The following is a 141,029-nucleotide window of genomic DNA, read 5'->3' on the forward strand; positions in this document are numbered from 1 at the left end:
TGTTGGGGGGAGATGGACGACGTTGACCTGTGTGTGAGAGAGACAGTGTTAATTGTGTTACATGCGACATCCATGTTTCATTCATTTTTAAGTTGGCACAGTTCCTCTGGGTGGTTTGATTTGGCTAGCATTCCTCTCACAGTGCACTTGTGCATGGGTATGTCCCTTGGCCACAGCTTTCGACACTTTACCTATGTGTGACACAATCTTAGTTGATGCATCTTTTGGGAATGCAGTCAGCAGTGTAGTGAGCGGGCGTAGCAAGCCATGCAGAGCCGCCTTACATGTTGCACTGTATGTGGCCAAATGGTGTTTTTTCCATGCTATTTGAGAATGCATGTAGGTAAATTAACGATTTGTGACAGGATTCTGACAAACACAGTGGGTGGGTATACTGGGTGTAAGGTTATGTTTGTGCCTGCAGCACGGATGTACTCGTGCATAGATTGACACTTGGCCCAGTGTTTATCAAAGGTTGAAGGGGGGGTTCACGCACTGCCAAACCTTGTCTACATGCACACAGTCCACCTGCTGACGAGCGGACATGGCCACACCACCCAAGGGTTATTTGGTCTCCCTCTGTCTCCCTTTCTCCCTCCCTCTGTCAGCCTCCTCCCTCTGTCTGTCTCCCTTTCTCCCTCCCTCTGTCAGCCTCCTCCCTCTGTCCGTCTCCCTTTCTCCCTCCCTCTGTCAGCCTCCTCCCACTGTCCATCTCCCTTTCTCCCTCCCTCTGTCAGCCTCCTCCCACTGTCCGTCTCCCTCTGTCTCCCTTTCTCACTCCCTCTGTCAGCCTCCTCCCACTGTCCATCTCCCTTTCTCCCTCCCTCTGTCAGCCTCCTCCCTCTGTCCGTCTCCCTTTCTCCCTGCGTCTGTCAGCCTCCTCCCACTGTCCATCTCCCTTTCTCCCTCCCTCTGTCAGCCTCCTCCCACTGTCCATCTCCCTTTCTCCCTCCCTCTGTCAGCCTCCTCCCACTGTCCGTCTCCCTCTGTCTCCCTTTCTCACTCACTCTGTCAGCCTCCTCCCACTGTCCATCTCCCTTTCTCCCTCCCTCTGTCAGCCTCCTCCCTCTGTCCGTCTCCCTTTCTCCCTCCCTCTGTCAGCCTCCTCCCACTGTCCATCTCCCTTTCTCCCTCCCTCTGTCAGCCTCCTCCCACTGTCCATCTCCCTTTCTCCCTCCCTCTGTCAGCCTCCTCCCACTGTCCATCTCCCTTTCTCCCTCCCTCTGTCAGCCTCCTCCTACTGTCCATCTCCCTTTCTCCCTCCCTCTGTCAGCCTCCTCCCTCCCTCTGTCTGTCTCCCTGTGTCCACCTCTGTCTCTGTCCCTCTCTCTGCCCCTCTCCCTCCCTCTGTGTGTCACCCTCTGTCACCTCAGCCCAGCTTCCTGGGCACACACAGGTCTTTCAAAGGCCATTGGCTTGTTCATGGGGGTTTGTTTCTTCTCTGCGGCACCCATTGGGCGGAGTGTCTGAGTCTGCGCTGCTGCTGTGGCGGTGTGTGCTGACACTCTTTCAGAGTGATGCGTCTTCATTAGCTGCTGCTATGTGCAAATTGTGCCTTCATACCCATGTCGTCCTGCAACGCGGCCACCATTAGCAGGCAAAACAGTACTGTGTGGGGACACACTGTTTGTATGGCTGTGCCCTAAGCCATATGGGCTGAGGGCATTGTTGTGTGCTTCAGAGTTGCTCTATGTTAGTTTTGAGGCCCACCCTCCCGGCATCGGGGACATCCTGTCTTGTGTTGGTGTTTTGTGTGGCCTGTGACTTGGCATGGCCTTGCTTGGGGCATGGGGCATGGAGGCGCTAGTGGCATGTGTGTGTTTTTGGAGTGTGGTTGTGTACGGTGCAGGCTTTGGGGGGGTTGCGTTCACGACTGGTATTTTGGTTGTGTATGGCGTTCCCCCCATGTGAGGTGAGTTGTTTGTGTACTCACCAGGCTCTCGGACTCCTTTTACTCCGTCTACTCCCACCGGCGGCAGCGTGGCCATCACCTTCTCCTCCCAGGGATGGTAGTGTACCGGTCTGCGGGGCGGCCCTCCTCCAGTGATGTTGGCCTGGTTGTGCTCATCCGTCATTTTGCGGCGGACCGTCCTCCGCAGATCGTACCACCTGGCTTGGCACTCATGCCTGGTCCTTCTGGTGGACCCAACAGCATTCACAGAATTGACTATCCTCTCCCACATGGCAGATTTTTCGGATATGCTGGTCCGTCTGACCAATGTTCCAAAGAGCTGTGGCTCGACTCTGACGATTTCGTCGACAAGGACCTCCAGCTCCTCCTTTGTGAACTTTGGATTCTTGTTAGTGGGTATGGTGTGGGGTGTGGGTGTGGGTGTGGATGGTTGTGGGGGTGTGGGTGTGGATGGTTGAGGGTGTGTGAGTGTGGTTGTGCAGGTGTGTGTGTGTGAATGTGATGAGGGGGTGTTTGTGATGGTGGTTGTGTGAAGGAGTGCAAGTGTAAGGTGTATTGATGTATGTAGTATGGTGCAGTGCGTTGTCTCTGTGGTCTGGCAGTAGGGGATCTGTTGCAAAGGATCATGGTTTGTGTGTGCTGGGCCTTTTTATTGGTCCATTTGTGGGTGTGGCTGTGTTTGAACTTTGGGTGGGTGTGTTATAAGGAGTGGTAGTGGTTTGGGCCTCTTTTTTGCTGTTTGTCAGTCGCAGGTCAGTGTATAGGATGTATTTGGGCTTGTTGGATATGTTTTGTGGTGTTGTGTGCTTCGAATTGACTCTCCTTGTGTTTTTTTGGTTTGTCCTAGTTCAGTAGGAGTGTTTTTTGCGTCTGTACGGTGTGTACATGGGCCATGTTGTTGTACAGTGCTGTCCTTTGCTATGGCTTAGTACGACTCGTACATGCGCGATGTTGGGTGAGGGTGCTGGTGTGTGGGCCTGGGGTAGGGTGCGTACAGACACGGGCAGGGTGTTGGTCCGCACTGTCCATCGGTGGTGGTGTTTCGCACCGTACATACAGGGGGGGCTGGGTGTAGGGTCCGTACATACACTGGTGGGGTGTGGGTACGGTCCGTACATACACAGGTGGGGGTACGCTCCATACATACACGGGTGGGGAGTTGGTACGCTCCATGCATACACGGGTGGGGGTACGGTCCGTACATACACGGGTGGGGGTACGGTCCGTACATACACTGGTGGGGTGTGGGTACGCTCCATACATACACAGGTGGGGAGTTGGTACGCTCCATGCATACACGGGTGGGTGTACGGTCCGTACATACACGGGTGGGGGTACGGTCCGTACATACACTGGTGGGGTGTGGGTACGCTCCATACATACACTGGTGGGGTGTGGGTATGGTCCGTACATACACGGGTGGGGTACGCTCAATACATACACGGGTGGGGAGTTGGTACGCTCCATGCATACACGCGTGGGGGTACAGCCCGTACATACACGGGTGGGGGTACGCTCCATACATACACTGGTGGGGTGTGGGTACGGTCTGTACATACACTGGTGGGGTGTGGGTACGGTCCGTACATACATGGGTGGGGGTACGCTCCATACATACACGGTGGGAAGTTGGTACGCTCCATGCATACACGGGTGGGGGTACGGTCCGTACATACACGGGTGGGGGTACACTCCATACATACACTGGTGGGGTGTGGGTACGGTCCGTACATACACGGGTGGGGAGTTGGTACGCTCCATGCATACACGGGTGGGGGTACGGTCCGTACATACATGGGTGGGGGTACGGTCCGTACATACACTGGTGGGGTGTGGGTATGGTCCGTACATACACAGGTGGGAGTACGCTCCATACATACACGGGTGGGGAGTTGGTACGCTCCATGCATACACGGGTGGGGGTACGGTCCGTACATACACGGGTGGGGGTACGCTCCATACATACACTGGTGGGATGTGGGTACGGTCCATACATACACGGGTGGGGAGTTGGTACGCTCCATGCATACACGGGTGGGGGTACGGTCCGTACATACACGGGTGGGGGTACGGTCCATACATACACTGGTGGGGGGTTGGTACGCTCCATGCATACACGGGTGGGGGTACGGTCCGTACATACACGGGTGGGGGTACAGTCTGTACATACACTGGTGGGGGGTTGGTACGCTCCATGCATACACGGGTGGGGGTACGGTCCATACATACACGGGTGGGGGTACGGTCCGTACATACACTGGTGGGGTGTGGGTACGGTCCGTACATACACGGGTGGGGTGTTGGTACGCTCCATGCATACACGGGTGGGGGTACGCTCCATACATACACTGGTGGGGGTTCGGCGCGTACATCCGCGGCCGGGGGCGTTTTGCGCGTACATGCGGGGGATGGGGGGGGGTTCGGCGCGTACATACGAGGGCTGGGGGGGTGTTCTGTGTGTACATACGGGGTCTGGGGTGGGGTGTTCGGCGCGTATGCGGGCACATGTCTCCATGGTTGCTATAGGAGTTCGGTCCGTACGGTGTTTTCTCCATCCAGTTGTAAAATCGAAAGGACGGGAGTGATCGTACTTGCTCGGTCGGACTTCATTTTTCTGATTCGTACGGTAAATCGTCCGGGGATGTGTCGGACACATTTTCCGACCCGAGGACGTGTGGGGAAATTTTCCCAATGCGATTCGTATGGACTTTTTCCCATGCGAATCGTACTTGGCAGTTTGTACGCTACTTGTACGATTCGTACGGTAAAAAATCTGGATACGATTCGTACGGGGGAAATTTTTCCAGGATCGGAATCGACCCCCTGGTGTTGTTTTGCATTTCTTCCCACAGTTATTCATTAATGCGGCACTGTGTGCATTTTGTACTGCAAATGTCTTTGTGCATGTGTTCAAATACCTGTAGTCTAAAACTAGACGATATGAATTATCTGGTTTCATTGCGGGAAAAAAGGATTATTCATGGAAGAGGTGCAATTCTCTATTACACCTTGGTATTCAAGTTGATGTCAGATCTCCCTGACTTAATTTTTCGTGTCATGTTTTATTGGTTACTGTCTCTGTGCAGTTGGAGTAGTTCTCACTGGGATTATATGGTGAGGTGACTCAGCATCCCACTCTGCATGATAGCGGTAAAATGCAGGAGCTAATGCTACCGCCCACTCCTGCGTGTATAAGTGTTTTAGTGATTCTGAATCCATAACAAACTCAGATGGCCAATCTTTTTCTGTTAAAAGAATGTCCTATCCAAAGGACAGGTTCTTCCAAAAGAGACCTCTAACCTTCCTAGGTATGCCCCCCTCCATATGCAGTGTTATTTTGTATAACTGGTGTGGGACACTTACCCTAGTATCAGGTGTTTCCACAGTGATATGTTCTCCGTAGCCTGGGCATTTCTTATTTTGAGGCCTGCTACCTTCTTCTTTTAAAATTGAGGTTTTGATTTTGGTTTATCTTCTTTTTTGATATTAAAGTCTGAACTGCGATGCGTGTCTCATGTCATTGTTCGCTCTTCTGATCTGTGTTCTGACTGTCCTTCCCTCTCTGAGTTTTTTGATGAACCCTGAAAGGAACAAGAGGAACGTGTATCAGTATCCTGATACTTGTCAGGTTTTTGTATGTTATCACGATTTCTGAGGTTATACCTCCTTTCGGAGGGCTCCTACTGAGGAGACCCACCCCTTGATTGTGATCTATTCTCCCTATTTTTTTGTTTTTTATTATCCCATTTCTTTTTTGAAGAATCGGGTGCTTGCTTGGTGTTATCCTTTTCAGGATTACCCATTACTTGTGGTTTCATAGCTCTGGCTCCCAAATTATCTCTACCTAATTCAGCCTATGTATCTTCGATACTTTTTGGTAATTCTTGCTCCTGTTGTGCAGGAGTGCATTCCCTCAGGCTTTGGCATATAGCCACCGTTGCTGCCTCCCCTTTTATGTTTGCTAACATAACTGTACATACCTGGGAAACATTGCCTAATAATTTCATCCCTAAGTTCAGAGCTGGTTCTGCGCCGTAATGATTCTGTATTAGTGGTAATACTTCTGGTATCACTGCTATTGAAGGGATACCATGGTTCTGGTAGCAAAAACGGTACCCAAAGAGGTACAATCCTCTACTGGGGGAGCTATTCCCATTGGCAAGCAAATTATCAGTATTCTGTGTTTTTCTTGTGAGACTGTGTGTGGAAACACTGACTCTAAATATGCAATTTTCTGTGCTATCCACAATGGCATTTGCTCACGTTTAGTGGGTATTCTTCCCATAACCACGTTCAGCGTTTGTGGAGTGATTTTAGTTGCAGTTCCTTGTATTTGACCTGCTGGGGTAATTTTAGTTGGTTGAAGTGTGAGTGTTCAGATAACAAAGTGTGTCAGATATCTGTAAAGTTGTATTATTTTCTTGTGAAGTGGACGTAAGTCTGCTATTGGCAATGTGTCAACGTCTGGATGCAGCATGTAAGTCGCTAGGACCGGCCAAGTCACTCCGTCTCTGCTGAGCGGACCGAGCCTTACTTTTTCTGTTATGTGTGGGAGTGTGCCTTTAAACCAGTTTATATGCTCCTGGTAACAGAGCGGAACTTCAATGTCCTCGTTTTTTTTTTAAAACACATTTTATTTGCATTTTGGTAACAGTAATACATTCTCATGGCTTTTCTTGTTCACATACGTTCTTGGGTAGCATTTCAGATTTACAGTCACTGTCTAGTCAGCTGTTGTTCACTCCATGCGTCCTATTTCATGACATGCTTCACCTAACTATGCTGTTCCAGTTGTAAGACGCACACATTCCAGTGAGGTGGTCTAACGTTTCCTCCCCAACTTTCTCCCCGTCCTCCCACCCCTCGCTGCTGTCGACTAATTGGTCACTTTGGCTCCCGCCTTGTGTGTGGTCTGGGTCACTCTCCGTATTTCTCTACCAACTTCAATGTCCTTGTATGGACAGTATTTATCCGGTGTTTCATCCGAAGTGTATGAATGAAATGTATGAGTGCATGCACCTGCAGGTGGAAATTTAACCCATGAATTGAATACCTCCATTGTGAATGACTTGTGTGCCTCAATCACCAATGTTACAGTCCCATCTAATGCTGAGACTCCAAACTCCAAACTCTGCTAGTTTTAAACTATTTGCATTTTTGACATTTTCTGAAATGTTTATAGCACCTTCCTGCTCCCCATCCCCTGCTGCATTTGAATGTAATGCTGGTGCAGCGTGCTCTTCGACAGACATTGTTGAAAGATTTTCAAGGAAAAGGAGATAAGGTTTTATGCACAATGTAGGGAACAACAATCCTTTAATCTTGAATAAACCTACAGCCAATGCTCAGCTGTGGCAGATTTTTCCCTACCCACTCCAGATGTCTCTGGGTAAGTGTGAATAGGAGTTTCTGAGAAAGCACGACTGAACTACTCACATTTGACCATTAAATAAGAACCAAACCAACGTTGGTGGCGCCATGTCATGTAGTTCCTACAAATCTATGTAGGATCTGCGCATTTAGACAACATAAACTATGGGATTGGTGTCCAGACTGATTCCAGCCACCCCCAAAGGTTATGTTAGTTTGTAGACCAGCTAGCTCACAGTGCCACTACGAGCCCCTCTTACCAAGGAGCAAATAGTTTCTGGCAACTATCGAACATGATCATCAGGGATCGTGAAAACAGTACAATACTTTTCGCTCAGTCACTCGTGTTCACTTTGTCTCAGAGAGATACACAGAATAAACAATGGAGACGTTTTCATTCTATTGTAAAGTACGTGTGCTGCGACAACCATTTGTAGTGCTAGAGGCACTTCTATGTTTTGAAACTGACCTGATGCCCTGCGACTACCATTATTTCAATTGACTTTTGGTGTTTTACTTTACCCTAGCCTGAATGTACGACATCCTTTCCCTGCATGTGCATGTTTTCCTGGAAGATTTCTTTCGTATATCTTTGTAGTTTTAGAAGAGTGGGAGCTGTCACAGAGTAGAACAGCCTTGCCAGGAACAAAATGTGTGGGATGTGCATTTGAAAGCATGAGAGAGAGAGAGAGAGAGAGAGAAAGAGAGAGAGAGAGAGAGAGAGAGAGAGAGAGAGAGAGAGAGAGAGAGAGAGCAAAAAGGTTGGATAAAATATTGGGAGATCTAATAGGATTGTCACAAAAGGGGTTTATGAAAAATAGACAGCTGATTGATCTAACACACAACCTCATATGTGCCATAGATCTGGCAACAGATAAAAACCTCCCTTTAGCCATTTTGACTGTCGATGCTGCTAAGGCATTTGACAGGGTCAGTTGGCCCTTTCTTCATGCTGTTTTATTACACAATGGGTTGGGGAGCAACTTCATCAATGCTATAAAAAACATCTATACATGCCCTTTTGCAAGAATCTTAATTAATGGCGCCCTTACTCCACTGCTGAAAATAGGCAGAGGCACACGGCAGGGTTGTCCCCTATCCCCTATGTTGTATAACCTATATATAGAGCCTTTAGCAAGGAGGATAAGGAAGGAACCGACAATTCTGAAATTTCAATATCAAGGCTGGGTTAAAAAAGAGGCTCTTTTCGCTGACGACTTAATAATATACACACAAAACCCCACAGAATCTTTCCCAATTATAACGAGTCTATTAAAAGATTTTGGCATGATAGCCGGATATCAGGTAAACAAATGGAAAACAGAGATCATGACCTGGAATACCCATCTCGACTCTACTTTGAGGGAAAAGGTGAAGACTGAAATAAGATATTTAGGAGTCCAGGTAGTCAAATCCCTGGAAGAAATGGCACAGATCAATTTTTTTAAACTGATGAAAGAAACTAAAAAGTTGTTGCAAACCTGGTCTACCCTGCCATTATCGATTATTGGCAGGGTGAATTTGATAAAAATTATGAACTTACCAAATCACGTTCCTGTTCAACGCTCTGCCATTATATTTTGAGCTAAAATGGTTTAAGAAATTACAAGGTGATCTGACAAGCTTCATATGGGCTAATAAAAATCCAAGAATTGCTTGGAAAAAACTTCGCAAAAAAAGGATAGACGGGGGGCTTGCTCTACCTGATTTCCTGCTATACTGCTGGGCTTTCCAGCTAAAAAACATTAGATCACTCTTAACTAAACGCGTTCAGCTATCACAACCTTATCTAGGTGCATTAACTGCAGATCTAGCAGAACAAGGCAACCACTTCTTGTTTAAATATGGGCACCCTCATTTTTTTTTTTAATTCGTCTGAAGTTACTAAATGCGGCATGCAGGCTTTGGATTCAGGTTAGGAGAATCTTGAAATTACCCTATTATACCCAAATTGCTCCAATTTGGGAATCCCCTGGGACTTCTCTATGTTTACAGGACTCCCTATCTATCCCACTAATGAATGTTGGAATTGAAAAATGGGGCCAATTAGTCGAAGAACAGGGACAAATTTCGTGGGACTATCTATCACAGAAGACGAATAACTCATTGTCAGAATTTAAATACTTGCAATTAACTAACTAGGCCCAAAGTCAACCATCAGTAGGAGCTCCGAATGAGTGGGAAATTGCTCTACACCAGGGTTACTCATAGTACGGCCCGCGGGCCGCCAGCGGCCCGGCAAGCCTTCCTTGGCGGCCCGCGGACCTTCCAGACATCGTACCGGTGTACGAGCGAGGAAGAATGGAGTTCAGGCAGGCAAGCGCCCTATTAAGCACTTGAAGACGGAGGGCTGCTCTGGTTGGCTGAAGCTCCCATCCCACGTTCGAAAATAGCCCGCAGTGTGCAACGATTGGCTACTCAACCGGAGGCTGCAGGCTGTCTCTCCAATGAGCTGTGGAGAAAAGGGAACCCTCCGGTTGGATGATGTACGTTGGAGCCGAAGCCCGCGCTTCGGTCAGCCGTTGTCTCCGTGTCTACCAATTCATTTGTACTCACACGAACACTCGCCCCCGGTCAACTGGGCGAGGAGCCCAGGATGTCATAAGTGTACCGCCCTTGGTCACCCTGGAATACGCCGCCGTTAACTGCGCTCGATTTCACGTTCACATCGAAATCTTTATGCAAACACCATTTCGAGTCTGCCCGGATACAGTGAAAGCACCAAGGCACACGTTATCTCACATTTATTATAAACTGAGGTCTAACTCCCAGACCCCCTTCTTTCTTTGGGAGAGAGAGGGAGAGGGATACAGCATACATGCCAACATTTCAGAAGAACAAAGTGGGAGATTTAAAAAAAATCGGGAGAATGGGACCTTCAATCGGGTTTCTGTCATGTATGGACTTTGGAAGTGTGCTGCTGCAGGATCGGACATTTGAAAGCAAATTCACGTGTTTTTTTTTATCACCTTTCAGAAGCATTGAGCGCAATGGCAGGCAGAGAAAGAGGGGGACGCAAGAGTTGTGCACTGGCCTGGCAGGTTGCGGTCAGTGCATACACCCCCCCTCCCTCCCCCGTCAGCCCGGGCTGAAACAGCTTCCGGGCACACACACAGCCCCCCCCCCCACCCAGTACTTCACAGGTGTTTAAAAGACTATTCGGTTGTTAATGGGGCTTTGTTGGTTTTTCACCCCTTCTAGAGCCCCTGCATCGCCATTCTGACTATTGCTGGAAGAATTAGCAGTTACACATTACCAAGCCCTGTCAGCTGAAACCCCGAGGAATCGGGTTTTTGCTTGCAGGAATCGGGAGGCGGGAGACTAGCCTTCAAATCGGTAGTCTCACACCTGAATCGGGAGTGTTGGCATGTATGATACAGAGAGGGGGAGACAGAGAGGGGGAGACAGAGAGGGGGGAGACAGAGAGGGGGGAGACAGAGAGGGGGGAGACAGAGGGAGACGGAGAGGGAGGGAGAGAGAGAGGGAGGGAGACGGAGGGAGACAGAGGGAGACAGAGGGGGAGGGAGACAGAGGGAGGAGGCAGACGGAGAGAGACAGAGAGGGAGAGAGACGGATAGAAGGAGAGAGGGAGGGAGACGGAGGAGGGAGGGAGACGGAGGAGGGAGGGAGATGGAGGAGGGAGGGAGATGGAGGAGGGAGGGAGACAGAGGGAGAGGGAGGGAGACGGAGGGAGAGGGAGGGAGACGGAGGACGGAGGGAGACGGAGGAGGGAGGGAGACGGAGGAGGGAGGGAGGGAGGGAGAGAGAGGGAGAGAGAGAGATATGTGTATGCCGGGTCCGGTGGCTCAGTGGACGAAGGCGTCCACTGCAGGGACCTGTGTTCCACCTCATGGTCACAGTTTTTTTTTGTTACTCTAGCCCCGCCCCCTCCCCCAATGACCCCGCCCCCAAGGTGCGGCCCTCGGCCACAAACCACACTGTAAATTTGGCCCCCAAGAGAAAGTTTGTGAGTACCCCTGCTCTACACGATAATCCTGCACTAAAAAAGGAAACTGCTAAATGGTACTGGATGCTAGTCCAAGAAGAAGATTCCGATATGATCCCACTGGAGGAAAAATGGAAAGAGGTCCTTCCAGAAGTCGATCTAACAACCATGTGACAAGTATCTATGAATACACTTTGTTCGTTTGCTAAATACGCACCTTTAAGGAAAAAACACTTATTCACTCTGCACAGCATTTACTGGTCCCCAAAGAAGTTATCCAGACTAGGAGGAGAAATAAAATGCTGCCCAAAATGTGGGCTGTCAAAGGCAGACGATGTGCACATGTTCTGGCTATGCCCTAGTGTGAATGCTTTTTGGCTAGAAGTGGGTAAGATTTTGACGGAAATTATGAAAATGAACATAGAGGTAAGCTTACCTTTGATTATTTTTTGGATTTTAGATAAACATATCTTTAATGGGGAAAATAAGAAAGCGCTTGAACAGTTGTATTAATCATGATTGTTACTGCTTGTAGGGAAATTTCTGTTAATTAGGTTTCCAGCAATCCACCGTCTTGTGCAGCTTGGTTAAACACTATTAGAAGATATGGTAGACTAGACTGCATAAATGCCTCTGCAAAGAGGGTCAGCACTTAATTAAAGGATTAAATCGGTCCAAGGATTAACACATTTAAATCCAACAAGTGATATGAGGGGGTTCCCCTACTATCTCAGGAATGAAAGTTTACAGTTGGTGTATTAAGGCAAGAGAACACCCAGAAGGATTTGTGTGTTCTCTAAACTAAAATACACTATAACAAACACCTTTGGATTGTCGCATATGAGCACCAAAAAAAATAATAATAATTTACAATTAATTATTGTAATAACTTATAAATTGTTAAAAAATATTTTATACATACACATACAACAATAATATAAATAAAAATATTAAAAATATATATAACAAATTTAAAACAAATTGTTCAACAAATTATACACTACATTAACTAAAACAGTAAATATTGGATAGCGTAGGGGTAAAAATTACTATTCCAACTCCAGAGAGTGCAACAGTTGAGGAACCTGACCATTAAAGGCCAAGCGGCGCAGAGTACGCCTGAAATCCTCTAGTTCTTCTGCCTTGCAATACAGAGACACTGGACACTCCGTCTTCCCTTCCCTCCTGACCAACTTTAGCTCTCACAGCGCGGGGATGCCTACGGGTCACCAGGCGCTTTAAAAATCCTTAAATAAATAAAAAATAAAACAGGGAACTGTGGTGAAACAATTTTGTTCACCTCTCAAAGATCGATCACAAATCTATAGACTGGTGGATGAGAAGGATCAGTTCATTTAAGAATCGGAAGAATAGGGATGTTACACACATTTCCTCTAGTTTCTTCCACCACACCCTTCTGGACCAAATCTTGAACAATAGCCAATAATGCTTTTTCACCTTCATTGGAAATCTTATACTGAGCTATACGTGGCAGTTTAACATTAGGCTTGAGAGTGACAACATATGGTGGAATCGCAAGACGACCCACATCATTCGGACCTGTAGCCCACAGACTTTCAGGAAGAGATAGTAATTCAGGTGGAAACTTATCTCTAGACAGATGCATTGACGATGTCAGTTTCTTACCTAGTGTAAGATACACACCAGAAGGGGAGCAGTGTAACGTGGCATGTAACTTTTTTAACAGATCCAAACCCAATAGATTCTCACCACAACCAGTTGTAAGGATAAGTGATGCTTCCAGGTCATATGGACCAATCGAAACAGGTAAAGGGCAAGAGACTGGGTTACGAACTGGGGCGCCGGAAAATCCTACAGATGTGTTTATTAAGCCAGACAAAGGTGCCCCAGGGAGTTTAGAATGAATAATAGAACTTCTCATTGCACCAGTATCTAAAAGAAATGGCTCTGAAATACCCATTGCATTGACAGTGACATAAGGACCATTCTGATCTACTGGAATTGATACTACTCCCTTACTTTGTCCATGGCTGGCCTATTCATTTTGGAAACTTTCGTCGCCAACTTCAACATAATAGTCACTATAATATTGTGTAGACTGGACTCTCTGTTGGTCAAAAGAATTCACAGCGTTAGGAGAGGGAAAGGAACGCTTCTCTTGGAGGGACTTACCTCTACCTCTACCCCTGGAGACTGACTGGAAATTACCACGGCCTCGTGGGACAAAAACTCCATTATTACGTTGGAGCAAAACTGGACAATTGCTCTTAAAATGTCCCTCTTCCTTACAGTAAGCGCATTGGTTTGGACCTAGCATAGATCGGGGTACATAATGTTCGGGCTTCTAAACACTTTCTGAAACTGTGGGGGCTGAGAAGACTAGTGCTGAGCAGGACATGGAGGATAAGCCTGCTGTAAAAGAATCTTTATTTTTCTTCTCCTGCTTATCTTTCTCTTCCTTGTCCCTGTTTTCATAATATTGTGCTGTAGCCAATATTTTAGCAGTAGAAGAAACAGCCCATGCACTCTCAGAACTTTTTAATTTATTCGTTAATTCGGGAAGCAAGTTAAATACGAACTTGTCCACAAATAAGCGTTGTCCACCTTCCGTGCTCATATACTGGCCACTATGATCCAGAAAGATCTCCTCAAAACGAGTGAAGAAATCGGAGACGCTCTCGTCTTTCTTTTGCTTACAGGCGGTTAACTTACCCCAATTTACTCGTACTGCAGGCATAAGAGTCTTCATTAAATCAATGATTCTACCAGGAAGTGCTGTAATCAGATCGTCAGGCTTTGCGCCGCCAACTTGTGCTGTGTCAGCAGCTCTAATAGCTGCCCAAACACCACCTAGTTCGGCAGCATGATCTTCCCTACGAATTTTCGCCCATATTGCTTGTGGAACAACATTCCCAAATAACATATCAATGTCAGCTAAGTTCACAACGCAATCCTCAACTGTCTGGGATAGCTCCTTATAATAGCCAGCAGGATTTTTACGTGGGTCTGTAAGTGTTTGTTTAAGAGCTAAAACTTCGGCTCTTTTCCAAGGTTCATGTACCCATATACGCTGGAAATGAGCAGCCACCGGCTGAGCACCACCTACCGCCTCTCTCCATACTGGGGGAACTTCACGCATTGGATAGTGTTTAGTTTTGTCAATAAGATCAGTTTCGGGGAGTTTTAGAGAGAGAAATGAAGTCCTAAATTCAATCAGCATAATCACCGCTTTCTCAACGTCTGCTCCTACTATAAAACCTTTATCAAAATCGGCTTGGAGCTTCATCAGTTCCATAGGAGCCGTGTCTAATTCCATATCGTTCCAACCCTTAATGAGAGTGTCGCACATTACGTCAAAAACATATCTTTGAATGGGCTCTGTCCATTGACAGAAGGTGCTCAAAATATCCCGTGCACTATATATTGGACCTTTCTCAATCCATTTACGGGCGAGGGAACCTAATACTGCTTTTTCTTCCGTAATAGGAAGCTGACAACGAGATTGTCGTCTAGAAAGAGACGGAGACAGATTCAGGGCTCCAATTAAGGGAGAAAAGAAACTTGTGACTGCATTTGTGAGTCTCCTCGGTGTACCTGGAGAGTTTCTCACCAGAGCAGGGGATAGAGAGGAATTTAAAGGAGATGAAATAACAGGAGGAGGAGAAAACAAAGGTTGTGGAAGAAGTGAAGTATTATTTGGCTGAGCAGGTCACTGAGCAGCTGCTGGCTGAGCCATAGGAGGTGCATTAGGAGTTTGCACATATGGTGGAGGAGAATTCAACAAACAAGACATTAAAGGGTCTTCCTCTATATTTTTACTCTTTTCTGAAGGGGAAGTAGGCAACACCGGATAGCATCTATCTACTGCCATGCGATGTTGTCTAGCAGAGTCTACTTCGTTATTTCTGAACTGCTGGGCAGCCTGTAAAATCGACATATTTTTATCCTTTTGATCTCTTCTTGCTTGTTTCATTTCTTTCTGTTTGGCTTCTTTTTGCCAAAGTCGGAACGAGTCAAACATTGACGGCCGGGCTTTTCTTCTAAACAAAGTGGTTTCTAAATTGTCTAATATATTGGGTTCAAAACTGCCATTTTGTGGCCACTGTAAAACACCGTCTCTTCTGGTATATCGGACCCATGTTTTGTTAAAAGTAATGGGGCCAATACCATGTTTTGAATAGAGCTCATAAGTGGGAGTTCCAACCGGAGGAATCGGACAGGAGTCCTCGAGCTGGGAATCCCTAGTACAACCTAAGCAACAAAATCGACGAAACTTACTTAGACCAGGCATCGTTATTTCTCTGGACTATTCTACAAACTCCAAAAAAGGGGGGGTGTGTCAATTCTTAACAAAAACAGCACAAACGTACTCACCCCTTGGCTTCAATTATTGCAACAATTGAAATACAAAAAGGAAACTCAAAGACCCAAAAAACTAAATTCGTGGGAGCGACCCACCAATCAAATACTTAACTAAGTATCTTCTTACGCCAACCGGAGGTCCGTCTATCGTCTCGCTCTACCAAATCGTCACAAAAACTGGGGCCAAGGCAGGACGGCAGTCAGAGCAGCAGTCGCAGCAGCCGTCTGAAAGGGGAAGCCACGCCGCAAAATCCTTCGGTCCACTTCCGACATACAGGGGTCAATCACGTGGGGCGCCTCGGCCGGATTTTCCTTGCGGGGCCCATCACGATCCTCTAGCTGCACCGCTACCACTGAAGCCGCCCCTTCGTGGTCGCCATTTGAGGAACCTGACCATTAAGGGCCAAGCGGCGCAGAGTACGCCTGAAATCCTCTAGTTCTCCTGCCTTGCAATACAGAGACACTGGACACTCCGTCTGGTGTAAAAGATCGAGTTTTATTAGCTGCAGCTAGGACAGTTGTCCGTGAAGTCACACAGGGATGGGTTCACAAGAGACTGCTCCCTGACCTCCGTGGTGCACAAGCTTTTATACAGTGAAATACAATGGATAACCAAAAACATATAGAATTTGAGACATCGACAAATGTCACCAACAATGGTTTAAGCTAAAAACTGACTCGGGTTCCAGGTGATGTTTGTTGCTGGCCCCTTTAAGCAAATTGCAAAGAGAATCCACGATACAGTTTACAAGGAGAGAAAACATGGTCGTATGTTCTAGAAGGACAGTCGTGAAGCCAGAGAATGCATGAGATGTGTAGCGAAGGGCAGTAGATAAGATAAGCGAGAGGAAAAAATGGTGCGAGCTAACAGATAGTTCGGGCGGGGGTTATCCAGTTCAGACATGAATTAGTGTATTCGGCCAGACCCTGACACTAGTTAATAAACACAGGACGAAAGGCTACCTGACACGCAAGGGCAGAAATGACAAAAACATCTTGTTTACCAGCTGCCTGAGTGAGGGCAACCTAAGATGGCGGAAAACACAAGATGGAGTCTGGGTGTGATCGAGAAACGACAAATTTCAGAACCTCACAGTAGGGAAAGTGTTGGAAAGCGTAGGGGTAAAAATTACTATTCCAACTCCAGAGAGTGCAATAGTAGGGAAAGTGTTGGATAGCGTAGAGGTAAAAATTACTATTCCAACTCCAGAGAATGCAACAGTAGGGAAAGTGTTGGATAGCGTAGGGGTAAAAATTACTATGCCAACTCCAGAGAGTGCAACAGTAGGGAAAGTGTTGGATAGCGTAGGGGTAAAAATAACTTACAATAATTTTTTTAAAATAAATAATAATTTAATTATTAAATAACAATAAATTAATTAACAATACCAATAAATAAGTACTTACAAATAATTACCAATGAATAATTAATTACAATTTAATTGATGATAAATACAATTAAATATTTTTTATTAACAATTAATGACCAAATAATAATAAAATAAAAAATATTTTTTTCAATACCAAAAAAATAGTTAGCAATTAATAATTAACAATACATTATTGATAAATACCAATAAATATTAATTAATGACAATTAATTGCCAATTATTAATTAATGAACACATTAATTTCCAAAACATAAAAATATCAATTATTAAAAAGTTGTTACCAATTAATAATTAACAAGAAATTAATTATCAATACTCAACAATAAAATAATTACTTAATTACATTTAAATTACTTCCCACCCTATTGCCCTATAAACTCACAACACACTTCAATAATACATTAATACACTTAATATAATTACCAATTAATCAATTAATAAAAATTGATTACCAATTAATACAAATTAATTACCAATTAATAATTATTTGACATAACAATAATTATCAATACCAATAAATAAAAATAAATAATTACTTAATAACAATTAAATTACTTTCCACCCTATTCTCCTATAAACCCACAACCCACTACAAAACTAAAATGCAAAATTTACTTAAAAATCATTACTAATTCCTAAACTTTTTAAACTAATTTAATATAATTAAATTACTTCCCACCCTATTCCCCTATAAACCCACAACCCACTACGGTACTAAAACGCATAATTTACAAATTACTAACTTCTAAAAATGTTATACATATATTCTAAAACTAGTACAATAATTAACAAAAAATATAAACACAAACATAAAATACATAATAAAATACATAACACTAATATAAATATCGATATTAGTAACATCGATATTTTTGCTATCGATATTACTAACTTCGATATTAACAAAAACGATATTTCTTACCTTCAGGTCGATATTCTGGTTGTCGATATTCTTGACTTTTGTATATTGTGTCCCTACGATATTTAAAACTCGATATTATTGTAGGTTGAAATTAAAAACTCAATATTTAGACTGTTTACCTATATATATATATATATGCACATGGAATCTTCTGATAGAAGGACTCGCACTCGGAAGGATACACATGAAGTTTTAATTAACACTCGTAACGCGTTTCGTCAGTAAAACTGACTTGATCAGCGGTCGCCAGTAGATAGTTATAGTTAGGACCGTGTTTCCATAGGAAATCCGCAACATTCTATTTGGAATAACTTTGACGTCGGTTGACGAATCCTCGCGAAATTTTCAAAATAGGTGTGGCGCTCCGCTCCTACCCTGAAAGTCTCGGGGGGATTCGTCAAGCGGGGGCTGAGAAGAAAGGGGGGTCCCAAAACGCATTTTCCCCATGCTATTTTCCATAGGGACCTTTAGTCCAAGGAACAGCCCGAACGGCTGAACAGAATTACTTGAAATTTGGCAGAGAGGTAGTCTTCAGGTCAGGGAAGTGCCTTTTGCAGGTCTGGTGTCAATCTGTTCAGTAGTTCCTGAGAAAATCAAAAGTAAAATCATATATATATGTGGGCGGAGCCTAACCACACATCTCATCTTGAGATCTGATTGGCTGTCAGTACTTCATCCAAGAAGTGTTGGCAGCCATCTTGGGACCAATATACATGATAACACTTCATTAAAAAGCATTGCAGTTAATAGAAGGTTTTAAGACTTTAGTTACATTATAAATCATTTGTTGATGCTACCATACTCATTTTAGGAATTTTGGTGTGTTCTAAGATGATTTCACCATGTGAAAAAGCCTTCTGCTGGGATATCATGATTGAGAGAAAAATATTTTCTCATGCTTTTCCCACAGAGGTTTGGAAGGTGATCTATAAGCAAAACTGAGAGCTTATTTTCTGTAAATTCACATTATCTTTCTCAGTCATGTGAGAATGAAGTCTGACATTCTCAGTAAAACATGTACATCCAACAAGGGCAGAGACTGTCAGTTGATTCCTTTGTGTTCTACTGCAGCTTCCCAGAGTGTTCCAAAGAACAACTAGAGCGCTAACAGTCCTACTTATGATAAACGTATGGCACACCTGAAGCCATCTTGCTTGGATTAAAGTGGTAACTCTTAAAACATTTAATTTAAAAAGGAACAAAATGAGGGGGTTCATTTTTCCATATAAAGTATGATTAGTGCTGCAGAAAGAAAAATTAGGGCACATTTTGAGTGAATTCTCAAATCCTCTTCTATTTCATTAAAAAATTCTGACATGCAGACTGAAACATGCACTTTCAATACCAGCAGCAGTTTTCCCTGGTGAGCAGTAGCTTTACTACAGTGATCTAATGAGCAAAAAGAGTGCTGAATTCATGGCAAATGTGTGACACATCTGAATGCCTTCTTGGTGGAATCAAAGTAAAAAACTGAAAGTATTTCCTACTGAGGAGACTGCAGTAAATGAGGAAATTAGGAAACTTCATAACAAATAAGTCACCCAAGATGGCCACCAGAGACAAAAGAGCCCAAATGTAGCCCAAATATCACCCAGATGTAGCCCAAGTATAGCCCAATGGCAGAATGTCCCAGAGTGTTCTTAAAAACAACTAGAGCGCTTACTGTCTTCAATATGACAAAAGTATGGCACACCTGAAGCCATCTTGATTGGAATAAACTGGTAACACTTAAAACATTTAATTTAAAAAGGAACACAATGAGGAGGTTCATTTTGCCATAGAAATTATGATTAATGCTGAAGAAAGAAAATGAGGGCACATTTTGAGTGACTTCTCAAATCCTCTTCTATTTCATTAAAAAATTCTGACATGCAGACTGAAACATGCACTTTTAATACCAGGAGCAGACTTCCATGGTGAACAGTAGTTTTACTACAGTGATCTAATGAGCAACTACAGTGCTAACATTCAGAATTTATGGCAAATGTGTGACATATATGAATACCTTCATGATGGAATCAAAGTAAAAAACTGAAAGCATTTCCTACTGAGGAGACTGCAGTACATGAGGAAATTATGAAACTTCATAACAAATAAATCTCCCAAGATGGCCACCGGAGACAAAAGAGCCCAAATGTAGCCCAAAATCACCCAGATGTAGCCCAAATATAGTCCAATGACAGAAGTATGCAAAACACTTATTATTTTGTGTTTTTGCAGTGTTATATAGTGCAGACTTGTCAGGTATTGGAGTGCTTTACATGAGCATTGGTTACATCACACAAGAACAAATTCATTTTGGTTGTAGACATGGGGAGACTAATTGATTTGACCAGAATCACAGAATGTCGAGCTGAAGCAGAAACTCCAACCTGGTTCCCCAGTTGCAAAGTCTGCAGTTCTGGAAGTAACACCACATCCTCTCCCCTAAGTGCAACATTTAATCAAGTGGTCAACTGGATAAAAAAACATAAAGATAACAAATAATTTAAAAGTGCTTTGTCGCTATTTGAACACTCAGAAAATATGTCCTTATTTTAGTCTTTTAAAGCACTAACCATAATTTTGATGCCAATAAGACCCTCTCATATATGTAATTTCTAAAGGAAATGCTCTGGGTATTACAGTTTTGATTACATTAAGATGACGTCAGGCGTTCCACACTTTTGTAATAAATATAGAATGTTAGCAATGTAGTTGTTCATTAGGATACTGTTGAGAGGCAGAGGCCAGGGGCACAGACTCTGAAAATTGAAGGCAGGTAGGAGGGTGCAAAGGCAACAATGTAACCACACTGAGCAGGCAGGAAGGGCCGTGGCAGCACAACAGACTATGGAGGGCAGTGGAAAGGGGGGCAGGGGCAACAAACCAACAATACAGGACTTGCAAGAGAGGCTGTGGCAATGTAATAGACCATTGTGGGCAGAAGGAAGAGGCAATGGTAGTACAACCATACATGCCAACAGACCCGATTCAGCCAGGAAACGTCCAATGTTTTTAAGCTCAAATGGGCTTTATTTGATCTGTCTCCTGTCTACAATCTCCTATTTTTCAATGTAACTCAAAGGGGAAAATCAATACCCCAGTTTTTTTTTCAAAATCTCCCTCTTACCAAGTTCAAAATGTTCGCAAGTATGGTACATTGGATCATGGAAGGAAATGGGGTAGGGACATGGACTTGGATAACAGAGGACAGGAGGGACATGGAGAGGTGCGCCAAACTGACCCTGCAGGGCAGGCATCAGGGTTTGCAGCAGCACAATACACCACACAGGGCATGCGGGACGGGAGTGCAGCACAACAATCCATAGAAAGCAAGAGGGAGGGGACAGGACCATGCACATGGACAACAGAGAACAGAGGGGCAAGAGGCAATGGTAGCTAGCTGACCATAATGGACAGACAGGAGAGAAAGCTGCAGCATAACAGACCATAAAGGGCAGGAGGGACGGATCAGGGGCATTACAATGGAACAGACAAGCCAGGAGGGAGGGAGTAGGGGTCTGCACATGTAAACAGAGGGCTGGGGGCAAGGGGGCAGGGCAGGAGCAGCAAGATAGCTATGGAGGTCAGGCAGGATGGGCACTAGAAGCAAGACACACCATGAAGAGCAACAGTGAGACTGTGATGGCATACACACAGACCATGGAGGGAAGGTGGGAGGGGGTCAGGGGCAGCTAACTGACCACACAGGGAAGGTGGGAGGGGCCATGGCAGCACAGAAGACCATGCATGGCAAGTGGGAGGGTTAGTGGCAGCACAATGGCTATGATGGGCAAGAAGGAGGGTGCAGGGGCATGCACAAAGGATGATGGAGGATAGAAGGGAGGGTCAGGACCTGTGCACAGACAAGAAAGTTCAGGGGAAGGGGCCTCACAACAGACCGCACGGGGCAGGCAGGAGGAGCAGTTGCAGCACAACAGACCAGGGAGGGCAGAAGGGTGTGGCAGTACAATGGACCATGTAGGACAGGAGGAAGAGGATAGGGGCATGGCATGTGGACAGGCAGGGTGGAGGTGGCAGGGACAGGTTACAGTCATCTGACAATGCTAGGCAGGTGGGAGGGGAGTGGCAGCTCAACAGAACACTCAGAGTAGATAGGAGTGGCAGGTCCATGGAACATGGTGGGCAAAAAGGATGGAGCAGGGGCATGCACAAAGACATCGGAGGGCAGGGGGAAGGAGAATAGGGGCAGCAAGCTAAGCACAGAGTTTAAGCAGGAGGTCAATGATGGGGCATAGAATTGGGCAATGGAGGGCAGGAGGAGTGGACTGGTACATCATACTAAATTGAGGGCAGTGGCAACACATCAGACCATGCATGGCAGGAGGGAGGAGGCTAGTCCATGGATTCAGACAACAGAGGATAGGGAGGAGGTGGATGGGGCAGCAAGCTAACTGTTCAGAGAAGGCGGGGTTCGTGTGTCTGTGCGAACTACTTAAAATATGAACAAGTATGCAGCATAATCTCACTTTTATTCAGGAAGAAGAGGACGTTTGTGACTGTGACTCCGGGCTCACTTGGCAGAAACACCCCCTGACCCTCCACCCCCTATCGCAAAATGTAATGCCCATGAAAAGGGTAGGTGAACACAGTGTTATATAGAACATAGTCCTGAGAGCACGATTGAAAATGAAAACTAGATATAGTGTATGGTATAAACTATGCACCATAAAGTGTGATATAAGATGAACCGGGCGTGAAATATAATATGCAATACATTGTGCGCAATGACAGATTCATTGGAGAGCGCGAGATAGCACAGGCACTAGCGCGTGCTATGCGATATGCGCCTTGGAGTGTAATATGCACAGGGCAGTGTTGTGTAACCTAACTTGTCTCTAAAGTTGTAATATAAAATATGTGCTGGGGAGTGTAACGTTGCATATACACTGTGACAAAGATATGGATCCCAGATTGTAATATGTATGGCATAGCACTGTGCGTTATAACATAGGCATCGAGGAAGGCACGTTAGATGGGGCAATATAACACGTGCGAAGACAAGTGTGGCATGACATGTTCACGGGGTGGTGTTACAGTGCACATGGGCTAGAGAGTGTCATAGCATATGCACTAGCTAGTGGAATACAACACAGAGGTGTGTGCACTCAGCAGGCAATGGTGGGTGTAACACAGCATTGGGCTCTGCCAGGAGCGCGCTGTGACTCTCAAGTGATGTTCGTCCCCTTTCCAGAGAGTAAAATAAAAAGTATTACACATCCGGAAGTGGATGTGTGTTTTATTAACCGTGAGTGGGGTTTCTTGCATAGTTTTGGTCGAATTTTTGTCGAATCCCCTTTGAATGGCTTGGTGTACATGTGTATTAAATGTGCCCGTCAATAGCTACCCATGTTTGTATAAATAAACAACAAGGGTGTCTACCGGGATTAGGCACGGTAGGGCATCAGACATGTCAGAGCTTCACTAGTGGTGTAAATACATTCCACGTGGATTCATTGTATGCATAGTCGCCTTTTAATGAATATCACGCAAATCGCCATGGTGATAGGTACGTACGGTTTGTCCAGCATGTCCTAGGTGTGTCTATAAATATATATTTTTTAAAAATAATAAAAAACAGTGGCCGGCCCTGGGGATTGGGGTCAAAAAAATATAATTAGGAGACAGGCCCTGGGGGATGGGGTCATCAGGGCCAATAAATTAGAATAAGAAGGGGAACCACACAGCCCCCCTTCTTAAAAAATTAAAATAAATAAAAGACTGGCATCGTGCCGGAGGCCACGCCCCCTCCTTGCAGCACTCTGCAAACGCGCCCCCCGGTGAGTTGTAAGTTGGGGAATTAATTCCTCTTCAATACTGAGGGTCCCTGAGGTCCAACTAGCCCAACAGGCATCTCCAGTATGCGCCAGGGAGCTGTGCTGCAGACAGGTGTTCTGAGGCCAAGCCCCTTTTTACACCTCTCTGCAATGCAGCTCTGTGGCGCTTACTGGAGGTACCTAGTGGTCTAGTTTGACCCTAGGGACCCTTAGGATTCAAGGGGACTTAATCTCTCAACTTAGAACAGCCACAGGGCGCGTTTACACAGTGGTGAAGGGAGGGGACGGGGCCTGAGGTGACGTGTGCAAACACGCACTATGGCACGTTTTAAATTGGGGATATAATTTCCCTTCAATACTGAGGGCCCCTGGGGGCTAACTAGCCCACCAAGTGCTTCCAGTAAGCGCCACTGAGCTGCATTGCAGAGAGGTGGTCCAGGCCGTGCCACTTTTTACACCTCTCTGCAACGCAGCTCTGTGGCACTTACTGGAGGTACATAGTGGGCTAGTTGGACCCTAGGGACCCTCAGGATTCAAATGAACTTAAGCTCCCAACTAAAAACGGACACAGGGCGTGTTTACAGAGTGGTGAAGGGAGGGGACGGGGCCTGAGTTAACGTGTGCAAAAACGCCCTGTGGCCTGTTTTAAGAGGTAGTTTTAATCCCCCTGCCCTATTATATACTAGGGGCTTACAGAGGAGGTCATGCTAATCACAGGGGGACCCCAACGCATAATGTTCCCTAGTGTATGTAGGTGTTTTCACTGTATTCTAAGTGTCTTTTAACATAGCACTGGCTCTAGGACTGGTTAGACAGACTCAGTTACCACCAGTATCCGTCTGAAAAAGTTGAGGGTACAGGATGATTTTGCAACAAGGCTTCTTTCTGTTCTTCTTTTTGTTCTTTCTGCACGTTATCCTTCTTCCTGCACTTTTCTTCGTCTTTGAGGACTTCTGTTGCTTCTTTCTGCACTTCTTTTTTTTCTTTCTGTGCATTTTTTCTTCTTTCTTCACATGTCCTATCTCTGTAGGCATAGTTAGAAATTAGCATTTAAAAAACCTTTGAAATTCACAGAAAAAACCATAGGTTTCAGGGGTGTTATAGTTAGCTGGACTTTTCACTTGTACAAAACCATTGAAATTCCCCCGTTATAGTTAGTTCAGCTAACTATAACTCGCGCGCCCGCAATGCACTGCTGATGACGTCACATATTACATCACTCATGACATGGTCAGTGACATCACTCATGACATCACTGATGACATCTCAAATGACATCACTGATGACATTATCCTTGTGATAGAGTGGCAGACCTCCTCTCACCCTAATATAACCTTTGATACACACATTCAAAAATAGAGACTTAAATTTTCAAAACAATGGACATACCAATACCAGTTACAACAACCTCTTCAGTAATTCTAAGATCCACATACACATCCACTCATTCACCAACAGTCCTATCCAGTCACTCATACATGTACTCACTCATCATATGTACTCATACACCTATACATCCTTTCACACAATGCCACTCATCCATAGAGTTACTCACACACATAGTCACTCATGCTAATAAAGAATCAAACATACATTTACTTGCATATACAGTTATACACACACCACCACACTTACTTCTACGGAAACTTACACATACTTAGTCTTTTAAACAAGACGCCATGTGTGCAGGACTGTATGGGTGGATGAGTGTGTGCATGGGTGTGTTAGTGAGTGAATGACTGTCTCAATAGTGTCTTTATGAGTAACTACATATGTTTTAAACTAGTATATGTGACTATTGGTGTATATAAGTGAGTATATGTGAGAGTGTGAGATTGGAAGAGTTCCCGTATGAATAAGTATGTGTTTCTATAAGTGATTGTTTAAAAGACTAAGTATGTGTAAGTTTCTGTAGACATAAGTGTGGTGTTGTGTGTATAACTGTATATGCAAGTAAATGGATGTTTGATTCTTTATTAGCATGAGTGACTGTGTGTGTGAGTAACTCTATGGATGAGTGGCGTTGTGTAACAGGATGTATAGGTGTATGAGTACATATGATGAGTGAGTACATGTATGAGTGACTGTATAGGACAGTTGGTGAATGAGTGGATGTGTATGTGGATCTTAGAATTACTGAATAGGTTGTTGTAACTGGTATTGGTATGTCCATTGTTTTGAAAAATGTAGTTTCTATTTTTGAATGTGTGTATCAAAGGTTATATTAGGGGGAGAGGAGGTCTGCCACTCTATCACAAGGATGATGTCATCAGTGATGTCATTTGAGATGTCATCAGTGATGTCATGAGTGATGTCACTGACCATGTCATGAGTGATGTAATATGTGACATCATCAGCAGTGCATTGCGGGCGCGCGAGTTATAGTTAGCTGAACTAACTATAACGGGGGAATTTCAATGGTTTTGTACAAGTGAAAAGTCCAGCTAACTATAACACCCCTGAAACCTATGGTTTTTTCTGTGAATATATATATATATATATATATATATATATATATGAAAGCAGCTCTAGTATAGAGCACTCTCAACACCAGCGACACTCTAAATTTGCTCACCACAAATGTCTGCTTTTCTATTGTTAGATTTGAAATTTCATTTCTGTGTTGCTTAGGCCTGTAACGCTTTACCTTTGCACATGCACATCATGTACTTTCTTATGATAGCATTAATGGCGCCATATTTATTTGTGCCATTATCTACCAGAATTGAAGATCGAGCTCTCTATCTCATGATGCTTGCCCCAGTGGAGCCGCTGCTCCTGCCCCCTCCCAAATGCGTGCAAACTCAAGGCTGAAATCCTGCTGCTCTAGTGAAATGTGTTATCCGTTTTGCACACCTTCACTGTTGAATAGGTTCGTTCCCACATCTTAGAATGGTAGGCCCGGGCCGAGTGACCTTGGGGCCGAGATAGCCAGTACCCGACACTGTAATATGACTCATCCTTGTGTGCCTCCTTTGTACATCCTAGCCTGAACTGAAATTTTCAAGCCTGGGCGGACCCTTGAAGGTGCAAGTTTGTATAACTGTTAGTGCTGAGTTACGGGGAGATGGCCCCTTGGCTGTCCTCCCAGGAGACCGGTCAGACTGGGCTCCGTTGCAACAATATTACTAATAAATGTATGGTTTGTATTCTCCTCTGTCTGACCGACTCTTCATTCTTGGGAAGCCATAGCGGTGGTCTCGAGTGACCCGCTTTTTGGGTCTTCTCCTTCATTAGGCGCCCGAACAGGGACTCCATCAACCCAGTGTCCCATCCCCGCCTGTAATCGGGTGTGCGGGGGCGAGGGGTGCGTCAGGTCGGATAGGCGGATTGGGGATCTCCACACGTTCGAGCTTAGTTCTCACAGCTGCCCTGCCTGTCTGATCGGGCGGTTCCTCATCTAGTGGTCACCCTAACTGGAGTCCTGTAAGGTGAAACCCTGGGAGCTGACCGTTTGGTCCGGAGAGTCGGCAGTGGAGAATAGCTTTGCTCAACCTGTGTGCACCAGGTGAGTTTGTCTTGGTTCTTGGAAAATATGACGAATCTGGAGTAATTTGAATATGGCCGAGAGGCCATTACTCTGTTTGTTTGTGAACTTGGTGGGTCTGCGGACCGTTTTGGGGAATATAGGGTGTCTGTTGGCGCCCGGCCAAGCAACTTGGTAATTAGATTTATTGTTCTTTGAAAAAGCCCGGAGTTTGGGTGGTGTTTTGGACTTGTGGCACCGAGTATGATTAGGAGGATTGGATCGGTCCGTGGACCGGTTGTTCATTGTTCATTTGACTTGTTGAATAGGGAAAGAGACTCTGTCACCTTGTTCCCTGTTTTAAAAGACAAGAAAAATTCTGTGCTTTAGTAAGATCTGCTGTTTTGGGTGCCGGTGTTGCTCTGCTGATGCTCGCCTAGAGGAGAGACAGCCTGCACCTCCGGAAGGCACTCCTAATTTCGACATGTACTTGAAGCAATATGTTTAGTACATTGTGGCACAAATATACGAGGGACAATGCTGAGCTGCAGTGGTCCTGGATGGGCACTTTTGATTAACAAAAATTGAACTTCCTGCAGGACAAATTGTTTTCAAGAAGAAGTCGACTGTCGATGTTTGACAATCTCCAAATACGGCAGAAGAAAAGTAAGCAAAGGCGGATCAGAGCGGAGAAAGAGGCATGGAGGGGGAAGATGCAGACAGTAATGCAAAAGGCTATAGCGTATGAGAAAGAGAAGGTAGAGAAGGGCATTGAATGTGCTGATCGAAGGTTCAGGTTGCAATGCGATAAGTCTTATGTCACTCGTGAAGACGGTGACCCATTTGTGGAGGATTTGTTAGATGTACGACCACCACCTCCTTACGCCCTGCAAGGTGCATATGCAGCAGCACCACCTGCCCCCCGCCCTGCCTCCTCTATTCTCCCCGCCACTAGTTCGGCTGCTACGGATGGAGTAGTTTTACTCTCCTCCTCAGCCCCACCAGGAGTTCTCACAGGAACGGTTGCCCCTGGTTCCTCTCTGTTCCTCCCCGCCACACCTACCTCCCAGTCACTGTTGTCCCTATTTCCCAGCACCGGGACACCCCTGAGTGCACCGCCTGCTCAACATCCTCCCTCGCATCTGCCATATGACGGAACACTGGCGAGGGGTCTGGCGGGAGGGGATCGGGAGGCGGCTCAGGATAAATTGGGGAGAGTATTGATGCGATCTGATGTGAGTGATGTGGAAAAGAAGATGGTGGCTGACCAGGCCTCTCAGTGGGCCCGAAACTCAATTTATACTGTGGAAAATGTGTGGAGTGTTCTGAAAGATTATGAGCCGTTTATTCAGCAGCATGCCCTTAAACACATGTCGGCCACCTTAATTTGATTGTGGGAGCAGTGTTTCAATGGTGTGGCTCCGCAAATTATTCATGATATCCGAGATAGAGTGTATGCAGCTGGAATGGCACCTAATGAGGTTTTTAGTAATGTTGCCACCCTAGTTGGATAACGAGGTAGGTTGGTTCAACGAAGCCCGATTGCTGTTTTCCAGTTCCCCATGAAGGAGGTGCATCCCATGTACCAACCGGAAATACCAGAGCTCCGAGATGGGAATAATGTTATTAGACAGAGAGTGGAGGCCCATTTCCAGGAGCAGTGGGTGTATACACCGTGGAAAAGAAGTGAGGTTCTGACCTTTAAGACTCAGTTACCTGACCCTAGGAACAATCCGACGGCATATTATATAAGGAATTGACTAAGGCACAGTCTTCGACTGTGATGACCCTGGCCGACATCGAGATTTTTTTGGGATTGCTAGTCCTGGTTGATATCTGGTGGCAGGTGCATCTGCAGGACCATGCGGGAAAGCTTGGGGGTACCTGGGATCAGATTAGGGCATGGGACAAAGAGCGAAAGCTGGGTGAGAAGACTGGAGCTGAGATACTAGCCTTACCAGGGAGAATAATAACTTATATGCACTCTTTGATCCCTCCCAGGAGGGTGGATTGGTACAAGTTAACGGCATGCCACCAGAAGAAATATGAAAGAGTGTCTGACTTTTTCACAAAATTTTAAGGCGGGTTTTGGGATTTTAGTGGGCAGGACTTATCAGTGGAGGGAGGAATTCGGATATTTGTTAATAGGTTTGTCACAAACCTGCTTCCTGAGATCGCGACTTGGTTGCAGGCTTCGGAGAGCACATGGACGACTTCCTCTCCTTCGATCATATTAAGTATGGCTCAGTACTACGAGCACAGGGAGAATGATGACAAAGAGAAAGTAGAGAAGAAAAATAAGGACCTGAAGACGAAGGTGTTGCTGCAGCAGGTGGTGAGGGGGAACAGAAATGGACGGGGTAGGGGAATGGGTCCGGCCCGGCAGTTACCCCGTACTAGTGGGAACACTGGGCTCGTGGGGCCGAACCAATGTGTGTATTGGTGGGAGGTGGTGCATTGGTGTAGTGAGTGTCTGATACTACTAGGGCACGTGGAGGCGCCTCGTAGAAGGAGACACAAAGGGCGTGGGCGAATGCAAGGAGGGACAGGCAGTGATAGGCAAGAAGAGGGTGAGCGATTGTGACAGTCCAGCTAGAATTATTTTGATGACCGGAGGGGGCGACAGTATTACCATGACAATTATGATCTGGACGAGGTTACAGGATTTTCACATGGCTAGGACAGCCAGGGGCAGGGTGTAGGACCAGTTCAGATCTCTGTGGATCAGCGGGGACCAAATGTTACTGCTGATCTACAGGGTTCGACGAAGAGATTTTTGGTGGACACAGGCGTAATGAATAGCTCTGTTTCTCGTTCACTGGTCCCTGGGGCAGCTCTGTCTGCCGAAAATAATGTCTCAGTAGGCTTCTCAGGCATACCAGTTGTGAGCCCCATCTCAAAGCCAATGGATTTGACTATAGATCCTTTCACAGTGGATTCACCCTTCCTATAGACCTCAAATTGTGGGGAGAATTTGATAGGTTTGGACTTGCTGAAGAGGTCGCCACGCCACTATCTCGTGCTCCCCGGATAGTGTCTATATGACAATTGGACCCTGAGTAGTGAATATCAAGCAGTGTTTTTTTAAAGATGAACCTCTACCTGCAGAGTTTTGGGAGGTGCCTTCGACATCATGGGCCACCGGTGATACAGATGTGGGTTTGCTGCAGATTCCCCCAGTCTCCATTAGAGTGAAAAAGAATGCAGTTCTACCCCGTCCTACTCAGTATAAGATACCTAAGGCAGGAGAGCAGGCACTGTTGCAGATTATACAGGATTTGATTGAGTCTGGAGTGGTGGAAGAGACTACTGCAAATGTGTGCAACAGCCCTATTCCCCCCATATTGAAGAGGGCACCCTTAGGCTCCCCCGACGATCATCCCGATGTCTACTGTTTTCTTATCGACCTGCGTGAGGTGAATAAGATCGTGGTCCCCCAGTTCCCAGTTGTTCCAGATATCATTGCCCTTTTGACAATGATCCCGCCCTCCACCACATATTTTTCTGTCACTGATTTAAAGAACGCCTTTTTCAGCATTCCGATACACCCCCAGAGCAGGTACCTTTTTGGGTTCTTCCTAGCTGGCAGAAGTTTTAGATTCTGTCGGGCTCCTCAGGGCTATACTGAAAGTCCCAATATCTACCGCCAAGCTCTGAAGGCACAATTGGACTCCCTGGTCTTCCCTCTGGGAATGTCCTACTGCAATATGTGGATGATCTGCTAATAGCTTCTGACACAAAAGAGGGCTGCAAAGATGCCACGGTTAAATTACTGATGCATTTGGCTGACAAAGGACATAAGGTGTCCCTTTCAAAATTTCAATATTGTCAACAGGAGGTCACCTATTTTGGTCACCTACTGTCAAAGGAGGGAAGAAGACTAACACCTGAGTGCATTGCGGCTATTACTAAGATGCCCATCCCCTAGACGCATAGGGATGTGCAGGCTTTTATATGCATTACTTCATACTGTCACCACTGGATCCCCAACTTTGCTTTACTAACAAAGCCCCTGCTGTTCCTAACTACTAAAGATGTGCATGAATCCCTCCCTTGGATGCATGATTGTCAGTGTGCTTTCGAACAGTTAAAGACAGCTCTTTGCTCTGCACCTGTGCTTGGTACTCCTGATTACCAGAAGCCGTTCGTGTTGTACGTACACAAAACGGCTGGTTGCGCGCTTTCTGTCTTAACCCAGGCTTTTGGTGGTAAGCAAAGGCCATCAGCGTATTGCTCTGCTTTGCTGGATAATGTGGCCAGAGCTCTCCCAAGCTGCCTGAGAGCTGCCACGGCTGTGGCTGTCTCTATTAGGCAATTGGCAGGGCTCGTCCTTAATAATGATTTCACAGTTATGGTCCCGCATGCTGTGGACACGCTTCTGAACAGAACAAAGACGCAGCACCTTACCAGTGCGCTTCTGACCGGCTACAAATTGACCCTGTTTGCACCACACGTCACCATCAAAAGATGTACCACTCTAAATCCAGCCACGTTACTACCGCTCCCTTCAGATAGTGACGAGGTGGATGTACATGATTGCATTTTTCGTATGGAGGAAGAGACAAAGGGATGGGTAGACTTAACTGATGTTCCATTATCTGCACCCCATGGAGAACTATATGTCAATGGCTCCTGTTTTAAATTACCAGATGGTACGACAACTGCGGCTTATGCTATTACCACCATACGCACTGTAGTTGAGACATCACAGGTTCCTTACAAGTCAGCACAAGCAGCGGAGTTAGTGACCCTTACTTGGGCCTGTGAACTGAGTGAGGGACTGGCTGTGAACATCTACGCCAACAGCCAGTATGTCTTTGGTGTGGCTCACAATTTTGGGCGGCTCTGGGCAGAGAGGAGGTTTTTAACATCACATGGTTCAAAGATACAGAATAGCCCCTTGATCCATAGACTCTTGTCATCCCTGACAGTCCCTGTGAAATTGGCAGTGATAAAGTGTAGTGCACACAAGGAGATAACGGATGATGTTGGGAGGGGAAATGCCTTTGCATAACAAACAGCCAAGGAGACAGCGCAGCCTAAGATGAAGAGAATGTTTGTGGCAGGACCAGCGAGGTGGGTGCCTGACAATGGAATGTTTGAGGACACTCTGGACAGTGTCAAGGAGATTCAGAGTGAGGCCATGGTGGAGGAGATGGCGAAGTGGCAGGAGAGTACGGCAGTGTTAGATGAGGATGGATGCTGGACAGATTTGTCTGGGAAGAGGCAATGGCTGTTGCCTGACGCGTATGTCCTCTCTGTGGTTACCATGGCACATGGGCCCGCACACATTAGTGCGAAGGGGATCTGTAAGTTGCTGGACCTTGTGTGGCGAAATGACAACATTCCCAAAGTGGCAACGCATTTAGTAAAATATTGCATGGTTTGTCTGATGCATAATCGTGAAAAAGGTACCCCCACTCCTGTTGGCAGTTTCGCACCACCTTCCTTTCCTTTTGAGGTTCTCCCAATTGAATACATCGAAATGGAACGAGTCAACAACTTGAAATATGTGTTGGTGGTTGTCTGTGCATTTAGCAAATGGGTTGAAGCTTACCCCACAAAAGAGAATACCGCCCTAGCGACGGCGAAGGTGCTCTTAAAAAAGTTATTCCCGCATTTTGGGATGCCCCGCTTGATCTGGAGTGATAACGGCAGTCACTTTAATGCCGAAGTCATCCAGTTGGTGTGTGATGGGCTACACATTAGACAAAAATGTCATGCAGCAAACCACCCTCAGCCGGCCCGGCTAGTTGAGAAATACAATGTTATTCTCAAGCTGAAAATGGCCAAGATCAAAGAGAGCACAGGATTACAATGGCTAGATGCTTTGCCCCTAGCATTAATGTCCACCAGAGTTAAGGCCCACTCTAGGACAGGGTTGTCCCCCTATGAGGTCGTATTCGGGCACCCAGCGAATGTCTGGGGCGTCCCACAGCCTCAAAGGTTTTCCAAAATAGAGCACCCCATGTTGATTGATTATCTCTACGAATTGGCTAAAACTATGCGCTCTATTCAGCAACAGTTTGCTGAAGTCTTACAGCTCCATCCAGAGGGGCAGGGCCACCAGATACAGCCTGGAGACTGGGTTTTGGTGTGAGGTTTTTGACAGAAAAGCAGCTTGGAGCCACGCTGGAAGAGACCTCTGCAGATCCTTTTGGTCACAAGAACAGCTGTCAAAGTCGACGGTCGGAAGAACTGGATCCACAGTACCCATACCAAGAGAGTTCCCCTCCCGCTGCCCTACGACAAATGGGTTGCAGACGGGATCAGGGATTGTGAAGGAGAGCAGGTGCCTCGATTCATTCCTTTCTCAGACGCCCACCTCACCTTCGCACCCACGGAAGAAGAAGGTCAAGCTGTGCTGAGTGAGGCGGTGCCACCTGAAATAAAGGCCACCCAGGAGTCTCCATTTGTTGGTCCACTGGTGGTTGAGCCATGTCCCATTGAGTCTCAACCCATTGATCGATTTGCATCTGGCCCCTTGCCTCCTGACCCCCTTGAATGTGACCCTCTGTTTCCCGACCCTGCTGTACCTGGAGCACAGAAGTACAATTTGTGCCCCAACCATAAGACCAAGGCACCAGCAGGGACAGTCTAATGGACAGGGATTGACTGCATTTGCTCAAGACTAGGGATGGACTGCATTGCTGAAGACTAGGAAGTGCGTACCCTGAACCATGGTGCGTGAAATAGGTTAGGGAAAGAAGAAGACTGGTGCAGTTGCCTTTTCCTTTTTCCCCTCAGAGAGTCACCGATCAGTGCGAACAAACTTTGCTTTCATGAAGTAGATTTCCGCCCTGCTACCTAGGATCAGGACCTGAGGTGGACAAACAGCTTCACTGCCGGTGCTCAACAGCGCCAACGCCCGATGAACACTAGATAGGTTTGGTTCCCTTGTTGTGGCTATTCCAGCTTGGTTTCAAGTGTAAGACTTTGCGGTTCCACGTTCCACTCCAGGTGGGCCTGTTTGGTCCTCTTGGTCTACTAAGAGTAAAATAGTGTTAGTGGTAATAATTTTGCTTTCCCTGATATTGGTTCTTGGAGTGAAGTTTTTCCTAGAATAGAAACACCCTGTGCACGCCTGGATGAGTACTACGCCTGTCCCCCGAGCATATTTTTGTCACCATAGCACCTCATAAAGAAGAGCAACAGAAGGATAATGTTTCCATCCAGACATTGCATCAAGCACATGCTGCCTATAAAACGACAAAATGTTGGGTGTGCAGTTTGTTGCCCTCTGTAATGCATCAAAGTGACTACTTGCTGCCTATGCCCTTGTCTTACGTTAATAGTTGTGAGGGTTGGTTCACCTTGCTTAGTATGATCCGCTCGTTCCCTCAAGCTGACTTCCTGTAACAAAGAGGTACCAGTTCCCACTCCCTGACAATGAATGTGCGTTCCTAACATAGGGTCCCACCTGGTGTTCCCACTGGAAGTGAGCAGTTTGACCAGGTATTCTTGAGTTCCTGTCTCAGGGCAGCAGATCGAGAAGGAAAGGGAACAGGACAGAGGTGGAAAGAGAAAGGTTCTCGCAGTTCAATGTATCAGAGTACTTCCATTCCTTCCAAGCCCGCAATGTCATCGAAGATAAGCCCATACCCTGGCAGTGGGAAATGTATTGGGTCCTTTTTGTGTTCAAGGGGCAGGAGACATAGAGGTGGGGGAGAGTAGATGCAACACCACTTCTATATTGAGGATACCCAAAAGTCCGCCCTTGATCCCTCCGCCTAATGTTTATTTTGTCTGTGGTGCCCATGGCTATATTTGGCTTGAGGGATGGTCTGGCCGGTGCTACCTTTCCTACTTTCTTACCCCAGTTTATATAGCCCCTCCCAACTACCACAAAAATCGTCGCCTACAGCGTAGAGTTGTCCTACCCTCCTGATTTAAAAGAATGATCAACACAGACGATATAGATCAGACAGACACAACCCTGTAACAGTTTACTGACGCGATGAAAGGCATTTTATTCTTCTGGGGCCCTATGGCCAACAGCCTCAATATCAGGCGACTCGCCAGGGTGGTAGAGGGGGTCATCAATATAACAGCAGGAATATTGACAAACATTACGGTAGAGGTTCAGGCCACAAGACTTGCTGCTCTTCAGAACCGGATGGTTCTAGACGTTATCTTAGCTGATTGGGGTGGGGCTGGTCGTGTCATTGGTAGTAGCTGTTGTGTTTACTTTCCTGAAAAAGCCCCCACTGATGACACTAATAAAAATGTAGCATGCAATGCTAAAAGAAGGGTCTGTTAGATTTGAAATGTCATTTCTGTGTTGCTTAGACCTGAAACGCTTTACCTTTGCACATGCAAATCATGTACTTTCTTATGTTAGCATTGATGGTGCCATTTTTATTTGTGCCATTATCTGCCAGAATTGAAGATCGAGTACTCTGTCTCATGGTGCTTGCCCAGGTGGAGCCGCTACTCCTGCCCCCTCCCAACATGCGTGCAAACTCAAGGCTGAAATCCTGCTGCTCTTGTAAAATGTGTCATCTGTTTTGCATACCTTCACTGTTGAATATGTTTGTTCCCACATCTTAGAAAGGTAGGCCCGAGCCGAGTGGCATTGTGGTCGAGATAGCCAGTACCCAACACTGTAATATGACTCATCCTTGTGTGCCTCCTTTGTTCATCCTGGCCACAACTGGAATTTTCCAGCCTGGGCGGACCCTTGAAGGTACAAGTTTGTATATCTGTTAGTGCTGAGTTTCGGGGAGTTGGTCCCTCTGCTGTCCTCCAGGAGACAGGTCAGACTGGGCTCCGTTGCAACGATATTACTAATCAATGCATGGTTTGTATTCTCCTCTGTCTGACCGACTCTTCATTCTTGGGAAGGCATAGCGGTGGTCTCGAGTGACCCGAGTGACCCGCTTTTCAGGTCATTTCCTTCACTATCAAAGTCTTTAAGCATAGGATTAGCACGGTGCCATCAACACCGAGATAGAAAGGGACAACGTCTTTTACCATGTCTACAGCAAAGTCTTTAAGCATGGGATTAGCACAGTGCTAACCTTGCCGAGTTGTAAAATGGCCAAAGCCTTTTACCACTCCAGGCACAGTATTACAGCTTTGGATTGATATAATACCATCCAAGCCAACCTGAAATGAATAAAAGCAACCCCTGACACGAAGAGCTCTAATGATTTATGCGTCCCTCTGTGCCACAAGGGGAGCTGCATGTCAGCAGTTCCCCTTGTGCAAAAGCAATGCCGGCTCCCGCAGGAGGCGGGGAGCCGGTGGGACCGTGGGGGCATTGGAGCTCCCCCCACGGTCCCCCAACTTGAGGGCCGGCCCCAGGGGATGGGGAGCTCGGGCCAGAAGTGGCCTAAGGAGGGAGGGCCACGCAGCCCCCCTCCTAAAAAAAACACAGGCTGGCCAGGCCCCGAGGGATGGGGTCCCCGGGGCCAGAAGTGGCCAATGGAAGGGGGGCCATGCGGCCCCCCCTCCCGTACTATTTTATAAAAAAAAACTAACAAAACGAGGCAATGCCCCACGGAAAGGGGTCACCGGGGCCATTATAGGCCTCAGGAGGGGGGCCACGTGGCCTCCCTCTAAAATATTTTTTTTTTTAAATGCTGGTCAGGCCCCGGGGGATGGGGTCCCCGGGGCCAATAGCGGCTCAGGGAAGGGGGGCCACACAGCCCCCTTCCCATTTTTCTTTTTTTTTTAAATGCTCAGGCCCTGGGGGATGGGGTCCCCAAGGCCCAAAAAATAGTAAAAGAAGGGGGGCCACACAGCTACCCTTCTACAAATATTTTTTTTAAGATAAGCCGGCATCTCACCCCCTGGCGCGTTATAAGTTAGGAAATTAAGTCCCCTTGAATACTGAGGGTCCCTGGGGGCCAACTAGCCCACCAGGTACCTCCAGTAAGCACCACACAGCTGGATTGCAGAGTGGTGGTCCGAGGCCACGTCCCTTTTTACACCACTCTGCAAACACGCCTCTTGGCGCACTGCTGGTGGGGCGATGAGGTCCTCTTGTGTCCTGAGGACCTCAGGACACAAGTGGACTTCATCCCCCTGTCAGCAGTGCGCCAGGCGGCGCGTTGGCAGAGTGGTGTAAAAAGGGGGCGTGGCCTCAGACAACTCTCAGCAATCCAGCTGTGTGGGGCTTACTGGAGGTACCTGTTCGGCTAGTTGGCCCCCAGGGACCCTCAGGAGGCAAGGGGACTTCATCCCCCAACAAGGAGCGTGCCAGAAGGTGCGTTTACAGAGTGGTGGAGAAAGTGGGCATGGCTTCTGTCCACCTCTCAGCAATACCACCCACCTCTCAGCAATCCCACTGTGAGGGGCTTACTGGAGGTAAGATGTAAGCTAGTTGGCCCCTAAGACCCCCTGTTATGAGAACTTAGCAGTCCTGCTGTGTGGTACTTACTTGAGGTAATAGGAGGGGTTGTTGGCCCCCAAGGATGTTCTTGGGGGCCAACTACCCCTCTTGTTACCTCCAGTAAGTCCCACACGGGAGGATTGCTAAGACGTCTTTGGAGGCCACGCCCCCTTTCTCCACCACTCTGCAAACACGCCTCATGGCAGACTATGGGATGGGGGATGAAGTCCACTTTATTCCTGAGGGACTTTGGGGCAAAGAAGCCCTCCTGGTACCTCCTGTAAGTCCTACGCAGCGGAATTTCTGAGCGCTGGTCGGAAGCCCAGCACCCTTTCTCTACCACTCAGCAAACGTGATTAATACTTAAAGAAGCATCTTTCTGCACCTCTGACTTAGAGGTAGTTTTAATCCCCCAGCTCTATTATGTACTAGAGCCTTACATAGGAGGTCATGCCAATCACAGGGGTACACCAAGACATAGTGTTCCCTAGTGAATGTAGGTGTTTTCACTGTATTCTAAGTGTATTTTAGCATAGCACCGGCTCTAGGCCAGGTTAGTCAGAGTCAGTTACCACCAGTACCCGTCATCAAAAGGTTGGGGGCACAGGATGACTTTGCAACAAGGCCTCTTTCTGCACCTCTGTTGGTTCTTTCTACACCTTTTTTTGTCTCTCTGGACTTCTGGTGCCTCTTTCCGCATATCTCTTGCTTCTTTCTGCACCTTTCTTCCTCTTTCTGCACATGTCCTACCTCTGTAGGCATAGTTAGAAATTAGCATTTAAAAAACCTTAGAAAGTCACTGAAAAAACCACAGGTTTCAGGGACGTTATAGTTAGTTGGACATTTGGCCGCAATAGTTAGTTCAGCTAACTATAACTCGCGCCCCCGCAATGCACTGCTAATGACATCACATATTACATCATTCATGACATGGCCAGTGACATTACTGATGACATCACTGATGACATCTCAAATGACATCACTGATGACATCACTGATGACATCATCCTGTGACTGTGAGTTTCTGTAAAGTTTAAATATGTTTTATATACATCTATGCCAAGGTGTATTAAAGAATGAGTGTGTGTATAAGTCTCTGAATAGATGATTTCGTAGGTGCGTGACTGACTGTATAAGTGAGTGATTAAATGTGTCTTACTGGATGCATGGGTTAGTGACTAAACTGTGTGAATGTCTGTATCAGTCTGTCAGTTGGTGTATAAGCAGCTACATGGGATTGGTGAGTAACTACATGAGTGTCTATATGGGTTATTGATTGGTTGTCTGTGTATCTGTATGGGTCCCGGAGTGTCTGTGTGGTTGGAGGGTATGTGACTCTGTGCATAGATTTGTGAGTGGGTGATTCACGGGGTGTATGGGTTCAAGAGTACATCTATGAAGGGCTCTATGGGTGGGTGAGTGTGTGTATAGGTGTGTTGGTGAGTGAATGGATATCTTAGTGGTACATGTGTGAGTAACTACATATGTGAAAGGCCGAATATGTGAGTGTTAGAGTATAGAAATGATTATGTGTGAGGGTGAGTGATAGTGATAGTGGCTTAATGTATGAGTGTGTGCTTGTATCAGTGATTGTATAAGAAAGTAAGTATGTGTTATTATCTGTATGAATACGTGAGGTGGTGTGTGTATAACTGTATAGGTGAGTAAATGGGAGTGTGATTGATTCTTTGCATGACTGACTAGGTGTCTGAGTAACTCTATGGATAAGTGGTGGTGTGTGAGTGTCTGTATATGTGTATGAGTGCATATGATAGTGCTGTATTGATGAGTGACTGCATGTATGAGTGACTGTATGGGTGGGTGAGTGGATGTGTGTGCCTAGGAAACAGTGAGTGGGTATGTAGTAACTGGTATTGGTGTGTCTGTATTTTAGAGTGGGTGTATCAAAGGTTATATTAGGGTGTGAGGGGGTGTATCAGATTATCACGTAGATGATGTCATCAGTGATGTAATTTGAACTGATGTTACTGGCAATGTCATGAATGATGGTAATATGTGATGTCATCAATCAGCAGTGCATTGCGGGGGTGCGAGGTATAGTTAGCTGAACTAACTATAACGGCCGAATTTCTCTGGTTTTGTACGAGTGAAATGTCCAACTAACTATAACGTCCCTGAAACCTGTGGGTTTTTCAGTGGAAAATATACATATATAAAGGACACTGGTCTGAGCTTATTCCATGCTGAATAAACTGCACTGCTTTACCCACTAATACTGTGTGGGAGTCCGTGATTTCTTTCTTCAGGAGGTCCGTGCCTGTGGTTTCCGCCTTTGACATTTCGGCGGACAGGACGCTTTCAATATATATATATATATATATATATATATATATATATATATTGAAAGTTTGACTACGAAACGCGTCATGCCTTGAATTGCCCATTAAAGCTGCTGGACCTGCTGTGCGCGTGTGTGGCTCGTTCTTCTTCTCAGAAGGGAACTTGGTTTTGGATATTATGTGCGCGGCCACAGCGCACTTGAGCCCCCACCCTACAAGTTGTTCAGTGTTATAGTGGCAAAACTTCTGGGATTACCTCGCGGACCGGGGAAACACTGAACCTCCGCAATTTGCAGCAGTTACCTACCCGCTGGATGGACCGTGACTGCACGAGGGGGCATCTTGCACTGTTGGGATGTTCCGAGGTCTCGGCTGCGCTTTGCGGAAGGGTGAGCGTCCAGGCCGGCTGCTTTTTCCACAAGCTAGATCCAGGTACATTGGGAGAAGAGGCAGTCACCGCCCACCTGGGTAGTACCTACGCCGTTTGACTGCCTTGACAAAAACTCAGAGTGCTGAGTTTTGAGATACTCCCTAGTACCTGCCAGATGACTACAGCCAATCGCAGTGAGACAAGCTGGTTTAAAAGGTGGACACTTACGAGCATTCATGACTTAAAGGCATTTGAAAAAGTTTGACTACGAAACGCGTCATGCCTTGAATTGCCCATTAAAGCTGCTGGACCTGCTGTGCGCGTGTGTGGCTCGTTCTTCTTCTCAGAAGGGAACTTGGTTTTGGATATATATATATATATATATATATATATATATATATATATATATATATATATATATATATACAAAACACAGTATTCCACCTGGGGCCAGCCGAACTCACGGCGGGTGCAACCGGTAAGTGGTGGTGGTAGCCACTTATTACACAGCAAAAACAAGGAGTAATTGGTACTCCCAAGTTCCGGTGCACTCACGGGGTATGTGTCGGCTATAAAACATCCGCAGACGCGTTTCTGGCTCTTGCCGTCATCAGTGCGGAAAAGCCGTCAATAAAAACATCCCCTCGCCTGCCGCTGTTAGAACGAAAACTCTGTGAGTGTCCCACATATGGTGAAGCACTCTAGCTTTGTATAAGCCACAACCTGAATAGGTCAACAGAGTCCGTAAGCGGCGGTTCAGCAGCCCAAATTGAATCCAAAACACAGTATTCCACCTGGGGCCAGCCGAACTCACGGCGGGTGCAACCGGTAAGTGGTGGTGGAAACCACTTATTACACAGCAAAAACAAGGAGTAATTGGTACTCCCAAGGTCCGGTGCACTCACGGGGTATGTGTCGGCTATAAAACATCCGCAGACGCGTTTCTGGCTCTTGCCGTCATCAGTGCGGAAAAGCCGTCAATAAAAACATCCCCTCGCCTGCCGCTGTTAGAACGAAAACTCTGTGAGTGTCCCACATATGGTGAAGCACTCTAGCTTTGTATAAGCCACAACCTGAATAGGTCAACAGAGTCCGTAAGCGGCGGTTCAGCAGCCCAAATTGAATCCAAAACACAGTATTCCACCTGGGGCCAGCCAAACTCACGGCGGGTGCAACCGGTAAGTGGTGGTGGAAACCACTTATTACACAGCAAAAACAAGGAGTAATTGGTACTCCCAAGGTCCGGTGCCCTCACGGGGTATGTGTCGGCTATAAAACATCCGCAGACGCGTTTCTGGCTCTTGCCGTCATCAGTGCGGAAAAGCCGTCAATAAAAACATCCCCTCGCCTGCCGCTGTTAGAACGAAAACTCTGTGAGTGTCCCACATATGGTGAAGCACTCTAGCTTTGTATAAGCCACAACCTGAATAGGTCAACAGAGTCCGTAAGCGGCGGTTCAGCAGCCCAAATTGAATCCAAAACACAGTATTCCACTTGGGGCCAGCCGAACTCACGGCGGGTGCAACCGGTAAGTGGTGGTGGAAACCACTTATTACACAGCAAAAACAAGGAGTAATTGGTACTCCCAAGGTCCGGTGCACTCACGGGGTATGTGTCGGCTATAAAACATCCGCAGACGCGTTTCTGGCTCTTGCCGTCATCAGTGCGGAAAAGCCGTCAATAAAAACATCCCCTCGCCTGCCGCTGTTAGAACGAAAACTCTGTGAGTGCCCCACATATGGTGAAGCACTCTAGCTTTGTATAAGCCACAACCTGAATAGGTCAACAGAGTCCGTAAGCGGCGGTTCAGCAGCCCAAATTGAATCCAAAACACAGTATTCCACCTGGGGCCAGCCGAACTCATGGCGGGTGCAACCGGTAAGTGGTGGTGGAAACCACTTATTACACAGCAAAAACAAGGAGTAATTGGTACTCCCAAGGTCCGGTGCACTCACGGGGTATGTGTCGGCTATAAAACATCCGCAGACGCGTTTCTGGCTCTTGCCGTCATCAGTGCGGAAAAGCCGTCAATAAAAACATCCCCTCGCCTGCCGCTGTTAGAACGAAAACTCTGTGAGTGTCCCACATATGGTGCAGCACTCTAGCTTTGTATAAGCCACAACCTGAATAGGTCAACAGAGTCCGTAAGCTGCGGTTCAGCAGCCCAAATTGATTTCAAAACACAGTATTCCACCTGGGGCCAGCCGAACTCACGGCGGGTGCAACCGGTAAGTGGTGGTGGAAACCACTTATTACACAGCAAAAACAAGGAGTAATTGGTACTCCCAAGGTCCGGTGCACTCACGGGGTATGTTTCCGCACTGATGACGGCAAGAGCCAGAAACGCGTCTGCGGATGTTTTATAGCCGACACATACCCCGTGAGTGCACCGGACCTTGGGAGTACCAATTACTCCTTGTTTTTGCTATATATATATATATAAAATATATATATATATATATATATATATATATATATATATATATATATATATATATATATATATATATATATATATATATATATATATATATATATATATATATATATCACATCGCCAATCCTACTTCCCCAAAGAAGAGGCACGCACACCGGTCTGTGAGTATGGGGCTGATTTAATGATGTTTCAGGTCACCCTCGATCCCACAAGAGAGAGAGACGCGTTTCGCCTGCGCAGCAGGCTTTATCAATCCATATATATATATATGAAGAAAGCAGGTTCCCAAAGTCCAACTAGTAGGTGGAACACGGGTACAGACCACAGCACGCTGGAAATAGATTTGGTGCAACTTTATTCCAGATAGATCGGCATGACGCTTTTCGGCCACGTTGCCACAGCCTTGATCACATGACACGCTAGGAACCAATCAAGTAAGATATAGTGAAAAATGGATGACTTCCTCCCACATGAACCAATTGAATTGCGGCAGACAAAATAGCAAACTGCAAGTAAAATCAGGGTGAAAAAATAGAGGAAAGACTCAATCTTACAGAACCATGTTGTTACGAAATTCAAACTAAATAATAAATAGTACCATAGTGGTAAAAAATTCACATCAACAAACCCTGATTTTTTACACTGATCACAATTCCCCCAAAAAATCTCAATTGGCCATCATTACATACATAGATAGGTCCAAAAAACGATCAAATTCCAAAAACAAATAAACGGGAGGAAGGAAACCACATGAAACAATATATTAAAAAAAGTTTTTCGAGGCCATAGCGATCTTCTCAGATAAAACTTCCAAATCAAAAGGCATAGTTATTTAAGTTTAGATGATGAAATTTAAACAGGACCCACTCATTTTTTGTCATGTCACTAATGCTCGTGATTACATGATATTGGTAATAAGCACAGTAGTGTTATATTGATAGATCCAATGTGGTTTTAACCAAAATCTAAACATAAAGAGCATAAAAGAATTTATGTATATGCATCACTATGGTTAAAAAATACCTGATTGTATCATAAAATATCTCATCCACGAATAATGTAATGAAAGATGAAGATATGATAATATCCAATAAAGTGCAAGTGCAAACAATATTGGGATTAAATCAAGTTAAGAGAAAATTTGTAATTTAAAACATTCTCCAAACGTTAATAATATACCACAGGATAAAATCAACTGTACATATAATAAAGTGCAAGTGCACCTGTGCAAAAACAGCAAAACATGTGCAAATAGCATAGTAATAGCAGCAAAAAAGAGTAATCTAGATGAGATTTATGCCTTACAGTGCTGGAACCTAAAATAATAAATATTGACATGTTCATAAAATCGTCCAAAAATCCAGGCTAGTAGCCTCAGTAAAAATCCAATAACAACCAAAAGGATAAAATTAGGTTAAAACCAAAGCACGAACCGGTTAAAAGAACGACAGAATGAAGACCAACAATAAAATGCTATACAGTGAATACAATGCTGATCAGAAAGACTGTGTTACAAAATGTCACAAACACTACCGATAAATGATTCTCACAGTATCATAAAAAGTTATGCATATCCTCCCCTGTATTGAGGCCATTTGGCATCTTGGTATCTAATAGCAGTATGTATTGTGTTTCCAGCTGTCTAAGACGCTTTTCCCTGTTACCTCCTCTCGGTAATTTTGGTACCGCATCAATCACAAAGTATTTTAACTCATTCAAATTATTGTGATAAACTAATTTAAAGTGGCGTGCAACAGGGTAACTAGGGTCAGAGTTGACAATGGCTTGCAGATGTTGTAAAATCCGAGCAGATACCTGTAGTTTCGTGCTGCCAATATACTTCAAATTGCAAGAGCATTCAAGTATATATACTGCATAATCAGTTTTACACGTAAAGAAACCCATAAAAGCTAATAGGAGTTTGATCAAATGCGTTCATAAATTCAAAGGTGTTGATGCCAAACTTGCAAGTCCGACAAGAACTACATTTAAAAAAACACTTACGATTAGATAACCAGGTGTTAGTAATAGAGACCTCAGGACTAGTCCTCACCAGAGCATCCCTCATAGAAGGTGCTCGTCTAAATGTAATCGGAGGTAAGTCGGGCACTAGCTGTGACATAGTTAAATCAGTTTTCACTATAGGCCAGTTTTTATACATAAGTTTCCTTAGATCTTTGTCCTGGCTACTGAAGGTAGTAATGAATCGAACAGAGTCAGGATCCCTAGATTCAATGTTGGTACTTGAAATAGTTCTGTGGGTAGTTTTTCTAGTAACCGTCTCAAAGTAATCACTGCGGTTCATAGTATTAGCCTTAGCTAATGCTAATTCTAGATCTTTTCTTTTATATCCACGAGCTAGGAATCTCAACAAGGATTCATTCTGGCAAGTGATACAGTCTGATTCTGAACTACATATTCGTTTAATGCGGAGAAATTCACCATAAGGAATACTTTTAAGTAAATGATAAGGGTGGGAGCTTCAGGCATGTAGTACAGCATTACCAGCTGTACTTTTACGATGTAGCTTAGTTTGTATGCTGTTATTCTTAATATATAGTTCCACATCAAGAAATTCAACTCGGTCTGAACTGATCTGAGCAGTAAATTCAAGATTCAATTCATTATTGTTAACACAATTCACAAACTCATTGGCTGATTCAATGGACCCATTCCAAATGATGCAAATATCGTTGATAAATCTCCACCAACGTGTAACATGGGCCATATATAGCTCTCTGTGGGTGTGCCTGAGGACATGCTCCTCCCACCAGCCAACGTGTAAACACGCATAACTGGGAGAGAAGCAAGCCCCCATAGCCACGCCCTGCAGTTGCTGAAATAGCTCATTGTTAAACATAAAGTAGTAATTATGTAAACAAATCTCTATCATACGTACCAACATGGCATTATGTTGATGGAAGATGATATTTCTTTTATCGAGGTAGAATTTGACTGCATGTAATCCATCAGAATGGCGTATGCTTGTATAGAGGGAACAAATGTCCATGACAATAAATAAATATCCCTCTTGCCAAGTTACTGTCTGTACAGTGGATAGGAAATGGCCAGTATCTTTGATATATGATGGTAATTCCTCAACAAATTCATGGAGAAAAAAATACACATACTTAGATATATTCTCACAGAGACTGCGTTGTGCCGAAATAATGGGCCTGCCTGGGATAGGCACTTGTTGCTTGTGCACTTTAGGATTAAAATATAAAACCGCAGTAATCGGAAAATCAACTTTCAAAAAACTGTGTTCATTCTTATTCAAAAGGCTGTCCCTTTTCCATTGCCCAAGTTGTCCGTGAATAGTATCTTTCAATTTCCTTATATCATTGGTAGTGGCCTTCCTGTAACAAAATTCATCGTTCAAATGGCGGTATGCTTCCTGTAAATACTGACTTTTAGCCCACAACACAACATTGCCTGCCTTATCGGCCTTATTTATGATAACATCAGTGTTATTTTTCAATTTATTCATTAAGGTAGAATATTGTTGATCATGAGAAGATCGATATTTGTTGGTTTTCAAAATCTTTCTGTTCAGCACTTTAAGGTCTTGAATGACACAGTCACTAAAAATGTCCAATGCATCTTTAGGCACGAGTGGGATGAAAGTGGAATTTGGGTGAAACGGGCTCAATGCTGGAGAATTTCCACTAGTGCCTAGATTGGATAGTTGTTGTTGAGTTGACCAATCAGCATCATCTGAATTATTGACAAGGGCATGTAGTGTTTTAAGATTAGTCACATCACTGGCAGCAAGTCGTATACTTGGTTTGCCAGAAATTACGATATTAGCAGCAGTATTCAATGCTATATTAAGTTTGAAGTGTTTCAATAAATTTAGTTTTCTGATAAACTTGAAAACGTCAATTCTAGTTTGAACATACTTGAAACGACTTTTAGGGCAAAATGACAAGCCCAATGATAATAGTTTTACCTCAGCTTTCGTAAGATTGACATTAGTCAGGTTAATGACAGTATTGTCCATCGTTTGATCAGTGCTTAGTTCTTCTTCTTCGTATTTCGCCATCTCCCCCTGTTGCTTCCTCCTTTTGGCTTTGCGTCTTTGTTTTCTGCATTTATTCCTCCATCTGTTCCTCTCTTGGCTTGAGTAGTTTGCCGCAGAGTCTGGCGGCCGTCTTCTACTAAAAAACCTAGGGGCATATCAACAACAACCGGCGATAATTATCTCTAAGCGCACTTAGCGCTAGGATAATTATCGCCGGCTAGCGTGAATTTTTATCGCTGAGATGGCGTGCTATTAGCAACGCTTATCTCAATAGCGATAAAAATCCTCACGCTAACAGGCTAACGTGAGATTATCGCTGGAAACCCAGCGATAATCTCACGTTACCTTGTTGATAGGGACAGGCAAACTTAGCCATGATATCCTCCTTCCATAGGATATCATGGCTAAGTCAGAAAAATACCAGACGTAAAAAAGCAGCAATAACCGCGGTTAGCACTGCTTTTTTTGTCTCTAACAGGGTTAGCGACATTCTTGATAATAGGAGAAATGTCGCTTAGCGACATTTCTCCTATTATTTTACTCTGGAACGCCCCCTCTCATTAGACATGCAAGGGGAAGCGTAGAGTAAAAGGGTGCTAACATGCAAATTTGCATGTTAGCACCCTGTTGTTGATAGGGCGCTAGTTTTATCTCTCCTTTTTTGGCTTTTAAAGCCAAAAAAGCAGAGATAAAGCCCTTGTTGATATGCCCCCTAGTTCTTCAGACAGAGATAGATTGCTTGGAATTGACGTGAGCCCTTTGTCTGATCCACTATCTTCTGAGCAGACACTACTAGCAACTGAGCTAAGGTCTGAATCATTGGAGATGTCATCAGTGATGTCACTGACCATGTCATCAATGATGCAATATGTGACATCATCAGCAGTGCATTGAGGGCGCGCGAGTTATAGTTAGCAGAACTAACTATAACGGAGGAATTTCTATGGTTTTGTACGAGTGAAATGGCCAGCTAACTATAACACCCTTGAAACATATGGTTTTTTCAGTGAATTTCTAATGTTTTTTTAAATGCTAATTTCTAACTATAACGTCTCTGAAACCTATGTTTTTTCCAGTGAATTTAAAAGATTTTTTAAATGCTAATTTCTAACTATAACGTCTCTGAAACCTATAGTTTTTTTCAGTGAATTTCAAAGGTTTTTTAAATGTTAATTTTTAAGTGTGATAGCAGTTATACCTATTTTTTTGTACTGATTTTCTACAGTTTTTTAACTGTTTATTTATAAATATTTTATTCATTAAATAACATTATGGTGCCGATTCCGATCCGGTAAAAAAAATTACCGTACGACTCGTATCCGTATTTTTTTACGTACGAGTCGCACAAGTACCGTACAAACTGCCAAGTACGATCCGTACACGAAAAATAACTACGAATAGTGTTGGGAAAAGTCTACAAGAGTGCGTCGGAAAGTGTCCATGTCCAAATATCGTCGGGAAAAGTGTACGAAAGTGAGCCGGACAGTTTCACTTACAAATCGTAAAACACAAGTCTGAGCGCGCAAGTACGATCCCGACCGCCCGTCCGAATACACAATCACACGTAAAAAGGCCCGTACGGAGCCAACGCAGTAGCACACATGTACACGGGTAAACTCATGCATGTGTACGAGTTGTACAGCCCCCTCACACCCAAATATGTCAGCACCGTACAACACCCTGTCCGCACTGCATCCCAGGCCCGCAACTGTACGTGCCGTACCCCCCCATGTACGCGCAGCACCCCCTCATGTACGCGCCGTACCACCGCATGTACGCACCGTACCCCTGCACTGCATGTACGCACTGTACCCCCAGCCCCCCACCGCATGTACGCACCGTACCCCTGCACCGCATGTACGCACTGTACCCCCAGCCCCCCACCGCATGTACGCACCGTACCCCTGCAACGCATATACGCACTGTACCCCCAGCCCCCCCACCGCATGTATGCACCGTACCCCTGCACCGCATGTACGCACTGTACCCCCAGCCCCCCAACGCATGTACGCACCGTACCCCTGCACCGCATGTACGCACTGTACCCCCAGCCCCCCACCGCATGTACGCACCGTACCCCTGCACCGCATGTACGCACTGTACCCCCAGCCCCCCACCGCATGTACGCACCGTACCCCTGCACCGCATGTACGCACTGTACCCCCAGCCCCCACCGCATGTACGCACCGTACCCCTGCACCGCATGTACGCACCTTACCCCTGCACCGCATGTACGCGCCGCACACCAACACCGTACCCCAGCCCCCTCACCCAGCATCGCGTATGTATGGATCGTACCTACGCGAATAATACCCTTACAGAACCAGGACACTGTAAAACAGCACAAGGATGGTCAATCCGACTCGCACAACACCACAAAACACGTCGACATGACAAAATACATCTCAATGGGACTGACCGGGCACATCCAAACAGGCAAACAGAGGCCCCAAATCACAACCACCACTTATAACACACCCACCAAAATTCAAACAAAGCCACACCCAAAAATGGACCAATAAAAAGGGCCCACACACACAACCCATGAGCCTTTGCAACAGACCCACTGCTGCCAGACCCCACTGACAAACAACCCCACACAACTCATACCTTCGCTACACCTTCACTCACACACCTTCACACAACCACCTCCACAAACATCCCCCTCTTCACATTCACACCCACACACCCACAACCATCCACACCCACACCCATACCCCACACCATGCCCACAGACAAGAATCCAAAGTTCACCACGGCGGAGCTGGAGCTCCTTGTCAACGAAGTCATCAGAGTCGAGCCACAGCTGTTTGGAACATTGGTCAGACAGACCAGCATAGCTGCAAAATCTGCCATGTGGCAGAGGATTGTCGACAAGGTGAATGCTGTTGCGCCCGTCCGAAGGACCAGGCATGAATGCCAAGCCAGGTGGTACGATCTGCGCAGGGCGGTCAAGAGGAAAATGAATGAAGAACATGCCCAGACCAACATCACTGGAGGTGGGCCGCCCCGCAGACCCGTACACTACCATCCCTGGGAGGAGAAGGTGATGGCCATGCTACCGCCGGTGGGACTACAAGGAGTCGAAGGAGTCGCAGAGCCTGGTGAGTACACAAACAACTCACGTAACTTGGGGGGAATGGCATCCACACCCCAACCACAACAAATGCACGCACCTACCCCCAAGCACTCAGCGCACACAACCACACCCAAAAACCACGCCCATGCCACTAACGTCACCATTCACCCTTCACAAATCAAGGCAAGGCCATGTCCAAGGCTACAACAACCACAAACACAAGACTGGATGTCCGGGAAGCTGGGAGGGTGGGCCCCACACAACACATTGTGAAAATGAGACGCAGACAGCAATGAACACACCTCCAAGTCACTCAGCCCATATGGCATAGGTACATACCCATGCACAATGCACAGGGACTGGCAAAGTACTGACAAGGTAGCTGACACTGGGCCCTGCTGTATGCAGCACAAGGCCCTCCTGGGACTACTGTACACTCAAACACCAACTCCACAAGCACAGGTATCTAGCACAGGAACTCACACACACTGTCATGCCAGCATGCACCATGAGGGGACACACACATCACCTGGGAGACCCAATGACAACTCACACTAAACACAACAGCACGCCCGGTCACACCCCCCCCTAACACAAGCACACCCCCCCGGGGCAGGCAACGGATTCACACACTCCCACAATGGACATGTGACACAACAAGACCAATCCAGAGCCAAGTAAGCATCAGAGCCAACTATCTACAGGTCACACACTCAGGAGAACATCCCAATCTGTCCCCCGCAACATGCCCATCCCCAAGTGGACACTGAGAGGAATGCTAGGGACATCCAACTACCTGGGGGAACTGTGTCAACTTGAATATGTATGAAACATGGATGTGGCATGAAACAGCATTAATATTGTCTCTCTCTCACACACAGGGCAACGTCGACGATCTCCCCCCAACACTGGGGGGGGAAGAATCACAGTCCCAGGAACCGCGTGAAGACAATCCCACCGGCAGCGACGACTCTCACCACTTCGTGGATGATCCAGACCAACCTGGCCCCTCTGGTGTTCAAGCCCCTGCAGCACCTGCGTCAGGTACATCTGTACCAACCCCCCCCCCCATTCCTGCCACATCCCAGGAGACACCCAGGAGCCCTGCTCGCACTGAACAACACAGCCAGTCTGACCAGGAGGGACAAGGTTCTCAGGGCACCCAGGAGGAGGCAGGCGACACCGCAAATGCCATCCCTCAGGGGTCCCGTAGACCCGATGTGCCCACAACGGCAGGCCAGGCTCGTGTGGGCAGGGGTGGTGGGAGTGGAGGCAGGCGGAGGAGCGAACCTGACCAGCCAGCTCAGGACCCCTGTATGTCACACATACGCAACATCCTGGACTCATACCGGCGTGACACCAGAGGCATGGACCAGGTCGTGTCCAGACTTTCCGGGATGCAGGGGACCCTCGATGAGATAAAGAACCTGCAGGTCGAGCATCATGCCAGTCATCAACAACACCAAGGACGGATGGAGGCAAGACTGGCTGAGCTCCTGGCGGTGCACAGGGACGTGAGCCAATCACTCCGTCAGATCGCCCAAAGTCTGGCAAACCCTCCCTGTGCCACCAGGCGTAGACCAGCACCAGACACAGGGAGGGAGGAGGAGGAGGATTCATCTGACGGAGCATCCCCAGCATCATCAAGGCCTGCATCTGAGGGTCCCCGGAGGAAGGTGGGTCGTCCATGGAAAAGACCGTGAGAGTCAGCGGACCATCCCCATCTCCCAGGTCACCTGGCCTGGCACCTGGCCCTCTGGCGCAACAGCAGCACTTCACCCAATGACATTCTCTGCCACATGGACTTGCTGGTCACAGTCTGACCAATGATGACCAACACTGTGGTCTGGACTCTGATGACTTCCAATGCCAAGGATGCCATCTCCCCCTGTGAACTTTGGATTCTATTCCCCCGGTAGAGCACCTTAGCACATCTACCAAAAGACTCACCCCACCAAAAATAAATTCATATTGTTCTGCACATGAGATGTTGCTGTCATTTTGCATTATTCAACGACATATGTGTGTGGAAATGTCTAACTATGCCTGAGTGTCGAACCAACTCCAGCCATCCATACCCTGGGAACAGAGTCTGCTACAGGACACACATGGGTCACAAGGTATCATTCCATGTAGGCATGGAGCACAACACTCACCTGTGATGGCCTCTGGCTGCTGAGGGGGGGCTTGCTAAACTGTGCGGAGAGACCTATTTGGGAGATCATCATCAAGGCGTAGAGGTCATGGCCTATGTGGAGGTACCCGGGGAGGGAGTCCCAGGTATGTGTGGCCAGGTGGGAGAACAATGTCCTGTATGCTGGAGTACGGTGGATGTGAAGAACGGTGGCCAGGGCAAGGTGGGATGCACGGAGTTGGCCCAACGGGATCTAGGATGACAGGTGTACAAGGTTGGTTGGGGTCGGGGTCGTGGACTGCCTCCTGAGTGTTGGTGGGGAGTGTGGAGGTCATCCTGCAGCAGACAGTGATCCATTGCAGCTATCTATGGTGGACGGTGAGGTGGCTGGGGCGCAGGGTGTAGAAGCTGAAATGTGCAGATGCCCCCTGGAAGTGGACCAGTTTCCTGGGAGTTTGGATGTACTTGCTCCGTAGAGGGCAGGGCAGTATATGAGACGGATGTTGTCATGGACCTGGGGGATGGTCTGTCGTAACTTGGAGTGGATCTAACTGTGGATCATGTGCATAATGCAGAGGGCGTTGCAGCATGAGGTACAGATACTGTGGACTAGCATGGCATATGTGAGCGAGCCAAACATGATGCACACCATCTTGTGTGTGTGGCCACTGGGTGCTTGTGCAGGGCCCACAGCAGCAGGCGCCATCTCCCTGAAAAATGCCCCATTTTGCACACAAAGACTAGGATGTCAGAAGGACAACTGCAACAGGCGCGTGTGTAAAGTAAGGAGTGTCCAGTGTCACATGGCACACCCAGAGACAATGCATGCACAATCACCAAAGAGCCATTACACCAGATCAGGAAACTGAAGGGCGACCTGCGCACAGGAGACACACCCTCAGCAGCTGGTGATGTCCCATTGTGTGGTCGACTTTGCTAAAAAACATACACGACCATGTACTTCATGCCCAATAGAGAGCCTAATCCATGAGCAACTGCATGCATGTCGCTAAACTACACATGGACTCCTATGCATTATCGACAGCAAGTATGCCAGAGATGCCACATGTCAAGTGGCAAGAGACCTGCATTGACAGAGACGAGGCACCTTGGAGTGTGACGAACACCTTTATTACTCAGCCTCACACTAATGGAAGTGCATCCATTGGAACAGAATCACAGGTCATTCGGCTGACCATGTGTGACCTACACTGGACACCCCCTGCAACACACAGATGTGGTAAATCCTACTGAGCTGGCACACAAGTGAAGGGGTTGAGCCTCACACCCCTTGCTGCACACGGAGAGTCTACAATTCCCCATTGAGCCTCATATGGGGATGTCCCACACCATGTCCACCATTAGCATCCCGTATGTTCCTGAGGGACGTTATACACACATTGATGCCTTCATCAGAATCCACAATCCATGACAGATGACTGTCAGGAAGGGTGACTATCAATTCATGGGAGCCATGCAACACGTCAGGTGGCCCATGGTGAGTCGACATGTATGCATGGTAACACAACATGCACAGGAGCAGTCCCCACATATCACATACACGTACCACCCACAAAACGCCTTGCTGCACTCCCTACCCAAAATGACTTTTCACCATGTCTGTGCATGTAACTCTGATCCAGCACACGTTGCAATACTCATGAGGAATAGCAGGACTGCAATGATGACATGAGCAGACGACAGCCGCGGGAACCTGGGGAGGACAGACACACAACAAGTCAGCGAAGAGCTAGTAATCCACAGACATGTACATGCACTCTACAGGATTTATGTTGTCACCATGCTAATAATGAATTTTGTGTACCCGCTAAAATTTGGGGAATGACATCATCACTTGAATGACACATCAGAACACACCTCCAAGTCACTTAGCACACAGTCAGCTCGATACACACATTGCAACACATGCCACACAAGGCTCTAAGCGTGCACACTCAGACACAGGGACTCACCATCATGAGAAGAAGTTGCGGATAAGCTGACTCCGGATGTCCTCATCCTCATCCTCATCCTCACTTGTCCCGTGCCCGAGCCCTTCATCCTCCACGGGTGGATTATCCTGCTCATCCGGATCCAGGATGAGTGGCACGCCTTCTCCACTGCCATGTTGTGCAGCATGCAGCACACAAGGAAGATTTTGCAGACCTTCACCGGGGCATATGGGAGTGCGCCGCCGGTCTTGTGGAGGCACTGGAATCTGCTCTTCAGGAGGCCAAACGTCCTCTCAATCACGTGCCTCGTCTGCCCATGGGTGTCATTGTACCGGTGTTCTGCGGCTGTTCTGGGGTTGCGGAGAGGCGTCATCAGCCATGGCATGTTGGGATAGCCAGCGTCCCTTACATGGAAACATCATGGACAGAAGTGGGTCAGGAGAAGCAGTAAGATATTAAGATACAGCTAAATACAGGACTAACAGAGTATACCCACCAACAAGACATGCACGTTCTTTGCGCAGCTGCAGCATCATTTCAGGCACCCTGCTACGCCTCATGATGTAGGCATCGTGTGCTGATCCTGGAAAACGGGCACAGACATGGGATATCATCATGTTAGCAAGACATACCACAAGGGCATTGATGGAGTGGTAATGTTTGCGGTTACGGAAGGCTACCTCCTGTGCGTGTGGTGGTACCAAAGCCACATGTGTCCCATCAATGGCCCCAATGACATGGGGCATCCCTCTCAGGGCATAGAACTCACCCTTGACACCTGTCAACTGCTCACGAGTTGGAAAATGTATGAATTCATCCAGGTGTAACAACATGGTCTCTAACACATCATGAAGGACACGGCTGAACATGGTCTGGGACATGCCACCTACATCAGCTATGGTCAATTGAAACGTACCCGTGGCATAGAAATGTAGGGCTGCCATCACCTTCATCTTGGCTGTCAGTGCAGTAGGATACCTGTGTAACGGTTGGAGGTGTGGTTCCAGCCTTGTGGTCAAGTTGTCAATCAACGGTTGGGAGAAGCGGTAGCGGCGTATACAGTCACGTTCCCTCATGGCAGCCAAGTCTGGCATTGGTCGGGGGAGAGGCGGTGCCCTGCAGAATTTTGGAAGGAATAACGAAGATTGAGTACAGCACTACACCACTGTCAATGAACTGAGCACATGTTCAACAGCTAATACACATATGCTACATACAGAGTCTGTACTGTGCAATGCATCCAGGACACGTATGCCAGTCAGGTGACACCCCTACCAACAGTCAGCTACACACGTGGGTGCTCCATGTCAACATGACATGCCATGGAACTAGCTGTGGGCCAGTGTAAGTGAACAGGCAGACGCATTACAGGAGTGACAGACAACCACATATGTGCATAAGAAGGATGTTTCATCATACAGACCAGTTGCGGCACACTAGAGGCACAGGTCACATGTCCTTGAAATAGGACAGTCCACACACCTTGCCATGAAGGGGTACATGTCAGGAATGATCACACATACATTGAGACTACGCAGATATGTCCTTGTCTCGCAAGTCCATGTGTGATACATACATACACCCGTTACGTCTGATTCCACATGTGGCCTGGTGTGCGTAATAGTGTGCCATGCCCATCGACATGCATACACATGTTGGATGCAGCAACTGCAGATGCATGTCACGGAACAACTACAGCAAGCTCATGGGAACACATGACACACACATGACATAGTCACATCGTGCAACGCCGGTAGTTACATGTCAGGTGTCATTATCCGTGTCCCTGGCATCAGGGGACAGTTGCGGGTGTAGGTGACTGTGCCATGCCAGTGCTCGACTGTCCCCAGAGAGTAGCTCCTCTGTATCAATTGATATCAAGTAATTTGCTGTTGTGTCATGCTCCCCATTGTTTCCCGGTGGCATGGTGGGTAAACCAACTGTGTGGTGCAGGGCCTACATATGTTTGTAGCATTGTAGATGTCACTCATGTTGCTGTTCATGCTATGCGCTGTGTCCTATGTAGTTTGGACTCATGTGTTCAACAAGATGAGCAGAATAAGGGCTCTATTGTCTCAAAAACAAGTCGTGTTGACTTCATCCTGAGAAACATTTGTCCTTCACGTAACTCACACGCGCACAGAGGTGCAAGCGATTTTGGACACTGATCTCCCACTACATATTTGGGACTCGGATTCAGACTATCTTTCATGCCTCGTCAACAAGTGGCCTGGATGTTTTTTTCTAAATTGTGGGCTCCGGCCTCGTGACCTCCTTCCATACTCTGTTTGGTGTGATCCCCGCATTTCATCATTCGATTTTTTTGAGCATCTTCGGAGGTCTCCCTTTGCTTCTCGCACTCGTGGCTGGGGTGCTATTATTGATCTGCGTACTACGCTTTGGCTTCACAACTTGCGTTACAAGACAGCATGCACCGGCTGCTCCATCTTCGGAAACAGATGCTTGAATTTTACGGCACTCTGCCGCTGGCGACCTTAAGCAGTGCCTATGGATTGTCCTTCCGGTTTCCCTTCTTTACCTGCGTGTAACCTGTCTTTCATTGCCTAGATTGTCCATTCGAATGGGCTCTGGATTTGTGCCTGTCTAACTCGGTGTCTCCTGACCCGGATTATGATCGACTGATGAGCCCCTTAGTGGCTCATGAGTTGGACTGTTCTGGCGTCAGGATTATGGCCTGTGCTGCAGCACATGGAGTCCTAGGGAATTGGGACATCGGAACGGCTGCAACTGAATTCTTATCCAGAAGTTATCTTGATGTCCCCATCTGTTGTCCACAAATGGTGCTGGATGCCCCAATTGTTGAGGAACACGTGTGTTCTTTCCCCCTGCTGAACTGGATGGCAGATAATTTTGCGGAACGTTCAAATGATTTCCTCTTGGAAGCTGTTGCAACTTATTGTGCTTATACCTTGATAGATTGACTTTAGCCCTGCTCATTTCATGGTGCATCCATCGATGTTATGTTTTTTCCCCTTTTACATGGTTCATTTCCCTGCAACATCGTTCATAATTGACATTTCTTTTCTGACTTTTTCGCTTCCCTTCTATGGACTTCCAGTTCATGCCCTTGGTTCCGTTCTATCAAACTTGAACTCTGCGTTCTCGATTTTGCACCCCTAGTGGTTAGTGGTACGAACAAGGGGGAGTGTAGTGATGATTCCTATCTCCCTATGTACAATGCTAAGTTGGCACCACCGCGTTAGTTGTTAGTGAGCCATCTTGCCAATTTTGCTGCTTTTGCACGCGACACTGTAGTTGCGTGTTATTAATTTTAAAATGCCTACTCGAGTTTGCTTCACATGAGGACTGTCTGTTGTTTGACATCCTTCACAGTGAGCAGCGAGCTTGTACTGTACATTGTGTACACAAACAGTCTGGGTGACTAGACGGTGCATGTTGTTGTGTGCAGGTTGATCGGCCCACTATTTAGCCATTACATGCACGCAGCTGCAGATACCTGATAGACGAATGCTTGCCATATTGCAGTGCAGCACGTTTTAGTTTCATTGTGATTGGGAACTTTCGCAGGAGAAGAGACTAGATGATCCTGTGATGTGATACCACTGAGCTGATCTGTACGGTGGGGGGTCCCCCGTTCAAGCCTAGAGACCTTCTATTAGTCGAATGATACTACTATTGGTTTACTGGCGACAGGAAGGTTGCTGTTTCCACTGTCATTTTCTCATGATTGCTCCTTTCATTGTCTATGATATTGCAACAATGCTGATGCTTCTGAACTTAACCATTTGTCTGCTTATGTTAGCCAAAGTACAGCCTCTTAGGACGCGAGGTTCATTGAATGAACTCTTTCAACTTTACCGTGTCTGTGTCTATTCTGTTGTGGACTGATCTGAGAATAATGACGAACAGGTATGTCTGATTCCCACCATTCCTGAGAATATTGTCATGCGCTTGTTCTGGGTTGTCTATACATTGGGGCCGCCGAGCTCAACCTCGGCTAACGAATGGGACACTAAGCTAGTCGGATAAGGGGTTCCGGGTTCTGAGGGGAGTTTGTGGGACACCAAACATGTCTCCTTCGTGCCAGGCACCGCACCCCCTGCCCCTGTCTCCCCTGCTGCCGTCAATGCAGAGTCTGTGGACATTCAGCGCCAGTTGCAGGTTGGTCAGACATCGCTGCTGCGTGTCCTTCATGGCCACACCAGACTGCTGACACGGATGGTGTCGTACATGGAGGGCATGTCATCAGCGATGTCTGACCAACGGATGTTGCTGAGGTCCATTGACTCATCACTGACGGCAGTAGTGGGTCTCCTGCAGCGCTCTGCCCCCCCCTACCCCGGCACCATCCGCACTTCCCACTCCCATGCCTGTCCCATACACACCCAGACGTCCCCATGCACGCACCCCACCAGACACAGGCAGCACACCACCAGGGAAGGCACACCTCCTGTCACGCACACACAGGGGGGAGAAGGCACAGGCACTGGGTCGGGGGGAAAACAGCAGCCACGCTGTCACAGTAGGAGTCCGCAGTCCTCACGACCCACTACCTCCAAAACCACTCCCCTTGGCTCTCCTGCCCAACAGTCGGACAGAGAGTCCTTCATGCCCAGTCCGTCCCTCAGCCCCAGTGTGACACCACCCCACAAGCGTTTGAGGGATTCCCCGGGCAGGGTAGTTGATTCCCCCCCTGTCCACACCCTCCCCCAGTTGCGCTGCGACCCATCCCTCCGACCCCCCCCTCCTTGGGGCCTGTGGTTCCTTTGGGTGCAGGGGAGACACTGGAAGAGCTTGCTGCCGTGTGCAGTGCCATACTGACCTCCTCCTTTGGCGCTGCCCCACCCCCTGTGGTGGAGTCGTCCGTCCCTACACCCACAACACCTACCCGTGCCCCTCCTGTCCCTGCGGTGCCTGGTTCTTCCCCCCCACATGATGCCCCCCATTCTGTGGATGATATGGTACAGTGCACTGTGCAGGCAAGCTAGGGGAGACGCGTCCCAACATGTCCCCCCCCCAGGACTTCGCATCTGGCGTGGCCCATGGGCTTGGTGAATAGTGTACTGTAGCTACTTTTCTTCGAAATGCTTAATGTGTTTTTTTGTTTTTCCTTTGCACACTATGGCTTTTCTGGTATTGCTGTTGGTGCTGCTGCTCCCTGAGTTGGGGTGGTGATGATGTGTTGTGTGTCTGGGAAATGTTGTAGTGTGCTGCTCATGGGGTGGACCCTGGTATCTGCATGCCGTCACAAGGTGTCTGCATGTATTCTTAGGTCATGTTAGCTCTTACTGCATGGTGACATTGTCCCAAGGTGTGTTCCTTCCTCTGTGGCACCTGACATCTTCCCTGCAGGGTGTTTCCCAATTGTTGTGCTGAGCTGTGTCAACATTTCCTCGGTGTGTGACACATCCCTTCGACTTTGGCCATGCATGCTCTGCTATGTCTCCACCTGCATCATTTGTGGCATCCTTGCTGGACACTGTACTTGTGTATGGAGTATATTGACATGACTTCATGTGGCCATTTTCCCTTTTCCGCACTATGCATGTGTGTACTCTCTGCCTCACACACATGTGTTACGTGTTCTGCAGGGTATTTGGGCACCTGACTGACAATTGTGGGCATTGTATCTGTGTGTACTCCACCCTTTTCCTTCCATGGGAGGCTACAACTTGTTGGCTGCCCCGGCACCTGTACATTCCTATCATTCCTGGAATGTGGGTGACAGTGTGTGTTCCCTTAGGCTCTCTTAGTTTAGTGGTGTTTGACATGAGGATACAGTCTTGTTGCATGATCTCAGTGTGTGTATTGTGTTGCCTCCGCCAGGGGTGGGTATGCATGTGTAATTTGTCATCACACCCACATGTGGTGTGTCATACAGTGGGGGAAGGACATCCATCCTCATGGGAGTGGGACACAGCAGTCAGTGATGTGTTGTCATGGCACTCTCAACATTGTCGCACATTGTGTATGCCTTCATGCACCCATGGAGTTTTGCTCATCGGAGGGTGATGTACACACCCCCATGTCTCTGTCCACTGCTGGGGGTCCTCTACACCCACCCCTCATATGTCTGGGCACTGCTGGGAGTGATAGGCACCCACCCCTCATATGTCTGGCCACTGCTGGGAGTGATATGCACCCACCCCTCATATGTCTGGACACTGCTTGGAGTCATGGGCACCCACCCCTCATATGTCTGGGCACTGCTGGGAGTGATAGGCACCCACCCCTCATATGTCTGGGCACTGCTGGGAGTGATAGGCACACACCCCTATGTATGTGTCCACTGTCGTGGTACGAGCCGTACCCACGCGCTGATGGCCTGGGTAGGGCCCGTACCCCTATGGCACCCCAACTTTGGGGGTGCGGACCGAACCCATGCCTTTGGGACGTGGGTACAGGCCGTACCGCCATTGTTGGTGTGACATAGGGGTAGGCGTGGTATGTGCCGTACCCACGCGCTGATGGCCTGGGTACGGCCCGTACCCCTAAGGCACTCCAACTTTGGGGGTGCGGCCCGTATCCATGCCTTTGGGACGTGGGTACGGGCCGTACCACCATTGTTGGTGTGACGTAGGGGTAGGCGTGGTACGGTCCGTACCCACGCTCTGGGGGGCATGGGTACGTCCTGTACCACCATTGTGGTGGTGACGGGTACGCGTCCACCTCCACTTCCGTTGTGGCGGGACATGGGATTGGTGGACACACTCCCCGAAGTGACCAGACCATGGAGGTAATTAATGTGCATGATGTTTTAGTCATTTGTGGGGTGTGGGTTATGTTTCCTGCCCCTTGCACACACACACCTACACCCCTTTGTCCCTGGGGGTTGTTCTGACCTTCTGCGGCGTCTGCGTCGGTTTCTGTACACGAGGTGGTAGGCTATGAGGGCCGGGATGACACGTAGGTTGGGGTCCATTGCTGTCCGTTGCATACCGGGGCTCCTTGTTCGCGTCGTCCTCAATTTCCCGGCAGTTTTTGGCTCCCGTAAAAACTGCTGCGTGCGGAGTGACGTAGGCACGAATCGTACTTGCTGGTCCGTAGAACGCTGCCTGACTTCGTCCGGACGTCGCGTATGCGCCGTCCAGAATCAGATTTGTATGTATTTTTTTGCCGGTCGGTGTTTTTTACGACTCGTACGGAAATGGTATTTCTGTGTGAATCGTACTTGCGAGTTTGTAAGGTGTTTTTCCAGGGTACGAGTCGGACGGAAAAAACGCTCCGTTCGACCATTCGTACCCGGGTTTTACAGGATCGGAATCGGCACCTATATATTTTTCTGAAAATTGCAACAACATTTTTTTTTGAAATTCAAACTGAAATATTGATTAATTTTTTTGTTTTAATTTTTCATTTTAATATATTTATATTATTTTCCTTAAAAAAAAAAGTAATTTCCACATTTTTTTCGGAGTCGCGCACTCAAAGCTTACACATCACGGTGGGTGCGCGGATTCTAGCCGCTATTTTAGAAAAGTTGTGAAGGATCCGGGTAGAGTGTGTGACGGCTGCGTGTTTTTCAGTTACATCATATACATTTAATATTACGTGATGTGCGCGATTGGTATGCGACCAGTCCGCGGCTCCTGCTCCCGCCCATTCTTGACACATGCGCATTACGGTACGAGATGCTTGCGCGGCGACGGATCCCGCGTGACGTCATATACGTGCTGGGGCGTGCTGGGTGCGCGACTACCGCAAAAACATTTTATGTTCCAAAATGATATGTATGTGTCTTTAATATACAAATTAGGGCAAGAGATTATCTAAGATACTCATAAAAATAACATATTTGTACTTATAATAAACTTATATTATTTTAAAATATATTTTCGCGAAGTCGGGTGCGTGCATCGTGAGTGCAGAGAACCAGGTCAGCAGAGCCATTGTAGAGCCAGAGAACAAGGTGAGCAGATCTGCTCTAGAGCCTAAGAAGCAGGTCAGCAGAGCTGCTCTTGAACCAGAGACGGAGGTCAGCAGAGCTGCTCTAGAGCCAGAGAACCAGGTCAGCAGAACTGCTTTTGAGCCATAGAACTGGGTCAGCAGAGCTGTTTTAGAGCCAGAGAACCAGGTCAGTAGAGCTGTTGTAGAGCCAGAGAACCAGGTCAGCAGAGCTGCTCTAGAGCCTAAGAACTAGGTCAGCAGAGCTGCTCTAGAGCCAGAGAACCAGGTCAGCAGAGCTGCTGTAGAGCCAGAGAAACCAGGTCAACAGAGCTGCTTTAGAGAGAGAGAACCAGGTCAGCAGAGCTGCTTTAGAGCCAGAGAACCAGGTCAGCAGAGCTGCTCTAGAGCCAGAGAACCAAGTCAGCAGAGCTGCTTTAGAGATATAGAACGTGGTCAACAGAGCTGCTTTAGAGCCAGAGAACCAGGTCAGCAGAGCTGCTCTAGAGCCAGAGAACCAAGTCAGCAGAGCTGCTCTAGAGGCAGAGAACCAGGTCAGCAGAGCTGATTTAGAGGGAGAGAACCAGGTCAGCAGAGCTGCTTCAGAGCCAACGGACCAGGTCAGCAGAGCTGCTCTAGAGTCAGATAACCAGGTCAGCAGAACTGCTTTTGAGCCATAGAACCTGGTCAGCAGAACTGCTCTAGAGGCAGAGAATCAGGTAAGCAGAGCTGATTTAGAGGGAGAGAACCAGGTCAGCAGAGCTGCTTTAGAGCCAAGGAACCAGGTCAGAAGAGCTGCTCTAGAGCCAGAGAACCAGGTCAGCAGAACTGCTGTGGGGCCATAGAACTGGGTCAGCAGAGCTGTTGTAGAGACAGAGAACCAGGTCAGCAGAGCTGCTCTAGAGCCTAACAACTAGGTCAGCAGAGCTGCTCTAGAGCCAGAGAACCAGGTCAGCAGAGCTGCTGTAGAGCCAGAGAACCAAGTCAGCAGAGCTGCTTTAGAGCCATAGAACCAGGTCAGCAGAGCTGCTCTAGAGCCAGAGAACCAGGTCAGCAGAACTGCTTTTGGGCCATAGAACTGGGTCAGCAGAGCTGTTTTAGAGCCAGAGAACCAGGTCAGTAGAGCTGTTGAAGAGCCAGAGAACCAGGTCAGCAGAGCTGCTCTAGAGCCTAAGAACTATGTCAGCAGAGCTGCTCTAGAGCCAGAGAACCAGGTCAGCAGAGCTGCTGTAGAGCCAGAGAAACCAGGTCAGCAGAGCTGCTTTAGAGAGAGAGAACCAGGTCAGCAGAGCTGCTTTAGAGCCAGAGAACCAGGTCAGCAGAGCTGCTTTAGAGATATAGAACGTGGTCAACAGAGCTGCTTTAGAGCCAGAGAACCAGGTCAGCAGAGCTGCTCTAGAGCCAGAGAACCAAGTCAGCAGAGCTGCTCTAGAGGCAGAGAACCAGGTCAGCAGAGCTGATTTAGAGGGAGAGAACCAGGTCAGCAGAGCTGCTTCAGAGCCAACGGACCAGGTCAGCAGAGCTGCTCTAGAGTCAGAGAACCAGGTCAGCAGAACTGCTTTTGAGCCATAGAACCTGGTCAGCAGAACTGCTCTAGAGGCAGAGAATCAGGTCAGCAGAGCTGATTTAGAGGGAGAGAACCAGGTCAGCAGAGCTGCTTTAGAGCCAAGGAACCAGGTCAGAAGAGCTGCTCTAGAGCCAGAGAACCAGGTCAGCAGAACTGCTGTGGGGCCATAGAACTGGGTCAGCAGAGATGTTGTAGAGACAGAGAACCAGGTCAGCAGAGCTGCTCTAGAGCCTAACAACTAGGTCAGCAGAGCTGCTCTAGAGCCAGAGAACCAGGTCAGCAGAGCTGCTGTAGAGCCAGAGAACCAAGTCAGCAGAGCTGCTTTAGAGCCATAGAACCAGGTCAGCAGAGCTGCTTTAGAGCCAGAGAACCAGGTCAGCAGAGCTGTTGTAGAGACAGAGAACCAGGTCAGCAGAGCTGCTCTAGAGCCTAAGACCTAGGTCAGCAGAGCTGCTCTAGAGCCAGAGAACCAGGTCAGCAGAGCTGCTGTGGAGCCAGAGAACCAGGTCAGCAGAGCTGCTTTAGAGCCATAGAACCAGGTCAACAGAGCTGCTTTAGAGCCAGAGAACCAGGTCAGTAGAGCTGCTCTAGAGCCTAAGAACCAGGTCTGCAGAGCTGCTGCAGAGCCAGAGAAACCAGGTCAGAAGAGCTGCTTTAGAGCCAGAGAACCAGGTCAGCAGAGCTGTTCTAGAGGCAGGGAACCAGGTCAGCAGAGCTGCTCTAGCGCCAGAGCAACCAGGTCAGTAGAGCTGCTTTAGAGGGAGAGAACCAGGTCAGCAGAACTGTGTTAGAGTCAAGGGACCAGGTCAGCAGAGCTGCTCTAGAGCCAGAGAACCAGGTCAGCAGAACTGCTTTTGAGCCAAGGGACCAGGTCAGCAGAGCTGCTCTAGAGCAAGAGAACCAGGTCGGCAGAACTGCTTTTGAGCCATAGAACTGGGTCAGCAGAGTTGTTTTAGAGTCAGAGAACCAGGTCAGTAGAGCTGTTGTAGAGCCAGAGAACCAGGTCAGCAGAGCTGCTCTAGTGCCTAAGAACTAGGTCAGCAGAGCTGCTCTAGAGCCAGAGAACCAGGTCAGCAGAGCTGCTGTAGAGCCAGAGAAACCAGGTCAGCAGAGCTGCTTTAGAGGGAGAGAACCAGGTCAGCAGAGCTGCTTTAGAGCCAGAGAACTAGGTCAGCAGAGCTGCTTTAGAGCCAGAGAACCAGGTCAGCAGAGCTGCTTTAGAGCCAGAGAACCAGGTCAGCAGAGCTGCTTTAGAGCCATAGAACCAGGTCAGCAGAGCTGCTTTAGAGCCAGAGAACCAGGTCAGCAGAGCTGCTCTAGAGCCAGAGAACCAAGTCAGCAGAGCTGCTCTAGAGGCAGAGAACCAGGTCAGCAGAGCTGATTTATAGGGAGAGAACCAGGTCAGCAGAGCTGCTTTAGAGCCAAGGGACCAGGTCAGCAGAGCTGCTCTAGAGCCAGAGAACCAGGTCAGCAGAACTGCTTTTGAGCCATAGAACCAGGTCAGCAGAACTGCTCTAGAGGCAGAGAACCAGGTCAGCAGAGCTGATTTAGAAGGAGAGAACCAGGTCAGCAGAGCTGCTTTAGAGCCAAGGAACCAGGTCAGCAGAGCTGCTCTAGAGCCAGAGAACCAGGTCAGCAGAACTGCTTTTGAGCCATAGAACTGGGTCAGCAGAGCTGTTGTAGAGACAGAGAACCAGGTCAGCAGAGCTGCTCTAGAGCCTAACAACTAGGTCAGCACAGCTGCTCTAGAGCCAGAGAACCAGGTCAGCAGAGCTGCTGTAGAGCCAGAGAACCAAGTCAGCAGAGCTGCTTTAGAGCCATAGAACCAGGTCAGCAGAGCTGCTCTAGAGCCAGAGAACCAGGTCAGCAGAGCTGCTGTAGAGCCAGAGAACCAGGTCAGCAGAGCTGCTTTAGAGCCATAGAACCAGGTCAGCAGAGCTGCTTTAGAGCCAGAGAACCAGGTCTGTAGAGCCGCTCTAGAGCCTAAGAACCAGGTCTGCAGAGCTGCTGCAGATCCAGAGAAACCAGGTCAGTAGAGCTGCTTTAGAGCCAGAGAACCAGGTCAGCAGAGCTGTTCTAGGTCCAGGGAACCAGGTCAGCAGAGCTGCTCTAGAGCCAGAAAAACCAGGTCAGTAGAGCTGCTTTAGAGGGAGAGAACCAGGTCAGCAGAGCTGTTTTAGAGTCAAGGGACCAGGTCAGCAGAGCTGCTCTAGAGCCAGAGAACCAGGTCAGCAGAACTGCTTTTGAGCCAAGGGACCAGGTCAGCAGAGCTGCTCTAGAGCCAGAGAACCAGGTCGGCAGAACTGCTTTTGAGCCATAGAACTGGGTCAGCAGAGCTGTTTTAGAGTCAGAGAACCAGGTCAGCAGAGCTGTTGTAGAGCCAGAGAACCAGGTCAGCAGAGCTGCTTTAGAGGGAGAGAACCAGGTCAGCAGAGCTGCTTTAGAGCCAGAGAACCAGGTCAGCAGAGCTGCTTTAGAGCCAGAGAACCAGGTCAGCAGAGCTGCGCTAGAGCCAGAGAACCAAGTCAGCAGAGCTGGTTTAGAGCCATAGAACCAGGTCAGCAGAGCTGCTTTAGAGCCAGAGAACCAGGTCAGCAGAGCTGCTCTAGAGCCAGAGAACCAAGTCAGCAGAGCTGCTCTAGAGGCAGAGAACCAGGTCAGCAGAGCTGATTTAGAGGGAGAGAACCAGGTCAGCAGAGCTGCTTTAGAGCCAAGGGACCAGGTCAGCAGAGCTCTTCTAGAGCCAGAGAACCAGGTCAGCAGAACTGCTTTTGAGCCATAGAACCAGGTCAGCAGAACTGCTCTAGAGGCAGAGAACCAGGTCAGCAGAGCTGATTTAGAGGGAGAGAACCAGGTCAGCAGAGCTGCTTTAGAGCCAAGGAACCAGGTCAGCAGAGCTGCTCTAGAGCCAGAGAACCAGGTCAGCAGAACTGCTTTTGAGCCATAGAACTGGGTCAGCAGAGCTGTTGTAGAGACAGAGAACCAGGTCAGCAGAGCTGCTCTAGAGCCTAACAACTAGGTCAGCAGAGCTGCTCTAGAGCCAGAGAACCAGGTCAGCAGAGCTGCTGTAGAGCCAGAGAACCAAGTCAGCAGAGCTGCTTTAGAGCCAGAGAACCAGGTCAGCAGAGCTGTTGTAGAGACAGAGAACCAAGTCAGCAGAGCTGCTCTAGAGCCTAAGAACTATGTCAGCAGAGCTGCTCTAGAGCCAGAGAACCAGGTCAGCAGAGCTGCTGTAGAGCCAGAGAACCAGGTCAGCAGAGCTGCTTTAGAGCCATAGAACCACGTCAACAGGGCTGCTCTAGAGCCAGAGAACCAGGTCTGAAGAGCTGCTGCAGAGCCAGAGAAACCAGGTCAGTAGAGGTGCTTTAGAGCCAGAGAACCAGGTCAGCAGAGCTCTTCTAGAGCGAGAGAACCAGGTCAGCAGAGCTGCTCTAGAGCCAGAGAACCAAGTCAGCAGACCTGCTCTAGAGGCAGAGAACCAGGTCAGCAGAGCTGATTTAGAGGGAGAGAACCAGGTCAGCAGAGCTGCTTTAGAGCCAAGGGACCAGGTCAGCAGAGCTGCTCTAGAGCCAGAGAACCAGGTCAGCAGAACTGATTTTGAGCCATAGAACCAGGTCAGCAGAGCTGCTCTAGAGCCAGAGAACCAGGTCAGCAGAGCTGCTCTAGAGCCACAGAACCAAGTCAGCAGACTTGCTCTAGAGGCAGAGAACCAGGTCAGCAGAGCTGATTTAGAGGGAGAGAACCAGGTCAGCAGAGCTGCTTTAGAGCCAAGGGACAAGGTCAGCAGAGCTGCTCTAGAGCCAGAGAACCAGGTCAGCAGAACTGCTTTTGAGCCATAGAACCAGGTCAGCAGAACTGCTCTAGAGGCAGAGAACCAGTTCAGCAGAGCTGATTTGGAGGGAGAGAACCAGGTCAGCAGAGCTGCTTTAGAGCCAAGGAACCAGGTCAGCAGAGCTGCTCTAGAGCCAGAGAACCAGGTCAGCAGAACTGCTTTTGAGCCATAGAACTGGGTCAGCAGAGCTGTTGTAGAGACAGAGAACCAGGCCAGCAGAGCTGCTCTAGAGCCTAACAACTAGGTCAGCAGAGCTGCTCTAGAGCCAGAGAACCAGGTCAGCAGAGCTGCTGTAGAGCCAGAGAACCAAGTCAGCAGAGCTGCTTTAGAGCCATAGAACCAAGTCAGCAGAGCTGCTTTAGAGCCAGAGAACCAGGTCAGCAGAGCTGTTGTAGAGACAGAGAACCAGGTCAGCAGAGCTGCTCTAGAGCCTAAGAACTAGGTCAGCAGAGCTGCTCTAGAGCCAGAGAACCAGGTCAGCAAAGCTGCTGTAGAGCCAGAGAACCAGGTCTGCAGAGCTGCTTTAGAGCCATAGAACCAGGTCAGCAGAGCTGCTTTAGAGCCAGAGAACCAGGTCAGTAGAACTGCTCTAGAGCCTAAGAACCAGGTCTGCAGAGCTGCTGCAGAGCCAGAGAAACCAGGTCAGTAGAGCTGCTTTAGAGCCAGAGAACCAGGTCAGCAGAGCTGTTCTAGAGCCAGGGAACCAGGTCAGCAGAGCTGCTCTAGAGCCAGAGAAACCAGGTCAGTAGAGCTGCTTTAGAGGGAGAGAACCAGGTCAGCAGAGCTGTTTTAGAGTCAAGGGACCAGGTCAGCAGAGCTGCTCTAGAGCCAGAGAACCAGGTCAGCAGAACTGCTTTTAAGCCAAGGGACCAGGTCAGCAGAGCTGCTCTAGAGCCAGAGAACCAGGTTGGCAGAACTGCTTTTGAGCCATAGAACTGGGTTAGCAGAGCTGTTTTAGAGTCAGAGAACCAGATCAGTAGAGCTGTTGTAGAGCCAGAGAACCAGATCAGCAGAGCTGCTTTAGAGCCTAAGAACTAGGTCAGCAGAGCTGCTCTAGAGCCAGAGAAGCAGGTCAGCAGAGCTGCTGTAGAGCCAGAGAACCATGTCAGCAGAGCTGCTTTAGAGCCATAGAACCAGGTCAGCAGAGCTGCTTTAGAGCCAGAGAACCAGGTCAGCAGAGCTGTTGTAGAGACAGAGAACCAGGTCAGCAGAGCTGCTCTAGAGCCTAACAACTAGGTCAGCACAGCTGCTCTAGAGCCAGAGAACCAGGTCAGCAGAGCTGCTGTAGTGCCAGAGAACCAAGTCAGCAGAGGTGCTTTAGAGCCATAGAACCAGGTCAGCAGAGCTGCTCTAGAGCCAGAGAACCAGGTCAGCAGAGCTGCTGTAGAGCCAGAGAACCAGGTCAGCAGAGCTGCTTTAGAGCCATAGAACCAGGTCAGCAGAGCTGCTTTAGAGCCAGAGAACCAGGTCTGTAGAGCTGCTCTAGAGCCCAAGAACCAGGTCTGCAGAGCTGCTGCAGATCCAGAGAAACCAGGTCAGTAGAGCTGCTTTAGAGCCAGAGAACCAGGTCAGCAGAGCTGTTCTAGGTCCAGGGAACCAGGTCAGCAGAGCTGCTCTAGAGCCAGAGAAACCAGGTCAGTAGAGCTGCTTTAGAGGGAGAGAACCAGGTCAGCAGAGCTGTTTTAGAGTCAAGAGACCAGGTCAGCAGAGCTGCTCTAGAGCCAGAGAACCAGGTCAGCAGAACTGCTTTTGAGCCAAGGGACCAGGTCAGCAGAGCTGCTCTAGCCAGAGAACCAGGTCGGCAGAACTGCTTTTGAGCCATAGAACTGGGTCAGCAGAGCTGTTTTAGAGTCAGAGAACCAGGTCAGCAGAGCTGTTGTAGAGCCAGAGAACCAGGTCAGCAGAGCTGCTTTAGAGGGAGAGAACCAGGTCAGCAGAGCTGCTTTAGAGCCAGAGAACCAGGTCAGCAGAGCTGCTTTAGAGCCAGAGAACCAGGTCAGCAAAGCTCCTCTAGAGCCAGAGAACCAAGTCAGCAGAGCTGCTTTAGAGCCATAGAACCAGGTCAGCAGAGCTGCTTTAGAGCCAGAGAACCAGGTCAGCAGAGCTGCTCTAGAGCCAGAGAACCAAGTCAGCAGAGCTGCTCTAGAGGCAGAGAACCAGGTCAGCAGAGCTGATTTAGAGGGAGAGAACCAGGTCAGCAGAGCTGCTTTAGAGCCAAGGGACCAGGTCAGCAGAGCTCTTCTAGAGCCAGAGAACCAGGTCAGCAGAACTGCTTTTGAGCCATAGAACCAGGTCAGCAGAACTGCTCTAGAGGCAGAGAACCAGGCCAGCAGAGCTGATTTAGAGGGAGAGAACCAGGTCAGCAGAGCTGCTTTAGAGCCAAGGAACCAGGTCAGCAGAGCTGCTCTAGAGCCAGAGAACCAGGTCAGCAGAACTGCTTTTGAGCCATAGAACTGGGTCAGCAGAGCTGTTGTAGAGACAGAGAACCAGGTCAGCAGAGCTGCTCTAGAGCCTAACAACTAGGTCAGCAGAGCTGCTCTAGAGCCAGAGAACCAGATCAGCAGAGCTGCTGTAGAGCCAGAGAACCAAGTCAGCAGAGCTGCTTTAGAGCCAGAGAACCAGGTCAGCAGAGCTGTTGTAGAGACAGAGAACCAAGTCAGCAGAGCTGCTCTAGAGCCTAAGAACTATGTCAGCAGAGCTGCTCTAGAGCCAGAGAACCAGGTCAGCAGAGCTGCTGTAGAGCCAGAGAACCAGGTCAGCAGAGCTGCTTTAGAGCCATAGAACCAGGTCAACAGAGCTGCTCTAGAGCCAGAGAACCAGGTCTGAAGAGCTGCTGCAGAGCCAGATAAACCAGGTCAGTAGAGGTGCTTTAGAGCCAGAGAACCAGGTCAGCAGAGCTCTTCTAGAGCGAGAGAACCAGGTCAGCAGAGCTGCTCTAGAGCCAGAGAACCAAGTCAGCAGACCTGCTCTAGAGGCAGAGAACCAGGTCAGCAGAGCTGATTTAGAGGGAGAGAACCAGGTCAGCAGAGCTGCTTTAGAGCCAAGGGACCAGGTCAGCAGAGCTGCTCTAGAGCCAGAGAACCAGGTCAGCAGAACTGCTTTTGAGCCATAGAACCAGGTCAGCAGAGCTGCTCTAGAGCCAGAGAACCAGGTCAGCAGAGCTGCTCTAGAGCCACAGAACCAAGTCAGCAGACCTGCTCTAGAGGCAGAGAACCAGGTCAGCAGAGCTGATTTAGAGGGAGAGAACCAGGTCAGCAGAGCTGCTTTAGAGCCAAGGGACAAGGTCAGCAGAGCTGCTCTAGAGCCAGAGAACCAGGTCAGCAGAACTGCTTTTGAGCCATAGAACCAGGTCAGCAGAACTGCTCTAGAGGCAGAGACCCAGTTCAGCAGAGCTGATTTGGAGGGAGAGAACCAGGTCAGCAGAGCTGCTTTAGAGCCAAGGAACCAGGTCAGCAGAGCTGCTCTAGAGCCAGAGAACCAGGTCAGCAGAACTGCTTTTGAGCCATAGAACTGGGTCAGCAGAGCTGTTGTAGAGACAGAGAACCAGGCCAGCAGAGCTGCTCTAGAGCCTAACAACTAGGTCAGCAGAGCTGCTCTAGAGCCAGAGAACCAGGTCAGCAGAGCTGCTTTAGAGCCAGAGAACCAAGTCAGCAGAGCTGCTTTAGAGCCATAGAACCAGGTCAGCAGAGCTGCTTTAGAGCCAGAGAACCAGGTCAGCAGAGCTGTTGTAGAGAGAGAGAACCAGGTCAGCAGAGCTGCTCTAGAGCCTAAGAACTAGGTCAGCAGAGCTGCTCTAGAGCCAGAGAACCAGGTCAGCAAAGCTGCTGTAGAGCCAGAGAACCAGGTCTGCAGAGCTGCTTTAGAGCCATAGAACCAGGTCAGCAGAGCAGCTTTAGAGCCAGAGAACCAGGTCAGTAGAGCTGCTCTAGAGCCTAAGAACCAGGTCTGCAGAGCTGCTGCAGAGCCAGAGAAACCAGGTCAGTAGAGCTGCTTTAGAGCCTAAGAACCAGGTCTGCAGAGCTGCTGCAGAGCCAGAGAAACCAGGTCAGTAGAGCTGCTTTAGAGCCAGAGAACCAGGTCAGCAGAGCTGTTCTAGAGCCAGGGAACCAGGTCAGCAGAGCTGCTCTAGAGCCAGAGAAACCAGGTCAGTAGAGCTGCTTTAGAGGGAGAGAACCAGGTCAGCAGAGCTGTTTTAGAGTCAAGGGACCATGTCAGCAGAGCTGCTCTAGAGCCAGAGAACCAGGTCAGCAGAACTGCTTTTGAGCCAAGGGACCAGGTCAGCAGAGCTGTTCTAGGTCCAGGGAACCAGGTCAGCAGAGCTGCTCTAGAGCCAGAGAAACCAGGTCAGTAGAGCTGCTTTAGAGGGAGAGAACCAGGTCAGCAGAGCTGTTTTAGAGTCAAGGGACCAGGTCAGCAGAGCTGCTCTAGAGCCAGAGAACCAGGTCAGCAGAACTGCTTTTGAGCCAAGGGACCAGGTCAGCAGAGCTGCTCTAGAGCCAGAGAACCAGGTCGGCAGAACTGCTTTTGAGCCATAGAACTGGGTCAGCAGAGCTGTTTTAGAGTCAGAGAACCAGGTCAGCAGAGCTGTTGTAAAGCCAGAGAACCAGGTCAGCAGAGCTGCTTTAGAGGGAGAGAACCAGGTCAGCAGAGCTGCTTTAGAGCCAGAGAACCAGGTCAGCAGAGCTGCTTTAGAGCCAGAGAACCAGGTCAGCAGAGCTGCTCTAGAGCCAGAGAACCAAGTCAGCAGAGCTGCTTTAGAGCCATAGAACCAGGTCAGCAGAGCTGCTTTAGAGCCAGAGAACCAGGTCAGCAGAGCTGCTCTAGAGCCAGAGAACCAAGTCAGCAGAGCTGCTCTAGAGGCAGAGAACCAGGTCAGCAGAGCTGATTTAGAGGGAGAGAACCAGGTCAGCAGAGCTGCTTTAGAGCCAAGGGACCAGGTCAGCAGAGCTCTTCTAGAGCCAGAGAACCAGGTCAGCAGAACTGCTTTTGAGCCATAGAACCAGGTCAGCAGAACTGCTCTAGAGGCAGAGAACCAGGCCAGCAGAGCTGATTTAGAGGGAGAGAACCAGGTCAGCAGAGCTGCTTTAGAGCCAAGGAACCAGGTCAGCAGAGCTGCTCTAGAGCCAGAGAACCAGGTCAGCAGAACTGCTTTTGAGCCATAGAACTGGGTCAGCAGAGCTGTTGTAGAGACAGAGAACCAGGTCAGCAGAGCTGCTCTAGAGCCTAACAACTAGGTCAGCAGAGCTGCTCTAGAGCCAGAGAACCAGGTCAGCAGAGCTGCTGTAGAGCCAGAGAACCAAGTCAGCAGAGCTGCTTTAGAGCCAGAGAACCAGGTCAGCAGAGCTGTTGTAGAGACAGAGAACCAAGTCAGCAGAGCTGCTCTAGAGCCTAAGAACTATGTCAGCAGAGCTGCTCTAGAGCCAGAGAACCAGGTCAGCAGAGCTGCTGTAGAGCCAGAGAACCAGGTCAGCAGAGCTGCTTTAGAGCCATAGAACCAGGTCAACAGAGCTGCTCTAGAGCCAGAGAACCAGGTCTGAAGAGCTGCTGCAGAGCCAGAGAAACCAGGTCAGTAGAGGTGCTTTAGAGCCAGAGAACCAGGTCAGCAGAGCTCTTCTAGAGCGAGAGAACCAGGTCAGCAGAGCTGCTCTAGAGCCAGAGAACCAAGTCAGCAGACCTGCTCTAGAGGCAGAGAACCAGGTCAGCAGAGCTGATTTAGAGGGAGAGAACCAGGTCAGCAGAGCTGCTTTAGAGCCAAGGGACCAGGTCAGCAGAGCTGCTCTAGAGCCAGAGAACCAGGTCAGCAGAACTGCTTTTGAGCCATAGAACCAGGTCAGCAGAGCTGCTCTAGAGCCAGAGAACCACGTCAGCAGAGCTGCTCTAGAGCCACAGAACCAAGTCAGCAGACCTGCTCTAGAGGCAGAGAACCAGGTCAGCAGAGCTGATTTAGAGGGAGAGAACCAGGTCAGCAGAGCTGCTTTAGAGCCAAGGGACAAGGTCAGCAGAGCTGCTCTAGAGCCAGAGAACCAGGTCAGCAGAACTGCTTTTGAGCCATAGAACCAGGTCAGCAGAACTGCTCTAGAGGCAGAGAACCAGTTCAGCAGAGCTGATTTGGAGGGAGAGAACCAGGTCAGCAGAGCTGCTTTAGAGCCAAGGAACCAGGTCAGCAGAGCTGCTCTAGAGCCAGAGAACCAGGTCAGCAGAACTGCTTTTGAGCCATAGAACTGGGTCAGCAGAGCTGTTGTAGAGACAGAGAACCAGGCCAGCAGAGCTGCTCTAGAGCCTAACAACTAGGTCAGCAGAGCTGCTCTAGAGCCAGAGAACCAGGTCAGCAGAGCTGCTGTAGAGCCAGAGAACCAAGTCAGCAGAGCTGCTTTAGAGCCATAGAACCAGGTCAGCAGAGCTGCTTTAGAGCCAGAGAACCAGGTCAGCAGAGCTGTTGTAGAGACAGAGAACCAGGCCAGCAGAGCTGCTCTAGAGCCTAAGAACTAGGTCAGCAGAGCTGCTCTAGAGCCAGAGAACCAGGTCAGCAAAGCTGCTGTAGAGCCAGAGAACCAGGTCTGCAGAGCTGCTTTAGAGCCATAGAACCAGGTCAGCAGAGCAGCTTTAGAGCCAGAGAACCAGGTCAGTAGAGCTGCTCTAGAGCCTAAGAACCAGGTCTGCAGAGCTGCTGCAGAGCCAGAGAAACCAGGTCAGTAGAGCTGCTTTAGAGCCAGAGAACCAGGTCAGCAGAGCTGTTCTAGAGCCAGGGAACCAGGTCAGCAGAGCTGCTCTAGAGCCAGAGAAACCAGGTCAGTAGAGCTGCGTTAGAGGGAGAGAACCAGGTCAGCAGAGCTGTTTTAGAGTCAAGGGACCAGGTCAGCAGAGCTGCTCTAGAGCCAGAGAACCAGGTCAGCAGAACTGCTTTTGAGCCAAGGGACCAGGTCAGCAGAGCTGCTCTAGAGCCAGAGAACCAGGTTGGCAGAACTGCTTTTGAGCCATAGAACTGGGTCAGCAGAGCTGTTTTAGAGTCAGAGAACCAGGTCAGTAGAGCTGTTGTAGAGCCAGAGAACCAGGTCAGCAGAGCTGCTTTAGAGCCTAAGCACTAGGTCAGCAGAGCTGCTCTAGAGCCAGAGAAGCAGGTCAGCAGAGCTGCTGTAGAGCCAGAGAAACCAGGTCAGCAGAGCTGCTTTAGAGGGGGAGAACCAGGTCAGCAGAGCTGCTTTAGAGCCAGAGAACCAGGTCAGCAGAGCTGCTTTAGAGCCAGAGAACCAGGTCAGTAGAGCTGCTCTAGAGCCAGAGAACCAAGTCAGCAGAGCTGCTTTAGAGCCATAGAACCAGGTCAGCAGAGCTGCTTAGAGCCAGAGAACCAGGTCAGCAGAGCTGCTCTAGAGCCACAGAACCAAGTCAGCAGAGCTGCTCTAGAGGCAGAGAACCAGGTCAGCAGAGCTGATTTAGAGGGAGAGAACATGGTCAGCAGAGCTGCTTTAGAGCCAAGGGACCAGGTCAGCAGAGCTGCTCTAGAGCCATAGAACCAGGTCAGCAGAACTGCTTTTGAGCCATAGAACCAGGTCAGCAGAACTATTCTAGAGGCAGAGAACCAGGTCAGCAGAGCTGATTTAGAGGGAGAGAACCAGGTCAGCAGAGCTGCTTTAGAGCCAAGGAACCAGGTCAGCAGAGCTGCTCTAGAGCCAGAGAACCAGGTCTGCAGAACTGCTTTTGAGCCATAGAACTGGGTCAGCAGAGCTGTTGTAGAGACAGAGAACCAGGTCAGCAGAGCTGCTCTACAGCCTAACAACTAGGTCAGCAGAGCTGCTCTAGAGCCAGAGAACCAGGTCAGCAGAGCTGCTGTAGAGCCAGAGAACCAAATCAGCAGAGCTGCTTTAGAGCCAGAGAACCAGGTCAGCAGAGCTGTTGTAGAGACAGAGAACCAGGTCAGCAGAGCTGCTCTAGAGCCTAAGAACTACGTCAGCAGAGCTGCTCTAGAGCCAGAGAACCAGGTCAGCAGAGCTGCTGTAGAGCCAGAGAACCAGGTCAGCAGAGCTGCTTTAGAGCCATTGAACCAGGTCAGCAGAGCTGCTTTAGAGCCAGAGAACCAGGTCAGTAGAGCTGCTCTAGAGCCTAAGAACCAGTTTAACAGAGCTGCTCTAGAGCCAGAGAACCAGGTCTGCAGAGCTGCTGCAGAGCCAGAGAAACCAGGTCAGTAGAGCTGCTTTAGAGCCAGAGAACCAGGTCAGCAGAGCTGTTCTAGAGCCAGAGAACCAGGTCAGCAGAGCTGCTCTAGAGCCAGAGAACCAAGTCAGCAGACCTGCTCTAGAGGCAGAGAACCAGGTCAGCAGAGCTGATTTAGAGGGAGAGAACCAGGTCAGCAGAGCTGCTTTAGAGCCAAGGGACCAGGTCAGCAGAGCTGCTCTAGAGCCAGAGAACCAGGTCAGCAGAACTGCTTTTAAGCCACAGAACCAGGTCAGCAGTGCTGCTCTAGAGCCAGAGAACCAAGTCAGCAGACCTGCTCTAGAGGCAGAGAACCAGGTCAGAAGAGCTGATTTAGAGGGAGAGAACCAGGTCAGCAGAGCTGCTTTAGAGCCAAGGGACTAGGTCAGCACAGCTGCTCTAGAGCCAGAGAACCAGGTCAACAGAACTGCTTTTGAGCCATAGAACCAGGTCAGCAGAACTGCTCTAGAGGCAGAGAACCAGGTCAGCAGAGCTGATTTAGAGGGAGAGAACCAGGTCAGCAGAGCCGCTTTAGAGCCAAGAAACCAGGCCAGCAGAGCTGCTCTAGAGCCAGAGAACCAGGTCAACAGAACTGCTTTTGAGCCATAGAACTGGGTCAGCAGAGCTGTTGTAGAGACAGAGAACCAGGTCAGCAGAGCTGCTCTAGAGCCTAACAACTAGGTCAGCAGAGCTGCTCTAGAGCCAGAGAACCAGGTCAGCAGAGCTGCTGTAGAGCCAGAAAACCAAGTCAGCAGAGCTGCTTTAGAGCCATAGAATCAGGTCAGCGGAGCTGCTTTAGAGCCAGAGAACCAGGTAAGCAGAGCTGTTGTAGAGACAGAGAACCAGGTCAGCAGAGCTGCTGTAGAGCCAGAAAACCAAGTCAGCAGAGCTGCTTTAGAGCCATAGAATCAGGTCAGCGGAGCTGCTTTAGAGCCAGAGAACCAGGTAAGCAGAGCTGTTGTAGAGACAGAGAACCAGGTCAGCAGAGCTGCTCTAGAGCCTAAGAACCAGGTCAGCAGAGCTGCTGTAGAGCCAGAGAACCAGGTCAGCAGAGCTGCTTTAGAGCCATAGAACCAGGTCAGCAGAGCTGCTTTAGAGCCAGAGAACCAGGTCAGTAGAGCTGTTCTAGAGCCTAAGAACCAGGTCTGCAGAGCTGCTGCAGAGCCAGAGAAACCAGGTCAGTAGAGCTGCTTTAGAGCCAGACAACCAGGTCAGCAGAGCTGTTCTAGAGCCAGGGAACCAGGTCAGCAGAGCTGCTCTAGAGCCAGAGAAACCAGGTCAGTAGAGCTGCTTTAGAGGGAGAGAACCAGGTCAGCAGAGCTGTTTTAGAGTCAAGGGACCAGGTCGCTCTAGAGCCAGAGAACCAGGTCAGCAGAACTGCTTTTGAGCCAAGGGACCAGGTCAGCAGAGCTGCTCTAGAGCCAGAGAACCAGGTCGGCAGAACTGCTTTTGAGCCATAGAACTGGGTCGGCAGAGCTGTTTTAGAGTCAGAGAACCAGGTCAGTAGAGCTGTTGTAGAGCCAGAGAACCAGGTCAGCAGAGCTGCTTTAGAGCCTAAAAACTAGGTCAGCAGAGCTGCTCTAGAGCCAGAGAACGAGGTCAGCAGAGCTGCTGTAGAGCCAGAGAAACCAGGTCAGCAGAGCTGCTTTAGAGGGAGAGAACCAGGTCAGCAGAGCTGCTTTAGAGCCAGAGAACCAAGTCAGCAGAGCTGCTCTAGAGGCAGAGAACCAAGTCAGCAGACCTGCTCTAGAGGCAGAGAACCAGGTCAGCAGAGCTGCTTTAGAGCCTAAGAACTAGGTCAGCAGAGCTGCTCTAGAGCCAGAGAAGCAGGTCAGCAGAGCTGCTGTAGAGCCAGATAAACCAGGTCAGCAGAGCTGCTTTAGAGGGAGAGAACCAGGTCAGCAGAGCTGCTTTAGAGCCAGAGAACCAGGTCAACAGAGCTGCTTTAGAGCCAGAGAACCAGGTCAGCAGAGCTGCTCTAGAGCCAGAGAACCAAGTCAGCAGAGCTGCTTTAGAGCCATAGAACCAGGTCAGCAGAGCTGCTTAGAGCCAGAGAACCAGGTCAGCAGAGCTGCTCTAGAGCCACAGAACCAAGTCAGCAGAGCTGCTCTAGAGGCAGAGAACCAGGTCAGCAGAGCTGATTTAGAGCGAGAGAACATGGTCAGCAGAGCTGCTTTAGAGCCAAGGGACCAGGTCAGCAGAGCTGCTCTAGAGCCAGAGAACCAGGTCAGAAGAACTGCTTTTGAGCCATAGAACCAGGTCAGCAGAACTGCTCTAGAGGCAGAGAACCAGGTCAGCAGAGCTGATTTAGAGGGAGAGAACCAGGTCAGCAGAGCTGCTTTAGAGCCAAGGAACCAGGTCAGCAGAGCTGCTCTAGAGCCAGAGAACCAGGTCAGCAGAACTGCTTTTGAGCCATAGAACTGGGTCAGCAGAGCTGTTGTAGAGACAGAGAACCAGGTCAGCAGAGCAGCTCTAGAGCCTAACAACTAGGTCAGCAGAGCTGCTCTAGAGCCAGAGAACCAGGTCAGCAGAGCTTCTGTAGAGCCAGAGGACCAAGTCAGCAGAGCTGCTATAGAGCCAGAGAACCAGGTCAGCAGAGCTGTTGTAGAGACAGAGAACCAGGTCAGCAGAGCTGCTCTAGAGCGTAAGAACTAGGTCAGCAGAGCTGCTCTAGAGCCAGAGAACCAGGTCAGCAGAGCTGCTGTAGAGCCAGAGAACCAGGTTAGCAGAGCTGCTTTAGAGCCATAGAACCAGGTCAGCAGAGCTGCTTTAGAGCCAGAGAACCAGGTCAGTAGAGCTGCTCTAGAGCCTAAGAACCAGTTCAACAGAGCTGCTCTAGAGCCAGAGAACCAGGTCTGCAGAGCTGCTGCAGAGCCAGAGAAACCAGGTCAGTAGAGCTGCTTTAGAGCCAGAGAACCAGGTCAGCAGAGCTGTTCTAGAGCCAGAGAACCAGGTCAGCAGAGCTGCTCGTGAGCCAGAGAACCAAGTCAGCAGACCTGCTCTAGAGGCAGAGAACCAGGTCAGCAGAGCTGATTTAGAGGGAGAGAACCAGGTCAGCAGAGCTGCTTTAGAGCCAAGGGACCAGGTCAGCAGAGCTGCTCTAGAGCCAGAGAACCAGGTCAGCAGAACTGCTTTTGAGCCATAGAACCAGGTCAGCAGAGCTGCTCTAGAGCCAGAGAACCAAGTCAGCAGACCTGCTCTAGAGGCAGAGAACCAGGTCAGAAGAGCTGATTTAGAGGGAGAGAACCAGGTCAGCAGAGCTGCTTTAGAGCCAAGGGACCAGGTCAGCACAGCTGCTCTAGAGCCAGAGAACCAGGTCAACAGAACTGCTTTTGAGCCATAGAACCAGGTCAGCAGAACTGCTCTAGAGGCAGAGAACCAGGTCAGCAGAGCTGATTTAGAGGGAGAGAACCAGGTCAGCAGAGCCGCTTTAGAGCCAAGAAACCAGGCCAGCAGAGCTGCTCTAGAGCCAGAGAACCAGGTCAACAGAACTGCTTTTGAGCCATAGAACTGGGTCAGCAGAGCTGTTGTAGAGACAGAGAACCAGGTCAGCAGAGCTGCTCTAGAGCCTAACAACTAGGTCAGCAGAGCTGCTCTAGAGCCAGAGAACCAGGTCAGCAGAGCTGCTGTAGAGCCAGAGAACCAAGTCAGCAGAGCTGCTTTAGAGCCATAGAACCAGGTCAGCAGAGCTGCTTTAGAGCCAGAGAACCAGGTAAGCAGAGCTGTTGTAGAGACAGAGAACCAGGTCAGCAGAGCTGCTCTAGAGCCTAAGAACTAGGTCAGCAGAGCTGCTCTAGAGCCAGAGAACCAGGTCAGCAGAGCTGCTGTAGAGCCAGAGAACCAGGTCAGCAGAGCTGCTTTAGAGCCATAGAACCAGGTCAGCAGAGCTGCTTTAGAGCCAGAGAACCAGGTCAGTAGAGCTGTTCTAGAGCCTAAGAACCAGGTCTGCAGAGCTGCTGCAGAGCCAGAGAAACCAGGTCAGTAGAGCTGCTTTAGAGCCAGAGAACCAGGTCAGCAGAGCTGTTCTAGAGCCAGGGAACCAGGTCAGCAGAGCTGCTCTAGAGCCAGAGAAACCAGGTCAGTAGAGCTGCTTTAGAGGGAGAGAACCAGGTCAGCAGAGCTGTTTTATAGTCAAGGGACCAGGTCGCTCTAGAGCCAGAGAAACAGGTCAGCAGAACTGCTTTTGAGCCAAGGGACCAGGTCAGCAGAGCTGCTCTAGAGCCAGAGAACCAGGTCGGCAGAACTGCTTTTGAGCCATAGAACTGGGTCAGCAGAGCTGTTTTAGAGTCAGAGAACCAGGTCAGCAGAGCTGCTTTAGAGCCTAAAAACTAGGTCAGCAGAGCTGCTCTAGAGCCAGAGAACGAGGTCAGCAGAGCTGCTGTAGAGCCAGAGAAACCAGGTCAGCAGAGCTGCTTTAGAGGGAGAGAACCAGGTCAGCAGAGCTGCTTTAGAGCCAGAGAACCAAGTCAGCAGAGCTGCTCTAGAGGCAGAGAACCAAGTCAGCAGACCTGCTCTAGAGGCAGAGAACCAGGTCAGCAGAGCTGCTTTAGAGCCTAAGAACTAGGTCAGCAGAGCTGCTCTAGAGCCAGAGAAGCAGGTCAGCAGAGCTGCTGTAGAGCCAGAGAAACCATGTCAGCAGAGCTGCTTTATAGGGAGAGAACCAGGTCAGCAGAGCTGCTTTAGAGCCAGAGAACCAGGTCAACAGAGCTGCTTTAGAGCCAGAGAACCAGGTCAGCAGAGCTGCTCTAGAGCCAGAGAACCAAGTCAGCAGAGCTGCTTTAGAGCCATAGAACCAGGTCAGCAGAGCTGCTTAGAGCCAGAGAACCAGGTCAGCAGAGCTGCTCTAGAGCCACAGAACCAAGTCAGCAGAGCTGCTCTAGAGGCAGAGAACCAGGTCAGCAGAGCTGATTTAGAGGGAGAGAACATGGTCAGCAGAGCTGCTTTAGAGCCAAGGGACCAGGTCAGCAGAGCTGCTCTAGAGCCAGAGAACCAGGTCAGAAGAACTGCTTTTGAGCCATAGAACCAGGTCAGCAGAACTGCTCTAGAGGCAGAGAACCAGGTCAGCAGGGCTGATTTAGAGGGAGAGAACCAGGTCAGCAGAGCTGCTTTAGAGCCAAGGAACCAGGTCAGCAGAGCTGCTCTAGAGCCAGAGAACCAGGTCAGCAGAACTGCTTTTGAGCCATAGAACTGGGTCAGCAGAGCTGTTGTAGAGACAGAGAACCAGGTCAGCAGAGCAGCTCTAGAGCCTAACAACTAGGTCAGCAGAGCTGCTCTAGAGCCAGAGAACCAGGTCAGCAGAGCTTCTGTAGAGCCAGAGAACCAAGTCAGCAGAGCTGCTTTAGAGCCAGAGAACCAGGTCAGCAGAGCTGTTGTAGAGACAGAGAACCAGGTCAGCAGAGCTGCTCTAGAGCCTAAGAACTAGGTCAGCAGAGCTGCTCTAGAGCCAGAGAACCAGGCCAGCAGAGCTGCTGTAGAGCCAGAGAACCAGGTTAGCAGAGCTGCTTTAGAGCCATAGAACCAGGTCAGCAGAGCTGCTTTAGAGCCAGAGAACCAGGTCAGTAGAGCTGCTCTAGAGCCTAAGAACCAGTTCAACAGAGCTGCTCTAGAGCCAGAGAACCAGGTCTGCAGAGCTGCTGCAGAGCCAGAGAAACCAGGTCAGTAGAGCTGCTTTAGAGCCAGAGAACCAGGTCAGCAGAGCTGTTCTAGAGCCAGAGAACCAGGTCAGCAGAGCTGCTCGTGAGCCAGAGAACCAAGTCAGCAGACCTGCTCTAGAGGCAGAGAACCAGGTCAGCAGAGCTGATTTAGAGGGAGAGAACCAGTTCAGCAGAGCTGCTTTAGAGCCAAGGGACCAGGTCAGCAGAGCTGCTCTAGAGCCAGAAAACCAGGTCAGCAGAACTGCTTTTGAGCCATAGAACCAGGTCAGCAGAGCTGCTCTAGAGCCAGAGAACCAAGTCAGCAGACCTGCTCTAGAGGCAGAGAACCAGGTCAGAAGAGCTGATTTAGAGGGAGAGAACCAGGTCAGCAGAGCTGCTTTAGAGCCAAGAGACCAGGTCAGCACAGCTGCTCTGGAGCCAGAGAACCAGGTCAACAGAACTGCTTTTGAGCCATAGAACCAGGTCAGCAGAACTGCTCTAGAGGCACAGAACCAGTTCAGCAGAGCTGATTTAGAGGGAGAGAACCAGGTCAGCAGAGTCGCGTTAGAGCCTAGGAACCAGGTCAGCAGAGCTGCTCTAGAGCCAGAGAACCAGGTCAACAGAACTGCTTTTGAGCCATAGAACTGGGTCAGCAGAGCTGTTGTAGAGACAGAGAACCAGGTCAGCAGAGCTGCTCTAGAGCCTAACAACTAGGTCAGCAGAGCTGCTCTAGAGCCAGAGAACCAGGTCAGCAGAGCTGCTGTAGAGCCAGAGAACCAAGTCAGCAGAGCTGCTTTAGAGCCATAGAACCAGGTCAGCAGAGCTGCTTTAGAGCCAGAGAACCAGGTCAGCAGAGCTGTTGTAGAGACAGAGAACCAGGTCAGCAGAGGTGCTCTAGAGCCTAAGAACTATGTCAGCAGAGCTGCTCTAGAGCCAGAGAACCAAGTCAGCAGAGCTGCTGTAGACCCAGAGAACCAGGTCAGCAGAGCTGCTTTAGAGCCATAGAACCAGGTCAGCAGAGCTGCTTTAGAGCCAGAGAACCAGGTCAGTAGAGCTGTTCTAGAGCCTAAGAACCAGGTCTGCAGAGCTGCTGCAGAGCCAGAGAAACCAGGTCAGTAGAGCTGTTCTAGAGCCAGGGAACCAGGTCAGAAGCTGCTCTAGAGCCAGAGAAACCAGGTCAGTAGAGCTGCTTTAGAGGGAGAGAACCAGGTCAGCAGAGCTGTTTTAGAGTCAAGGGACCAGGTCGCTCTAGAACCAGAGAACCAGGTCAGCATAACTGCTTTTGAGCCAAGGGACCAGGTCAGCAGAGCTGCTCTAGAGCCAGAGAACCAGGTCGGTAGAACTGCTTTTGAGCCATAGAACTGGGTCAGCAGAGCTGTTTTAGAGTCAGAGAACCAGGTCAGTAGAGCTGTTGTAGAGCTAGAGAACCAGGTCAGCAGAGCTGCTTTAGAGCCTAAGAACTAGGTCAGCAGAGCTGCTCTAGAGCCAGAGAACCAGGTCAGCAGAGCTGCTGTAGAGCCAGAGAAACCAGGTCAGCAGAGCTGCTTTAGAGGGAGAGAACCAGGTCAGCAGAGGTGCTTTAGAGCCAGAGAACCAAGTCAGCAGAGCTGCTCTAGAGGCAGAGAACCAAGTCAGCAGACCTGCTCTAGAGGCAGAGAACCAGGTCAGCAGAGCTGATTTAGAGGGAGAGAACCAGGTCAGCAGAGCTGTTTTAGAGCCAAGGGACCAGTTCAACAGAGCTGCTCTAGAGCCAGAGAACCAGGTCTGCAGAGCTGCTGCAGAGCCAGAGAAACCAGGTCAGTAGAGCTGCTTTAGAGCCAGAGAACCAGGTCAGCAGAGCTGTTCTAGAGCCAGAGAACCAGGTCAGCAGAGCTGCTCGTGAGCCAGAGAACCAAGTCAGCAGACCTGCTCTAGAGGCAGAGAACCAGGTCAGCAGAGCTGATTTAGAGGGAGAGAACCAGGTCAGCAGAGCTGCTTTAGAGCCAAGGGACCAGGTCAGCAGAGCTGCTCTAGAGCCAGAAAACCAGGTCAGCAGAACTGCTTTTGAGCCATAGAACCAGGTCAGCAGAGCTGCTCTAGAGCCAGAGAACCAAGTCAGCAGACCTGCTCTAGAGGCAGAGAACCAGGTCAGAAGAGCTGATTTAGAGGGAGAGGACCAGGTCAGCAGAGCTGCTTTAGAGCCAAGAGACCAGGTCAGCACAGCTGCTCTAGAGCCAGAGAACCAGGTCAACAGAACTGCTTTTGAGCCATAGAACCAGGTCAGCAGAACTGCTCTAGAGGCACAGAACCAGTTCAGCAGAGCTGATTTAGAGGGAGAGAACCAGGTCAGCAGAGTCGCTTTAGAGCCTAGGAACCAGGTCAGCAGAGCTGCTCTAGAGCCAGAGAACCAGGTCAACAGAACTGCTTTTGAGCCATAGAACTGGGTCAGCAGAGCTGTTGTAGAGACAGAGAACCAGGTCAGCAGAGCTGCTCTAGAGCCTAACAACTAGGTCAGCAGAGCTGCTCTAGAGCCAGAGAACCAGGTCAGCAGAGCTGCTGTAGAGCCAGAGAACCAAGTCAGCAGAGCTGCTTTAGAGCCATAGAACCAGGTCAGCAGAGCTGCTTTAGAGCCAGAGAACCAGGCCAGCAGAGCTGTTGTAGAGACAGAGAACCAGGTCAGCAGAGGTGCTCTAGAGCCTAAGAACTATGTCAGCAGAGCTGCTCTAGAGCCAGAGAACCAAGTCAGCAGAGCTGCTGTAGACCCAGAGAACCAGGTCAGCAGAGCTGCTTTAGAGCCATAGAACCAGGTCAGCAGAGCTGCTTTAGAGCCAGAGAACCAGGTCAGTAGAGCTGTTCTAGAGCCTAAGAACCAGGTCTGCAGAGCTGCTGCAGAGCCAGAGAAACCAGGTCAGTAGAGCTGCTTTAGAGCCAGAGAACCAGGTCAGCAGAGCTGTTCTAGAGCCAGGGAACCAGGTCAGAAGCTGCTCTAGAGCCAGAGAAACCAGGTCAGTAGAGCTGCTTTAGAGGGAAAGAACCAGGTCAGCAGAGCTGTTTTAGAGTCAAGGGACCAGGTCGCTCTAGAACCAGAGAACCAGGTCAGCATAACTGCTTTTGAGCCAAGGGACCAGGTCAGCAGAGCTGCTCTAGAGCCAGAGAACCAGGTCGGTAGAACTGCTTTTGAGCCATAGAACTGGGTCAGCAGAGCTGTTTTAGAGTCAGAGAACCAGGTCAGTAGAGCTGTTGTAGAGCTAGAGAACCAGGTCAGCAGAGCTGCTTTAGAGCCTAAGAACTAGGTCAGCAGAGCTGCTCTAGAGCCAGAGAACCAGGTCAGCAGAGCTGCTGTAGAGCCAGAGAAACCAGGTCAGCAGAGCTGCTTTAGAGGGAGAGAACCAGGTCAGCAGAGGTGCTTTAGAGCCAGAGAACCAAGTCAGCAGAGCTGCTCTAGAGGCAGAGAACCAAGTCAGCAGACCTGCTCTAGAGGCAGAGAACCAGGTCAGCAGAGCTGATTTAGAGGGAGAGAACCAGGTCAGCAGAGCTGTTTTAGAGCCAAGGGACCAGGTCAGCAGAGCTGCTCTAGAGCCAGAGAACCAATTCAGCAGAACAGCTTTTGAGCCATAGAACCAGGTCAGCAGAGCTGCTCTAGAGCCAGAGAACCAAGTCAACAGACCTGCTCTAGAGGCAGAGAACCAGGTCAGCAGAGCAGATTTAGAGGGAGAGAACCAGGTCAGCAGAGCTGCTTTAGAGCCAAGGGACCAGGTCAGCAGAGCTGCTCTAGAGCCAGAGAACCAGGTCAGCAGAACTGCTTTTGAGCCATAGAACCAGGTCAGCAGAACTGCTCTAGAGGCAGAGAACCAGGTCAGCAGAGCTGAATTAGAGGGAGAGAACCAGGTCAGCAGAGCTGCTTTAGAGCCAAGGAACCAGGTCAGCAGAGCTGCTCTAGAGCCAGAGAACCAGGTCAACAGAACTGCTTTTGAGCCATAGAACTGGGTCAGCAGAGCTGTTGTAGAGACAGAGAACCAGGTCAGCAGAGCTGCTCTAGAGCCTAACAACTAGGTCAGCAGAGCTGCTGTAGAGCCAGAGAACCAAGTCAGCAGAGCTGCTTTAGAGCCACAGAACCAGGTCAGCAGAGCTGCTTTAGAGCCAGAGAACCAGGTCAGTAGAGCTGTTGTAGAGCCAGAGAACCAGGTCAGCAGAGCTGCTCTAGTGCCTAAGAACTAGGTCAGCAGAGCTGCTCTAGAGCCAGAGAACCAGGTCAGCAGAGCTGCTGTAGAGCCAGAGAAACCAGGTCAGCAGAGCTGCTTTAGAGGGAGAGAACCAGGTCAGCAGAGCTGCTTTAGAGCCAGAGTACTAGGTCAGCAGAGCTGCTTTAGAGCCAGAGAACCAGGTCAGCAGAGCTGCTTTAGAGCCAGAGAACCAGGTCAGCAGAGCTGCTTTAGAGCCATAGAACCAGGTCAGCAGAGCTGCTTTAGAGCCAGAGAACCAGGTCAGCAGAGCTGCTCTAGAGCCAGAGAACCAAGTCAGCAGAGCTGCTCTAGAGGCAGAGAACCAGGTCAGCAGAGCTGATTTAGAGGGAGAGAACCAGGTCAGCAGAGCTGCTTTAGAGCCAAGGGACCAGGTCAGCAGAGCTGCTCTAGAGCCAGAGAACCAGGTCAGCAGAACTGCTTTTGAGCCATAGAACCAGGTCAGCAGAACTGCTCTAGAGGCAGAGAACCAGGTCAGCAGAGCTGATTTAGAAGGAGAGAACCAGGTCAGCAGAGCTGCTTTAGAGCCAAGGAACCAGGTCAGCAGAGCTGCTCTAGAGCCAGAGAACCAGGTCAGCAGAACTGCTTTTGAGCCATAGAACTGGGTCAGCAGAGCTGTTGTAGAGACAGAGAACCAGGTCAGCAGAGCAGCTCTAGAGCCTAACAACTAGGTCAGCAGAGCTGCTCTAGAGCCAGAGAACCAGGTCAGCAGAGCTGTTGTAGAGACAGAGAACCAGGTCAGCAGAGCTGCTCTAGAGCCTAAGAACTAGGTCAGCAGAGCTGCTCTAGAGCCAGAGAACCAGGTCAGCAAAGCTGCTGTAGAGCCAGAGAACCAGGTCTGCAGAGCTGCTTTAGAGCCATAGAACCAGGTCAGCAGAGCTGCTTTAGAGCCAGAGAACCAGGTCAGTAGAACTGCTCTAGAGCCTAAGAACCAGGTCTGCAGAGCTGCTGCAGAGCCAGAGAAACCAGGTCAGTAGAGCTGCTTTAGAGCCAGAGAACCAGGTCAGCAGAGCTGTTCTAGAGCCAGGGAACCAGGTCAGCAGAGCTGCTCTAGAGCCAGAGAAACCAGGTCAGTAGAGCTGCTTTAGAGGGAGAGAACCAGGTCAGCAGAGCTGTTTTAGAGTCAAGGGACCAGGTCAGCAGAGCTGCTCTAGAGCCAGAGAACCAGGTCAGCAGAACTGCTTTTAAGCCAAGGGACCAGGTCAGCAGAGCTGCTCTAGAGCCAGAGAACCAGGTTGGCAGAACTGCTTTTGAGCCATAGAACTGGGTCAGCAGAGCTGTTTTAGCGTCAGAGAACCAGGTCAGTAGAGCTGTTGTAGAGCCAGAGAACCAGGTCAGCAGAGCTGCTTTAGAGCCTAAGAACTAGGTCAGCAGAGCTGCTCTAGAGCCAGAGAAGCAGGTCAGCAGAGCTGCTGTAGAGCCAGAGAACCAAGTCAGCAGAGCTGCTTTAGAGCCATAGAACCAGGTCAGCAGAGCTGCTTTAGAGCCAGAGAACCAGGTCAGCAGAGCTGTTGTAGAGACAGAGTACCAGGTCAGCAGAGCTGCTCTAGAGCCTAACAACTAGGTTAGCACAGCTGCTCTAGAGCCAGAGAACCAGGTCAGCAGAGCTGCTGTAGAGCCAGAGAACCAAGTCAGCAGAGCTGCTTTAGAGCCATAGTACCAGGTCAGCAGAGCTGCTCTAGAGCCAGAGAACCAGGTCAGCAGAGCTGCTGTAGAGCCAGAGAACCAGGTCAGCAGAGCTGCTTTAGAGCCATAGAACCAGGTCAGCAGAGCTGCTTTAGAGCCAGAGAACCAGGTCTGTAGAGCTGCTCTAGAGCCTAAGAACCAGGTCTGCAGAGCTGCTGCAGATCCAGAGAAACCAGGTCAGTAGAGCTGCTTGAGAGCCAGAGAACCAGGTCAGCAGAGCTGTTCTAGGTCCAGGGAACCAGGTCAGCAGAGCTGCTCTAGAGCCAGAGAAACCAGGTCAGTAGAGCTGCTTTAGAGGGAGAGAACCAGGTCAGCAGAGCTGTTTTAGAGTCAAGGGACCAGGTCAGCAGAGCTGCTCTAAATCCAGAGAACCAGGTCAGCAGAACTGCTTTTGAGCCAAGGGACCAGGTCAGCAGAGCTGCTCTAGAGCCAGAGAACCAGGTCGGTAGAACTGCTTTTGAGCCATAGAACTGGGTCAGCAGAGCTGTTTTAGAGTCAGAGAACCAGGTCAGTAGAGCTGTTGTAGAGCTAGAGAACCAGGTCAGCAGAGCTGCTTTAGAGCCTAAGAACTAGGTCAGCAGAGCTGCTCTAGAGCCAGAGAACCAGGTCAGCAGAGCTGCTGTAGAGCCAGAGAAACCAGGTCAGCAGAGCTGCTTTAGAGGGAGAGAACCAGGTCAGCAGAGGTGCTTTAGAGCCAGAGAACCAAGTCAGCAGAGCTGCTCTAGAGGCAGAGAACCAAGTCAGCAGACCTGCTCTAGAGGCAGAGAACCAGGTCAGCAGAGCTGATTTAGAGGGAGAGAACCAGGTCAGCAGAGCTGTTTTAGAGCCAAGGGACCAGTTCAACAGAGCTGCTCTAGAGCCAGAGAACCAGGTCTGCAGAGCTGCTGCAGAGCCAGAGAAACCAGGTCAGTAGAGCTGCTTTAGAGCCAGAGAACCAGGTCAGCAGAGCTGTTCTAGAGCCAGAGAACCAGGTCAGCAGAGCTGCTCGTGAGCCAGAGAACCAAGTCAGCAGACCTGCTCTAGAGGCAGAGAACCAGGTCAGCAGAGCTGATTTAGAGGGAGAGAACCAGGTCAGCAGAGCTGCTTTAGAGCCAAGGGACCAGGTCAGCAGAGCTGCTCTAGAGCCAGAAAACCAGGTCAGCAGAACTGCTTTTGAGCCATAGAACCAGGTCAGCAGAGCTGCTCTAGAGCCAGAGAACCAAGTCAGCAGACCTGCTCTAGAGGCAGAGAACCAGGTCAGAAGAGCTGATTTAGAGGGAGAGAACCAGGTCAGCAGAGCTGCTTTAGAGCCAAGAGACCAGGTCAGCACAGCTGCTCTAGAGCCAGAGAACCAGGTCAACAGAACTGCTTTTGAGCCATAGAACCAGGTCAGCAGAACTGCTCTAGAGGCACAGAACCAGTTCAGCAGAGCTGATTTAGAGGGAGAGAACCAGGTCAGCAGAGTCGCTTTAGAGCCTAGGAACCAGGTCAGCAGAGCTGCTCTAGAGCCAGAGAACCAGGTCAACAGAACTGCTTTTGAGCCATAGAACTGGGTCAGCAGAGCTGTTGTAGAGACAGAGAACCAGGTCAGCAGAGCTGCTCTAGAGCCTAACAACTAGGTCAGCAGAGCTGCTCTAGAGCCAGAGAACCAGGTCAGCAGAGCTGCTGTAGAGCCAGAGAACCAAGTCAGCAGAGCTGCTTTAGAGCCATAGAACCAGGTCAGCAGAGCTGCTTTAGAGCCAGAGAACCAGGTCAGCAGAGCTGTTGTAGAGACAGAGAACCAGGTCAGCAGAGGTGCTCTAGAGCCTAAGAACTATGTCAGCAGAGCTGCTCTAGAGCCAGAGAACCAAGTCAGCAGAGCTGCTGTAGACCCAGAGAACCAGGTCAGCAGAGCTGCTTTAGAGCCATAGAACCAGGTCAGCAGAGCTGCTTTAGAGCCAGATAACCAGGTCAGTAGAGCTGTTCTAGAGCCTAAGAACCAGGTCTGCAGAGCTGCTGCAGAGCCAGAGAAACCAGGTCAGTAGAGCTGCTTTAGAGCCAGAGAACCAGGTCAGCAGAGCTGTTCTAGAGCCAGGGAACCAGGTCAGAAGCTGCTCTAGAGCCAGAGAAACCAGGTCAGTAGAGCTGCTTTAGAGGGAAAGAACCAGGTCAGCAGAGCTGTTTTAGAGTCAAGGGACCAGGTCGCTCTAGAACCAGAGAACCAGGTCAGCATAACTGCTTTTGAGCCAAGGGACCAGGTCAGCAGAGCTGCTCTAGAGCCAGAGAACCAGGTCGGTAGAACTGCTTTTGAGCCATAGAACTGGGTCAGCAGAGCTGTTTTAGAGTCAGAGAACCAGGTCAGTAGAGCTGTTGTAGAGCTAGAGAACCAGGTCAGCAGAGCTGCTTTAGAGCCTAAGAACTAGGTCAGCAGAGCTGCTCTAGAGCCAGAGAACCAGGTCAGCAGAGCTGCTGTAGAGCCAGAGAAACCAGGTCAGCAGAGCTGCTTTAGAGGGAGAGAACCAGGTCAGCAGAGGTGCTTTAGAGCCAGAGAACCAAGTCAGCAGAGCTGCTCTAGAGGCAGAGAACCAAGTCAGCAGACCTGCTCTAGAGGCAGAGAACCAGGTCAGCAGAGCTGATTTAGAGGGAGAGAACCAGGTCAGCAGAGCTGTTTTAGAGCCAAGGGACCAGGTCAGCAGAGCTGCTCTAGAGCCAGAGAACCAATTCAGCAGAACAGCTTTTGAGCCATAGAACCAGGTCAGCAGAGCTGCTCTAGAGCCAGAGAACCAAGTCAACAGACCTGCTCTAGAGGCAGAGAACCAGGTCAGCAGAGCAGATTTAGAGGGAGAGAACCAGGTCAGCAGAGCTGCTTTAGAGCCAAGGGACCAGGTCAGCAGAGCTGCTCTAGAGCCAGAGAACCAGGTCAGCAGAACTGCTTTTGAGCCATAGAACCAGGTCAGCAGAACTGCTCTAGAGGCAGAGAACCAGGTCAGCAGAGCTGAATTAGAGGGAGAGAACCAGGTCAGCAGAGCTGCTTTAGAGCCAAGGAACCAGGTCAGCAGAGCTGCTCTAGAGCCAGAGAACCAGGTCAACAGAACTGCTTTTGAGCCATAGAACTGGGTCAGCAGAGCTGTTGTAGAGACAGAGAACCAGGTCAGCAGAGCTGCTCTAGAGCCTAACAACTAGGTCAGCAGAGCTGCTGTAGAGCCAGAGAACCAAGTCAGCAGAGCTGCTTTAGAGCCACAGAACCAGGTCAGCAGAGCTGCTTTAGAGCCAGAGAACCAGGTCAGTAGAGCTGTTGTAGAGCCAGAGAACCAGGTCAGCAGAGCTGCTCTAGTGCCTAAGAACTAGGTCAGCAGAGCTGCTCTAGAGCCAGAGAACCAGGTCAGCAGAGCTGCTGTAGAGCCAGAGAAACCAGGTCAGCAGAGCTGCTTTAGAGGGAGAGAACCAGGTCAGCAGAGCTGCTTTAGAGCCAGAGTACTAGGTCAGCAGAGCTGCTTTAGAGCCAGAGAACCAGGTCAGCAGAGCTGCTTTAGAGCCAGAGAACCAGGTCAGCAGAGCTGCTTTAGAGCCATAGAACCAGGTCAGCAGAGCTGCTTTAGAGCCAGAGAACCAGGTCAGCAGAGCTGCTCTAGAGCCAGAGAACCAAGTCAGCAGAGCTGCTCTAGAGGCAGAGAACCAGGTCAGCAGAGCTGATTTAGAGGGAGAGAACCAGGTCAGCAGAGCTGCTTTAGAGCCAAGGGACCAGGTCAGCAGAGCTGCTCTAGAGCCAGAGAACGAGGTCAGCAGAACTGCTTTTGAGCCATAGAACCAGGTCAGCAGAACTGCTCTAGAGGCAGAGAACCAGGTCAGCAGAGCTGATTTAGAAGGAGAGAACCAGGTCAGCAGAGCTGCTTTAGAGCCAAGGAACCAGGTCAGCAGAGCTGCTCTAGAGCCAGAGAACCAGGTCAGCAGAACTGCTTTTGAGCCATAGAACTGGGTCAGCAGAGCTGTTGTAGAGACAGAGAACCAGGTCAGCAGAGCAGCTCTAGAGCCTAACAACTAGGTCAGCAGAGCTGCTCTAGAGCCAGAGAACCAGGTCAGCAGAGCTGTTGTAGAGACAGAGAACCAGGTCAGCAGAGCTGCTCTAGAGCCTAAGAACTAGGTCAGCAGAGCTGCTCTAGAGCCAGAGAACCAGGTCAGCAAAGCTGCTGTAGAGCCAGAGAACCAGGTCTGCAGAGCTGCTTTAGAGCCATAGAACCAGGTCAGCAGAGCTGCTTTAGAGCCAGAGAACCAGGTCAGTAGAACTGCTCTAGAGCCTAAGAACCAGGTCTGCAGAGCTGCTGCAGAGCCAGAGAAACCAGGTCAGTAGAGCTGCTTTAGAGCCAGAGAACCAGGTCAGCAGAGCTGTTCTAGAGCCAGGGAACCAGGTCAGCAGAGCTGCTCTAGAGCCAGAGAAACCAGGTCAGTAGAGCTGCTTTAGAGGGAGAGAACCAGGTCAGCAGAGCTGTTTTAGAGTCAAGGGACCAGGTCAGCAGAGCTGCTCTAGAGCCAGAGAACCAGGTTGGCAGAACTGCTTTTGAGCCATAGAACTGGGTCAGCAGAGCTGTTTTAGCGTCAGAGAACCAGGTCAGTAGAGCTGTTGTAGAGCCAGAGAACCAGGTCAGCAGAGCTGCTTTAGAGCCTAAGAACTAGGTCAGCAGAGCTGCTCTAGAGCCAGAGAAGCAGGTCAGCAGAGCTGCTGTAGAGCCAGAGAACCAAGTCAGCAGAGCTGCTTTAGAGCCATAGAACCAGGTCAGCAGAGCTGCTTTAGAGCCAGAGAACCAGGTCAGCAGAGCTGTTGTAGAGACAGAGTACCAGGTCAGCAGAGCTGCTCTAGAGCCTAACAACTAGGTCAGCACAGCTGCTCTAGAGCCAGAGAACCAGGTCAGCAGAGCTGCTGTAGAGCCAGAGAACCAAGTCAGCAGAGCTGCTTTAGAGCCATAGTACAAGGTCAGCAGAGCTGCTCTAGAGCCAGAGAACCAGGTCAGCAGAGCTGCTGTAGAGCCAGAGAACCAGGTCAGCAGAGCTGCTTTAGAGCCATAGAACCAGGTCAGCAGAGCTGCTTTAGAGCCAGAGAACCAGGTCTGTAGAGCTGCTCTAGAGCCTAAGAACCAGGTCTGCAGAGCTGCTGCAGATCCAGAGAAACCAGGTCAGTAGAGCTGCTTGAGAGCCAGAGAACCAGGTCAGCAGAGCTGTTCTAGGTCCAGGGAACCAGGTCAGCAGAGCTGCTCTAGAGCCAGAGAAACCAGGTCAGTAGAGCTGCTTTAGAGGGAGAGAACCAGGTCAGCAGAGCTGTTTTAGAGTCAAGGGACCAGGTCAGCAGAGCTGCTCTAAATCCAGAGAACCAGGTCAGCAGAACTGCTTTTGAGCCAAGGGACCAGGTCAGCAGAGCTGCTCTAGAGCCAGAGAACCAGGTCGGCAGAACTGCTTTTGAGCCATAGAACTGGGTCAGCAGAGCTGTTTTAGAGTCAGAGAACCAGGTCAGCAGAGCTGTTGTAGAGCCAGAGAACCAGGTCAGCAGAGCTGCTTTAAGTGGAGAGAACCAGGTCAGCAGACCTGCTTTAGAGCCAGAGAACCAGGTCAGCAGAGCTGCTTTAGAGGCAGAGAACCAGGTCAGCAGATCTGATTTAGAGGGAGAGAACATGGTCAGCAGAGCTGCTTTAGAGCCAAGGGACCAGGTCAGCAGAGCTGCTCTAGAGCCAGAGAACCAGGTCAGAAGAACTGCTTTTGAGCCATAGAACCAGGTCAGCAGAACTGCTCTAGAGGCAGAGAACCAGGTCAGCAGGGCTGATTTAGAGGGAGAGAACCAGGTCAGCAGAGCTGCTTTAGAGCCAAGGAACCAGGTCAGCAGAGCTGCTCTAGAGCCAGAGAACCAGGTCAGCAGAACTGCTTTTGAGCCATAGAACTGGGTCAGCAGAGCTGTTGTAGAGACAGAGAACCAGGTCAGCAGAGCAGCTCTAGAGCCTAACAACTAGGTCAGCAGAGCTGCTCTAGAGCCAGAGAACCAGGTCAGCAGAGCTTCTGTAGAGCCAGAGAACCAAGTCAGCAGAGCTGCTTTAGAGCCAGAGAACCAGGTCAGCAGAGCTGTTGTAGAGACAGAGAACCAGGTCAGCAGAGCTGCTCTAGAGCCTAAGAACTAGGTCAGCAGAGCTGCTCTAGAGCCAGAGAACCAGGCCAGCAGAGCTGCTGTAGAGCCAGAGAACCAGGTTAGCAGAGCTGCTTTAGAGCCATAGAACCAGGTCAGCAGAGCTGCTTTAGAGCCAGAGAACCAGGTCAGTAGAGCTGCTCTAGAGCCTAAGAACCAGTTCAACAGAGCTGCTCTAGAGCCAGAGAACCAGGTCTGCAGAGCTGCTGCAGAGCCAGAGAAACCAGGTCAGTAGAGCTGCTTTAGAGCCAGAGAACCAGGTCAGCAGAGCTGTTCTAGAGCCAGAGAACCAGGTCAGCAGAGCTGCTCGTGAGCCAGAGAACCAAGTCAGCAGACCTGCTCTAGAGGCAGAGAACCAGGTCAGCAGAGCTGATTTAGAGGGAGAGAACCAGGTCAGCAGAGCTGCTTTAGAGCCAAGGGACCAGGTCAGCAGAGCTGCTCTAGAGCCAGAAAACCAGGTCAGCAGAACTGCTTTTGAGCCATAGAACCAGGTCAGCAGAGCTGCTCTAGAGCCAGAGAACCAAGTCAGCAGACCTGCTCTAGAGGCAGAGAACCAGGTCAGAAGAGCTGATTTAGAGGGAGAGAACCAGGTCAGCAGAGCTGCTTTAGAGCCAAGAGACCAGGTCAGCACAGCTGCTCTAGAGCCAGAGAACCAGGTCAACAGAACTGCTTTTGAGCCATAGAACCAGGTCAGCAGAACTGCTCTAGAGGCACAGAACCAGTTCAGCAGAGCTGATTTAGAGGGAGAGAACCAGGTCAGCAGAGTCGCTTTAGAGCCTAGGAACCAGGTTAGCAGAGCTGCTCTAGAGCCAGAGAACCAGGTCAACAGAACTGCTTTTGAGCCATAGAACTGGGTCAGCAGAGCTGTTGTAGAGACAGAGAACCAGGTCAGCAGAGCTGCTCTAGAGCCTAACAACTAGGTCAGCAGAGCTGCTCTAGAGCCAGAGAACCAGGTCAGCAGAGCTGCTGTAGAGCCAGAGAACCAAGTCAGCAGAGCTGCTTTAGAGCCATAGAACCAGGTCAGCAGAGCTGCTTTAGAGCCAGAGAACCAGGTCAGCAGAGCTGTTGTAGAGACAGAGAACCAGGTCAGCAGAGGTGCTCTAGAGCCTAAGAACTATGTCAGCAGAGCTGCTCTAGAGCCAGAGAACCAAGTCAGCAGAGCTGCTGTAGACCCAGAGAACCAGGTCAGCAGAGCTGCTTTAGAGCCATAGAACCAGGTCAGCAGAGCTGCTTTAGAGCCAGAGAACCAGGTCAGTAGAGCTGTTCTAGAGCCTAAGAACCAGGTCTGCAGAGCTGCTGCAGAGCCAGAGAAACCAGGTCAGTAGAGCTGCTTTAGAGCCAGAGAACCAGGTCAGCAGAGCTGTTCTAGAGCCAGGGAACCAGGTCAGAAGCTGCTCTAGAGCCAGAGAAACCAGGTCAGTAGAGCTGCTTTAGAGGGAGAGAACCAGGTCAGCAGAGCTGTTTTAGAGTCAAGGGACCAGGTCGCTCTAGAACCAGAGAACCAGGTCAGCATAACTGCTTTTGAGCCAAGGGACCAGGTCAGCAGAGCTGCTCTAGAGCCAGAGAACCAGGTCGGTAGAACTGCTTTTGAGCCATAGAACTGGGTCAGCAGAGCTGTTTTAGAGTCAGAGAACCAGGTCAGTAGAGCTGTTGTAGAGCTAGAGAACCAGGTCAGCAGAGCTGCTTTAGAGCCTAAGAACTAGGTCAGCAGAGCTGCTCTAGAGCCAGAGAACCAGGTCAGCAGAGCTGCTGTAGAGCCAGAGAAACCAGGTCAGCAGAGCTGCTTTAGAGGGAGAGAACCAGGTCAGCAGAGGTGCTTTAGAGCCAGAGAACCAAGTCAGCAGAGCTGCTCTAGAGGCAGAGAACCAAGTCAGCAGACCTGCTCTAGAGGCAGAGAACCAGGTCAGCAGAGCTGATTTAGAGGGAGAGAACCAGGTCAGCAGAGCTGTTTTAGAGCCAAGGGACCAGTTCAACAGAGCTGCTCTAGAGCCAGAGAACCAGGTCTGCAGAGCTGCTGCAGAGCCAGAGAAACCAGGTCAGTAGAGCTGCTTTAGAGCCAGAGAACCAGGTCAGCAGAGCTGTTCTAGAGCCAGAGAACCAGGTCAGCAGAGCTGCTCGTGAGCCAGAGAACCAAGTCAGCAGACCTGCTCTAGAGGCAGAGAACCAGGTCAGCAGAGCTGATTTAGAGGGAGAGAACCAGGTCAGCAGAGCTGCTTTAGAGCCAAGCGACCAGGTCAGCAGAGCTGCTCTAGAGCCAGAAAACCAGGTCAGCAGAACTGCTTTTGAGCCATAGAACCAGGTCAGCAGAGCTGCTCTAGAGCCAGAGAACCAAGTCAGCAGACCTGCTCTAGAGGCAGAGAACCAGGTCAGAAGAGCTGATTTAGAGGGAGAGAACCAGGTCAGCAGAGCTGCTTTAGAGCCAAGAGACCAGGTCAGCACAGCTGCTCTAGAGCCAGAGAACCAGGTCAACAGAACTGCTTTTGAGCCATAGAACCAGGTCAGCAGAACTGCTCTAGAGGCACAGAACCAGTTCAGCAGAGCTGATTTAGAGGGAGAGAACCAGGTCAGCAGAGTCGCTTTAGAGCCTAGGAACCAGGTCAGCAGAGCTGCTCTAGAGCCAGAGAACCAGGTCAACAGAACTGCTTTTGAGCCATAGAACTGGGTCAGCAGAGCTGTTGTAGAGACAGAGAACCAGGTCAGCAGAGCTGCTCTAGAGCCTAACAACTAGGTCAGCAGAGCTGCTCTAGAGCCAGAGAACCAGGTCAGCAGAGCTGCTGTAGAGCCAGAGAACCAAGTCAGCAGAGCTGCTTTAGAGCCATAGAACCAGGTCAGCAGAGCTGCTTTAGAGCCAGAGAACCTGGTCAGCAGAGCTGTTGTAGAGACAGAGAACCAGGTCAGCAGAGGTGCTCTAGAGCCTAAAAACTATGTCAGCAGAGCTGCTCTAGAGCCAGAGAACCAAGTCAGCAGAGCTGCTGTAGACCCAGAGAACCAGGTCAGCAGAGCTGCTTTAGAGCCATAGAACCAGGTCAGCAGAGCTGCTTTAGAGCCAGAGAACCAGGTCAGTAGAGCTGTTCTAGAGCCTAAGAACCAGGTCTGCAGAGCTGCTGCAGAGCCAGAGAAACCAGGTCAGTAGAGCTGCTTTAGAGCCAGAGAACCAGGTCAGCAGAGCTGTTCTAGAGCCAGGGAACCAGGTCAGAAGCTGCTCTAGAGCCAGAGAAACCAGGTCAGTAGAGCTGCTTTAGAGGGAAAGAACCAGGTCAGCAGAGCTGTTTTAGAGTCAAGGGACCAGGTCGCTCTAGAACCAGAGAACCAGGTCAGCATAACTGCTTTTGAGCCAAGGGACCAGGTCAGCAGAGCTGCTCTAGAGCCAGAGAACCAGGTCGGTAGAACTGCTTTTGAGCCATAGAACTGGGTCAGCAGAGCTGTTTTAGAGTCAGAGAACCAGGTCAGTAGAGCTGTTGTAGAGCTAGAGAACCAGGTCAGCAGAGCTGCTTTAGAGCCTAAGAACTAGGTCAGCAGAGCTGCTCTAGAGCCAGAGAACCAGGTCAGCAGAGCTGCTGTAGAGCCAGAGAAACCAGGTCAGCAGAGCTGCTTTAGAGGGAGAGAACCAGGTCAGCAGAGGTGCTTTAGAGCCAGAGAACCAAGTCAGCAGAGCTGCTCTAGAGGCAGAGAACCAAGTCAGCAGACCTGCTCTAGAGGCAGAGAACCAGGTCAGCAGAGCTGATTTAGAGGGAGAGAACCAGGTCAGCAGAGCTGTTTTAGAGCCAAGGGACCAGGTCAGCAGAGCTGCTCTAGAGCCAGAGAACCAATTCAGCAGAACAGCTTTTGAGCCATAGAACCAGGTCAGCAGAGCTGCTCTAGAGCCAGAGAACCAAGTCAACAGACCTGCTCTAGAGGCAGAGAACCAGGTCAGCAGAGCAGATTTAGAGGGAGAGAACCAGGTCAGCAGAGCTGCTTTAGAGCCAAGGGACCAGGTCAGCAGAGCTGCTCTAGAGCCAGAGAACCAGGTCAGCAGAACTGCTTTTGAGCCATAGAACCAGGTCAGCAGAACTGCTCTAGAGGCAGAGAACCAGGTCAGCAGAGCTGAATTAGAGGGAGAGAACCAGGTCAGCAGAGCTGCTTTAGAGCCAAGGAACCAGGTCAGCAGAGCTGCTCTAGAGCCAGAGAACCAGGTCAACAGAACTGCTTTTGAGCCATAGAACTGGGTCAGCAGAGCTGTTGTAGAGACAGAGAACCAGGTCAGCAGAGCTGCTCTAGAGCCTAACAACTAGGTCAGCAGAGCTGCTCTAGAGCCAGAGAACCAGGTCAGCAGAGCTGCTGTAGAGCCAGAGAACCAAGTCAGCAGAGCTGCTTTAGAGCCACAGAACCAGGTCAGCAGAGCTGCTTTAGAGCCAGAGAACCAGGTCAGTAGAGCTGTTGTAGAGCCAGAGAACCAGGTCAGCAGAGCTGCTCTAGTGCCTAAGAACTAGGTCAGCAGAGCTGCTCTAGAGCCAGAGAACCAGGTCAGCAGAGCTGCTGTAGAGCCAGAGAAACCAGGTCAGCAGAGCTGCTTTAGAGGGAGAGAACCAGGTCAGCAGAGCTGCTTTAGAGCCAGAGTACTAGGTCAGCAGAGCTGCTTTAGAGCCAGAGAACCAGGTCAGCAGAGCTGCTTTAGAGCCAGAGAACCAGGTCAGCAGAGCTGCTTTAGAGCCATAGAACCAGGTCAGCAGAGCTGCTTTAGAGCCAGAGAACCAGGTCAGCAGAGCTGCTCTAGAGCCAGAGAACCAAGTCAGCAGAGCTGCTCTAGAGGCAGAGAACCAGGTCAGCAGAGCTGATTTAGAGGGAGAGAACCAGGTCAGCAGAGCTGCTTTAGAGCCAAGGGACCAGGTCAGCAGAGCTGCTCTAGAGCCAGAGAACCAGGTCAGCAGAACTGCTTTTGAGCCATAGAACCAGGTCAGCAGAACTGCTCTAGAGGCAGAGAACCAGGTCAGCAGAGCTGATTTAGAAGGAGAGAACCAGGTCAGCAGAGCTGCTTTAGAGCCAAGGAACCAGGTCAGCAGAGCTGCTCTAGAGCCAGAGAACCAGGTCAGCAGAACTGCTTTTGAGCCATAGAACTGGGTCAGCAGAGCTGTTGTAGAGACAGTGAACCAGGTCAGCAGAGCAGCTCTAGAGCCTAACAACTAGGTCAACAGAGCTGCTCTAGAGCCAGAGAACCAGGTCAGCAGAGCTGTTGTAGAGACAGAGAACCAGGTCAGCAGAGCTGCTCTAGAGCCTAAGAACTAGGTCAGCAGAGCTGCTCTAGAGCCAGAGAACCAGGTCAGCAAAGCTGCTGTAGAGCCAGAGAACCAGGTCTGCAGAGCTGCTTTAGAGCCATAGAACCAGGTCAGCAGAGCTGCTTTAGAGCCAGAGAACCAGGTCAGTAGAACTGCTCTAGAGCCTAAGAACCAGGTCTGCAGAGCTGCTGCAGAGCCAGAGAAACCAGGTCAGTAGAGCTGCTTTAGAGCCAGAGAACCAGGTCAGCAGAGCTGTTCTAGAGCCAGGGAACCAGGTCAGCAGAGCTGCTCTAGAGCCAGAGAAACCAGGTCAGTAGAGCTGCTTTAGAGGGAGAGAACCAGGTCAGCAGAGCTGTTTTAGAGTCAAGGGACCAGGTCAGCAGAGCTGCTCTAGAGCCAGAGAACCAGGTCAGCAGAACTGCTTTTAAGCCAAGGGACCAGGTCAGCAGAGCTGCTCTAGAGCCAGAGAACCAGGTTGGCAGAACTGCTTTTGAGCCATAGAACTGGGTCAGCAGAGCTGTTTTAGCGTCAGAGAACCAGGTCAGTAGAGCTGTTGTAGAGCCAGAGAACCAGGTCAGCAGAGCTGCTTTAGAGCCTAAGAACTAGGTCAGCAGAGCTGCTCTAGAGCCAGAGAAGCAGGTCAGCAGAGCTGCTGTAGAGCCAGAGAACCAAGTCAGCAGAGCTGCTTTAGAGCCATAGAACCAGGTCAGCAGAGCTGCTTTAGAGCCAGAGAACCAGGTCAGCAGAGCTGTTGTAGAGACAGAGTACCAGGTCAGCAGAGCTGCTCTAGAGCCTAACAACTAGGTCAGCACAGCTGCTCTAGAGCCAGAGAACCAGGTCAGCAGAGCTGCTGTAGAGCCAGAGAACCAAGTCAGCAGAGCTGCTTTAGAGCCATAGTACCAGGTCAGCAGAGCTGCTCTAGAGCCAGAGAACCAGGTCAGCAGAGCTGCTGTAGAGCCAGAGAACCAGGTCAGCAGAGCTGCTTTAGAGCCATAGAACCAGGTCAGCAGAGCTGCTTTAGAGCCAGAGAACCAGGTCTGTAGAGCTGCTCTAGAGCCTAAGAACCAGGTCTGCAGAGCTGCTGCAGATCCAGAGAAACCAGGTCAGTAGAGCTGCTTGAGAGCCAGAGAACCAGGTCAGCAGAGCTGTTCTAGGTCCAGGGAACCAGGTCAGCAGAGCTGCTCTAGAGCCAGAGAAACCAGGTCAGTAGAGCTGCTTTAGAGGGAGAGAACCAGGTCAGCAGAGCTGTTTTAGAGTCAAGGGACCAGGTCAGCAGAGCTGCTCTAGATCCAGAGAACCAGGTCAGCAGAACTGCTTTTGAGCCAAGGGACCAGGTCAGCAGAGCTGCTCTAGAGCCAGAGAACCAGGTCGGCAGAACTGCTTTTGAGCCATAGAACTGGGTCAGCAGAGCTGTTTTAGAGTCAGAGAACCAGGTCAGCAGAGCTGTTGTAGAGCCAGAGAACCAGGTCAGCAGAGCTGCTTTAAGTGGAGAGAACCAGGTCAGCAGACCTGCTTTAGAGCCAGAGAACCAGGTCAGCAGAGCTGCTTTAGAGCCAGAGAACCAGGTCAGCAGAGCTGCTCTAGAGCCAGAGAACCAAGTCAGCAGAGCTGCTTTAGAGCCATAGAACCAGGTCAGCAGAGCTGCTTTAGAGCCAGAGAACCAGGTCAGCAGAGCTGCTCTAGAGCCAGAGATCCAAGTCAGCAGAGCTGCTCTAGAGGCAGAGAACCAGGTCAGCAGAGCTGATTTAGAGGGAGAGAACCAGGTCAGCAGAGCTGCTTTAGAGCCAAGGGACCAGGTCAGCAGAACTCTTCTAGAGCCAGAGAACCAGGTCAGCAGAACTGCTTTTGAGCCATAGAACCAGGTCAGCAGAACTGCTCTAGAGGCAGAGAACCAGGTCAGCAGAGCTGATTTAGAGGGAGAGAACCAGGTCAGCAGAGCTGCTTTAGAGCCAGAGAACCAGGTCAGCAGAACTGCTTTTGAGCCATAGAACTGGGTCAGCAAAGCTGTTGTAGAGACAGAGAACCAGGTCAGCAGAGCTGCTCTAGAGCCTAACAACTAGGTCAGCAGAGCTGCTCTAGAGCCAGAGAACCAGGTCAGCAGAGCTGCTGTAGAGCCAGAGAACCAAGTCAGCAGAGCTGCTTTAGAGCCAGAGAACCAGGTCAGCAGAGCTGTTGTAGAGACAGAGAACCAAGTCAGCAGAGCTGCTCTAGAGCCTAAGAACTATGTCAGCAGAGCTGCTCTAGAGCCAGAGAACCAGGTCAGCAGAGCTGCTGTAGAGCCAGAGAACCAGGTCAGCAGAGCTGCTTTAGAGCCATAGAACCAGGTCAAACGAGCTGCTCTAGAGCCAGAGAACCAGGTCTGAAGAGCTGCTGCAGAGCCAGAGAAACCAGGTCAGTAGAGGTGCTTTAGAGCCAGAGAACCAGGTCAGCAGAGCTCTTCTAGAGCGAGAGAACCAGGTCAGCAGAGCTGCTCTAGAGCCAGAGAACCAAGTCAGCAGACCTGCTCTAGAGGCAGAGAACCAGGTCAGCAGAGCTGATTTAGAGGGAGAGAACCAGGTCAGCAGAGCTGCTTTAGAGCCAAGGGACCAGGTCAGCAGAGCTGCTCTAGAGCGAGAGAACCAGGTCAGCAGAACTGCTTTTGAGCCATAGAACCAGGTCAGCAGAGCTGCTCTAGAGCCAGAGAACCACGTCAGCAGAGCTGCTCTAGAGCCACAGAACCAAGTCAGCAGACCTGCTCTAGAGGCAGAGAACCAGGTCAGCAGAGCTGATTTAGAGGGAGAGAACCAGGTCAGCAGAGCTGCTTTAGAGCCAAGGGACAAGGTCAGCAGAGCTGCTCTAGAGCCAGAGAACCAGGTCAGCAGAACTGCTTTTGAGCCATAGAACCAGGTCAGCAGAACTGCTCTAGAGGCAGAGAACCAGTTCAGCAGAGCTGATTTGGAGGGAGAGAACCAGGTCAGCAGAGCTGCTTTAGAGCCAAGGAACCAGGTCAGCAGAGCTGCTCTAGAGCCAGAGAACCAGGTCAGCAGAACTGCTTTTGAGCCATAGAACTGGGTCAGCAGAGCTGTTGTAGAGACAGAGAACCAGGCCAGCAGAGCTGCTCTAGAGCCTAACAACTAGGTCAGCAGAGCTGCTCTAGAGCCAGAGAACCAGGTCAGCAGAGCTGCTGTAGAGCCAGAGAACCAAGTCAGCAGAGCTGCTTTAGAGCCATAGAACCAGGTCAGCAGAGCTGCTTTAGAGCCAGAGAACCAGGTCAGCAGAGCTGTTGTAGAGACAGAGAACCAGGTCAGCAGAGCTGCTCTAGAGCCTAAGAACTAGGTCAGCAGAGCTGCTCTAGAGCCAGAGAACCAGGTCAGCAAAGCTGCTGTAGAGCCAGAGAACCAGGTCTGCAGAGCTGCTTTAGAGCCATAGAACCAGGTCAGCAGAGCTGCTTTAGAGCCAGAGAACCAGGTCAGTAGAGCTGCTCTAGAGCCTAAGAACCAGGTCTGCAGAGCTGCTGCAGAGCCAGAGAAACCAGGTCAGTAGAGCTGCTTTAGAGCCAGAGAACCAGGTCAGCAGATCTGTTCTAGAGCCAGGGAACCAGGTCAGCAGAGCTGTTCTAGAGCCAGAGAAACCAGGTCAGTAGAGCTGCTTTAGAGGGAGAGAACCAGGTCAGCAGAGCTGTTTTAGAGTCAAGGGACCGGGTTAGCAGAGCTGCTCTAGAGCCAGAGAACCAGGTCAGCAGAACTGCTTTTGAGCCAAGGGACCAGGTCAGCAGAGCTGCTCTAGAGCCAGAGAACCAGGTTGGCAGAACTGCTTTTGAGCTATAGAACTGGGTCAGCAGAGCTGATTTAGAGCCAGAGAACCAGGTCAGCAGAGCTGCTCTAGAGCCAGAGAACCAAGTCAGCAGAGCTGCTTTAGAGCCATAGAACCAGGTCAGCAGAGCTGCTTAGAGCCAGAGAACCAGGTCAGCAGAGCTGCTCTAGAGCCACAGAACCAAGTCAGCAGAGCTGCTCTAGAGGCAGAGAACCAGGTCAGCAGAGCTGATTTAGAGGGAGAGAACATGGTCAGCAGAGCTGCTTTAGAGCCAAGGGACCAGGTCAGCAGAGCTGCTCTAGAGCCAGAGAACCAGGTCAGCAGAACTGCTTTTGAGCCATAGAACCAGGTCAGCAGAACTGCTCTAGAGGCAGAGAATCAGGTCAGCAGAGCTGATTTAGAGGGAGAGAACCAGGTCAGCAGAGCTGCTTTAGAGCCAAGGAACCAGGTCAGCAGAGCTGCTCTAGAGCCAGAGAACCAGGTCTGCAGAACTGCTTTTGAGCCATAGAACTGGGTCAGCAGAGCTGTTGTAGAGAGAGAGAACCAGGTCAGCAGAGCTGCTCTATAGCCTAACAACTAGGTCAGCAGAGCTGCTCTAGAGCCAGAGAACCAGGTCAGCAGAGCTGCTGTAGAGCCAGAGAACCAAATCAGCAGAGCTGCTTTAGAGCCAGAGAACCAGGTCAGCAGAGCTGTTGTAGAGACAGAGAACCAGGTCAGCAGAGCTGCTCTAGAGCCTAAGAACTAGGTCAGCAGAGCTGCTCTAGAGCCAGAGAACCAGGTCAGCAGAGCTGCTGTAGAGCCAGAGAACCAGGTCAGCAGAGCTGCTTTAGAGCCATAGAACCAGGTCAGCAGAGCTGCTTTAGAGCCAGAGAACCAGGTCAGTAGAGCTGCTCTAGAGCCTAAGAACCAGTTCAACAGAGCTGCTCTAGAGCCAGAGAACCAGGTCTGCAGATCTGCTGCAGAGACAGAGAAACCAGGTCAGTAGAGCTGCTTTAGAGCCAGATAACCAGGTCAGCAGAGCTGTTCTAGAGCCAGAGAACCAGGTCAGCAGAGCTGCTCTAGAGCCAGAGAACCAAGTCAGCAGACCTGCTCTAGAGGCAGAGAACCAGGTCAGCAGAGCTGATTTAGAGGGAGAGAACCAGGTCAGCAGAGCTGCTTTAGAGCCAAGGGACCAGGTCAGCAGAGCTGCTCTAGAGCCAGAGAACCAGGTCAGCAGAACTGCTTTTAAGCCACAGAACCAGGTCAGCAGAGCTGCTCTAGAGCCAGAGAACCAAGTCAGCAGACCTGCTCTAGAGGCAGAGAACCAGGTCAGAAGAGCTGATTTAGAGGGAGAGAACCAGGTCAGCAGAGCTGCTTTAGAGCCAAGGGACCAGGTCAGCACAGCTGCTCTAGAGCCAGAGAACCAGGTCAACAGAACTGCTTTTGAGCCATAGAACCAGGTCAGCAGAACTGCTCTAGAGGCAGAGAACCAGGTCAGCAGAGCTGATTTAGAGGGAGAGAACATGGTCAGCAGAGCTGCTTTAGAGCCAAGGGACCAGGTCAGCAGAGCTGCTCTAGAGCCAGAGAACCAGGTCAGCAGAACTGCTTTTGAGCCATAGAACCAGGTCAGCAGAACTGCTCTAGAGGCAGAGAATCAGGTCAGCAGAGCTGATTTAGAGGGAGAGAACCAGGTCAGCAGAGCTGCTTTAGAGCCAAGAAACCAGGCCAGCAGAGCTGCTCTAGAGCCAGAGAACCAGGTCAACAGAACTGCTTTTGAGCCATAGAACTGGGTCAGCAGAGCTGTTGTAGAGACAGAGAACCAGGTCAGCAGAGCTGCTCTAGAGCCAAACAACTAGGTCAGCAGAGCTGCTCTAGAGCCAGAGAACCAGGTCAGCAGAGCTGCTGTAGAGCCAGAGAACCAAGTCAGCAGAGCTGCTTTAGAGCCATAGAACCAGGTCAGCAGAGCTGCTTTAGAGCCAGAGAACCAGGTAAGCAGAGCTGTTGTAGAGACAGAGAACCAGGTCAGCAGAGCTGCTCTAGAGCCTAAGAACTAGGTCAGCAGAGCTGCTCTAGAGCCAGAGAACCAGGTCAGCAGAGCTGCTGTAGAGCCAGAGAACCAGGTCAGTAGAGCTGTTCTAGAGCCTAAGAACCAGGTCTGCAGAGCTGCTGCAGAGCCAGAGAAACCAGGTCAGTAGAGCTGCTTTAGAGGGAGAGAACCAGGTCAGCAGAGCTGTTTTAGAGTCAAGGGACCAGGTCGCTCTAGAGCCAGAGAACCAGGTCAGCAGAACTGCTTTTGAGCCAAGGGACCAGGTCAGCAGAGCTGCTCTAGAGCCAGAGAACCAGGTCGGCAGAACTCCTTTTGAGCCATAGAACTGGGTCAGCAGAGCTGTTTTAGAGTCAGAGAACCAGGTCAGTAGAGCTGTTGTAGAGCCAGAGAACCAGGTCAGCAGAGCTGCTTTAGAGCCTAAAAACTAGGTCAGCAGAGCTGCTCTAGAGCCAGAGAACGAGGTCAGCAGAGCTGCTGTAGAGCCAGAGAAACCAGGTCAGCAGAGCTGCTTTAGAGGGAGAGAACCAGGTCAGCAGAGCTGCTTTAGAGCCAGAGAACCAAGTCAGCAGAGCTGCTCTAGAGGCAGAGAACCAAGTCAGCAGACCTGCTCTAGAGGCAGAGAACCAGGTCAGCAGAGCTGCTTTAGAGCCTAAGAACTAGGTCAGCAGACCTGCTTTAGAGGGAGAGAACCAGGTCAGCAGAGCTGCTTTAGAGCCAGAGAACCAGGTCAACAGAGCTGCTTTAGAGCCAGAGAACCAGGTCAGCAGAGCTGCTCTAGAGCCAGAGAACCAAGTCAGCAGAGCTGCTTTAGAGCCATAGAACCAGGTCAGCAGAGCTGCTTAGAGCCAGAGAACCAGGTCAGCAGAGCTGCTCTAGAGCCACAGAACCAAGTCAGCAGAGCTGCTCTAGAGGCAGAGAACCAGGTCAGCAGAGCTGATTTAGAGGGAGAGAACATGGTCAGCAGAGCTGCTTTAGAGCCAAGGGACCAGGTCAGCAGAGCTGCTCTAGAGCCAGAGAACCAGGTCAGAAGAACTGCTTTTGAGCCATAGAACCAGGTCAGCAGAACTGCTCTAGAGGCAGAGAACCAGGTCAGCAGAGCTGATTTAGAGGGAGAGAACCAGGTCAGCAGAGCTGCTTTAGAGCCAAGGAACCAGGTCAGCAGAGCTGCTCTAGAGCCAGAGAACCAGGTCAGCAGAACTGCTTTTGAGCCATAGAACTGGGTCAGCAGAGCTGTTGTAGAGACAGAGAACCAGGTCAGCAGAGCAGCTCTAGAGCCTAACAACTAGGTCAGCAGAGCTGCTCTAGAGCCAGAGAACCAGGTCAGCAGAGCTTCTGTAGAGCCAGAGAACCAAGTCAGCAGAGCTGCTTTAGAGCCAGAGAACCAGGTCAGCAGAGCTGTTGTAGAGACAGAGAACCAGGTCAGCAGAGCTGCTCTAGAGCCTAAGAACTAGGTCAGCAGAGCTGCTCTAGAGCCAGAGAACCAGGTCAGCAGAGCTGCTGTAGAGCCAGAGAACCAGGTCAGCAGAGCTGCTTTAGAGCCATAGAACCAGGTCAGCAGAGCTGCTTTAGAGCCAGAGAACCAGGTCAGTAGAGCTGCTCTAGAGCCTAAGAACCAGTTCAACAGAGCTGCTCTAGGGCCAGAGAACCAGGTCTGCAGAGATGCTGCAGAGCCAGAGAAACCAGGTCAGTAGAGCTGCTTTAGAGCCAGAGAACCAGGTCAGCAGAGCTGTTCTAGAGCCAGAGAACCAGGTCAGCAGAGCTGCTCGTGAGCCAGAGAACCAAGTCAGCAGACCTGCTCTAGAGGCAGAGAACCAGGTCAGCAGAGCTGATTTAGAGGGAGAGAACCAGGTCAGCAGAGCTGCTTTAGAGCCAAGGGACCAGGTCAGCAGAGCTGCTCTAGAGCCAGAGAACCAGGTCAGCAGAACTGCTTTTGAGCCATAGAACCAGGTCAGCAGAGCTGCTCTAGAGCCAGAGAACCAAGTCAGCAGACCTGCTCTAGAGGCAGAGAACCAGGTCAGAAGAGCTGATTTAGAGGGAGAGAACCAGGTCAGCAGAGCTGCTTTAGAGCCAAGAGACCAGGTCAGCACAGCTGCTCTAGAGCCAGAGAACCAGGTCAACAGAACTGCTTTTGAGCCATAGAACCAGGTCAGCAGAACTGCTCTAGAGGCACAGAACCAGTTCAGCAGAGCTGATTTAGAGGGAGAGAACCAGGTCAGCAGAGCCGCTTTAGAGCCAAGGACCCAGGTCAGCAGAGCTGCTCTAGAGCCAGAGAACCAGGTCAACAGAACTGCTTTTGAGCCATAGAACTGGGTCAGCAGAGCTGTTGTAGAGACAGAGAACCAGGTCAGCAGAGCTGCTCTAGAGCCTAACAACTAGGTCAGCAGAGCTGCTCTAGAGCCAGAGAACCATGTCAGCAGAGCTGCTGTAGAGCCAGAGAACCAAGTCAGCAGAGCTGCTTTAGAGCCATAGAACCAGGTCAGCAGAGCTGCTTTAGAGCCAGAGAACCAGGTCAGCAGAGCTGTTGTAGAGACAGAGAACCAGGTCAGCAGAGGTGCTCTAGAGCCTAAGAACTAGGTCAGCAGAGCTGCTCTAGAGCCAGAGAACCAGGTCAGCAGAGCTGCTGTAGAGCCAGAGAACCAGGTCAGCAGAGCTGCTTTAGAGCCATAGAACCAGGTCAGCAGAGCTTCTTTAGAGCCAGAGAACCAGGTCAGTAGAGCTGTTCTAGAGCCTAAGAACCAGGTCTGCAGAGCTGCTGCAGAGCCAGAGAAACCAGGTCAGTAGAGCTGCTTTAGAGCCAGAGAACCAGGTCAGCAGAGCTGTTCTAGAGCCAGGGAACCAGGTCAGAAGCTGCTCTAGAGCCAGAGAAACCAGGTCAGTAGAGCTGCTTTAGAGGGAGAGAACCAGGTCAGCAGAGCTGTTTTAGAGTCAAGGGACCAGGTAGCTCTAGAACCAGAGAACCAGGTCAGCATAACTGCTTTTGAGCCAAGGGACCAGGTCAGCAGAGCTGCTCTAGAGCCAGAGAACCAGGTCGGTAGAACTGCTTTTGAGCCATAGAACTGGGTCAGCAGAGCTGTTTTAGAGTCAGAGAACCAGGTCAGTAGAGCTGTTGTAGAGCCAGAGAACCAGGTCAGCAGAGCTGCTTTAGAGCCTAAGAACTAGGTCAGCAGAGCTGCTCTAGAGCCAGAGAACCAGGTCAGCAGAGCTGCTGTAGAGCCAGAGAAACCAGGTCAGCAGAGCTGCTTTAGAGGGAGAGAACCAGGTCAGCAGAGGTGCTTTAGAGCCAGAGAACCAAGTCAGCAGAGCTGCTCTATAGGCAGAGAACCAAGTCAGCAGACCTGCTCTAGAGGCAGAGAACCAGGTCAGCAGAGCTGATTTAGAGGGAGAGAACCAGGTCAGCAGAGCTGCTTTAGAGCCAAGGGACCAGGTCAGCAGAGCTGCTCTAGAGCCAGAGAACCAATTCAGCAGAACAGCTTTTGAGCCATAGAACCAGGTCAGCAGAGCTGCTCTAGAGCCAGAGAACCAAGTCAACAGACCTGCTCTAGAGGCAGAGAACCAGGTCAGCAGAGCTGATTTAGAGGGAGAGAACCAGGTCAGCAGAGCAGCTTTAGAGCCAAGGGACCAGGTCAGCAGAGCTGCTCTAGAGCCAGAGAACCAGGTCAGCAGAACTGCTTTTGAGCCATAGAACCAGGTCAGCAGAACTGCTCTAGAGGCAGAGAACCAGGTCAGCAGAGCTGAATTAGAGGGAGAGAACCAGGTCAGTAGAGCTGTTGTAGAGCCAGAGAACCAGGTCAGCAGAGCTGCTTTAGAGCCTAAAAACTAGGTCAGCAGAGCTGCTCTAGAGCCAGAGAACGAGGTCAGCAGAGCTGCTGTAGAGCCATAGAAACCAGGTCAGCAGAGCTGCTTTAGAGGGAGAGAACCAGGTCAGCAGAGCTGCTTTAGAGCCAGAGAACCAAGTCAGCAGAGCTGCTCTAGAGGCAGAGAACCAAGTCAGCAGACCTGCTCTAGAGGCAGAGAACCAGGTCAGCAGAGCTGCTTTAGAGCCTAAGAACTAGGTCAGCAGAGCTGCTCTAGAGCCAGAGAAGCAGGTCAGCAGAGCTGCTGTAGAGCCAGAGAAACTAGGTCAGCAGAGCTGCTTTAGAGGGAGAGAACCAGGTCAGCAGAGCTGCTTTAGAGCCAGAGAACCAGGTCAACAGAGCTGCTTTAGAGCCAGAGAACCAGGTCAGCAGAGCTGCTCTAGGGCCAGAGAACCAAGTCAGCAGAGCTGCTTTAGAGCCATAGAACCAGGTCAGCAGAGCTGCTTAGAGCCAGAGAACCAGGTCAGCAGAGCTGCTCTAGAGCCACAGAACCAAGTCAGCAGAGCTGCTCTAGAGGCAGAGAACCAGGTCAGCAGAGCTGATTTAGAGGGAGAGAACATGGTCAGCAGAGCTGCTTTAGAGCCAAGGGGCCAGGTCAGCAGAGCTGCTCTAGAGCCAGAGAACCAGGTCAGAAGAACTGCTTTTGAGCCATAGAACCAGGTCAGCAGAACTGCTCTAGAGGCAGAGAACCAGGTCAGCAGAGCTGATTTAGAGGGAGAGAACCAGGTCAGCAGAGCTGCTTTAGAGCCAAGGAACCAGGTCAGCAGAGCTGCTCTAGAGCCAGAGAACCAGGTCAGCAGAACTGCTTTTGAGCCATAGAACTGGGTCAGCAGAGCTGCTCTAGAGCCAGAGAACCAATTCAGCAGAACAGCTTTTGAGCCATAGAACCAGGTCAGCAGAGCTGCTCTAGAGCCAGAGAACCAAGTCAACAGACCTGCTCTAGAGGCAGAGAACCAGGTCAGCAGAGCTGATTTAGAGGGAGAGAACCAGGTCAGCAGAGCTGCTTTAGAGCCAAGGGACCAGGTCAGCAGAGCTGCTCTAGAGCCAGAGAACCAGGTCAGCAGAACTGCTTTTGAGCCATAGAACCAGGTCAGCAGAACTGCTCTAGAGGCAGAGAACCAGGTCAGCAGAGCTGAATTAGAGGGAGAGAACCAGGTCAGTAGAGCTGTTGTAGAGCCAGAGAACCAGGTCAGCAGAGCTGCTTTAGAGCCTAAAAACTAGGTCAGCAGAGCTGCTCTAGAGCCAGAGAACGAGGTCAGCAGAGCTGCTGTAGAGCCAGAGAAACCAGGTCAGCAGAGCTGCTTTAGAGGGAGAGAACCAGGTCAGCAGAGCTGCTTTAGAGCCAGAGAACCAAGTCAGCAGAGCTGCTCTAGAGGCAGAGAACCAAGTCAGCAGACCTGCTCTAGAGGCAGAGAACCAGGTCAGCAGAGCTGCTTTAGAGCCTAAGAACTAGGTCAGCAGAGCTGCTCTAGAGCCAGAGAAGCAGGTCAGCAGAGCTGCTGTAGAGCCAGAGAAACCAGGTCAGCAGAGCTGCTTTAGAGGGAGAGAACCAGGTCAGCAGAGCTGCTTTAGAGCCAGAGAACCAGGTCAACAGAGCTGCTTTAGAGCCAGAGAACCAGGTCAGCAGAGCTGCTCTAGAGCCAGAGAACCAAGTCAGCAGAGCTGCTTTAGAACCATAGAAACAGGTCAGCAGAGCTGCTTAGAGCCAGAGAACCAGGTCAGCAGAGCTGCTCTAGAGCCACAGAACCAAGTCAGCAGAGCTGCTCTAGAGGCAGAGAACCAGGTCAGCAGAGCTGATTTAGAGGGAGAGAACATGGTCAGCAGAGCTGCTTTAGAGCCAAGGGACCAGGTCAGCAGAGCTGCTCTAGAGCCAGAGAACCAGGTCAGAAGAACTGCTTTTGAGCCATAGAACCAGGTCAGCAGAACTGCTCTAGAGGCAGAGAACCAGGTCAGCAGAGCTGATTTAGAGGGAGAGAACCAGGTCAGCAGAGCTGCTTTAGAGCCAAGGAACCAGGTCAGCAGAGCTGCTCTAGAGCCAGAGAACCAGGTCAGCAGAACTGCTTTTGAGCCATAGAACTGGGTCAGCAGAGCTGTTGTAGAGACAGAGAACCAGGTCAGCAGAGCAGCTCTAGAGCCTAACAACTAGGTCAGCAGAGCTGCTCTAGAGCCAGAGAACCAGGTCAGCAGAGCTTCTGTAGAGCCAGAGAACCAAGTCAGCAGAGCTGCTTTAGAGCCAGAGAACCAGGTCAGCAGAGCTGTTGTAGAGACAGAGAACCAGATCAGCAGAGCTGCTCTAGAGCCTAAGAACTAGGTCAGCAGAGCTGCTCTAGAGCCAGAGAACCAGGTCAGCAGAGCTGCTGTAGAGCCAGAGAACCAGGTCAGCAGAGCTGCTTTAGAGCCAGAGAACCAGGTCAGTAGAGCTGCTCTAGAGCCTAAGAACCAGTTCAACAGAGCTGCTCTAGAGCCAGAGACCCAGGTCTGCTGAGATGCTGCAGAGCCAGAGAAACCAGGTCAGTAGAGCTGCTTTAGAGCCAGAGAACCAGGTCAGCAGAGCTGTTCTAGAGCCAGAGAACCAGGTCAGCAGAGCTGCTCGTGAGCCAGAGAACCAAGTCAGGAGACCTGCTCTAGAGGCAGAGAACCAGGTCAGCAGAGCTGATTTAGAGGGAGAGAACCAGGTCAGCAGAGCTGCTTTAGAGCCAAGGGACCAGGTCAGCAGAGCTGCTCTAGAGCCAGAGAACCAGGTCAGCAGAACTGCTTTTGAGCCATAGAACCAGGTCAGCAGAGCTGCTCTAGAGCCAGAGAACCAAGTCAGCAGACCTGCTCTAGAGCCACAGAACCAGGTCAGAAGAGCTGATTTAGAGGGAGAGAACCAGGTCAGCAGAGCTGCTTTAGAGCCAAGAGACCAGGTCAGCACAGCTGCTCTAGAGCCAGAGAACCAGGTCAACAGAACTGCTTTTGAGCCATAGAACCAGGTCAGCAGAACTGCTCTAGAGGCACAGAACCAGTTCAGCAGAGCTGATTTAGAGGGAGAGAACCAGGTCAGCAGAGCCGCTTTAGAGCCAAGGACCCAGGTCAGCAGAGCTGCTCTAGAGCCAGAGAACCAGGTCAACAGAACTGCTTTTGAGCCATAGAACTGGGTCAGCAGAGCTGTTGTAGAGACAGAGAACCAGGTCAGCAGAGCTGCTCTAGAGCCTAACAACTAGGTCAGCAGAGCTGCTCTAGAGCCAGAGAACCAGGTCAGCAGAGCTGCTGTAGAGCCAGAGAACCAAGTCAGCAGAGCTGCTTTAGAGCCATAGAACCAGGTCAGCAGAGCTGCTTTAGAGCCAGAGAACCAGGTCAGCAGAGCTGTTGTAGAGACAGAGAACCAGGTCAGCAGAGGTGCTCTAGAACCTAAGAACTAGGTCAGCAGAGCTGCTCTAGAGCCAGAGAACCAGGTCAGCAGAGCTGCTGTAGAGCCAGAGAACCAGGTCAGCAGAGCTGCTTTAGAGCCATATAACCAGGTCAGCAGAGCTGCTTTAGAGCCAGAGAACCAGGTCAGTAGAGCTGCTCTAGAGCCTAATAACCAGGTCTGCAGAGCTGCTTTAGAGCCAGAGAAACCAGGTCAGTAGAGCTGCTTTAGAGCCAGAGAACCAGGTCAGCAGAGCTGTTCTAGAGCCAGGGAACCAGGTCAGAAGCTGCTTTAGAGCCAGAGAAACCAGGTCAGTAGAGCTGCTTTAGAGGGAGAGAACCAGGTCAGCAGAGCTGTTTTAGAGTCAAGGGACCAGGTAGCTCTAGAACCAGAGAACCAGGTCAGCATAACTGCTTTTGAGCCAAGGGACCAGGTCAGCAGAGCTGCTCTAGAGCCAGAGAACCAGGTCAGTAGAACTGCTTTTGAGCCATAGAACTGGGTCAGCCGAGCTGTTTTAGAGTCAGAGAACCAGGTCAGTAGAGCTGTTGTAGAGCCAGAGAACCAGGTCAGCAGAGCTGCTTTAGAGCCTAAGAACTAGGTCAGCAGAGCTGCTCTAGAGCCAGAGAACCAGGTCAGCAGAGCTGCTGTAGAGCCAGAGAAACCAGGTCAGCAGAGCTGCTTTAGAGGGAGAGAACCAGGTCAGCAGAGGTGCTTTAGAGCCAGAGAACCAAGTCAGCAGAGCTGCTCTAGAGGCAGAGAACCAAGTCAGCAGACCTGCTCTAGAGGCAGAGAACCAGGTCAGCAGAGCTGATTTAGAGGGAGAGAACCAGGTCAGCAGAGCTGCTTTAGAGCCAAGGGACCAGGTCAGCAGAGCTGCTCTAGAGCCAGAGAACCAATTCAGCAGAACAGCTTTTGAGCCATAGAACCAGGTCAGCAGAGCTGCTCTAGAGCCAGAGAACCAAGTCAACAGACCTGCTCTAGAGGCAGAGAACCAGGTCAGCAGAGCTGATTTAGAGGGAGAGAACCAGGTCAGCAGAGCTGCTTTAGAGCCAAGGGACCAGGTCAGCAGAGCTGCTCTAGAGCCAGAGAACCAGGTCAGCAGAACTGCTTTTGAGCCATAGAACCAGGTCAGCAGAACTGCTCTAGAGGCAGAGAACCAGGTCAGCAGAGCTGAATTAGAGGGAGAGAACCAGGTCAGCAGAGCTGCTTTAGAGCCAAGGAACCAGGTCAGCAGAGCTGCTCTAGAGCCAGAGAACCAGGTCAACAGAACTGCTTTTGAGCCATAGAACTGGGTCAGCAGAGCTGTTGTAGAGACAGAGAACCAGGTCAGCAGAGCTGCTCTAGAGCCTAACAACTAGGTCAGCAGAGCTGCTCTAGAGCCAGAGAACCAGGTCAGCAGAGCTGCTGTAGAGCCAGAGAACCAAGTCAGCAGAGCTGCTTTAGAGCCACAGAACCAGGTCAGCAGAGCTGCTTTAGAGCCAGAGAACCAGGTCAGCAGAGCTGTTGTAGAGACAGAGAACCAGGTCAGCAGAGCTGCTCTAGAGCCAAAGAACTAGGTCAGCAGAGCTGCTCTAGAGCCAGAGAACCAGGTCAGCAGAGCTGCTGTAGAGCCAGAGAACCAGGTCAGCAGAGCTGATTTAGAGCCATAGAACCAGGTCAGCAGAGCTGCTTTAGAGCCAGAGAACCAGGTCAGTAGAGCTGCTCTAGAGCCTAAGAACCTGGTCTGCAGAGCTGCTCTAGAGGCAGAGAACCAGGTCAGCAGAGCTGATTTAGAGGGAGAGAACATGGTCAGCAGAGCTGCTTTAGAGCCAAGGGACCAGGTCAGCAGAGCTGCTCTAGAGCCAGAGAACCAGGTCAGCAGAACTACTTTTGAGCCATAGAACCAGGTCAGCAGAACTGCTCTAGAGGCAGAGAACCAGGTCAGCAGAGCTGCCCTAGAGCCAGAGAACCAGGTCTGCAGAACTGCTTTTAAGCCTTAGTACCAGGCCAGCAGAGCTGCTTTAGAGCCAAGGAACCAGGTCAGAAGAGCTGCCCTAGAGCCAGAGAACCAGGTCTGCAGAACTGCTTTTGAGCCATAGAACTGGGTCAGCAGAGCTGTTGTAGAGACAGAGAACCAGGTCAGCAGAGCTGCTCTAGAGCCTAACAACTAGGTCAGCAGAGCTGCTCTAGAGCCAGAGAACCAGGTCAGCAGAGCTGCTGTAGAGCCAGAGAACCAAGTCAGCAGAGCTGCTTTAGAGCCAGAGAACCAGGTCAGCAGAGCTGTTGTAGAGACAGAGAACCAGGTCAGCAGAGCTGCTCTAGAGCCTAAGAACCAGGTCAGCAGAGCTGCTCTAGAGCCAGAGAACCAGGTCAGCAGAGCTGCTGTAGAGCCAGAGAACCAGGTCAGCAGAACTGCTTTTGAGCCATAGAACCAGGTCAGCAGAACTGCTCTAGAGGCAAAGAACCAGGTCAGCAGAGCTGATTTAGAGGGAGAGAACCAGGTCAGCAGAGCTGCTTTAGAGCCAAGGAACCAGGTCAGCAGAGCTGCTCTAGAGCCAGAGAACCAGGTCAGCAGAACTGCTTTTGAGCCATAGAACTGGGTCAGCAGAGCTGTTGTAGAGACAGAGAACCAGGTCAGCAGAGCAGCTCTAGAGCCTAACAACTAGGTCAGCAGAGCTGCCCTAGAGCCAGAGAACCAGGTCAGCAGAGCGTCTGTAGAGCCAGAGAACCAAGTCAGCAGAGCTGCTTTAGAGCCAGAGAACCAGGTCAGCAGAGCTGTTGTAGAGACAGAGAACCAGGTCAGCAGAGCTGCTCTAGAGCCTAAGAACTAGGTCAGCAGAGCTGTTCTAGAGCCAGAGAACCAGGTCAGCAGAGCTGCTGTAGAGCCAGAGAACCAGGTCAGCAGAGCTGCTTTAGAGCCATAGAACCAGGTCAGCAGAGCTGCTTTAGAGCCAGAGAACCTGGTCAGTAGAGCTGCTCTAGAGCCTAAGAACCAGTTCAACAGAGCTGCTCTAGAGCCAGAGAACCAGGTCTGCAGAGCTGCTGCAGAGCCAGAGAAACCAGGTCAGTAGAGCTGCTTTAGAGCCAGAGAACCAGGTCAGCAGAGCTGTTCTAGAGCCAGAGAACCAGGTCAGCAGAGCTGCTTTTGAGCCATAGAACCAGGTCAGCAGAGCTGCTCTAGAGCCAGAGAACCAGGTCAGCAGACCTGCTCTAGAGGCAGAGAACCAGGTCAGAAGAGCTGATTTAGAGGGAGAGAACCAGGTCAGCAGAGCTGCTTTAGAGCCAAGGGACCAGGTCAGCAGAGCTGCTCTAGAGCCAGATAACCAGGTCAGCAGAACTGCTTTTGAGCCATAGAACCAGGTCAGCAGAGCTGCTCTAGAGCCAGAGAACCAGGTCAGCAGACCTGCTCTAGAGGCAGAGAACCAGGTCAGAAGAGCTGATTTAGAGGGAGAGAACCAGGTCAGCAGAGCTGCTTTAGAGCCAAGAGACCAGGTCAGCACAGCTGCCCTAGAGCCAGAGAACCAGGTCTGCAGAACTGCTTTTGAGCCATAGAACTGGGTCAGCAGAGCTGTTGTAGAGACAGAGAACCAGGTCAGCAGAGCTGCTCTAGAGCCTAACAACTAGGTCAGCAGAGCTGCTCTAGAGCCAGAGAACCAGGTCAGCAGAGCTTCTGTAGAGCCAGAGAACCAAGTCAGCAGAGCTGCTTTAGAGCCAGAGAACCAGGTCAGCAGAGCTGTTGTAGAGACAGAGAACCAGGTCAGCAGAGCTGCTCTAGAGCCTAAGAACTAGGTCAGCAGAGCTGCTCTAGAGCCAGAGAACCAGGTCAGCAGAGCTGTTGTAGAGCCAGAGAACCAGGTCAGCAGAACTGCTTTTGAGCCATAGAACCAGGTCAGCAGAACTGCTCTAGAGGCAAAGAACCAGGTCAGCAGAGCTGATTTAGAGGGAGAGAACCAGGTCAGCAGAGCTGCTTTAGAGCCAAGGAACCAGGTCAGCAGAGCTGCTCTAGAGCCAGAGAACCAGGTCAGCAGAACTGCTTTTGAGCCATAGAACTGGGACAGCAGAGCTGTTGTAGAGACAGAGAACCAGGTCAGCAGAGCAGCTCTAGAGCCTAACAACTAGGTCAGCAGAGCTGCCCTAGAGCCAGAGAACCAGGTCAGCAGAGCGTCTGTAGAGCCAGAGAACCAAGTCAGCAGAGCTGCTTTAAAGCCAGAGAACCAGGTCAGCAGAGCTGTTGTAGAGACAGAGAACCAGATCAGCAGAGCTGCTCTAGAGCCTAAGAACTAGGTCAGCAGAGCTGCTCTAGAGCCAGAGAACCAGGTCAGCAGAGCTGCTGTAGAGCCAGAGAACCAGGTCAGTAGAGCTGCTTTAGAGCCATAGAACCAGGTCAGCAGAGCTGCTTTAGAGCCAGAGAACCTGGTCAGTAGAGCTGCTCTAGAGCCTAAGAACCAGTTCAACAGAGCTGCTCTAGAGCCAGAGAACCAGGTCTGCAGAGCTGCTGCAGAGCCAGAGAAACCAGGTCAGTAGAGCTGCTTTAGAGCCAGAGAACCAGGTCAGCAGAGCTGTTCTTGAGCCAGAGAACCAGGTCAGCAGAGCTGCTCTAGAGCCAGAGAACCAAGTCAGCAGACCTGCTCTAGATGCAGAGAACCAGGTCAGCAGAGCTGATTTAGAGGGAGAGAACCAGGTCAGCAGAGCTGCTTTAGAGCCAAGGCACCAGGTCAGCAGAGCTGCTCTAGAGCCAGAGAACCAGGTCAGCAGAACTTCTTTTGAGCCATAGAACCAGGTCAGCAGAGCTGCTCTAGAGCCAGAGAACCAGGTCAGTAGACCTGCTCTAGAGGCAGAGAACCAGGTCAGAAGAGCTGATTTAGAGGGAGAGAACCAGGTCAGCAGAGCTGCTTTAGAGCCAAGAGACCAGGTCAGCACAGCTGCTCTAGAGCCAGAGAACCAGGTCAACAGAACTGCTTTTGAGCCATAGAACCAGGTCAGCAGAACTGCTCTAGAGGCAGAGAACCAGTTCAGCAGAGCTGATTTAGAGGGAGAGAACCAGGTCAGCAGAGCCGCTTTAGAGCCAATGAACCAGGTCAGCAGAGCTGCTCTAGAGCCAGAGAACCAGGTCAACAGAACTGCTTTTGAGCCATAGAACTGGGTCAGCAGAGCTGTTGTAGAGACAGAGAACCAGGTCAGCAGAGCTGCTCTAGAGCCTAACAACTAGGTCAGCAGAGCTGCTCTAGAGCCAGAGAACCAGGTCAGCAGAGCTGCTGTAGAGCCAGAGAACCAAGTCAGCAGAGCTGCTTTAGAGCCATAGAACCAGGTCAGCAGAGCTGCTTTAGAGCCAGAGAACCAGGTCAGCAGAGCTGTTGTAGAGACAGAGAACCAGGTCAGCAGAGCTGCTCTAGAGCCTAAGAACTAGGTCAGCAGAGCTGCTCTAGAGCTAGAAAACCAGGTCAGCAGAGCTGCTGTAGAGCCAGAGAACCAGGTCAGCAGAGCTGCTTTAGAGCCATAGAACCAGGTCAGCAGAGCTGCTTTAGAGCCAGAGAACCAGGTCAGTAGAGCTGTTCTAGAGCCTAAGAACCAGGTCTGCAGAGCTGCTGCAGAGCCAGAGAAACCAGGTCAGTAGAGCTGCTTTAGAGCCAGAGAACCAGGTCAGCAGAGCTGTTCTAGAGCCAGGGAACCAGGTCAGAAGCTGCTCTAGAGCCAGAGAAACCAGGTCAGTAGAGCTGCTTTAGAGGGAGAGAACCAGGTCAGCAGAGCTGTTTTAGAGTCAAGGGACCAGGTCGCTCTAGAACCAGAGAACCAGGTCAGCATAACTGCTTTTGAGCCAAGGGACCAGGTCAGCAGAGTTGCTCTAGAGCCAGGGAACAAGGTCGGTAGAACTGCTTTTGAGCCATAGAACTGGGTCAGCAGAGCTGTTTTAGAGTCAGAGAACCAGGTCAGTAGAGCTGTTGTAGAGCCAGAGAACCAGGTCAGCAGAGCTGCTTTAGAGCCTAAGAACTAGGTCAGCAGAGCTGCTCTAGAGCCAGAGAACCAGGTCAGCAGAGCTGCTGTAGAGCCAGAGAAACCAGGTCAGCAGAGCTGCTTTAGAGGGAGAGAACCAGGTCAGCAGAGCTGCTTTAGAGCCAGAGAACCAAGTCAGCAGAGCTGCTCTAGAGGCAGAGAACCAAGTCAGCAGACCTGCTCTAGAGGCAGAGAACCAGGTCAGCAGAGCTGATTTAGAGGGAGAGAACCAGGTCAGCAGAGCTGCTTTAGAGCCAAGGGACCAGGTCAGCAGAGCTGCTCTAGAGCCAGAGAACCAATTCAGCAGAACTGCTTTTGAGCCATAGAACCAGGTCAGCAGAGCTGCTCTAGAGCCAGAGAACCAAGTCAACAGACCTGCTCTAGAGGCAGAGAACCAGGTCAGCAGAGCTGATTTAGAGGGAGAGAACCAGGTCAGCAGAGCTGCTTTAGAGCCAAGGGACCAGGTCAGCAGAGCTGCTCTAGAGCCAGAGAACCAGGTCAACAGAACTGCTTTTGAGCCATAGAACCAGGTCAGCAGAACTGCTCTAGAGGCAGAGAACCAGGTCAGCATAGCTGGTGTAGAGACAGAGAACCAGGTCAGCAGAGCTGCTCTAGAGCCTAACAACTAGGACAGCAGAGCTGCTCTAGAGCCAGAGAACCAGGTCAGCAGAGCTGCTGTAGAGCCAGAGAACCAAGTCAGCAGAGCTGCTTTAGAGCCACAGAACCAGGTCAGCAGAGCTGCTTTAGAGCCAGAGAACCAGGTCAGCAGAGCTGTTGTAGAGACAGAGAACCAGGTCAGCAGAGCTGCTCTAGAGCCAAAGAACTAGGTCAGCAGAGCTGCTCTAGAGCCAGAGAACTAGGTCAGCAGAGCTGCTGTAGAGCCAGAGAACCAGGTCAGCAGAGCTGCTTTAGAGCCATAGAACCAGGTCAGCAGAGCTGCTTTAGAGCCAGAGAACCAGGTCAGTAGAGCTGCTCTAGAGCCTAAGAACCAGGTCTGCAGAGCTGCTCTAGAGGCAGAGAACCAGGTCAGCAGAGCTGATTTAGAGGGAGAGAACATGGTCAGCAGAGCTGCTTTAGAGCCAAGGGACCAGGTCAGCAGAGCTGCTCTAGAGCCAGAGAACCAGGTCAGCAGAACTACTTTTGAGCCATAGAACCAGGTCAGCAGAACTGCTCTAGAGGCAGAGAACCAGGTCAGCAGAGCTGATTTAGAGGGAGAGAACCAGGTCAGCAGAGCTGCTTTAGAGCCAAGGAACCAGGTCAGCAGAGCTGCCCTAGAGCCAGAGAACCAGGTCAGCAGAACTGCTTTTGAGCCATAGAACCAGGTCAGCAGAGCTGCTCTAGAGCCAGAGAACCAGGTCAGCAGACCTGCTCTAGAGGCAGAGAACCAGGTCAGAAGAGCTGATTTAGAGGGAGAGAACCAGGTCAGCTGAGCTGCTTTAGAGCCAAGAGACCAGGTCAGCACAGCTGCTCTAGAGCCAGAGAACCAGGTCTGCAGAACTGCTTTTGAGCCATAGAACTGGGTCAGCAGAGCTGTTGTAGAGACAGAGAACCAGGTCAGCAGAGCTGCTCTAGAGCCTAACAACTAGGTCAGCAGAGCTGCTCTAGAGCCAGAGAACCAGGTCAACAGAGCTGCTGTAGAGCCAGAGAACCAAGTCAGCAGAGCTGCTTTAGAGCCAGAGAACCAGGTCAGCAGAGCTGTTGTAGAGACAGAGAACCAGGTCAGCAGAGCTGCTCTAGAGCCTAAGAACTAGGTCAGCAGAGCTGCTCTAGAGCCAGAGAACCAGGTCAGCAGAGCTGCTGTAGAGCCAGAGAACCAGGTCAGCAGAGCTGCTTTAGGGCCATAGAACCAGGTCAGCAGAGCTGCTTTAGAGCCAGAGAACCAGGTCAGTAGAGCTGCTCTAGAGCCTAAGAACCAGTTCAACAGAGCTGTTATAGAGCCAGAGAACCAGGTCTGCAGAGCTGCTGCAGAGCCAGAGAAACCTGGTCAGTAGAGCTGCTTTAGAGCCAGAGAACCAGGTCAGCAGAGCTGTTCTAGAGCCAGAGAACCAGGTCAGCAGAGCTGCTCTAGAGGCAGAGAACCAAGTCAGCAGACCTGCTCTAGAGGCAGAGAACCAGGTCAGCAGAGCTGATTTAGAGGGAGAGAACCGGGTCAGCAGAGCTGCTTTAGAGCCAAGGGACCAGGTCAGCAGAGCTGCTCAAGAGCCAGAGAACCAGGTCAGCAGAACTGCTTTTCAGCCATAGAACTGGGTCAGGAGAGCTGTTATAGAGACAGAGAACCAGGTCAGCAGAGCTGCTCTAGAGCCTAACAACTAGGTCAGCAGAGCTGCTCTAGAGCCAGAGAACCAGGTCAGCAGAGCTGCTGTAGAGCCAGAGAACCAAGTCAGCAGAGCTGCTTTAGAGCCACAGAACAAGTTCAGCAGAGCTGCTTTAGAGCCAGAGAACCAGGTCAGCAGAGCTGTTGTAGAGACAGAGAACCAGGTCAGCAGAGCTGCTCTAGAGCCAAAGAACTAGGTCAGCAGAGCTGCTCTAGAGCCAGAGAACCAGGTCAGCAGAGCTGCTGTAGAGCCAGAGAACCAAGTCAGCAGAGCTGCTTTAGAGCCATAGAACCAGGTCAGCAGAGCTGCTTTAGAGCCAGAGAACCAGGTCAGCAGAGCTGTTGTAGAGACAGAGAACCAGGTCAGCAGAGGTGCTCTAGAGCCTAAGAACTAGGTCAGCAGAGCTGCTCTAGAGCCAGAGAACCAGGTCAGCAGAGCTGCTGTAGAGCCAGAGAACCAGGTCAGCAGAGCTGCTTTAGAGCCATATAACCAGGTCAGCAGAGCTGCTTTAGAGCCAGAGAACCAGGTCAGTAGAGCTGCTCTAGAGCCTAATAACCAGGTCTGCAGAGCTGCTGCAGAGCCAGAGAAACCAGGTCAGTAGAGCTGCTTTAGAGCCAGAGAACCAGGTCAGCAGAGCTGTTCTAGAGCCAGGGAACCAGGTCAGAAGCTGCTTTAGAGCCAGAGAAACCAGGTCAGTAGAGCTGCTTTAGAGGGAGAGAACCAGGTCAGCAGAGCTGTTTTAGAGTCAAGGGACCAGGTAGCTCTAGAACCAGAGAACCAGGTCAGCATAACTGCTTTTGAGCCAAGGGACCAGGTCAGCAGAGCTGCTCTAGAGCCAGAGAACCAGGTCAGTAGAACTGCTTTTGAGCCATAGAACTGGGTCAGCAGAGCTGTTTTAGAGTCAGAGAACCAGGTCAGTAGAGCTGTTGTAGAGCCAGAGAACCAGGTCAGCAGAGCTGCTTTAGAGCCTAAGAACTAGGTCAGCAGAGCTGCTCTAGAGCCAGAGAACCAGGTCAGCAGAGCTGCTGTAGAGCCAGAGAAACCAGGTCAGCAGAGCTGCTTTAGAGGGAGAGAACCAGGTCAGCAGAGGTGCTTTAGAGCCAGAGAACCAAGTCAGCAGAGCTGCTCTAGAGGCAGAGAACCAAGTCAGCAGACCTGCTCTAGAGGCAGAGAACCAGGTCAGCAGAGCTGATTTAGAGGGAGAGAACCAGGTCAGCAGAGCTGCTTTAGAGCCAAGGGACCAGGTCAGCAGAGCTGCTCTAGAGCCAGAGAACCAATTCAGCAGAACAGCTTTTGAGCCATAGAACCAGGTCAGCAGAGCTGCTCTAGAGCCAGAGAACCAAGTCAACAGACCTGCTCTAGAGGCAGAGAACCAGGTCAGCAGAGCTGATTTAGAGGGAGAGAACCAGGTCAGCAGAGCTGCTTTAGAGCCAAGGGACCAGGTCAGCAGAGCTGCTCTAGAGCCAGAGAACCAGGTCAGCAGAACTGCTTTTGAGCCATAGAACCAGGTCAGCAGAACTGCTCTAGAGGCAGAGAACCAGGTCAGCAGAGCTGAATTAGAGGGAGAGAACCAGGTCAGCAGAGCTGCTTTAGAGCCAAGGAACCAGGTCAGCAGAGCTGCTCTAGAGCCAGAGAACCAGGTCAACAGAACTGCTTTTGAGCCATAGAACTGGGTCAGCAGAGCTGTTGTAGAGACAGAGAACCAGGTCAGCAGAGCTGCTCTAGAACCTAACAACTAGGTCAGCAGAGCTGCTCTAGAGCCAGAGAACCAGGTCAGCAGAGCTGCTGTAGAGCCAGAGAACCAAGTCAGCAGAGCTGCTTTAGAGCCACAGAACCAGGTCAGCAGAGCTGCTTTAGAGCCAGAGAACCAGGTCAGCAGAGCTGTTGTAGAGACAGAGAACCAGGTCAGCAGAGCTGCTCTAGAGCCAAAGAACTAGGTCAGCAGAGCTGCTCTAGAGCCAGAGAACCAGGTCAGCAGAGCTGCTGTAGAGCCAGAGAACCAGGTCAGCAGAGCTGATTTAGAGCCATAGAACCAGGTCAGCAGAGCTGCTTTAGAGCCAGAGAACCAGGTCAGTAGAGCTGCTCTAGAGCCTAAGAACCTGGTCTGCAGAGCTGCTCTAGAGGCAGAGAACCAGGTCAGCAGAGCTGATTTAGAGGGAGAGAACATGGTCAGCAGAGCTGCTTTAGAGCCAAGGGACCAGGTCAGCAGAGCTGCTCTAGAGCCAGAGAACCAGGTCAGCAGAACTACTTTTGAGCCATAGAACCAGGTCAGCAGAACTGCTCTAGAGGCAGAGAACCAGGTCAGCAGAGCTGCCCTAGAGCCAGAGAACCAGGTCTGCAGAACTGCTTTTAAGCCATAGTACCAGGCCAGCAGAGCTGCTTTAGAGCCAAGGAACCAGGTCAGAAGAGCTGCCCTAGAGCCAGAGAACCAGGTCTGCAGAACTGCTTTTGAGCCATAGAACTGGGTCAGCAGAGCTGTTGTAGAGACAGAGAACCAGGTCAGCAGAGCTGCTCTAGAGCCTAACAACTAGGTCAGCAGAGCTGCTCTAGAGCCAGAGAACCAGGTCAGCAGAGCTGCTGTAGAGCCAGAGAACCAAGTCAGCAGAGCTGCTTTAGAGCCAGAGAACCAGGTCAGCAGAGCTGTTGTAGAGACAGAGAACCAGGTCAGCAGAGCTGCTCTAGAGCCTAAGAACCAGGTCAGCAGAGCTGCTCTAGAGCCAGAGAACCAGGTCAGCAGAGCTGCTGTAGAGCCAGAGAACCAGGTCAGCAGAACTGCTTTTGAGCCATAGAACCAGGTCAGCAGAACTGCTCTAGAGGCAAAGAACCAGGTCAGCAGAGCTGATTTAGAGGGAGAGAACCAGGTCAGCAGAGCTGCTTTAGAGCCAAGGAACCAGGTCAGCAGAGCTGCTCTAGAGCCAGAGAACCAGGTCAGCAGAACTGCTTTTGAGCCATAGAACTGGGTCAGCAGAGCTGTTGTAGAGACAGAGAACCAGGTCAGCAGAGCAGCTCTAGAGCCTAACAACTAGGTCAGCAGAGCTGCCCTAGAGCCAGAGAACCAGGTCAGCAGAGCGTCTGTAGAGCCAGAGAACCAAGTCAGCAGAGCTGCTTTAAAGCCAGAGAACCAGGTCAGCAGAGCTGTTGTAGAGACAGAGAACCAGGTCAGCAGAGCTGCTCTAGAGCCTAAGAACTAGGTCAGCAGAGCTGCTCTAGAGCCAGAGAACCAGGTCAGCAGAGCTGCTGTAGAGCCAGAGAACCAGGTCAGTAGAGCTGCTTTAGAGCCATAGAACCAGGTCAGCAGAGCTGCTTTAGAGCCAGAGAACCTGGTCAGTAGAGCTGCTCTAGAGCCTAAGAACCAGTTCAACAGAGCTGCTCTAGAGCCAGAGAACCAGGTCTGCAGAGCTGCTGCAGAGCCAGAGAAACCAGGTCAGTAGAGCTGCTTTAGAGCCAGAGAACCAGGTCAGCAGAGCTGTTCTTGAGCCAGAGAACCAGGTCAGCAGAGCTGCTCTAGAGCCAGAGAACCAAGTCAGCAGACCTGCTCTAGATGCAGAGAACCAGGTCAGCAGAGCTGATTTAGAGGGAGAGAACCAGGTCAGCAGAGCTGCTTTAGAGCCAAGGCACCAGGTCAGCAGAGCTGCTCTAGAGCCAGAGAACCAGGTCAGCAGAACTTCTTTTGAGCCATAGAACCAGGTCAGCAGAGCTGCTCTAGAGCCAGAGAACCAGGTCAGTAGACCTGCTCTAGAGGCAGAGAACCAGGTCAGAAGAGCTGATTTAGAGGGAGAGAACCAGGTCAGCAGAGCTGCTTTAGAGCCAAGAGACCAGGTCAGCACAGCTGCTCTAGAGCCAGAGAACCAGGTCAACAGAACTGCTTTTGAGCCATAGAACCAGGTCAGCAGAACTGCTCTAGAGGCAGAGAACCAGTTCAGCAGAGCTGATTTAGAGGGAGAGAACCAGGTCAGCAGAGCCGCTTTAGAGCCAATGAACCAGGTCAGCAGAGCTGCTCTAGAGCCAGAGAACCAGGTCAACAGAACTGCTTTTGAGCCATAGAACTGGGTCAGCAGAGCTGTTGTAGAGACAGAGAACCAGGTCAGCAGAGCTGCTCTAGAGCCTAACAACTAGGTCAGCAGAGCTGCTCTAGAGCCAGAGAACCAGGTCAGCAGAGCTGCTGTAGAGCCAGAGAACCAAGTCAGCAGAGCTGCTTTAGAGCCATAGAACCAGGTCAGCAGAGCTGCTTTAGAGCCAGAGAACCAGGTCAGCAGAGCTGTTGTAGAGACAGAGAACCAGGTCAGCAGAGCTGCTCTAGAGCCTAAGAACTAGGTCAGCAGAGCTGCTCTAGAGCTAGAAAACCAGGTCAGCAGAGCTGCTGTAGAGCCAGAGAACCAGGTCAGCAGAGCTGCTTTAGAGCCATAGAACCAGGTCAGCAGAGCTGCTTTAGAGCCAGAGAACCAGGTCAGTAGAGCTGTTCTAGAGCCTAAGAACCAGGTCTGCAGAGCTGCTGCAGAGCCAGAGAAACCAGGTCAGTAGAGCTGCTTTAGAGCCAGAGAACCAGGTCAGCAGAGCTGTTCTAGAGCCAGGGAACCAGGTCAGAAGCTGCTCTAGAGCCAGAGAAACCAGGTCAGTAGAGCTGCTTTAGAGGGAGAGAACCAGGTCAGCAGAGCTGTTTTAGAGTCAAGGGACCAGGTCGCTCTAGAACCAGAGAACCAGGTCAGCATAACTGCTTTTGAGCCAAGGGACCAGGTCAGCAGAGTTGCTCTAGAGCCAGGGAACAAGGTCGGTAGAACTGCTTTTGAGCCATAGAACTGGGTCAGCAGAGCTGTTTTAGAGTCAGAGAACCAGGTCAGTAGAGCTGTTGTAGAGACAGAGAACCAGGTCAGCAGAGCTGCTTTAGAGCCTAAGAACTAGGTCAGCAGAGCTGCTCTAGAGCCAGGGAACCAGGTCAGCAGAGCTGCTGTAGAGCCAGAGAAACCAGGTCAGCAGAGCTGCTTTAGAGGGAGAGAACCAGGTCAGCAGAGCTGCTTTAGAGCCAGAGAACCAAGTCAGCAGAGCTGCTCTAGAGGCAGAGAACCAAGTCAGCAGACCTGCTCTAGAGGCAGAGAACCAGGTCAGCAGAGCTGATTTAGAGGGAGAGAACCAGGTCAGCAGAGCTGCTTTAGAGCCAAGGGACCAGGTCAGCAGAGCTGCTCTAGAGCCAGAGAACCAATTCAGCAGAACTGCTTTTGAGCCATAGAACCAGGTCAGCAGAGCTGCTCTAGAGCCAGAGAACCAAGTCAACAGACCTGCTCTAGAGGCAGAGAACCAGGTCAGCAGAGCTGATTTAGAGGGAGAGAACCAGGTCAGCAGAGCTGCTTTAGAGCCAAGGGACCAGGTCAGCAGAGCTGCTCTAGAGCCAGAGAACCAGGTCAGCAGAACTGCTTTTGAGCCATAGAACCAGGTCAGCAGAACTGCTCTAGAGGCAGAGAACCAGGTCAGCATAGCTGGTGTAGAGACAGAGAACCAGGTCAGCAGAGCTGCTCTAGAGCCTAACAACTAGGTCAGCAGAGCTGCTCTAGAGCCAGAGAACCAGGTCAGCAGAGCTGCTGTAGAGCCAGAGAACCAAGTCAGCAGAGCTGCTTTAGAGCCACAGAACCAGGTCAGCAGAGCTGCTTTAGAGCCAGAGAACCAGGTCAGCAGAGCTGTTGTAGAGACAGAGAACCAGGTCAGCAGAGCTGCTCTAGAGCCAAAGAACTAGGTCAGCAGAGCTGCTCTAGAGCCAGAGAACTAGGTCAGCAGAGCTGCTGTAGAGCCAGAGAACCAGGTCAGCAGAGCTGCTTTAGAGCCATAGAACCAGGTCAGCAGAGCTGCTTTAGAGCCAGAGAACCAGGTCAGTAGAGCTGCTCTAGAGCCTAAGAACCAGGTCTGCAGAGCTGCTCTAGAGGCAGAGAACCAGGTCAGCAGAGCTGATTTAGAGGGAGAGAACATGGTCAGCAGAGCTGCTTTAGAGCCAAGGGACCAGGTCAGCAGAGCTGCTCTAGAGCCAGAGAACCAGGTCAGCAGAACTACTTTTGAGCCATAGAACCAGGTCAGCAGAACTGCTCTAGAGGCAGAGAACCAGGTCAGCAGAGCTGATTTAGAGGGAGAGAACCAGGTCAGCAGAGCTGCTTTAGAGCCAAGGAACCAGGTCAGCAGAGCTGCCCTAGAGCCAGAGAACCAGGTCAGCAGAACTGCTTTTGAGCCATAGAACCAGGTCAGCAGAGCTGCTCTAGAGCCAGAGAACCAGGTCAGCAGACCTGCTCTAGAGGCAGAGAACCAGGTCAGAAGAGCTGATTTAGAGGGAGAGAACCAGGTCAGCTGAGCTGCTTTAGAGCCAAGAGACCAGGTCAGCACAGCTGCTCTAGAGCCAGAGAACCAGGTCTGCAGAACTGCTTTTGAGCCATAGAACTGGGTCAGCAGAGCTGTTGTAGAGACAGAGAACCAGGTCAGCAGAGCTGCTCTAGAGCCTAACAACTAGGTCAGCAGAGCTGCTCTAGAGCCAGAGAACCAGGTCAACAGAGCTGCTGTAGAGCCAGAGAACCAAGTCAGCAGAGCTGCTTTAGAGCCAGAGAACCAGGTCAGCAGAGCTGTTGTAGAGACAGAGAACCAGGTCAGCAGAGCTGCTCTAGAGCCTAAGAACTAGGTCAGCAGAGCTGCTCTAGAGCCAGAGAACCAGGTCAGCAGAGCTGCTGTAGAGCCAGAGAACCAGGTCAGCAGAGCTGCTTTAGGGCCATAGAACCAGGTCAGCAGAGCTGCTTTAGAGCCAGAGAACCAGGTCAGTAGAGCTGCTCTAGAGCCTAAGAACCAGTTCAACAGAGCTGTTATAGAGCCAGAGAACCAGGTCTGCAGAGCTGCTGCAGAGCCAGAGAAACCTGGTCAGTAGAGCTGCTTTAGAGCCAGAGAACCAGGTCAGCAGAGCTGTTCTAGAGCCAGAGAACCAGGTCAGCAGAGCTGCTCTAGAGGCAGAGAACCAAGTCAGCAGACCTGCTCTAGAGGCAGAGAACCAGGTCAGCAGAGCTGATTTAGAGGGAGAGAACCGGGTCAGCAGAGCTGCTTTAGAGCCAAGGGACCAGGTCAGCAGAGCTGCTCAAGAGCCAGAGAACCAGGTCAGCAGAACTGCTTTTCAGCCATAGAACTGGGTCAGGAGAGCTGTTATAGAGACAGAGAACCAGGTCAGCAGAGCTGCTCTAGAGCCTAACAACTAGGTCAGCAGAGCTGCTCTAGAGCCAGAGAACCAGGTCAGCAGAGCTGCTGTAGAGCCAGAGAACCAAGTCAGCAGAGCTGCTTTAGAGCCACAGAACAAGTTCAGCAGAGCTGCTTTAGAGCCAGAGAACCAGGTCAGCAGAGCTGTTGTAGAGACAGAGAACCAGGTCAGCAGAGCTGCTCTAGAGCCAAAGAACTAGGTCAGCAGAGCTGCTCTAGAGCCAGAGAACCAGGTCAGCAGAGCTGCTGTAGAGCCAGAGAACCAGGTCAGCAGAGCTGCTGTAGAGCCAGAGAACCAGGTCAGCAGAGCTGCTTAAGAGCCATAGAACCAGGTCAGCAGAGCTGCTTTAGAGCCAGAGAACCAGGTCAGTAGAGCTGCTCTAGAGCCTAAGAACCAGGTCAGCAGAGCTGATTTAGAGGGAGAGAACATGGTCAGCAGAGCTGCTTTAGAGCCAAGGGACCAGGTCAGCAGAGCTGCTCTAGAGCCAGAGAACCAGGTCAGCAGAACTACTTTTGAGCCATAGAACCAGGTCAGCAGAACTGCTCTGGAGGCAGAGAACCAGGTCAGCAGAGCTGATTTAGAGGGAGAGAACCAGGTCAGCAGAGCTGCTTTAGAGCCAAGGAACCAGGTCAGCAGAGCTGCCCTAGAGCCAGAGAACCAGGTCTGCAGAACTGCTTTTGAGCCATAGAACTGGGTCAGCAGAGCTGTTGTAGAGACAGAGAACCAGGTCAGCAGAGCTGCTCTAGAGCCTAAGAACTAGGTCAGCAGAGCTGCTCTAGAGCCAGAGAACCAGGTCAGCAGAGCTGCTGTAGAGCCAGAGAACCAGGTCAGCAGAACTGCTTTTGAGCCATAGAACCAGGTCAGCAGAACTGCTCTAGAGGCAAAGAACCAGGTCAGCAGAGCTGATTTAGAGGGAGAGAACCAGGTCAGCAGAGCTGCTTTAGAGCTAAGGAACCAGGTCAGCAGAGCTGCTCTAGAGCCAGAGAACCAGGTCAGCAGAACTGCTTTTGAGCCATAGAACTGGGTCAGCAGAGCTGTTGTAGAGACAGAGAACCAGGTCAGCAGAGCAGCTCTAGAGCCTAACAACTAGGTCAGCAGAGCTGCCCTAGAGCCAGAGAACCAGGTCAGCAGAGCGTCTGTAGAGCCAGAGAACCAAGTCAGCAGAGCTGCTTTAGAGCCACAGAACCAGGTCAGCAGAGCTGCTTTAGAGCCAGAGAACCAGGTCAGCAGAGCTGTTGTAGAGACAGAGAACCAGGTCAGCAGAGCTGCTCTAGAGCCAAAGAACTAGGTCAGCAGAGCTGCTCTAGAGCCAGAGAACTAGGTCAGCAGAGCTGCTGTAGAGCCAGAGAACCAGGTCAGCAGAGCTGCTTTAGAGCCATAGAACCAGGTCAGCAGAGCTGCTTTAGAGCCAGAGAACCAGGTCAGTAGAGCTGCTCTAGAGCCTAAGAACCAGGTCTGCAGAGCTGCTCTAGAGGCAGAGAACCAGGTCAGCAGAGCTGATTTAGAGGGAGAGAACATGGTCAGCAGAGCTGCTTTAGAGCCAAGGGACCAGGTCAGCAGAGCTGCTCTAGAGCCAGAGAACCAGGTCAGCAGAACTACGTTTGAGCCATAGAACCAGGTCAGCAGAACTGCTCTAGAGGCAGAGAACCAGGTCAGCAGAGCTGATTTAGAGGGAGAGAACCAGGTCAGCAGAGCTGCTTTAGAGCCAAGGAACCAGGTCAGCAGAGCTGCCCTAGAGCCAGAGAACCAGGTCAGCAGAACTGCTTTTGAGCCATAGAACCAGGTCAGCAGAGCTGCTCTAGAGCCAGAGAACCAGGTCAGCAGACCTGCTCTAGAGGCAGAGAACCAGGTCAGAAGAGCTGATTTAGAGGGAGAGAACCAGGTCAGCTGAGCTGCTTTAGAGCCAAGAGACCAGGTCAGCACAGCTGCTCTAGAGCCAGAGAACCAGGTCTGCAGAACTGCTTTTGAGCCATAGAACTGGGTCAGCAGAGCTGTTGTAGAGACAGAGAACCAGGTCAGCAGAGCTGCTCTAGAGCCTAACAACTAGGTCAGCAGAGCTGCTCTAGAGCCAGAGAACCAGGTCAACAGAGCTGCTGTAGAGCCAGAGAACCAAGTCAGCAGAGCTGCTTTAGAGCCAGAGAACCAGGTCAGCAGAGCTGTTGTAGAGACAGAGAACCAGGTCAGCAGAGCTGCTCTAGAGCCTAAGAACTAGGTCAGCAGAGCTGCTCTAGAGCCAGAGAACCAGGTCAGCAGAGCTGCTGTAGAGCCAGAGAACCAGGTCAGCAGAGCTGCTTTAGGGCCATAGAACCAGGTCAGCAGAGCTGCTTTAGAGCCAGAGAACCAGGTCAGTAGAGCTGCTCTAGAGCCTAAGAACCAGTTCAACAGAGCTGTTATAGAGCCAGAGAACCAGGTCTGCAGAGCTGCTGCAGAGCCAGAGAAACCTGGTCAGTAGAGCTGCTTTAGAGCCAGAGAACCAGGTCAGCAGAGCTGTTCTAGAGCCAGAGAACCAGGTCAGCAGAGCTGCTCTAGAGGCAGAGAACCAAGTCAGCAGACCTGCTCTAGAGGCAGAGAACCAGGTCAGCAGAGCTGATTTAGAGGGAGAGAACCGGGTCAGCAGAGCTGCTTTAGAGCCAAGGGACCAGGTCAGCAGAGCTGCTCAAGAGCCAGAGAACCAGGTCAGCAGAACTGCTTTTCAGCCATAGAACTGGGTCAGGAGAGCTGTTATAGAGACAGAGAACCAGGTCAGCAGAGCTGCTCTAGAGCCTAACAACTAGGTCAGCAGAGCTGCTCTAGAGCCAGAGAACCAGGTCAGCAGAGCTGCTGTAGAGCCAGAGAACCAAGTCAGCAGAGCTGCTTTAGAGCCACAGAACAAGTTCAGCAGAGCTGCTTTAGAGCCAGAGAACCAGGTCAGCAGAGCTGTTGTAGAGACAGAGAACCAGGTCAGCAGAGCTGCTCTAGAGCCAAAGAACTAGGTCAGCAGAGCTGCTCTAGAGCCAGAGAACCAGGTCAGCAGAGCTGCTGTAGAGCCAGAGAACCAGGTCAGCAGAGCTGCTGTAGAGCCAGAGAACCAGGTCAGCAGAGCTGCTTAAGAGCCATAGAACCAGGTCAGCAGAGCTGCTTTAGAGCCAGAGAACCAGGTCAGTAGAGCTGCTCTAGAGCCTAAGAACCAGGTCAGCAGAGCTGATTTAGAGGGAGAGAACATGGTCAGCAGAGCTGCTTTAGAGCCAAGGGACCAGGTCAGCAGAGCTGCTCTAGAGCCAGAGAACCAGGTCAGCAGAACTACTTTTGAGCCATAGAACCAGGTCAGCAGAACTGCTCTGGAGGCAGAGAACCAGGTCAGCAGAGCTGATTTAGAGGGAGAGAACCAGGTCAGCAGAGCTGCTTTAGAGCCAAGGAACCAGGTCAGCAGAGCTGCCCTAGAGCCAGAGAACCAGGTCTGCAGAACTGCTTTTGAGCCATAGAACTGGGTCAGCAGAGCTGTTGTAGAGACAGAGAACCAGGTCAGCAGAGCTGCTCTAGAGCCTAAGAACTAGGTCAGCAGAGCTGCTCTAGAGCCAGAGAACCAGGTCAGCAGAGCTGCTGTAGAGCCAGAGAACCAGGTCAGCAGAACTGCTTTTGAGCCATAGAACCAGGTCAGCAGAACTGCTCTAGAGGCAAAGAACCAGGTCAGCAGAGCTGATTTAGAGGGAGAGAACCAGGTCAGCAGAGCTGCTTTAGAGCTAAGGAACCAGGTCAGCAGAGCTGCTCTAGAGCCAGAGAACCAGGTCAGCAGAACTGCTTTTGAGCCATAGAACTGGGTCAGCAGAGCTGTTGTAGAGACAGAGAACCAGGTCAGCAGAGCAGCTCTAGAGCCTAACAACTAGGTCAGCAGAGCTGCCCTAGAGCCAGAGAACCAGGTCAGCAGAGCGTCTGTAGAGCCAGAGAACCAAGTCAGCAGAGCTGCTTTAAAGCCAGAGAACCAGGTCAGCAGAGCTGTGGTAGAGACAGAGAACCAGGTCAGCAGAGCTGCTCTAGAGCCTAAGAACTAGGTCAGCAGAGCTGCTCTAGAGCCAGAGAACCAGGTCAGCAGAGCTGCTGTAGAGCCAGAGAACCAGGTCAGTAGAGCTGCTTTAGAGCCATAGAACCAGGTCAGCAGAGCTGCTTTAGAGCCAGAAAACCTGGTCAGTAGAGCTGCTCTAGAGCCTAAGAACCAGTTCAACAGAGCTGCTCTAGAGCCAGAGAACCAGGTCTGCAGAGCTGCTGCAGAGCCAGAGAAACCAGGTCAGTAGAGCTGCTTTAGAGCCAGAGAACCAGGTCAGCAGAGCTGTTCTTGAGCCAGAGAACCAGGTCAGCAGAGCTGCTCTAGAGCCAGAGAACCAAGTCAGCAGACCTGCTCTAGAGGCAGAGAACCAGGTCAGCAGAGCTGATTTAGAGGGAGAGAACCAGGTCAGCAGAGCTGCTTTAGAGCCAAGGCACCAGGTCAGCAGAGCTGCTCTAGAGCCAGAGAACCAGGTCAGCAGAACTTCTTTTGAGCCATAGAACCAGGTCAGCAGAGCTGCTCTAGAGCCAGAGAACCAGGTCAGCAGACCTGCTCTAGAGGCAGAGAACCAGGTCAGAAGAGCTGATTTAGAGGGAGAGAACCAGGTCAGCAGAGCTGCTTTAGAGCCAAGAGACCAGGTCAGCACAGCTGCTCTAGAGCCAGAGAACCAGGTCAACAGAACTGCTTTTGAGCCATAGAACCAGGTCAGCAGAACTGCTCTAGAGGCAGAGAACCAGTTCAGCAGAGCTGATTTAGAGGGAGAGAACCAGGTCAGCAGAGCCGCTTTAGAGCCTAGGAACCAGGTTAGCAGAGCTGCTCTAGAGCCAGAGAACCAGGTCAGCAGAGCTGCTCTAGAGCCAGAGAACCAGGTCAACAGAACTGCTTTTGAGCAATAGAACTGGGTCAGCAGAGCTGTTGTAGAGACAGAGAACCAGGTCAGCAGAGCTGCTCTAGAGCCTAACAACTAGGTCAGCAGAGCTGCTCTAGAGCCAGAGAACCAGGTCAGCAGAGCTGCTGTAGAGCCAGAGAACCAAGTCAGCAGAGCTGCTTTAGAGCCATAGAACCAGGTCAGCAGAGCTGCTTTAGAGCCAGAGAACCAGGTCAGCAGAGCTGTTGTAGAGACAGAGAACCAGGTCAGCAGAGCTGCTCTAGAGCCTAAGAACTAGGTCAGCAGAGCTGCTCTAGAGCTAGAAAACCAGGTCAGCAGAGCTGCTGTAGAGCCAGAGAACCAGGTCAGCAGAGCTGCTTTAGAGCCATAGAACCAGGTCAGCAGAGCTGCTTTAGAGCCAGAGAACCAGGTCAGTAGAGCTGTTCTAGAGCCTAAGAACCAGGTCTGCAGAGCTGCTGCAGAGCCAGAGAAACCAGGTCAGTAGAGCTGCTTTAGAGCCAGAGAACCAGGTCAGCAGAGCTGTTCTAGAGCCAGGGAACCAGGTCAGAAGCTGCTCTAGAGCCAGAGAAACCAGGTCAGTAGAGCTGCTTTAGAGGGAGAGAACCAGGTCAGCAGAGCTGTTTTAGAGTCAAAGGACCAGGTCGCTCTAGAACCAGAGAACCAGGTCAGCATAACTGCTTTTGAGCCAAGGGACCAGGTCAGCAGAGTTGCTCTAGAGCCAGAGAACCAGGTCGGTAGAACTGCTTTTGAGCCAGAGAACTGGGTCAGCAGAGCGGTTTTAGAGTCAGAGAACCAGGTCAGTAGAGCTGTTGTAGAGCCAGAGAACCAGGTCAGCAGAGCTGCTTTAGAGCCTAAGAACTAGGTCAGCAGAGCTGCTCTAGAGCCAGAGAACCAGGTCAGCAGAGCTGCTGTAGAGCCAGAGAAACCAGGTCAGCAGAGCTGCTTTAGAGGGAGAGAACCAGGTCAGCAGAGCTGCTTTAGAGCCAGAGAACCAAGTCAGCAGAGCTGCTCTAGAGCCAGAGAACCAAGTCAACAGACCTGCTCTAGAGGCAGAGAACCAGGTCAGCAGAGCTGATTTAGAGGGAGAGAACCAGGTCAGCAGAGCTGCTTTAGAGCCAAAGGACCAGGTCAGCAGAGCTGCTCTAGAGCCAGAGAACCAGGTCAGTAGAACTGCTTTTGAGCCATAGAACCAGGTCAGCAGAACTGCTCTAGAGGCAGAGAACCAGGTCAGCATAGCTGGTGTAGAGACAGAGAACCAGGTCAGCAGAGCTGCTCTAGAGCCTAACAACTAGGTCAGCAGAGCTGCTCTAGAGCCAGAGAACCAGGTCAGCAGAGCTGCTGTAGAGCCAGAGAACCAAGTCAGCAGAGCTGCTTTAGAGCCACAGAACCAGGTCAGCAGAGCTGCGTTAGAGCCAGAGAACCAGGTCAGCAGAGCTGTTGTAGAGACAGAGAACCAGGTCAGCAGAGCTGCTCTAGAGCCAAAGAACTAGGTCAGCAGAGCTGCTCTAGAGCCAGAGAACCAGGTCAGCAGAGCTGCTGTAGAGCCAGAGAACCAGGTCAGCAGAGCTGCTTTAGAGCCATAGAACCAGGTCAGCAGAGCTGCTTTAGAGCCAGAGAACCAGGTCAGTAGAGCTGCTCTAGAGCCTAAGAACCAGGTCTGCAGAGCTGCTCTAGAGGCAGAGAACCAGGTCAGCAGAGCTGATTTAGAGGGAGAGAACATGGTCAGCAGAGCTGCTTTAGAGCCAAGGGACCAGGTCAGCAGAGCTGCTCTAGAGCCAGAGAACCAGGTCAGCAGAACTACTTTTGAGCCATAGAACCAGGTCAGCAGAACTGCTCTAGAGGCAGAGAACCAGGTCAGCAGAGCTGATTTAGAGGGAGAGAACCAGGTCAGCAGAGCTGCTTTAGAGCCAAGGAACCAGGTCAGCAGAGCTGCCCTAGAGCCAGAGAACCAGGTCAGCAGAACTGCTTTTGAGCCATAGAACCAGGTCAGCAGAGCTGCTCTAGAGCCAGAGAACCAGGTCAGCAGACCTGCTCTAGAGGCAGAGAACCAGGTCAGAAGAGCTGATTTAGAGGGAGAGAACCAGGTCAGCAGAGCTGCTTTAGAGCCAAGAGACCAGGTCAGCACAGCTGCTCTAGAGCCAGAGAACCAGGTCTGCAGAACTGCTTTTGAGCCATAGAACTGGGTCAGCAGAGCTGTTGTAGAGACAGAGAACCAGGTCAGCAGAGCTGCTCTAGAGCCTAACAACTAGGTCAGCAGAGCTGCTCTAGAGCCAGAGAACCAGGTCAACAGAGCTGCTGTAGAGCCAGAGAACCAAGTCAGCAGAGCTGCTTTAGAGCCAGAGAACCAGGTCAGCAGAGCTGTTGTAGAGACAGAGAACCAGGTCAGCAGAGCTGCTCTAGAGCCTAAGAACTAGGTCAGCAGAGCTGCTCTAGAGCCAGAGAACCAGGTCAGCAGAGCTGCTGTAGAGCCAGAGAACCAGGTCAGCAGAGCTGCTTTAGGGCCATAGAACCAGGTCAGCAGAGCTGCTTTAGAGCCAGAGAACCAGGTCAGTAGAGCTGCTCTAGAGCCTAAGAACCAGTTCAACAGAGCTGTTATAGAGCCAGAGAACCAGGTCTGCAGAGCTGCTGCAGAGCCAGAGAAACCTGGTCAGTAGAGCTGCTTTAGAGCCAGAGAACCAGGTCAGCAGAGCTGTTCTAGAGCCAGAGAACCAGGTCAGCAGAGCTGCTCTGGAGGCAGAGAACCAAGTCAGCAGACCTGCTCTAGAGGCAGAGAACCAGGTCAGCAGAGCTGATTTAGAGGGAGAGAACCGGGTCAGCAGAGCTGCTTTAGAGCCAAGGGAACAGGTCAGCAGAGCTGCTCAAGAGCCAGAGAACCAGGTCAGCAGAACTGCTTTTCAGCCATAGAACTGGGTCAGGAGAGCTGTTATAGAGACAGAGAACCAGGTCAGCAGAGCTGCTCTAGAGCCTAACAACTAGGTCAGCAGAGCTGCTCTAGAGCCAGAGAACCAGGTCAGCAGAGCTGCTGTAGAGCCAGAGAACCAAGTCAGCAGAGCTGCTTTAGAGCCACAGAACAAGTTCAGCAGAGCTGCTTTAGAGCCAGAGAACCAGGTCAGCAGAGCTGTTGTAGAGACAGAGAACCAGGTCAGCAGAGCTGCTCTAGAGCCAAAGAACTAGGTCAGCAGAGCTGCTCTAGAGCCAGAGAACCAGGTCAGCAGAGCTGCTGTAGAGCCAGAGAACCAGGTCAGCAGAGCTGCTTTAGAGCCATAGAACCAGGTCAGCAGAGCTGCTTTAGAGCCAGAGAACCAGGTCAGTAGAGCTGCTCTAGAGCCTAAGAACCAGGTCAGCAGAGCTGATTTAGAGGGAGAGAACATGGTCAGCCGAGCTGCTTTAGAGCCAAGGGACCAGGTCAGCAGAGCTGCTCTAGAGCCAGAGAACCAGGTCAGCAGAACTACTTTTGAGCCATAGAACCAGGTCAGCAGAACTGCTCTAGAGGCAGAGAACCAGGTCAGCAGAGCTGATTTAGAGGGAGAGAACCAGGTCAGCAGAGCTGCTTTAGAGCCAAGGAACCAGGTCAGCAGAGCTGCCCTAGAGCCAGAGAACCAGGTCTGCAGAACTGCTTTTGAGCCATAGAACTGGGTCAGCAGAGCTGTTGTAGAGACAGAGAACCAGGTCAGCAGAGCTGCTCTAGAGCCTAACAACTAGGTCAGCAGAGCTGCTCTAGAGCCAGAGAACCAGGTCAGCAGAGCTGCTGTAGAGCCAGAGAACCAACTCAGCAGAGCTGCTTTAGAGCCAGAGAACCAGGTCAGCAGAGCTGCTCTAGAGCCAGAGAACCAGGTCAGCAGAGCTGCTGTAGAGCCAGAGAACCAGGTCAGCATAGCTGCTTTAGAGCCATAGAACCAGGTCAGCAGAGCTGCTTTAGAGCCAGAGAACCAGGTCAGTAGAGCTGCTCCAGAGCCTAAGAACCAGTTCAACAGAGCTGCTATAGAGCCAGAGAACCAGGTCTGCAGAGCTGCTGCAGAGCCAGAGAAACCAGGTCAGTAGAGCTGCTTTAGAGCCAGAGAACCAGGTCAGAAGAGCTGTTCTAGAGCCAGAGAACCAGGTCAGCAGAGCTGCTCTAGAGCCAGAGAACCAAGTCAGCAGACCTGCTCTAGAGGCAGAGAACCAGGTCAGCAGAGCTGATTTAGAGGGAGAGAACCAGGTCAGCAGAGCTGCTTTAGAGCCAAGGGACCAGGTCAGCAGAGCTGCTCTAGAGCCAGAGAACCAGGTTAGCAGAACTGCTTTTGAGCCATAGAACCAGGTCAGCAGAGCTGCTCTATAGCCAGAGAACCAAGTCAGCAGACCTGCTCTAGAGGCAGAGAACCAGGTCACAAGAGCTGATTTAGAGGGAGAGAACCAGGTCAGCAGAGCTGCTTTAGAGCCAAGGGACCAGGTCAGCACAGCTGCTCTAGAGCCAGAGAACCAGGTCAACAGAACTGCTTTTGAGCCATAGAACCAGGTCAGCAGAACGGCTCTAGAGGCAGAGAACCAGGTCAGCAGAGCTGATTTAGAGGGAGAGAACCAGGTCAGCAGAGCCGCTTTAGAGCCAAGGAACCAGGTCAGCAGAGCTGCTCTAGAGCCAGAGAACCAGGTCAACAGAACTGCTTTTGAGCCATAGAACTGGGTCAGCAGAGCTGTTGTAGAGACAGAGAACCAGGTCAGCAGAGCTGCTCTAGAGCCTAACAACTGGGTCAGCAGAGCTGCTCTAGAGCCAGAGAACCAGGTCAGCAGAGCTGCTGTAGAGCCAGAGAACCAAGTCAGCAGAGCTGCTTTAGAGCCATAGAACCAGGTCAGCAGAGCTGCTTTAGAGCCAGAGAACCAGGTCAGTAGAGCTGTTCTAGAGCCTAAGAACCAGGTCTGCAGAGCTGCTGCAGATCCAGAGAAACCAGGTCAGTAGAGCTGCTTTAGAGCCAGAGAACCAGGTCAGCAGAGCTGTTCTAGAGCCAGGGAACCAGGTCAGCAGAGCTGCTCTAGAGTCAGAGAAACCAGGTCAGTAGAGCTGCGTTAGAGGGAGAGAACCAGGTCAGCAGAGCTGTTTTAGAGTCAAGGGACCAGGTCGCTCTAGAGCCAGAGAACCAGGTCAGCAGAACTGCTTTTGAGCCAAGGGACCAGGTCAGCACAGCTGCTCTAGAGCCAGAGAACCAGGTCAGCAGAACTGCTTTTGAGCCATAGAACTGGGTCAGCAGAGCTGTTTTAGAGTCAGAGAACCAGGTCAGTAAAGCTGTTGTAGAGCCAGAGAACCAGGCCAGCAGAGCTGCTTTAGAGCCTAAGAACTAGGTCAGCAGAGCTGCTCTAGAGCCAGAGAACCAGGTCAGCAGAGCTGCTGTAGAGCCAGAGAAACCAGGTCAGCAGAGCTGCTTTAGAGGGAGAGAACCAGGTCAGCAGAGCTGCTTTAGAGCCTAAGAACTAGGTCAGCAGAGCTGCTCTAGAGCCAGAGAACCAGGTCAGCAGAGCTGCTGTAGAGCCAGAGAAACCAGGTCAGCAGAGCTGCTTTAGAGGGAGAGAACCAGGTCAGCAGAGCTGCTGTAGAGCCAGAGAAACCAGGACAGCAGAGCTGCTTTAGAGGGAGAGAACCAGGTCAGCAGAGCTGCTGTAGAGCCAGAGAACCAGGTCAGCATAGCTGCTTTAGAGCCATAGAACCAGGTCAGCAGAGCTGCTTTAGAGCCAGAGAACCAGGTCAGTAGAGCTGCTCTAGAGCCTAAGAACCAGTTCAACAGAGCTGCTATAGAGCCAGAGAACCAGGTCTGCAGAGCTGCTGCAGAGCCAGAGAAACCAGGTCAGTAGAGCTACTTTAGAGCCAGAGAACCAGGTCAGCAGAGCTGTTCTAGAGCCAGAGAACCCGGTCAGCAGAGCTGCTCTAGAGGCAGAGAACCAGGTCAGCAGACCTGCTCTAGAGGCAGAGAACCAGGTCAGCAGAGCTGATTTAGAGGGAGAGAACCAGGTCAGCAGAGCTGCTTTAGAGCCAAGGGACCAGGTCAGCAGAGCTGCTCTAGAGCCAGAGAACCAGGTCAGCAGAACTGCTTTTGAGCCATAGAACCAGGTCAGCAGAGCTGCTCTAGAGCCAGAGAACCAAGTCAGCAGACCTGCTCTAGAGGCAGAGAACCAGGTCACAAGAGCTGATTTAGAGGGAGAGAACCAGGTCAGCAGAACTGCTTTTGAGCCATAGAACCAGGTCAGCAGAACTGCTCTAGAGGCAGAGAACCAGGTCAGCAGAGCTGATTTAGAGGGAGAGAACCAGGTCAGCAGAGCCGCTTTAGAGCCAAGGAACCAGGTCAGCAGAGCTGCTCTAGAGCCAGAGAACCAGTTCAACAGAACTGCTTTTGAGCCATAGAACTGGGTCAGCAGAGCTGTTGTAGAGACAGAGAACCAGGTCAGCAGAGCTGCTCTAGAGCCTAACAACTAGGTCAGCAGAGCTGCTCTAGAGCCAGAGAACCAGGTCAGCAGAGCTGCTGTAGAGCCAGAGAACCAAGTCAGCAGAGCTGCTTTAGAGCCATAGAACCAGGTCAGCAGAGCTGCTTTAGAGCCAGAGAACCAGGTCAGCAGAGCTGCTGTAGAGCCAGAGAACCAGGTCAGCAGAGCTGCTTTAGAGCCAGAGAACCAGGTCAGTAGAGCTGTTCTAGAGCCTAAGAACCAGGTCTGCAGAGCTGCTGCAGAGCCAGAGAAACCAGGTCAGTAGAGCTGCTTTAGAGCCAGAGAACCAGGTCAGCAGAGCTGTTCTAGAGCCAGGGAACCAGGTCAGCAGAGCTGCTCTAGAGCCAGAGAAACCAGGTCAGTAGAGCTGCGTTAGAGGGAGAGAACCAGGTCAGCAGAGCTATTTTAGAGTCAAGGGACCAGGTCGCTCTAGAGCCAGAGAACCAGGTCAGCAGAGCTGCTCTAGAGCCAGAGAACCAGGTCGGCAGAACTGCTTTTGAGCCATAGAACTGGGTCAGCAGAGCTGTTTTAGAGTCAGAGAACCAGGTCAGTAGAGCTGTTGTAGAGCCAGAGAACCAGGTCAGCAGAGCTGCTTTAGAGCCTAAGAACTAGGTCAGCAGAGCTGCTCTAGAGCCAGAGAACCAGGTCAGCAGAGCTGCTGTAGAGCCAGAGAAACCAGGTCAGCAGAGCTGCTTTAGAGGGAGAGAACCAGGTCAGCAGAGCTGCTTTAGAGCCAGAGAACCAAGTCAGCAGAGCTGCTCTAGAGGCAGAGAACCAAGTCAGCAGACCTGCTCTAGAGGCAGAGAAACAGGTCAGCCGAGCTTATTTAGAGGGAGAGAACCAGGTCAGCGGAGCTGCTTTAGAGCCAAGGGCCCAGGTCAGCAGAGCTGCTCTAGAGCCAGATAACCAGGTCAGCAGAACTGCTTTTGAGCCATAGAACCAGGTCAACAGAGCTGCTCTAGAGCCAGAGAACCAAGTCAGCAGACCTGCTCTAGAGGCAGAGAACCAGGTCAGCAGAGCTGATTTAGAGGGAGAGAACCAGGTCAGCAGAGCTGCTTTAGAGCCAAGGGACCAGGTCAGCAGAGCTGCTCTAGAGCCAGAGAACCAGGTCAGCAGAACTGCTTTTGAGCCATAGAACCAGGTCAGCAGAACTGCTCTAGAGGCAGAGAACCAGGTCAGCAGAGCTGATTTAGAGGGAGAGAACCAGGTCAGCAGAGCTGCTTTAGAGCCAAGGAACCAGGTCAGCAGAGCTGCTCTAGAGCCAGAGAACCAGGTCAACAGAACTGCTTTTGAGCCATAGAACTGTGTCAGCAGAGCTGTTGTTGAGACAGAGAACCAGGTCAGCAGAGCTGCTCTAGAGCCTAACAAACAAGGTCAGCAGAGCTGCTCTAGAGCCAGAGAACCAGGTCAGCAGAGCTGCTGTAGAGCCAGAGAACCAAGTCAGCAGAGCTGCTTTAGAGCCATAGAACCAGGTCAGCAGAGCTGCTTTAGAGCCAGAGAACCAGGTCAGCAGAGCTGTTGTAGAGACAGAGAACCAGGTCAGCAGAGCTGCTCTAGAGCCAAAGAACTAGGTCAGCAGAGCTGCTCTAGAGCCAGAGAACCAGGTCAGCAGAGCTGCTGTAGAGCCAGAGAACCAGGTCAGCAGAGCTGCTTTAGAGCCATAGAACCAGGTCAGCAGAGCTGCTTTAGAGCCAGAGAACCAGGTCAGTAGAGCTGCTCTAGAGCCTAAGAACCAGGTCTGCAGAGCTGCTGCAGAGCCAGAGAAACCAGGTCAGTAGAGCTGCTTTAGAGCCAGAGAACAAGGTCAGCAGAGCTGTTCTAGAGCCAGGGAACCAGGTCAGCAGAGCTGCTCTAGAGCCAGAGAAACCAGGTCACTAGAGCTGCTTTAGAGGGAGAGAACCAGGTCAGCAGAGCTGTTTTAGAGCCAAGGGACCAGGTCAGCAGAGCTGCTCTAGAGCCAGAGAACCAGGTCAGCAGAACTGCTTTTGAGCCATAGAACCAGGTCAGCAGAACTGCTCTAGAGGCAGAGAACCAGGTCAGCAGAGCTGAATTAGAGGGAGAGAACCAGGTCAGTAGAGCTGTTGTAGAGCCAGAGAACCAGGTCAGCAGAGCTGCTTTAGAGCCTAAGAACTAGGTCAGCAGAGCTGCTCTAGAGCCAGAGAACCAGGTCAGCAGAGCTGCTGTAGAGCCAGAGAAACCAGGTCAGCAGAGCTGCTTTAGAGGGAGAGAACCAGGTCAGCAGAGCTGCTTTAAAGCCAGAGAACCAGGTCAGCAGAGCTGCTTTAGAGCCAGAGAACGAGGTCAGCAGAGCTGCTCTAGAGCAAGAGAACCAAGTCAGCAGAGCTGCTTTAGAGCCATAGAACCAGGTCAGCAGAGCTGCTTTAGAGCCAGAGAACCAGGTCAGCAGAGCTGCTCTAGAGGCAGAGAACCAGGTCAGCAGAGCTGATTTAGAGGGAGAGAACCAGGTCAGCAGAGCTGCTTTAGAGCCAAGGGACCAGGTCAGCTGAGCTGCTCTAGAGCCAGAGAACCAGGTCGGCAGAACTGCTTTTGAGCCATAGAACCAGGTCAGCAGAACTGCTTTAGAGCCATAGAACCAGGTCAGCAGAGCTGCTTTAGAGCCAGAGAACCAGGTCAGTAGAGCTGCTCTAGAGCCTAAGAACCAGGTCAACAGAGCTGCTCTAGAGCCAGAGAACCAGGTCTGCAGAGCTGCTGCAGAGCCAGAGAAACCAGGTCAGTAGAGTTGCTTTTGAGCCATAGAACTGGGTCAGCAGAGCTGTTGTAGAGAGAGAGAACCAGGTCAGCAGAGCTGCTCTAGAGCCTAACAACTACGTCAGCAGAGCTGCTCTAGAGCCAGAGAACCAGGTCAGCAGAGCTGCTGTAGAGCCAGAGAACCAAGTCAGCAGAGCTGCTTTAGAGCCAAAGAACCAGGTCAGCAGAGCTGCTCTAGAGCCAGAGAACCAAGTCAGCAGAGCTGCTCTAGAGACAGAGAACCA

The sequence above is a fragment of the Triturus cristatus genome, chromosome 1_1 (assembly GCF_964204655.1).
Source record: "Triturus cristatus chromosome 1_1, aTriCri1.1, whole genome shotgun sequence".
Lineage (NCBI taxonomy): Eukaryota > Metazoa > Chordata > Amphibia > Caudata > Salamandridae > Triturus > Triturus cristatus.